The sequence below is a fragment of the Halichoeres trimaculatus genome, unplaced genomic scaffold, assembly GCF_033239565.1.
Source record: "Halichoeres trimaculatus isolate MK-OKI-2021-1 unplaced genomic scaffold, fHalTri1.1 fHalTri1_scaffold_11, whole genome shotgun sequence".
Classification (NCBI taxonomy): domain Eukaryota; kingdom Metazoa; phylum Chordata; class Actinopteri; order Labriformes; family Labridae; genus Halichoeres; species Halichoeres trimaculatus.
The window spans coordinates 20,506,711-20,641,361 of record NW_027437189.1 but is presented as its reverse complement, the minus strand read 5'-3'; the positions used below and the strand labels follow the sequence as shown (position 1 = coordinate 20,641,361).

The window sequence follows — 134,651 nt, the reverse complement described above, 5'->3', positions numbered from 1 at the left end:
GTATTCACTCTAGTATACTTTTCTCAACCTCAGTCAAAATGTTTTGTTTCAAAGTTAACTCCAGTATTCTTTTAAATGGATATTTAATTTTTCATGTGGGGTTGTATGAGTTACATCCCACTAGCATCAATATGTGCTGGTCAACTCAGCCACACAATGAGAACCAGCCAGGAAAACCTTATTCATAGACTACAGGTTACTGCAGATGGGGCCAAGTCTGTCACCTATGAGCCCATTGTCAAAGACTCCAACTCAAGGACTCTTCTCAGTTTATGTGAATGGAAGCTCTGTAAAGAAATTTTTCAGCACTTAAATTTTCCTTCTGATAGCCTGTTTGGTTTTGAACAGTTTGCAGAAACAACATAGACATGCCCCCTGTCTGCAGCTCACTGAACAGCTAATCTGATCAATGATGCACGTGTTGCAGATATACTGTGAATTTTGATATTTTGAGTTAGCTACACCAGTGTATTTTTTATAAAGTAAACATTTTGTGGACGAAGGTTTGTGTCATTATGCAATAAAACAGAATGGAGATTGAACATTTACTTTTCTCACATCTAGTTTGTGTTTTGTTGTTATTGTTGCGAGGCGCCGCCCTGTTGGCTATAGCTGCCTTTTGCAGCAGCTCTCTCTTCTTTGTCCGTTTCTTGTAATTTTTTCGTCTCTTTTCGTAATCTTTGTATTTGGAGTGGATCATTACTTTGTTTGGCTCAATTGTTGGTCATGGACACCAAACTTTTTTTAGCTTCAGTGATATTTTTACCATTTTTGCTCCTGTGTTTGTCTGGAGATCCTACATGTAACCATGGCTGCATTGTTTACATGCGAACTCAGCTGTTTGCAGCCTGTAGCATGTCAATGCTAACTGGTGCAAGGCCTGATGTCTTCCCACAAGGTGAGGAGAAGGAGGTGAGGACGACGTGCTGGTTCTCAGGTGTGAGCTAAGAAGTGATGACATGGACCCGTCCTTTAATCCATCATTATTTGGAACGTAAGATCTATCTCTAACAAGATGGACAAGCTAGCCATGCTAACCCAGCAACAGAGGGAATACCAGAGGGCAGAGTAGCATCATGCTATTCACAGACATGGCTAACGGAGCTAACATCAGACACCAACGCCACATTGGAAGAGCTTCACCTGCTGTGAGCAGACAGGATCCAGGAGACAGAGATGGAGCATGACTGAAGAAGCTCAGTCCTGGACCCTGTGGAGGTGGAGGCTGGCTGAACTGGACAATGATGGACAAGCTGTCATCATCTATTTTCTTATGGACCTTTTTGCACTTTCTATACACTTTCTTACTTTTGTTTTCTCGATTGCTGCTGTGACTTCAATTTCCTTGTACTTGTTACAATGAAAATAAAGTTCTATTCTATTCTATTCTATTTTTGGATTTAGGATTTAACTCTTTTACACTGAACGTCAGTAACAAATTTCAGGTAGTTTGGAAATCAGTGTCCTCTCTAGTTTTCATAAAAGTTTTGCTGCAGTCGCCCTTTTCTCTGTACGTTCTGGCCCATAAAGTTGTCCATGTGTATTCACGGCAAACAGCACATCATCTGTGCTGTCAGAATCGCTCATTACGTGGTTTGATTGTATTAATTGTCACTTTGAAGCCTGCACACTGGAGCAGCAGGCTTGGCCCCTCTGCAGTAAACTGTAGCCTTGCTTGCAGTTTGTTTAGGGGGCTACAATTACATGTGGCATGTGACTCATACATTTAATAGAAACATTTAGATTAAACACAAAGTTCCTGTTACCTGACACATGAATAGTTGACCTATGGCTAAGCCACACCCACTCCACTCACTCGGACAATCAATGACAGATGCTATGGCAGGTGTCATGGTAGAAGAAATCTTACAGAAGGCCAATGGTGATTTTTGGAAACAAAAAGATCACATACTGTTTGGAAGTCACTAAAAGGGTCTAAACTACTCATTATAGGGATATAAATAAACCATTTTATCATTGAGAAAGTTGATAAAAAGCTTCAGTCAAAAGCCAAAATGTACAGGTCCTGGTACAAATGTGATAAACCTCATCTTGTTGCCGTCACCATCTCAGACAAGATAGAGAACCAGCATTGTAGTACATGATGCTGTATAATCACCAAAGTATGAAAAGAACAAAATAGGCCAATGAACCCCCAAAGAACAAAATGACAAAATGAACAATGCAGCCAGGAACTAGCATTACGCTAGTTTTAGCTAACTTAAGCTACCGCTGGAGATGTTAAAGATAACTTTATTTTTCTTTTCGGCAAAGCAACATGGTTTTAATAACAAAAAGTCCATCAGTGCTTAAAAGAATAGAATAGAATAGAACTTTATTTTCATTGTAACAAGTACAAGGAAATTGAAGTCACAGCAGCAATCGAGAAAACAAAAGTAAGAAAGTGTATAGAAAGTGCAAAAAGGTCCATAAGAAAATAGATGATGACAGCTTGTCCATCATTGTCCAGTTCAGCCAGCCTCCACCTCCACAGGGTCCAGGACTGAGCTTCTTCAGTCATGCTCCATCTCTGTCTCCTGGATCCTGTCTGCTCACAGCAGGTGAAGCTCTTCCAATGTGGCGCTGGTGTCTGATGTTAAATCCGTTAGCCATGTCTGTGAATAGCATGATGCTACTCTGCCTTCTGGTATTCCCTCTGTTGCTGGGTTAGCACAGCTAGCTCGTCCATCTTATTGGAGATAGATCTTATGTTCCCAATAACGATGGATGGAAGGACAGGTCCATGTCGCCACTTCTTAGCTCACACCTGAGAACCAGCACGTCATCCTCACCTCCTTCCCCTCACCTTGTGGGAAGACATCAGGCCTTACACCAGTTAGCATTGACATGCTACAGGTTGCAAACAGCTGAGTTCACATGTAAACAATGCAGCCATGGTTACATGTAGGATCTCCAGACAAACACAGGATAAAAAATCGTAAACATATCACTGAAGCCACAAAAAGTTTGGTGTCCATGACCAACAAATGAGCCATACAAAGCAATGATCCACTCCAAACACAAAGATTACGAAAAAGAGACGAAAACATTACAAAATCGGACAAAGAAGAGAGAGCTGCTGCAAAAGGCAGCCATAGCCAACAGGGCGGTGCCTAGCAACCAACAGAAAACAGGTGTGATGTGATATTCCGCGCCTAAGTGTAAAATAAAAAGTTAACATAAGTAAATAATCATGAATACTCCAATAGCAATGAACGTTTCATTAATTAAAGACCAAAGCCACCAAAGGCATTAAAAAAAAAATCTCTTTATGTCCTTTACTTTGATTTTGACCTAATCAGAAAAGATATCATCAAAATTTTTATAAACTTATATTAAACTTAATCTCCTGGCCAGGTCTCTGAACACTTGTGAATTCATGCAGTCCTGTCGTAATTTTCTGGCATAAAAGTTTTATTTTATCTTTAACAGTCAATACAGTACAGTACAGTATCATAAGAAAACTACAGAAGCTCCTAATGTGAAATTTTAAATATTAACTGACTTTCATCAAGTACAGAACTTAAGGCTATGTTTAATCCTAAGGCGTTAAATAGTATTTCCATTACCACCCAAACATCAGACTTTTTCAGACTGTTTAAAAAAAAATCAATACGAAACAGTTGATAGGCTACTATTTAATGTCTTAATATCATGTGATGAAACCAGCTGCTGGCTCATATTGCAGTGAGTGAAGTCTTGATCCATCACTCTGTCTGAATCTTTCCATTGGAAACAAACTACTCTCTTTGGGGCGGTTCAGAGGCTCTTTATACCTGCTTACACCTAAGTTTGTGTTTTACACTCAGTTGATGAGCTCAGGGAGGAGGCAGAGTAGAAGAGTTGGCTGTGGCATGTATATATTGTCCCACAGCGTCTTATCAGATTCATTTGAACCAACACAGGACCATATGTGGACCTGGCTGGGTGTGCCCGACCCTCTGTGCTTCATGCCTCAGGGGAGAGATCGGCCTGGGCGGCTCGCTAATTGAAATGTGTTGGCGACTCATCGACGTCTCGGCTCTAGTTTCAGGGCTATTTCGAACCGCAGTGCTGATTGCTGGTTTCACATCACACAGGGAAAAAAAATCAATAGTGGCTGGGAGAGCTAGGGTTTATTCTTTGCAAGCAGACATTAATGCTTTGCAGAGAAGGGTTTGATATTTTATCATTTGTCATTTTGTCTCAGCAGATCAGCCTGATCTGTTGAATATATCTAAATTGCTCAGAGTGATAGCTGACAGGGCTTGTGAAGAGTTTCCAAAACATACTGTGGGTTGAATGTGCAAGTCTAGAGCAGTTTTGGCAGGGCTGTCTTGGCCAAGTCATCCGGCAACTTTTTCTACCCCCCCTTAAAGTTTTCTTGTGTTTCCTTTGCTTGTTTTCAGCAGTGAGAAACTCTCCTGACCTCCACATAGCACCAAAAGAGCCTCAGTATGGAATAGTGGCTCATGTGATTTACACAGACTTTATGTGTGTTTCTGCACAGCACAAATCAGAGAATTGTATCGCTCTATATTTTAAGTGTTTTAGCTTTCAGACTGGTTGTATTTCAGGGTAAAGTAGTGGGTTGTAAAACACTGTGAACCCTACATTTCTATCTGAAGTAGTAGTTTGTATTTGAAATTGACTACTTTTTTTTATTAGTCCTTTAAAATATTAGGTCAAGTCAAACTGTCTGTTTTGGTCTCCAACCAAATTTTGCAAAACGTTTCAACAATCATTTAACATCTGAAAAACTTCACAACAGTGTCTGCCTTTGTTCTGCTGCTGATGTGCTTTGTTTTGATCTCCTGTTCGATTCCACTGAGCTAATTTGGTGTTAAATTGTGGTCATATATGGCGCTGCCCATATCAATGAGTTCTGTTCTTATTGCATTGTTTGAAATCATTAAGTCGGATCTCTAAAAGGCTAATGTAACCGACTATCTGGGCTTTGGCTGCTGGCGCTGCTACCCTTCAAACACAGAGTGAGCCCTTTGAAAAATGGATTGCGGAAGAGATAAGAAATAATTTATGTTCCTATCACTGCCTCGCACAAATATGGTGGGGAATACTGTGCCAATAACTCCCACAAACTCAGAGAGGCACGCTATCTTTTACTGCACAAATTATTAACGGTGCTGGGGAGGAAGGGAAGACGCCATGCATTTTTTGCTAGATAGACCTGGCTCATTGCTCGTGGAAGCTTTGAGTTCACCACAGTGCTCTATAATCACAGATAAGGACTCCTAAAATGAAAACTGAACCAACACTTGTAGAGTTTTTAATTCCATGATTTCCAGACTCATCATGACACGTAGAAAGTTTGAGACCAACGAAGGGCTGTAAAGTCTTTATTTTCTGTGTGTTATATGTGTGTGTGTGTGTGTGTGTGTGTTGTCTCTAAGCTGTATGCTTTGTGTGTGAACAGGGAATAGAAGGAGGAGGGGAGGGGGTCCAAAGGGGAGTGTTGAGGGAGGATACTCGGGGTCGGGTGTCCGCTCGCCTCTGTCGGCTGGCGTTGACAGCTACAGACGCTGGTCTAAAATGAGAATCCTCCTGGGCCGCCTGCCTGCCCATCCAGCAAGAAAATAAATCCCATGTGGAAGAGCCGCTGTGTGGGATCACAGACAGCCGCCTGACCCCCCAGTTCCACAGGGGGAGGCCAAGGGCGCCGGCACGACAGCATAAACCCCTCTCAGCCCCCTCCTCGCAGGGTCTAATGTTACTCTGCCTGCTTGCCAACTCTGAAATTCGGGAGTTGCAGGATTGTGCTGGATCCACACTAGTTCAGCTCAAAAACTGATTGTGGGGGGAATTTTTGGACAAGTGGATACTTGGCTTCAGGCCTCGGTGATACCACAAAAATAGCACGGTGGTCTCTCTGTGTTTTCCGGGCCAAAGGCTGTTAAAAATGTTTGAAACCTTAAACAAAAGGGAAATTTAACTTAAACCTGGATATGGGCTGGTGCAGCTGCTGTTGTTAGGGGCCTGCAAACAGACGGAAAACGCTGTCTGGTGAGCAATTAGAGACACATACTGGTTTTGAAATATGAAGTCACCCATAGCTCTGAACCACATTTTTCCCTTTTCAACATTTGATGTTCCCCAATGGCGTATAACATAACACGCTCAGTCCAGGGACAGCATCCCCTAAAATATTTACTGATATTAAATTCCTTGAATTCCAATTAAGGGAAGGCCCAACCCCCGTCAGGACCCTCTAAGAGTTTCATGTCCAAATGTAATAAGGATGAGTCAGCTAAAGGAAGCAAAACTTCAAGAAGACTTGAAAAGAATTAACAGCCACAGTAGAGTTTCAACTTAAGCAAGTTGTTTTTTAACTGTTAATTTATCAAATAGAATAAAATAACAGCGACGGAGTGAAGAAAACCAAGATTTGTCAGTGATGCTAATGTGCAGCTTAGCATTGTGTCAGCTTCATTATAGCTAACTCATTGATCTCCATCTGAAATACTCACCCAACCTTCCATCAACCATCGTACTGCCACACCGCAGTCTTTGCAAACATTACCTTTTCATCTATAAACACAATTACCCCCTGACGGTACCATTGTTAGTGTGTGCTGAAGAGTTTTCCAGGATTTTGAGCAAGTGGCACCAATGCTCTTATGCAACGTTGAAAAAAAGTCCTGTTATATCTGATTGTCTGCTTTATTTTGTACAGTATTTCAGATTCTTAAAATTAAAAGTTAAAAAAAAACACTAATGAGTTAACAAAATGCATTGTCTTAAAAACATTGGACAGTATCACTTACAAGCACAAACCTTGTGTCATCAGAATCAGAGATGCTTTATTGATCCCTTATGGGAATTTTCTTTTGGCCATGGCTACTTGCATTAAAAAAAAGTCTTAAAGGATAGGAAAAATACAAAATATAAGCACAAGTGTCATATAAAAAGATTAAACTAGCATAAAGTATATCTAGTATGTACATTCTACTCAGAACTATATTGCATATGAATAATGACATAAGGAATGGGTTAGTGCACACATACCGACATGAATTATGGGTATGGCACACGGGTTTGCTTCAACCAAAAATAAGTCCAGAGTAAACCTTTGCTCTATGTCCATACTCTAGCAAGTAATAGTTATCCAAATCCTCAAAAAAAAAGAACAACTAAAAACTGTGAATTTTTATCGTAGTTATATGAACAGTTATGATTCCCCAATACCTTTATCTATGAAGGCAGAACTGTGTCAACACAAATTTCCCCAAGAGGACAATTAAGTTAATTAAATTGTATTCTATTCTATTCTATTCTATTCTATTCTATTCTATTCTATTCTATTCTATTTTATTCTATTCTATTTTATTCTATTCTATTCTATTCTACCAGTGTACTAGCTAAAGATCATGTACTGGGCTTTGTGCTCTCTTATTGCAGGTTATAAAGGGTTATATTAGGTTGTAAAAGAAAAGCTAATGAAAAAAATCCAAGTTATATTGTGTGGGGAAAAAAGATTTTTACACTTGAAAAATAACTGAATGCATGTTTACATGGACTGCATAAGTCTACAGATGGACAAGTTTTGGATAAATTCTTGACAGTTCCTCTCAATCCACCTTAAGTTGCACTCTGTTTATCGTCCTCTCTTACTATGGAGAGTTGAACCAAATATACTGCACCGGCTGACCAACCAAATGTATACTTTGCTTTAAATAGTTAATTACTCTCGCCGTGTCTCCGGCGGTGTCTGGCTGGGTGGGGGTGTCTTGTCTGTCTTCCTCTCTTTTTTCCAGTAGGGGAAGGCCTATATATTTTGCAGCTCATGTCTGAAAGGCTGGCTCCAAGCGCTAGGGGTGGGCTCTCGCTCTCTGATGGTTTTCCAGTGAGTATTTGTCAGGTCAGACTGTGCACCGCCCGGCGGTCTCCGCTCCTCTCCCCGGGTTATTTATTACCTCTCTCCCCCGCCGGCAGCGCTGCGGCTCCGGGGCCGCTGCCAACAACGGCGCAGAGGCGGGGGCCTCATCAAGGGGGTTCCCGGTGGACGATGAGAGGGGGAAAAAGCATGGATGGGAAACGCATTTGAAGGATGAACTAAATTTCAGGCTTAGAAAATGGCAAAGTAACCGTCCTTGACATTTTCAGAAGACGTTTTGTGGTCAGGGAGGAGCTCATGTAATTTTTTGCAAGTTTATATTAAAATGTGTGTGTAGGCATAACTTAGGCCTGGTTTGATCTGAACTCAAAGCAATGTTGCTTATTTATTATCACTCATTTATGTTGCTCAAAACTCCATTATGACAGCCATGTTTGTCTTTTAGACCAAACACAAGTTAAACATGAGAAATGCATCGTAATTTGAAACATTTATCTGCCATATCTGTGACCCTCCATTATATGATGTCTGATTACTGTTAGTAAGATATGAATAATTTAAGATATTGTTTTATTCACTGCATCTTGTCACATCTAGAATCAAAAATGTTTGCTCTCAGCTAAAGTTCTGCCCAATTACAGCAAGTAACGTATGACCTTATGAATATGGGGTCATTCAGAAGTGAGGGAAGTAACATGGTTTCTCAGTGCTGTTTCTTCAACACAACGCCTGAAACGGTTGTTTACATTTCTGTAGACTCACACTTTGTTTGATTTCATCTTTCAAGGTTATGCTCTATTTATAATTGTTTCTAAGTATTCTGTTATTTTCATAAACTAATCAAAGGAAAAAGTCATGCAGTCACAACTCAACATTAAGCAACATCCTATTGACAAGGTGTTGACAACTGCAGGTGTTGAGTCATGACCTATTGTGTCTGCAGTAAGAGTTTGACTTTGTCATAAATGCAGCACTAGCAAAGAGAGTCAGAGCTGTTCTTAAGTAATTTTAGTTTAGTAATTTTTAATTCTAGCTTAGAACATGCATTTGGATCTTAGCTTATTAACCTCTGTGAGGGGCCGGCTATCTTCATCTACAGCTGAAGAAACAGCTATTTGACAAGTATTCTCAGTGAGTGATACACATGACTGTGAGAGGTGGGCAGGATGAGGCTGCTTGTCAGAAACAACAGACAAAACTAGAAAAGATGTGAAAGGTACCCCTTTTCCCATAGGGTGCGCAAGAATGAACGCAAACAGAAAGTTCCTCACTGGTGTTTTAATGTTTCAGCTGCATTTTAAACATTTCAGGACAGATTTTCAGCCAAATTTTTGGGTTTCTTGAGAAAATTCTTCTCTTCCAGTGATTTTTTTAAAGGTCCCATATTATGCTCCTTTTCTGCAGTTCAATATGGATCATTGATGTCTTCATGGAATGGTAGTAACATGTTTCGGTCCAAGAGCCAGTAAATCAAGCACAGCAGCATTGTTTCCAGGCTCTCATAGCCCCTCTGCTCAGAACGCTCTGATTTAGTGGGCGTGACCTTCATATGTAAATGAGCCACCACTGATACCGCCCCGCTCTTCCACGTCACTGAGAGCGGCGCCACGAGCTCCGAGTGCACAATGTTAAGAAAACAGCAAAGCTTGTTTACTGTAACATTACAGGCTAAAACAACAGGCTAACCGCAGCTAAAGTTAGCATCCTGAAGCTAACACAGAGACAGAGGGGGCACTGAGGAAAAGCTCTTACATCTGCTCCACACACAGCATTTAACATACTCACATTTCCAGGGTCTGAGGTTTGTTGGTGGATGGTTGGTAATGCGCCTGGATTCAGGACCAGTCTATTCACTAGCCCGCTGTTGTACTGTCCAAAGTTGGAAAAGCAGTCAGCCGTGAAGTGACTAGTACACACATGCACCGCTTTACTGAGTGTAGCTGGCACATTTCCTTGATAAATGAACTCTAGCCACTTAGTCTGTCTTCTTCTGAGATGGGAAGCTTGTGCATGGAACGTTGTGGCTGTTTACAGCCAAAAACAGAGCAGTGATGGCTCTTCAACTTTGGCATTCTCCTCCCTGCTCCCTGCTGCTGGGGAGATTTCTCTCCAGGGGTTCGGGGTATCTGCTCCGGTTGGCCAATCAGGTCAGTCTTGCTCCTGATTGGTCACAAAAGGGAATCGCTGACGTCGGCAAATCCCCCAAATCCAAACAGCTCGTTTTAGGTCAGGATTTTACATTCACAAGCACTACCAAGTACAGGTTTTGTCATTAAATGTCACATTTTGTGGGCTGTGAGGAAAGCCAAAAGCCCCCCAAAATTCACTAAAACACATAATATAGTGATTTTTGCACAATATGGGACCTTTAAATTTTCAAAACATCTCCTTTAATACACATTGGGTATAGCATCAGACCTCAGTTTTCTTACTGCATTCACCAAAAGAAAGAGAAACTATATGAAAGTAAACTGTACCCTGTAGTCTCAGTCAGACTTGTGTTAGTGCACGGTGAAGAAATCATATTTCTAAAAGTCCACCGATGGAAAAACCTATCTGCTCACTGTTGTAAACCTATGTACCAATATTTGGATTTACTTTTCATTGTAAATTCACAGGGAGCGAGTGCAGGTGTGGGGGTTTCTCTCTTTGTAGAAGTGCTCTCTCTCTCACTGTATTGGAAAAAAACAAAGTAACAAGAAAGGTTGGTTGTGGTTAGAAAGGTTAAACAAGGTTTCCCCGGTGCATCAAACATTTTTAAACAGAAGAAACATGAAGGCTGATGGAAAAATCTACTCAGTTTACCAATTTATAAAGATGTGAAAGTTGAAGAGTCGTCACCAGACAAGTTTGGGGAACCCCTCCATGTCGAACCGCCAAGAATGAGTCACAGTCATGATTCAGGAGAAGAGTGGGCATGGGTGTCCCCTTTATGACTGGTTTCATCAGGGCTCTCCTGAAGCTGTCGCCAACGCACACTTCGACAAGGTTTCCATCGAGACATTTGGCTGTGGTGAACGCTGGTTTGATCAAGAAAGATTCAAAGAGGTTTTTATCTGAAATGTTGTGTTCCACTTCCTTGAAACGGATTTTGTAAACATAAGCTGTAAATGTCAACAGCACTAGATTTATGTCAGTGCTGCAGCTACGTGTTAACATGTGGGAAGTGTGATATTATTTTGGGGCTGAAAATATTGCCTTTTAATTTCATTTTCAGATGTTTAAGGTAACTTTAAAATTTTGGTGAGAAGGATTTCAAAGGAAATCACTCACCCATACCTGTTATTGTCCTTGGTGAGCGGTGAGCTGGCATGAGTTTTGAGCAGCGGCCGCAGTGTGTTGGTCTGCATGCTCCTGGCTGTAGGCACAATACCAGTTCTGGCCAAGCTGTGGTCTCTGGCCGTCCTGTGAACCGCTTCCGCCTGCGGTGTGCCGTACCTCCTTCCTGTGTGTGTCAGAGGCAGTTTGGCCTGATTTATAGGCCCCCGACACGCAGCGCTCCGGACCCCACCTCTGCTGCTGGAATGGCTATCCCATGTGTTGGTGGTGGATCTACCTGGGTGGTTCTCCACTGATGGGGGTCAGATGTGGCCTCGCTCACAAGGTCCAGGAGCTCAGGGGAACATGCCCTGCAGACAGCAAGGAGAAAAAAGGCTTTCAAGTAATGTTCCTGACTGAGACTGTTTCCTTTTTAGTGTTTGCAGCAACATTTGCACATACACCAGAAGTTGTTCTCTTTAAAATGACACTTGGCTACAAAACAAGTTTATGATGATCAAATCAAGTGAAGGAACACCAGAGTTTGACTGTTTTTGTCAAAAAAAACTTTGTCAAATGATAACTTGAGGTATTGAGGAAGCATGAAAAACTAGCTATTTAGCTAGTAGCTATATATTTTTTTTTTGTACAAAAGCAGGGGATATCTGTGTCTGTTTTGTTATCAAAGTTAGGGGTAATACTTCACTATGTGGTTGGGCAGGTGAGTATATGGTATGTAGGAAGGTAGGCTTTAAGTCTAACTCAGGTCCACTCTGCCTGTGTCTAGGTTTAAAGATGCTGTGAGGAGGATTTGTTTTGATTGCTCCCCCTCGCCACCTTGTGGCCTGGAGTCTTCACTCACTGTTGTACATTACTCTTAGTGAGGCGTGTGTTTGTTTTGGGATGAAATAGAGATTGGATCAAAGCAAAGTTATGTAATGCTACGGTTTGAAACGTGACATCAAGGGGGCTATATGTTAGCGACATACGCAGCCCAGTACTCCAACATATCTGTAAGCTAACATGACAACAAGTAAACACCGTCAGTTCGTAAGTGGTTTAGTAGCTGTTTATATAGCGCAGCTGGCAGCCCAATGCTCTAAGACATGTCCACAAAGTATAACATTAGTAAATCCTGGTTAGCTGTGTCCTTCCCATCATCTACCAAGCAGAGCTAACCTCACTCTTCATTTTATTGATAGACTCTCAAGTTTGAACAGACCACTACAGAATAACTGCTGACTGTTTGGCTCCTGTGTCCACCATCACTATAAAAATAGTCATAGAAATTGATTTTGCAGAGAATAACACAGATCTCTGATAATCTCATTTTAAAGTGTGGATTATGATCAGGCATATATCTAGAAGGGAGACTTTTTAAAGATCACTTTCAAACTCCTCACAGCCCCTTTAATAAAACAGGTCACCTTTTCCAGGATGGTGCCTGCCAACATTAGACCTCAAAACTTCCCTTTAGAAACCAATTGGTGATGTAATAGACAATGTTTATGTTTTATATAGTCTTAAATAAGAAAACTACTTTAATTTGAGTTATTTCTAGGGAACATTTCACAAGGGTATAAAGCAATATGTACAATACAATATGGTGCACTTCCTGTCCTGTTGAGGGCATTTGTCACAGACTTTGCATGCTCAACTTCCTCCACAGTGGTCTAACTCAATCAAAACTTTAAAAAAAAAATTACACAAAAACAAATCAAATATGAAACTAGAAAAAAGAAAATATTTTGCCCATCACTCATCTTCCACAATTTCTCGACAGGGCAGCATTAAAAAAAAAAAAACAATGAAAATATCAGCTAGCACCATATGAGCCCAGGTGGTTCATTCACTGATGAAGTTTGAAATTTATTGTTGCCAAAAATTAGATGGGAAGTGTATTTTCTGAAGACGACTTTGATACACACATCCAAGACATCTGTGGAGATGAGTCATTAAGATCAACCCCCTGATTTTTGAGTTTTATGTAAAACATCTCCATTTTTGTAATGTCTGAGGATCTGTGTTTACTCTGCCTCCATAGTTCTTCCCTTTACTCAAGATGCTTTAAATCCCCCATGAGAGCCTCAGATTTTGTAACATGTTTTCATTTATCTGAGACCTTCTGAGAAAAGGTTCAACAGCTATGACTCTGTGTTCTTCATGGGTTTTAGCTGTGGCTAACTGAAGTAGTAGTAAGAGCAAGGTAGAGTTGCTGGTGGTAGAGTATAATTAGACTGTTGAACTTAGACACACTGAAGACCATAAAATTGTTGATTTAGACAGATGGGCAAACATAAAATACTGTGTGTGTGGACCTGCAGCTGATGCCATGGGTAGATCTGATTAACACGTGACTTCTTTAAAGCTGAATAACATCTATGTTTGAAGATAGTCCGCTTAGCTCTGTGACTTTAAGGTCAGAGCACAGTTTAATTATAATTTCTGTGACAAGCTATGTGTTATAACTACTATTTCCTGTATTTTCTTTTTTTTATTTCACACGGAAATACATATGTCTCGTTGTAATGTCTTCAGAAACCTTCTGTCTGAGGACACAGGTGTTTCTAAAGCGTGCTCGTGCTCACTTCCTCGTGCTCACTGGTGACGGTTCGTCGATTTGATGCATTGAAGCGCCGTCCCTCGGAGTCCCCCCTCCTCTCTGTAGCTCCCGCCGAGCCTCCGCTGTTTAAATGGGCCAAGTTGAGAAGCGGCGAAGAGTGCAAATCTTGTTTGGTCTGGGTCTGTGAACTTCAGCGTGACTTCAGCGACACACACGGGGGTTAAAAACAGCTCTATCCAAACTTTCACAGCATTAATGTTGATCAAATACTGTTCAGAGATGTCATGCCATGATATCTTTGGTTAATGTGTCTGGTTAATGGCATGTCACGTTTGTTTAAGCGACAGAGAACGTTGTATTTTAGAAGTGTGTTTTTTACCTCTAATGGCTCCAAGAATATAATCTAATCACATATTCTCTGTTATTAAAAAGATACGTGACATTCTGACTGAGCAGCCAAATTAGATTGTGATCCTCTCAAAGTGATAAAAAAAACCCCTCATTCAGCTGACTTCCCCAAAGGTAAAGTAAGAAAAGACACGCCGCGTAGCTGCTTGTGCTAATGATCACAGGGGGTGACATTATGTCCGGGGCTCAGGGCTGCCCAGCATGTCAGGCATTAAGAGAGCGCGTGTGATTAAATGTGGGAGGTAGGAGCTGTGAGGCTTGCGGAGAGCGCTGCTGCCGCTGTGAACTGGAAACTACTGAATGGGAATCTATCCGGCAACTTCAGCAGCAGACCGTTGTCTCACGGCGACACGGGGGATCTGCGTAAAACCAAGCGGCGCGTCTCCAAGTCTGGCTCAGCCCCACACACAGACGGAGAGGACGCTCAAGTTGGATCGGGCAGGCAGCTTCTCACTTGTTACCGGCGCGCAGCTCCCACTACCATGCCTGCCATCAAAAAGGAGAGGCTGGATGGAGACGACATGGCATTGACTGCGTTCAACCAGTCCGAATACCTGGCCCCTTTAAATGCCACCGCCATCCCCGTGGTGACCCCGCATCCGCCGCCCTACGACCACATTTTCGCCCATCACCGCGCGTACTTGGGGCTTCACGAATCGGCGCTGCATCACCAGCACCTCCACCATCACACGGACGACTTAATGTTGGAGAGGTTCTCCTCCATCCCCGACTTTCAGCCCTTCTTCGACAACGGGGAGCCGTGCATCGAGGTGGAATGCGGGGAAAACAAGGCTTTGCTTTATATCAATAAACTGTGTCAGGGTAGCAAGGGACCCTCAATTAAATACAGGGGCGAGTGGCTCACCCCCAACGAGTTCCAGTTTGTCAGTGGACGGGAGACTGCCAAAGATTGGAAACGGAGTATTAGACACAAAGGTAAGAACAACTTGCTTTGTCCTCGCGGGGACACCTCGTCATCAGACAAATACTTTTCAGACGCCGCTTATTCTGGGTACAAACTTAGTCTCGCGGTTGGGTGCTGAGTTTTGGAGTGAAAGGGTTACAGCAGTCAGTGCGTAAGGAGACAGATGAGAAAGGGCGCAGATCCTCCACGCACCAACCAAGGCTGTGACACAGAGTTTGGGCTGCGGTCAGAGACCAAACCGGGGCATCTGGAGCAGGCTGCACCGGGACTGAGGTGACAAGTTAGACATGTAGCTGCTTGAATTTGAAGCGTTAATATATTTATCTCCTTATTATGGGATGGATCTGTCAGCTAAGCGCTACACTCTGCACAAGTGTATGGGAGTTGACACTTTAACGCACTGCATGTTAGGTTTAAGGTTTTTAATGATTCGTGTTTCATTTTTCCACTCGGTGACACTTTCAGTACAACGTATCATCACTTCTGCAACCAATTCAGAGATTTTTCAATCACTATTAATAATCAAGTTAGCGTGCGTTTTGTTGCTGTTATGTGACTGTTGGCAACCCTGGCAGCATCACTGATGTTCTATTCTGATATTTTTACGCTGACATTTATAGAACAGTATTTTATGCAATAATTAGGCATTGCGCGCGCACCCCCTCATTCACGCACACACACAGGCACACACACACGCAAGGTTACTCGTGCAGAAATGACACGCGTTAGGATGCGTGGGGGAGGGTGTCGCCCCCAGGTCAAAAATGGAAGCCTAATAGTTTAAAACACCGATTCCTATAGACAGATGACAGGAGGCTGCTGTCTCTCTGGCTCACCACACTCTGCGTGGTCTGGGTAAGATGCTATTTAGAGGTGGTGTATGTAAAGTCTATTAGCAGTGACAGGCTCCTTTAAAACACATACTGCGTCTGTTAAGTTATCTTTGACCAGATTTGACTACAAAAGTCTCCAGTCCTGAGATAATGGAGAAAGGAAATTAGAGAGCCCACTTTGAACCAGGTAGCTGATCTGGATTGATCACATGCTGTCATGAAGGCTGGAACTTAGCCACTGCAGACTGCTGTTGGTATTTTTAACTGAGAGTGTTTCTCTTGTTTCTTTTTAAGGGAAAAGTCTGAAGACTCTGATGTCCAAAGGAATCTTACAGGTGCATCCTCCAATCTGTGACTGTCCTGGCTGTCGAATTTCATCTCCGGTGGTGAGAATATTTCATGTCCTGTCATTCTGGTCTGCTCATTACACTGTCAGCTCTTTAAGAAATCAATCTTTTAGCAGGAGAAGCTGCATCAAAAATATAGTTTTGTTTGTTTGTTTTGAGGATGTCTTCGCTGGAGGTGAAGCCTCATGGAGATTAAAATGCTGTATTGTGTACCATTGTTTTCAGGAGCTCACCTTATTAATATTTACATACCAGCATAAAAATGCTGTATGTATTAAAGCTAAGTAGTGTCTTTAAATTGAAAAACTATAAACATCTGTGTTTTTGGCAGTGACATCACAGATTAAAACTTGTTCCTGCTAGGTACAGCTACACAGTTTTCCTCGTCCAAACTGACTGAACTGTGGGAACTACTTCTTGAAATTTTGTAGACCATATTGACTGTATCTTGTTAAAGCTGAGCATGTGCTGGTTTGCCGAGCAGCTCTACATAATGGATGAGTGTGTGTGAAAGTCTGTTGGAGCATCATCTCTTTGTAACCTTGATGGTTGAAGACCCCACAGGCACACATGACAACTTTGATGGTAATTTCTCTCAGCATGAATATCAAATCCACTTTCAGCCTTTCCCTGACGCGGAGTATCAGACAACCTTTTGTTCGGAGGCACTGAGCGGTCCAGTATGTCTGTTTGACGTTTTGTGCTGTTGTTCTGGCTCCTCTGTCCCATTGAATCAGTTTCCTCACCTGGCTGTTGAACTTTTGTTTGCCTGGTGCTTCCCTCGGGGCTCGACTGGGGGCACGATGCCAAACCTTAAGGCCATGCAGGTGTGTCACGATTACAGCATCACCAACCTGTGTGTGTGTTTATCTGTGCGTGTGTGTGAATGTGTGTCAGCTTTGAGCAAGCACGCTGCCGGCTCACCGTCGCCAAATCTGTTCACACAGGTGCGGCGGGTTGTGAGTGTGTGTGTATGTGCCTTTGAATGTGTGTGTGTGTGTGTGTTTTTATCACCACGGAGCGCATCTGTCGCCGCTCCCCGGCACTAATCTTGAGGGAAGGGTGTAAGAGGCTTAGCGAGCTACTGAGCGTGGCTACTGCTGATTATTGTGTGTGAGGCACGCAAGGCAAAGGCGGTTTAGATAAGCCGGAGGTGTTTGAGTGATACAGGTAAACTGGTGACATTTTTCACAGCCAAGAATGAAGACCTGCACCTTAACGCTCAGGGTTCAGCCAAAACGAATTACCTAAGGGAAGCAGAGAGGAGACAGGAGAAATGGTCATGTGCTGTGTTTCACTGAAGGATTTAAAGAATCTGAGCGTGTTTGGTTTTGTTAAGGCTTATTACAGATATCAGAGTGATTGGCTTTTGGCTTGCCAGGGCTTGTAGAGTTCCACATCAATTACAGCTGTGACGGAGCACAACTTTGTTACTGACGTAAGCAAGGATATGAGAGCCTTAAGGTTGTTGTTGTAGCCTACTCACTGTCTCCTTTTTTTCCTTGTCTGGTGGTGAAGCCTGAAGTCTAACCCAACAACTCAATACCACTGTGATGCTTTGACTTACACACACACACACACTCGCACACACACGCACACTCTGAGTAAGTTGGCAGTTCATTGCAAGGCGGTGAGGGTTAGGCGGAGGAGGGAAGGCAGCGGGACTTGTATGGCCTGTACTGGCGTCTCCCTCTCTCCCCACTGACTCCCCTCAGGGCATGGCAGCCTGCACTCTCTCACTGATGAGCTCCCTCCCTCCCTCTATCTCTATCACATGCACACACACACACACACACAAACTATATGCCTGCCTACTGACACAAATTACCTCATGCAGTCATTTATTTTGAAAGTTTGACGGCTGAACTTTGAGTGATCTTGTTTCGCTATAGGCATGAGGCAAGCGCACATAAAAAAGTGCAGCAGCTGGTGGGAAGACTTTTCACCTGCCTGCTCAGAACTCATGGAAGTTAATTTGCTGTGTCGGCCCGGGCACAAGCTGTTCACAACAACACGACACAAACTGAACTGCTATACACTCGACACTTTCAGATTTAATTGTGCTGATAAAGTTGATTTCCTACACTCGGTAATAAAATAATAGTGTTTGTTAACTAGCTGTCGAGATGTGTCAGCGCTCTGTTATGAAGCTACAATCAGGTGTCAGATGGTTTCATCCTCTCTGCATGTACCAAAAGCTGCATCCCTAAAGTTTTGAGATGCTGCCTTTCTGTGGGTTTGAAACCATACGTAACTGTTTTGCATGTATACATATTGCGTGTACGACACAGTACTGCATGTTGATCTTTATTCTTAGCTCTGTATGTTTGTGTTTCTGTCTGTGCAAGTGTTTGTTTGTAGCTGTGTCTTTATCCCGGTATTTCTGATTATTTGCACACCCGCTTTTGCTGGCTTACTCGCCTGCTTGCTGTGTGCGCATGTGCATGTGTGTGTATGAGTGTGTGTGTGTGTGTGTGTCTCCTCCTGGGAGAGCAGGGCTTCCTCTGCTCTGTTATTTCAGCGGAACTGGCGGAGGCCGGGAGGAAATTACACTCCCCTCCTCCGGCTTGTAAAGACCTCCTCCAATCAAGCGCTCCTCTAGCAAAGTTGAATTAAACATGCACACACGCACATGCACACACACACACACATACGCAGATATGCACATTTTTGCCTGTAACTTAAAGTGTATTCTCATTACATTTTTATAATGCCATTTCCAATCAGGCTAATGGGAAAAAGATAATTAAAATTGAAGCGCACCATATGGAGTCAAATAATACAAGTTGAGGGTTTATGTGAAGTCATTTTCATAGATCTACCACCTACTGTACGTCTATTGTTGTTCAAGGTGTGCGTGTGTTTTGTGTTTTTGTGCATGTTGTGCTTGCAAGTTGCTTAGGCTATGTTGCTATGGGAACCGGAGAATCAGTCACTGGCTAAACTGTGGTCATGTTGAGTTTTTGAGTACTTCTCCTGCAACTTGGTCTTTCTCAGCTCAGAGATTTGCTAAGTTTTTTTTCTCATTAACCAGATCCTTGTGAATTGAACTGTGTGTCACACATGCTGAAATTTAAGGACAGTCCTATGTGAACACATACATTTACAAAATCTTCATTTGGACTTTGGCTTTTGATCCAGATAAAAATAACTTTTTACTAAGAAAATTAGCAAATGCTGAAGATATCTTTACAGCTGACTCTTTGTTTGTGTGTTTGTATGAGGAGCTCTTCCTCTTGGTGAACACGTTTGCACAGTCTGACTTGATAAATGTGGGCTTGGGTGTGGACCCTATTGACAGGCAACAAAAAAAATCAGAGCATCTAAATATGGTTTATCACGACAAGCCCATGATGATGGTCCTGAAACGCCTCCTCCCTGCATCTGTTCGTGTGTGAGTCTGTGATTGTTCACTACATGATTTCCTCTGATAATTTCGACCCACGATCACATCAGGTTTTTACACACAGCACTGTCTTTTCTTAGACTGAGGGTCATACTTCCATCAGCACTAGGGATAGACCGATTATCGGGCCGATATTTGGCATATTGAGACATATCGGCATCAGCTTTTTTAAAAATCTGACGGCCGATAAGAAACAAGTTTAAAACTGCGTTGTTGCTGCCCTGATTCAGCCACTTCGCTGTCTGCAGTCCCCAGCACTGTCCCACCCACAGTATCATCTGATTGGTTACAAGCAGAGCCATGGCTTGGGCAACAGCCAATCAGCAGTGCAGTTATTACAGTTAGTGCAGTTGCATTGAAATTTTGAAAACTTTATTTACTGTAGAAAACTTTAGCTATTTACTTTTTTATGTTTTCATTTAACTTTTTAAAAATTGCTGTTAGGCCTTGAAGCTTTTTTTATAAACATGTGCTTGAAGGCATTTGAATGAAGTTAAGTGTTGGAGTTTGTATTGTTCAAAATTTTGACACCAATATTTTTTCTTTGACTGCAAATTAATATTGGCTTCAAATATCAGTTATTGGCCTCCTTGACAACAAATAATTGGTACCGGCCCTAAAAATCCATATCAGTCTATTTTTAATCAGCACACACACTGAAAGCATCTAATACACACTTACACGAGTACACAAAAACATGATATAACCATACAGTAATATGCTGTAAGTTTGAAGTCTGTACGTTGTTAAAAGCATAAAGAACTTTTTTTTTTAACTTTTTAAATGTAAAAGTGATTTTTCTAAACCAAAAGACAAAGAGTACTAATTTTTGGTTTTAAATGTTGAATTTGATCTATTAAGCCAACATGTGAGGATCTTAAGGCATGGAAAGTGTTGGTCAAACTTTACTTTGACAGTTTGAATAATTTTGCCACATTACTCGATGCTCTTCTAAAATAGATGAAAGACTTTTTTTTAACCTAATCAAGCAGAATTTCAGACGTCTTTGAGATGTTGTTTGACACAGTGGTGTAGTACTGTATTGGTCCCTCAGTGTGACAGGGCATTTAGTGTTTGCATTTTAAGTGTTCTGACCTTTACACAAGATTGTAGTGATTGACAAAATTAAATCTACTGTCACAGACAAGAATACATGAGAAACAACAAGCTGTGGTTTCTCTTTCACTTCCCCCTTGTCTGTCAGTGGAAAAATGGCGTGTTACCTGTGCGTGAAGCTCCCCTGCAACAAGCTCGACGGGCCTATCCAAACGAGGAGGGGGGGCGGAGGAGGAGGAGGAAGTAGACTAGAGGGAAGGGGAGTGCAAGAGGCGCGCTGGCACGCCTGACTGCACCGCCACTGACCTCCCAGCGCCGCCCCAGCAGCCCCCCTCCTCCCATCACCACCACCTCGCCGCCTCTCACCCTCTGCATGCCCCCCCACCCCACCCCTCCCCCAACTGTTCTCTCCACCCACCTCCTCCCTCCCCTCCCTCTGCCCTGTGCTGCTCCACTGGGCTGCAACTGCCCGCTCGGCTCAGCGCGTGGGGGCCGAGGGTGTGTTGTGTGTGTGTGTGTGTCTGTGTGTGTGTGGGGTACTTGGTCGCATGCCTGTCCGCCCTACAGTGCTTTCTCACTTTTTTCTCTTTCTCTCACACGGCCTTGAACAACCAAGTGTTGCCTTGAGTCTGAACATAGAGCACACACACACAAACACAGAAACACACACTAGCACGACCTTATCAAATAGCACATTTACTTTTCCAGTTCTGAGTATCAGAACAGTTTTTTAAAAAGGTTTTGAGCTAATCTCACTGAATTTACAGTCAAATTTTAGATATTATTGATATATAACTTCAATATCAACCTTTAAAGAAACAGCCACTATTATCTCAGTCCCCATACTCCCTTTCACCAAGACTCACAAGAACCTTAAATAGATTTCCTGTAAATGTAAAGCCAGGTCACATCTCACCTGTTGAAAAAATATCCTGAATAATCACAATTATACTTTTCCTACATTCAACCACGAGTGGCAGGATAAGTTTTTTCGATCTGTGCTCCTGTGCAAACTTTAAAATGTTGCAATTTTAACTGAAAAAGAGTTTCAGGACATGTTTAATTAAAAGCAAACACCAATAAGATTACTTTTAGAGATTTATTTTTGTATTTACAATGTGTACCCTTTTCACACCTGGGGGTAAGAAAGGCTCAAATTTAGTGAGCAAAAGTTTTGATTCATACATGTCATTGTTGACATTTCTTAGTGGCATAGCTATTATCAACACCCACGCAAATTATAAGTTTGGACTCTTCAATCGCCTTATTTTTTCACATGTTGAAAGGGTCATCCACTCACTGGACAAATGTCAGGAGTCTACATGTCTACAATAACCTTAAGTCACCATCATTACAGGACAAGGATCAGTCTGCAAGGTAGCAACTCAGGATAATCTTCACACTCATCTATTGGCTTTTTTTTTTTTTCATGTAATGGCTGATCACACATCTCCACCCTCTGTGTCAGAAAGTTTCAGCTTTGTAATTGGTAAATGACAGCAGCTTTTATTTTTTGATTTTATCAAATAAACTTTTGTACTCATAAAACTTCCCTAAATTAGCTGACGATTCATCAAGCTGATAAATATAACCCTTAACCAAAAGTGCAGCTTTGACAACAAGGAGGAAACAGGATTAAATCTTGTCTAAAAACTTGTTCTGAGTCTTTCAACAAATGATTATTTCAAAAACTCTTTTACCAGATTTCCTTCACTGGTCTGAAGCAGAGCATGTACCAGTGAGGTCATAGAGTATAGTTGATGCAAATGGGTGTCTAACAAACAGTGTCATGGCTGGAAGTGAGATAAAAAAAAAAAACACAACTCAATCATCATTATTCAATTTTCTTCCTGTTTGAGATAAGGTGTCCCTCTCTTCTCCTGACCATCAAACTCATCATGTAAACCTTGAAATCTGTTCTGTGAACCTGGTAAACATTTGATCAAACTATTGCTCTAATCAGATTATTCACAGTGATCAGGTTATGTTTGCATCCAGACTTCACTCAATTAAATAAAAGCTGACAAATGTGCAGCTCATCAACTGCCTGATGTGCACCTGTGAAAATGTCAGGACAGTTTTCCGCGCCACTGAGTCGGCGATATGAAGGTGTGTACTAACAAAGTCGGATTTAGTGTTTCGTATTTTCTGATGAAGTGAATCTCAGGCTCACGCAAACATGCGGCAGAAGAGTTGTTTGCTACAAGCTTATTTCAGAGCTCGGTAATGACCGTTTCAGCCTTCTTCCACTCCCCTCATGCTCGTTTTTCCCCCCTCCCTCCTCCTCTGTGGTCCCCTCACTCCCCCTCCCCCTTTTCTCTAGTGCTCGCGCCAAGTCGGCCCGCCATCCCGCCTCCACACATACACACACACTCTCATACACACACGCTGCGAGGTAACGGCAGACAGGCGCGTGACTCATTAGGCATTCGTCCCCCAGGGAGATCGCTGGGGGGGCGCGTGCGAGGGAGAGAGAGCGCCGCAGCTGCAGGAATGTCACGGGCGGCTACTGCTGCGTGTGTCTGTGTGTGTGTATGTGTGTGTGGGTGTGTGCTCACTAATGTTGGTTGGAGCCAGCGGCAGGGCACTGCACCTTTCAGGAAATAACACAAGGAGAAAGAAAAAACACTCTTATTAGTCCTCTTTTCCACCAAGAGCTCATTTAAAAGTCTGAATTAAATTTGTGGAGGAAACATTAGACAACCTTATAATTTCTGCTTGGATTTAAAAGCCTTCACTGACCAGTGAGTAGCTGTGATATAGCCCATTTCCTTTTCACTACACAAGAGTTTTATTGCTTTCGAACCAACCCTTGAAATGTATGAGTTACGGATTACACCCAAATGAGTAACATGATTTATGTGACATGTTACTCATCTTTTGGACCCCTCTTGTTACGAAACTTTCTGTGATCTTGTAGGCAATGACATTGTTACTTGCAAAATGAGAGGTAAATTTAACTGCTTCTTGAAATGACTTGATAGTTGACGGTTGTTAGAAATAAGCTTAGATAGGCAAACAGTTTAAAGAAACTTATTGAGTTTAGGTAGTCTATTAATTATTGTATTGGCATAGGCGAGTAGTGTGTGGAGAGCAAAAGCAGGCAGTCCATCGTAATGATATGGAATTGGTGGTTATGTTACATTTTCTTTACCTCCACAAACAGAATGTGGCAAGGAAGTATGGAGTAGTTCACTATCGTTTCTTGAAATCATGACATACCTGCTCAACACTGTGTCACAAAAGCGGATTGATGGTATGAGTTTCTGATCTCCATTTCTGTTAATTACAAATGAACCACAAGTAAATGTTTTTATACTCCTGAAGTAGGCCTCACTGATGCCTGTTTCACTCTCTACTGTTGAACGGACAAACTGATACAGACGACCCCTCCGGATGTAAAGAAGCAACAAATGATGTCCTGTACATCGCAGACGTAAAAGACATAGTTTTTGCTGGAAGCAAACCACAGGCTCCACACAAATCAAAGGCTGTTGTCAGCCAGTGATTTCCAAAGGGTCCTGAGACTGAGGCTGATGGCAACAATTTACATCTGATTTTTATTATCTTGTTAGAAGAAATTGCGCATTAGTCACAATAGCTTACTTTCCAAAATTTGAATCATTCACTGGCTGAATTAAAAGTTAAGCATTTAATGTGACCCCCAGATATACAAGTTTAATCTAAATTTGAAGGATTAAGAATATCAATATAAAGAGTGTTTCAGGAAGTTTGTGTTGCACACAAGACCAACTTAATTATCTTTCTAGATTGTGTAATAAGTTGGTCAGTGTGTCCCCTTGTGCCTGTGCATCTCTGTGTTTGTGTCTCTCTTCTGTGTCTAAATGTGAAGCCCAGATATATTTTTTGGCTGCCTGACTGTCAGGCAGAAAGCGGGGGAGGCGATATTCATAGAGGTGCTTTTAGCGGGACTTTTATGAGAGACTTTTTTCCATGGCTGAAAGGAGGTTGACCACACACAGTAAGGTTGCCTCAGCTCTGCAGACGCGTGTGTGTTTGTGTGTGCACGTACGAGCCTGAGCGCTGAGGCGCCCTTCCTTTGAGCGCTCCTACGTGGGCTGCCAGGGGTGTGTTTTGCTTCGTGTTTTGTTTCGGAGAGCCCTCCCCCGTGCTGCGGAAGTGTTGCCGGAAGCAGTGGGAGCTCACCCCCAGTTCTGCGTCAGTGCCACTAAAGAAAGGATCGGGGCTTTCCGGGAGGAGAGAGAGGAGGGGAGGGGGGGAGGTTGACGGGGGCTGTCAGCCTGGGTATGTCACGGCCATGTGGGTGGTTGTCTACGCGCTCTACACACATAGTCACGACTGTTTCGACAAACTATTCCTGTATACACTGTATTTCTGGAGTGCTTCAAGTAAAATCCCCTGCTTTTGAGGGGAATTCTAAGGAACAGGTGTTTGTCTGTGTGTGTGTCGTGTGTATGGTGTGTATGGTGTGTGCGTGTGGGTGGCTAGTGGGGTATGCAGGTGCAATAGTGTGTTTTCCCTGTCAGTGGAAGGACAGCTTTGAGTAGCTGAAATGGGGTATTTGTATTTAACAGGTGTGTCTGACAGATGTGTCTGCAGGTTCAGCCATTAGAATCTACTTTCATTGTTTTAAGAGATGTTAAACTCCTGTTTCTATCTGAATGAGTGGTTGGGGCTCCAGCACTAACTTACTACTGCGAGGCCTAGTATGGAGGTAGCAGAAGTATCACAAAGTGATCCACTGTCCTAGAAAGCTGTAGCAGAACTTGGAGAAGGCTCCACCAGGAAGGAAGAAAGGAGGAAAAAACTCCTCTCTGGCATGGCATGATAAAAAGAGAGAGGAGAGAAATGTGCAGAACTCTGTGGCCTGCTCATCCTGGGGGATGTTTTCATCTTTCTCTGTCTCCCCCCCCTCCCAAACTCTTTTTAATGTCTGCCATTTGAGAGACTCCAGAGGGGCTGCACCTGTTTGCCTCTTGGCTAGGAGCCCCCAAATCCCTCCTCCTGCCCCCGCCTGCCACTCATGCTGCCGCGCCTCCTGGGACGGAAGGAGGGAGCGGTGGAGAGAGGGGTTGCGTGTGGTGGAAGGGATAGCTTGAGGGCTCGAAGGCGTCCGGGAGTAACAGTGGGGATGTGGGCAGAGAAAGAGGGAATGTAGTTTCAAATCCAAGTCCACTCCACTCTGGACAGACCTCACTTCTGTGGAGCTTTCTCTCTCTCATGTTCTTACTCACCACATTCTCTTTCATTTCTGTTTTTTCTCTCACCTTTTTCTCCCCTCGCCTGTACAAACCCACACCTGCTCTCTTTCGCTTCCCTCGTTGTAAACTTTTCTCATCATCCTACCCTTCCCATGCTCTTCTCAAGTTTCCTCCCTCAGTACAATGTCTCTTACTGGCTCCTCTCCTAGCTCTACTTTTCTCTCAGTCTTTTCTCCTCCTTCGCCCTTCTCTCTGTGATAGGACCATGCTAATCTGCACTGACCTCTTCAGGTCACATTAAAGGTCGCCCAGCTTCACTTCCTAACACCCCGGGGCCACGCTCTTCTCTTTTTCCCTCTCTTCCTCTCTCTCCTTACTGCAGGCAGCTTTGCAGCTAAATAAACCAAACAACTTTTCTCCATTACGGTTTGGTTAGAGATTAGAAAGTTTGATGAAAAGTAACGGAATCCATAAAAACAGAGTCAATGCAAAGAGTTGGAAGATTGTTTTCTGGTATCACCTCATGATTTATTGACAGAGTGTGCACAGCTTGAGGGTATTTGACTGAAGGTGAATGTCAGTCTTCCAGGTGAGGATGTTTTGGTTTCGGCGAAGCTCACAGCTGCCAGCTACACTGACGTTTCTATCATTGCTGTTGAACCTGTTTTTCTCAACGTACAAAACCTTTCTTACTGTCCCAGAACCCCGTCTGATGGTGTCAAGCACATGTTACAGGGACCGCCATTCATATTGGAACAGTTTTTCTCTAAACTCAGGCATCGCAATTACAATATCATCATACATCTTACAATTCGGATATGATTTCTGATTTATAACTGAGATTATTATGCTCCTCGATGAAGTGACAGATGTTTATGTTTGTACAGCATTTGCACAGAAGGGACTTCAGTGCCAAGGTTCAACAATGTTAGTATAACAAATTTAACTCCTACTTTGAGCTAAAAGTTAAGCTCTTTCTTCTCGACTTCAATCCAATCGTTGGTTTATTTACTTGGAGTTGCCTTGAAATTCTGTGTGTATCGTGTGTATGAACGAGAGGTGGAGGGCAGTCTTAATTTTTGACCACAGGGAATCTAACCAGGGTAGTGTCACTCCTCACTTGACATTTATCAAAATCTTCAGGTCAAATTAAAATCTCAGTATTTTTGGATCAGTAATATGTGTTCTGCAGCAATTCTCCAGTGTGCCTCTTCAGGACTTTGGTTGGTAATATGGCTAATGCTAGAATTCAGAAACGCTGCCAAATACTGGAAATTAATGCTCCCCAATGGAGACTTGATTGGTTGTATATGTTATAGTATAAAAATGGATAATTGATCCATTGCATAAGTTTAATAACCCCTTGTGCTAGATTACAGCTTATATAATTCAAAATTTTGCATAGAGTCCACCTAACTAAAGCTAAATTATCTACAATATTTCCTAAGGTTGTAGACGAATGTGAAAGATGCCACGGTTCCCCATGCAATTTGAGTCACATGTTCTTTTTCTGTCCGAGACTGCATCAATTTTGGAATGACTTTTTCACCACACTGTCAAAAGTTTTGGGGATTCAGGTTAAAATGGACCCCTTCATTGCAATATTTGGGATCTCACTTAAACAAGCTCAACTCCCTCCTCTGAAATCTCAGGTGTTAGCATTTACTTCCCTATTAGCAAGACGTCTAATCCTTCTTCTCTGCAAGTCCTCAAACCCCCCTTCTTTGTCAACATGGCTGAGTGATGTTATGTATTTCCTCAAAATGGAAAAGATAAATCTAACAGTGAAGGGCAATTGTAGCATTTTTTAAAAAAATGGAAATGTTTTCTTGACTATTTTCAATCATTGACAGTCTTTCCAATGTAGAACCCCCCCCCCCCCCCCTTTTTTTTTGGGGGGGGGGGGGGGGGGGGGGGGGTTGTCTTCTCAGCAAATGCTTATTTGGTAACCTCCTTTTAATTTATTTATTATATTATTTAATACATAATTAAAATTATTTTTTATTTTATGTAGGTAAATGTGTATGTATGTGTATGTTGTATACATGTGTGTGTATGTATATGTGTATATAACAATTATGTTTTATTATTATTTATTTATTTATCTTAATCTAGGACGATGTATTTGTGTGTACATGTGTGTATATATACATATAAATAAATAAATAAATATATATATATATATATATATATATATATATATATATATATATATATATATATATATATATATATATGTAAATTTATTTATTTTTTAATTTTTTATTAATGTTTTATAATTTTCTTTGAATGCAGGGACAATGGGTTTTGTTAGGGAAAAAAAAAACAGAAAAAAGAGAACAGTGTACATTTTGAATTTATATCATTGTATTTTATTTGATTGTGTCTCCAGTGAAATATTTATAAAAGCCACAAAACAATAAAAATAAAAAAAATGGATAATTGAATTATCAACTTGTGCCAAAGAAAAATGGAAAAAGTAATGATGCTGAGAAATACATACAACTTCAAAGCCTACATGAATGACTTTGCTAAGCTTCTTTTTTGCCTTTTGTGTCTTACTGTACAGAACCGCGGTCGCTTGGCTGAGAAACGTACCATTCCCCTGCCTCCTAATCGGGTTCCCAAGAAGGAGCTGGCCTCCATCTTCAGCAGTGACGACAGTGAAGGCAGCGAGAGGGCCAGTGGGGATCATGCCCACATCAAACAGGAGGACGAGTTGCATTACAGTATCATGAGAAAGAGGTGAGCACTCTTTTACTTTTTACTGTGGCATGACTTCAGTGTAGATTCAAGGATAACATACTTCTTAAATTTTCTTACCTTCTGTGTGTGTGTTGACAGTAACATACAGTGTTGTTATTTCATAGGCTTTTATTGTTTCTAAAAAGTACATCCTACATGTAGTGAATCATGACGAGGAAAATGTCATGTTAATCTTTGAGACATTTTTATTAAAACTGAAAAATAATTGAATACGATATGAATAAATGATAGAAATGCAAAAAAAGAAGTCCTCAGTTTTGTTTCCCTTCAAAGCCCTGTGTATCTCTCTTTTCAGCATGATTCTTTCTTTTTAATAGCACCTTAGATGCATGTGTAGGATTCTGATCAAAAGCGATTGTAGGATAATTTTGAGGTGTCAGGAGCACATTGTGAGATGAGCGGACAAAGACGACTGTTTCAGATTAGACTCATAGCGTCTTTTTCCAGGATGTCTCATGGAAGAGGGTGTACTGAGCTTTGAAAGTGTTAATTGGTTTGTCGGTTTGTTTGTTGCTCCTGCCAAGTCTGAGTGTATCTGTCTTGACTTGATGTTGAAAGACTGAATCACCTGAGTAACCACTGTCTGCTTCATCTTTGTGCTGTGCTGTGTCTGGAAATGGTTGGGTCACAGGGCAGTTAATATGAAACACATTTCTTTAGGTCTTTATGTCACAGACAGTATTGAAGTACTTTGGCGTTGTATAAAAATAGACTGAAGGCACCTGATTGTAAACCCTAACACAACCTTAACTGTCACTCTACAGGAAAGAAAATGTGGTTAGGTTTGAGAACTAGTGTTAATTTATTGAACTGAATGTCGAAGCAGATATTTTCTATAATAACAGATGTATGCCAACGAGTACCAAGAGTTTTGTGCACATTGGCTTGTGAATATTCATATTCACATCTCAACACACGCAAACACGCATGAGAGGTTATTGTGAGGTCACATCATTAAAATGAACTGAATGGTCTCTTGGGACGGAGAAGCCTTTCTGCTAAAGAACCTTATTTTACTTCCTTTTTCGCAATCAGTAAACCAAAGAACAAACGAGGTGAACTGCAGAAACAGCATCATGTGCACTCTTGTTTGGTTGCTATGAACAGATACAGATTGGCATAATTCAGATATCTGATGAGCCATGAAAGGTTATAATGCAGGAGCTGTTCATTGATTAACCTCCGAAAGTCCCCAGCTGCATTATAAGCAGCTTGTGCAACCTCATTACAGGAGGGGATGTTTTTCATGTCTTGAGACTTGCGTGTGACACGACGGACAGCACAGCAACTGTGAAGCTTTAAATGGATCCACTAACCTTGTTTAAGAGGGCTTCCCCTCCCCCTGACACTTGTGCCGCTGGCGTGTTAAGATGATAATGAATTTAAAGAACACTTATGACTAATATGTCAGGCTTTTACCCTTTGAAAGGCGACGGACTCGCTGGAGCCGCAGCTCCGGTCTGTCCCGGGCATCCGTCTCAGGCCTGCTTTATCCCCTAGTGCAGGTCTGGCCGAACGGGATAATGGGATGTCCAATCACAGAAATGTGATTTCCATTGACCGCAGCTTAGTAAGTGAGTCGTAGAAGGGTCTTAACAAATTGGATTTGGCCAATGGATGTGAAAAAATACCGGGCGTCTGTATACATGTGTGAGTGGTGTATCTGTGCTGGCTCATACACACATCATCAGGGTGGCAGCAGCACCGTGTCACACCCACTTGGTTGCTGCAACATGCCTACTGCAAATATAATTCAGTCTACCTGGGCACTTTACAGCAGCATGTGTCAGTAATTTTGTTCAAAATGTTTTACCCTCATGCAGCGATGCTTCATTCTGCAGACAATCTGCAGGTGATATTGCATTAGTGTCTAGTATCTATCTGCCGGTTAGATAGCTCTTTCTTATCCTGACATCGTCTTAAGTCCATCATAAACTTGCCACATTCTTGTTAAGCAGATGAATGTCCTCAGCTCTACAATCAGTTTACTTAGTGCTGCTGAATAAGCACCAGATATCCAGAGACTGAAACAGTCAAGCCACTACGCCGACCAAATATGATTATCACAAAAAAGTGTATAAGGAAGATTTTAGGGATATCAGAGCAAAGTCTTGTGTGGCCCCAGTAAAACACACTTACTGTGTCATTATGGGACAGTATTTCATTGCTATCAGTGCTGCAGATTGTTTTTAACTGACTCAGATTCGTTAACAGTGATTTATGGATTTCATCTAAGGGTCTAAATATTTGATGGTGGTAACTGAGGATTTCAGTGTCTTACTCAAGGGCAAAACAAACTCTACCTTAGTGCTTGTTTCAGTTGGCTGTAGATAACAAAGCTTTGATTGAAAAGTGCTGACTGAGAGTCTGGGTAATTACCAGGCAACCACCATGGATTTTATAAGTTACACCCGCTGACGTCTGCCTTTCAGCTTATGAAAAAAAAAAAACGTAGACATTATTTACTTTAACCAAAAAGGCAGTTTTTCTGTTAGTTTGGCATAAGGCCATTTAGAGCTTTATCACAAACATATGAAAACACCTCCACCACTAAGAGGCAAAAACTGATTTACTGTATGCATTATTTAAGACCCAGTGGGTTAAGTGGGAAGAGAGAAACAGTCCCACAGTTGGACAAAAAGATAAAGCACCCTCAGCTGTACAATTTCTATATTTAATATAGTCTCCTGTTCCAAAATCAGTAAAGAAATCGGAAAACAAGTCACCCACCAAACAGGATTACTGGCACTAACACTGGTGGTTTTGTGTCTCTGGTAACGAGACACACAGCAAGAGCTTTTGTAGGTGTATTTTTGATGGAGCTTGTCATATCTATGGACAGCTGTCAGCTGGATTGAGTTTTGATCCCAGGTGAAAGGTGGACACAGTGTGAGATTTGGTGCTCATTGAGAACTTCAGTGCAGGTTTATTTTGACAGGAGACTAGTGAGAGCTTATTAGATGCAAACTGAGGATCTTCAGACAAATCTCATTTAATGACTTACTTTGACACTTTTTCTCAACTTCTCTTTGCAAACCAGGCTTTCTGTATCAAAAAAGATCTTTTCTTGGAGCCACATTGTGTTATTATTATTATTTTAATCCGAATGGTCCCCTGAATCTGCGTCATTACCACAAACAAACAAACAGACGGATGTTGAATTAGTTACTGTATGCCTATTTGACATTTTGTCCTCTTCTTTATTGAGCAACTGTGTTTGCCGTATGCCGGTGAGAGGTCACGGGCAGTGTGAAATTACTGGAAATGATTCTCCCTTAAAGCACTAATTATGGAGGTTTGATAGCTTTCTAGACAAGCTTTTTCCACCTCAAAAAATGTTGGCTTTGTTTACATGCGTTTGCCATAGCAACAGAGTCACAGCAACTTAGTTGCTGAGTGGGTGATGGCTGTTAGCAAGACATTTGTTGTTTTCAAGGGGAGAAGTGTTTTGTCTGTCAAAAGTAGTCAAAACACAGGATCAACAAATAGACAGTCAGCTGACTTCAACAGCTAACTCTGAAGTTTGCTTGGACCAGAAGGTTTATTGCCTGATATGAGTGGAAAATAGAAACAGTACTTTGAACTTCAGTCTACTGTTGGATTGAAGGACGGTTTCCTTTTTAGAATGATTTATTGCAAAATTTCTTTCTGAATATGAGAAACAAGGAGTAATTTCACAATAAAATCAATAAATTCAGAAAAAAAGGACAAAGCATATGAGACTGAGTAAATTCTGGCAGTAAAACCAGCACAATGTGCACGACTCAGTCCCTGTGAGTCTTTATCCAACACGGTGTGCTAACTGTACATGCTATTTCCCTTGTTTTTTTTCTGTTTTTTTTTTCCCTTGGCTGGCTTATCGACCCCATGTCAGCCCGTACAGCAGAAGAACAACGAGGAGAAGTGAAGCCAGGCTACTTTTACTTATTTATGTATCTATTTCTGTATTTATTCATTAGCCCCTCTGCTTGCAGGGCTCCCAGTTGCGGCTTGCCTTTCGATCTGACTGTGAGCAGCATGACAATTGTGTATCACTGTTCAGAAGAATCAGACAAAAAACATGAAGCACTTGAAGTGAATTAATACTCCTGCTTTGAGCTTTCTTTGGTCCAGATTATGGCTATTTTAATAACAGTATATTGATACTTTTTCTGCCTACATTGGGCAAACATTACTCATTCTTTACTCATGCTTCACTCACTGTTTGCCTTACTATGCAGTAGTTGTTAAATGATGAATATGGCTGTGTAGTTTTTGGATGTTGCTGTGGGCCACCTGTGCAGGTTTGAGTGGACTGCTTCTTGCCTTGAGAGCAGAGAAAGCATGCACAGCACCAGATGTTACACAGCTCTGGTGACCTGTGTCGGTCGCTCTCTCCTCCATCTCTCCCGCTCCTCCTCCACCTCCACATCCCTGCTGTCTGTCTGTCAGCACTTTCCCAGTGGTGGTGTGAGACATGGCGTCAGGGTGCCTGAGCTGCCAGCTTCTGCCAGCTCACACTGTGACCTCCAGCCCCGCCACCTCAGCTCCGCATGCCAATGCCACAGCAGGCCACTGCTGGGCATTTGTACTGAGTCGCCTCCCTGTGCCAGCAGAGGCTTTTCATGTGGTGTGGACCATTTAAATAGTAAAGCTTATTGTAATGGTAGATGAAGGCACAGCATCTTCTAGATAAAAGAAAGCGCCCCGACAAGTTATCAATTTTATCTTAAAATCTGGTATTTTTCCCAGCTTTTCTTCTTCACAAAGACATGTGATTCAGGAATACATCAAAGTTTGAAAATATGGGAAAAAGAATTTATGATTTGATATGTTAGTAGGTAAGTTGCAATTAGAATAAAACGTTTGGAGAAATGAACTGCAGCACCCATGACTTTTATTCTGATCCTCTCAGATATTTTCTGACTTAAATCAAAAAAACTTTCTGTCTCCAGACAATATATTCACAGACTTGTTGGTGTCACTTGAGTTATATGAAAAAGCAGTTGCATCTACGACTCTGAGTGTTAACTCATATTAGTTATCCTGGTGTCTGGGTCGGCGTGTCTGACCTGTAAGGGTGGGGATGAGGGGGCAGTATTGACAAGTTTGGGGATGAGCTGAGGATGAGATGATTGTCTCCGGCGTGCACCTGTGTGATAAGCAGGCAGCTCATGTCCTTCTTATCTATCGGGGCAGTAGCCACCATATAACCCCCCTCCATCCTCTCTGGCCTCCGTCCTTCCCAGCTAACCCGGGTCTTAAGAGCTCCTTAGGGAGCGCTGACTCAGGTGACTGGGTTTTAAACACTATCCCCACCCACCTCTTCATCTTCCAGGACTTGAGTATGACCTTGCCTCCACCCAAGAGAGGGGAAGAAAGTTGAGGGAGGGTAGAGGTGGGTGGAGATAGGGCTAGGCCCTCATTAGCCCAAGCCAAGGCGGGACAGCTCAGGAAAAGCGTGCTAATTACCCCGCTAACAATGTCCTTGCTGTTCATGGCTTAGAGCGGCCACTTTGCCTTGGGATAATAACCTGATCACCTCTCTGAGAAGTTCAAGATGGCATTATCATGATCATTTTAAATAATGGACAGAGGGTGGTGTTATAACTCAGCTTGCAGACAGGTTGGATAAGTTCTGCTGCAGTTTGTCACTGTGAAACGTGCGACTACAGTTTGTGTTCTGCATGTTTTTTTTGGCGGCATTTCATTATTATATGACTTAAAGCACAATTAGAAACTCCCTCTGCATCTTACATCCTTTTTAGGGAAAACTACTGAGCTCTCTGACACAGATAGATACTCATTTTACTGAGCATCTCCTTAAAAAAGAAGTCTGTCATTAGTCTTAAAGTTTGCAGTCAGAGTCCAATCAAGCGTCTCCTCGCTCAGCAACAGGTCGTGACTGTTTTGTCTGAGATTGTCCACTGAGTCACTGTTTCTCTGCGACTGAAAGGTTACTGGAGAAGCCAGCATGGCCAGCATTAGGGCCCTCTACGCTCTCCTCCATCTTTTCTGTTAGCGTGTGGAAAACAGCTTGGCGACCGACAGCCTGACATTACAGCAGCAGCCTGTAATCATGGGACTGTAAAAACCCAAATCCAGCAGCCGCAAACAGTGTGGCCTCGTCATAGTGGTGGCTGCTAAGAACCATTCACCGCCTCTGTCCCATAAACTGTGCTTGCTGTGTCATACCAGACCCCCTTCATAGATTATTCTGCTTTCAATAAAGTTGCCAGTTAAGCCTTAAAACTAGATTCCAGCTGACATGAGACGCTACTGATACCATCAAACTGACATGTCAAAATAAAATATGCTTTCAAGATGATTCTGTAAATAACAGAAGAAAAGTGTCAGACATTAAAAGAAAGGTTGACAAATTCATCTTTCCTTGTTTCTTTTTTGTATGAAAGGACTCTGACATGTGGCACATTTAGTATTCCTGGTCTTTACCAATCCATGATATCGATACTCTAGGTTAAAAATAGTCCATCAGCACCTTTCTCACCTCACAAGTTGTTTGCTTTTACGTGCCTTAGACTTAAACTGCTCAGCTGCTTTCAAATTCTTAAGCACTGATTTCCCATCATTATGCCATTTAATGTGATCAGGATTGTAATCAGATTGCAAATGAAATGCCTCAATGACACAGCTGTTTGTGTCCAGTGGCAAGGGGCGGTGAGACAGGCGACTGGTGGAGCATTTAGAAGGACAGAATGGCTCCAACCAGATCTTGGCCTAATCTCTAAAACCCTCCCACTGCACCTCCCTCAGGTTCTGCAGGACAGGAAAGACTTGTGGACAGTTTTATTGAACAGGACCAGCTGGTGCAGTGAAGGCACAATAATAAAAAAAGAGCACATTTCCTTTTCCAAAAACCACATCCATTGTCTTTGAGTTTGATATCACTAAAAAATGAATAATCTTTCCTAAGTCTTTTTAAACTTTGCTGTAATTCTTTAAAAAAGTTAGTGACAGCTTGGTTTAAAATGAGTCATCATCAGATTTTAAACTGCTGAACTACTACTACTAACTACTCATGAATTTCCCTTCGGGGATCAATAGAGTATATTTTATCTTTATCTTTATCTTTACTTATGTTTGTTAATACATCTTACCGTAAAAGACAGGTAGTGATGAGGCCTAAAAGTGTTGGATGCAGTAATCTGTCAGAATATATTACACACCTTGTACTGAAGTGCCAGCTGACAGGACAGCCACTTGTAGCTGCTGTGTGGAGGTATGCAATTTAGAGGGGACAGTGCTTTGTGGATAAAGGATTTGTGTGGTAAGTAAAGTGTGAAATAGTATGAATTTATACTCAGCTGCTTTGTCACAAACTCGTTGGATTGCATTGTGGAAGATAGGTTTGTTTGGGAATGCTTCTTTAAAATGTGTTTATCCTCTTTCCCCTGTGTGTGTGTGTGTGTTTGTGTGTGTGTGTGTGTATGTGTGTGTGGGCTACAGTCGTGACAGTGACCTCTCTACAATCATCTCAAACCTGCACCACACCAGACAGCACGGCATGCCGGAGGGCCAGTCAGCCTCTGACCACACCAGTACTGGACACACAGGTAGGACCCCTAAATGAAGGTGTTCACATATGTGTGTGTAGGTGTGAGTGTGTGAGGATGGACAGAGTGTAAACATTTAATTACCAGTTTAATTTGCTCTAATTTGTGTGATTGGAGGAATTTAACATAAGCTTATTACTCATTCCTGGTGGTCGCTCTCAAGTTGATTACTTAATGTTCTTCCCACATTGTCTTCCGCACTCCAGGATTTTTGTTAAACCCCCTGTTTTAAATTACCTCTGAATAAATAGCTTTGTTTGCCATTAATCCTGTTTTATTTGAGCTGAAGAGCCGTGCCGTGTGTGTGTGTGTGTGTGTGTGTGTGTGTGTGTGTGTGTGTGTGTCTGTGTGTGTGTGTGTGTGTGTGTGTGTGTGTGTGTGTGTGTGTGTGTGTGTGTGTGTGTGTGTGTGTGTGTGTTAAGAGCTTTTCTTACAGCTTACAGACAGAACACAGACAGCTTTTAATCGCTGCTATTTGTCAAGAAGATTGTATGAGGTTATTGTGCAGCCATCAGAGACATATGGTTGTACAACAGCCTCTGTGAATATCACCATTTAGCGATCAGCCTCCTTAACTGGATGTTTCTGACCTTTAAAATTGCTTTACTCTACATGCCACATCCACCCATTCACAAACACATTCACACACTCGTGCCACAGGCTGCTTGCCCACTCATAGGAATCCATGCTGCAATCCCCAGAGCTAAGAGCTGTCTCTGTTGTTGACGGCAACAACGCATCACTGTCTAACTAACAAAGATTACACTCACATTTCATATTTTATCTTTGCTAATGCTTATTAAAACCCTTTAGTCAGTAAATACAAAAAATGGTAAAGTTGAATACTCTCCATGTTGCCCAGGGTTTGACCCCATCCCTTCTTATCCCATAAGATGGGGCCACAGCAAGTGCTATAATCAGCCCAGACCTAACACCTCCATACCTTCTCTCCATGTGCTCATCTCTTTGTCTGTCAGATTAATTGTCCATACGGTGCTTCTGATATCAGCCAGAGTGGGTGGAAGGTGGGGGTATTAGACTGCTCAACAGCCAGCCCAGCCAAGGTCTTAAACCCGGTTTGCGACGGATTTCCGACCAAATACCAGCCTAATCAGCTGCTAAACTTAATGGAGAAATCAAAGCTCTAAGAAGTTATCTTAATGGAAAAAGACAAAAGGGGACAGAGATGGGTGGGTGGGGGGTCATGAAGGGGGTGAGCACTGTGTGGCCTGGACCAGAGGGGGTCCAAAACCCTAAATATCTGTCCGTTTGACCATTAAAGAGAGATTTAACAGGCGCTGCCTAAGCGGCTCGCTCCATGTCTGTAAACAAGTCCAATCCGATCAGCTATCGGCTCTAATTCTGTCTGCCAGTGAAATTAGACACACACACACACACACATTCACAAACACACAATTACACACAAATGACACATAGTTATACAAATGCGTACCCACGCAAAACCAACACAGGTTCAAATTCGAGTCCAAATGCATAGGTGGGTGTATGAAGTTTTCGAGCAGTGGATTATTTGACTTTGAGATGGATGAGACGGTAAACACAGCTCACTGTCTATGATATTGTGTTTACTCTGTTCTGTCTGTTAGCTCTCCCATTTGACTTATCCTCCCAAAGTGTTTAAAGTCTATCAGCGAGCTGTGGAGGGGGAGAATCTGAAAGTTAGAGGGTAAAGCAGGAGAGGAATCAAGAGAAGAGGAGGGCAAAACAGGAGACAGAGATGCACTGATGGGAGAAACATTTGGACATTGGGAGACAGAGGGAAGAGAGATGAATGAGTGTGGTGGTGGTATCAGGGGAGGGCAGGCGGCAGCTATGGCGGCGGACGGCTCCGTGTGTGTGTGAGTGTGTGTGTATTTGTGTATGTGTGTGGGTCAGGAGGAAAGAGAAGCAGGCTTGCTGGGTCGTCTCTGTGCCGGAGTGGGCCGTTAATTAAATCTGAGGGACAGACAGGAGGGCTGCCTCCCTCCTCTTCTCCTCTCCATCCCTCACTCCCTCCCTCCTTCGCTCTCTCACTCCCCAGCCGCTGGCTATTCAGAGGCTGTGTGTGAGGAGGGAGGAGGGAAAGAGGGGAGGGAGGGAAGGAGGTAGGGAGGGGGAGAGCAGGGGCGCCGACGCTGAGAGTCTGGCTGCCTGTGGAGACTGTAAACCGTGGCTCTGCGGTCAGACCGGAGACTCAAACAGGCAGATAAGGTGTTTTTGAACCGCCACACTCTCTCTCTTCTGCTCCCTGCTCTCAGACTCCCAGAGGCAGTTAAAGCCTGTCGGTGTGTGTGCGTGTGTATGTGTGTGTGTGTGGTTAGGGTTGTAGCAGTGGTTTGGGAATTGAGCACATTTGTGTGTGTGTGTGTTTCAGCATGTGCACCTTTCCGTGTGTGGTTTTAAATGCCTGGTTTTGGATGTTTGCTTGCGTGTGAATCTGCAGCCCAGCATGTTTCAGCAAGACTGTTTTTTCCACACTGATTGTGAGTGAGATTTGCTTTTAAAGGTATTACTAGCTTGTTACTGCATTATTATACAAGAAGCTCCAATATAGTCAACACTTCATGATTTATGATGATACCAACTTGGTAACAGACATAAACATGAGCACTGAATTGTTGATTTATGTTTAGATCATGAGATGCTTTTTGCATTTGATTTTACATGGCCCAAATGAGGTAGAAAGTAGTAGTCATCATTGCTTAAGCTCTGCAGCTCTGGTTTTAGTTTCTAGCAAAATAAATTTAATCCCTCTTAGTCCCTCTTGAAGAAATGAACGTCTGTTTAAAGTGTGTGCTCTGTCTGACAAAGGTCTAACCCCTCTCTTTAGCACAGTGCTTCATAGTCCAACTCATTTTACCTTTGCGTCTTGTTTTGCAGTGTGGTCTGTTGTGTGGGTCAGAAGCATTGACTGTATATAGAGGGGACAGTGTTGCTCCGCCATTTACCATTATACTATTTTGAAGCCAAAATACCCCTGTCACAGGCGCAGCCATTGGTAGGTGATGTGCAGCCAGAGTCTGCGCAGAAGAGACTGTGAGGGATTCTGGGAGAATCTGAGTGGAGCAAGGTGACAAAAAAAAAAGTATTTTTTTTTCTTTCGAGAGTCTAATCACTTCTTGACTCTACCTCCTGACATATTTTACAGTGTCACCCCAAAAATGCATATGAATGGCAGCTGTCAATCATCGTTAAACATGAGGTAAAACCTAATTTTTAACCTCCTATAACTAATCAAAATGAAATTTTTCTGAAAAAAAAAAAAAGGACTGGAATACAAGACAGCCAAATGATATCTTTAAATCACCACAACAATTGGACGTGAGAAACATTTCTACGAGGTGTATTCATTTTTTAAAGTTTGACCACAGCCCATCTGGAATGACTGGAGAGAAGGATTTTTTTTACCTAAACTGCAGCCAGCCACTAGGGGGAGCAGTTTTTATGGCAACTTCATTTCAAGCCGAGTAAGATGACTTTTTAAAAAAAAAATTTTTTACAGTCCATGGTCAGAAAGGACTGTCAGCAATCTTAAATCAAACGAGGGATTTGAGCAGCTGAAAAAATCTTTGAAAGCAAAGATAAAAGCCCATCACACTCCACATAGGGTTCTGTGTTGGCACTCTGGTCAGCTACATCATAAAGGGTCAATGGGGGCCATTATCCTCTTTGTTTAAATGTACCTCATTCAACCCCACTTAAAAAACCTTCCTGGTTTTTTAAGTATTTAAAGAACAGACACTGGTATACTTTTGTTTGTTTTCAAATATTTAAGTAGTTTTATTCACATTGCATTAGAACATTAAAAATGTTATCACAAAACACTTTACATATTAAGATGTAAAGAACAGGTTGCTTTGCCCTTTGATTTTGGTTCTGCTCAAGACTCCCCCTTGTTAAAGATAATTGATCATCAACACTGTTGTCAGGTGTTGTCATGTGCCTGAGCATAGTGGACTAATACTGGATATAGTATGAAAAAGAGTATAGTCTAGACTTGCTCTTCTTGCGAAGCAAACTCTGTTATATTTATTATAATTTGAAGAAATCTGAATAAAGATTAGTTGGTCAGCTGGTTGGTTGGTTGGTTTGCTGGGTGGGCGCATAGCAATAAGGGACTGTAGTGTTTGTAATGGGGGTTACCATTTTTGAGTCTCCACATCGGAAATATTTGGTTTTAAAGCATCAGAACATAACACTAACAAGTGTTGTTTAATACAGATTTTTTTCTATCTGAGTTGATCACTTATGGTTCGATCTTTTATCAGAGTATTTAATCTTGTTCAATTAAATATTTGACGAACCATGTTCTAAAACATTGCATTGACTGTCATAGTCGAAAAATTACTGTTGCGGTAATAACTTCTATGGGCTCCAGATAAACTCAACAGGACAGACTTACTGAACCTCACTGAGGGTCTTCAGAAAAGTTGTATACAGCAAATGATAAACAGTCTGTAGTTTTTTTTATAGTGTTGTATAACTGCGATGAACTTTAAAGGAACTTTTATTAAATCTAATCTTGCCTTGTAAAGGTAAGTTTTAGTGCTAAGTGGTTAAATTGGGCCTTGCAGAAGTTGTAGTCTGGAGGGAGGGTGTTGAATCTGATCACTAGTCTTTTAGTGTGTCACTCCTCAACATCTCCTCAGTTTCTTACCTTGTCCTGTTCTCTGTCCAATGACTTAAGTTTGAAAGTCCATCACTAATCTTTATAAGAGTAAACAAAGTGTCAGACATTTTAGGTTTGATTACTTCAAATTCATATTTACCTTCTTTTTTTTACTTTTTGGTCCTTTTCCTATTTTATCCCTTTTAATTTTATATCTCCAGTGAAAAGTCATACATGCCGATCAGGGCTGCTGTTTGTGTACATGTGCACGTGCTGGCAGTGCTGCATCCTCCCTTTAGTGAACAGGAGCGCCTCCATCAGTCGCCATCAGCCCTCCCTCCCTCCTCCTCCCCTCCCTTTCCGAGCTGCATCGGCCTGTAAGCCAATCAATGGCAGGGCTTTCAGGGCCGGCGGAGGCCCCGGCGCACGGAGGGGGGATCAATAAGTTATTAGCACCATTCTGTCAGCTGTAATGTGGAGATTGATCGGGGGGCTGCGGCTGGCGGCCCACCCCACGTCCCCGCCTGTCACTCCCCCCCTTTTCCTCTCGCAGCTTCCCCCTCCCCGGCCTGATAAAGATGACAGATTAACGGAGTAAGAGAGGAATTAAGGAGTCTGGCTGTCTGAGCTGTCACCACGCTCCATGGGATGGAGAGAGGAGAGGAAGAGGACTAAAGTTTGAGGGAGGAGAGGAAATCAGTGAGTAGGGAGAAAAAGAGGAACGCTCCCCTGCCTGATGATTCGCCCTGGTGTTGTCACATGAAAGAAAAGTGTTTTAGGTCCTGCTGTTCCCTCTTTCTCTGTCTGTCTTTCTGTTTTCATCCCTCTTTTCTCTCAGTGGGGGGAACACCAGAGAAGGAGAAGGTTAACTAGCAAGAGGAACCGAGGCAGGGGTTCGAATACTGTGTTCAATTTGACAAAGCTGAGTTACACAAAGTTAGCCGGAGACTGTTTGTTGACCAGAAATGCCAAAAAAAGAAACAGCCATAACACAGCTCTATTCACTACATCATTAGACTGTCTGAGCAGGTAACATCACAGCCTCTGAATAAAACTCTCGACTCCATAACCCTTTATTCTTCAGGAACATTAGACTTTAGGTTATAGAGAATCTCCCAGGGTAGCAAACTTGTCTATAATCGGTGTTAGTGGGAGTAAAAGGGTTAGCATCGGCGCTAGCTGAGCTTAGGGCTGGGCATTAAAAGGGAGCGCCGGTGCTCTAAGAAGCCCCATTTAATTGGCTTTAAAAGCTTTCCGCCCTCAAATCTCTGGCCCTTGGGCACCGGCTCAGGAGACGCGGTGTCTTGAGTGAGGTTGGCTCAAGAGACGACTCAAGTGTGTGTGTTTGATCATGAGAGGCTCTGGCTGTGGGTGTTAGCATGTGTATGTGTTTGGAAAGAGAGGGGCTTTGGAAATGGGGGTTCTCTGTCTTTGTTAGCGTTTCACTAATAGGAGAGATGGAGACCCTTCTTTAAAGGACCAATGTAAAATGTAGAAAGTGTAAAAGACATTTGAGACAAGGTATGAGTGTCTTTGTGTCCATTCGAACCACTCCCCCTCCTGTCTCTTTCGGACGGTATTGGGAGTGGATCTCCTCAGGACTTGAGACACAACATCAAACACGGGATCATTAGTGAGCATCCTCCTGCTCCCTTTCTCTCCCTGCATCGTTTGCTTGCTTGACCTCTCATCAACACCAGGCCTCCTGCAGCAGCCCAACAAAATCCTCTGAGTCCTGTCTAAGTCTCCGTTTCCTTCCCCTTGCCGTCTATCTGTGTCTTGTTATGGGAAAGAAAGAACATAAGTTTAGGTGATAGGTTAAAGGTCAGACTCCATTCCTGCTCTACTTCTCTGTTGATGCCTGTCTGCTGGTTGCTAAGGTAACAAAAATATCAGGAGTGAACACATGACAGAAATGTTGCTAGCTTTGGTACTGCACTGAAATTACGCCTTTTTTCTTCCTTTTTTTTTTCTTTTTACCTCAGTTCATCATTTCTCTGTTCTGTTTACACATGCTGTGCAAATGATGAAAAATTGCTTTGTTGAAAAAGAGACAGACACAAAGAGAGAAGGAGATAGAGAGAAACCCTTCTTTTTAAGGGAAGGAAAAAAACATTGCCCCCATCCCTAAAAATACACACAGAGAAGTGAGAGAGAAAGCAAGAAAACAGAGAAAGGAAGCAGTTGCTGTTGCGGCTTGGCTGTCTGAGTGGTGGAAGAAGCCGAGTTAGAGAAAAAGCAGAGGTGCAAGAGATAGAAAAAGAGCGAGAGCGCAATGACAAACGGCTTTTTCCTTCCTGCCGGCGCTGCGTGCGATGTGCTCTGCATCCCCTCCCTCGCTGATTAGGCCTGTATTGATTTGAGGTGTGTTTGGGGGGGGGGGGTGAATGGGCGGGAAGGAACAGAGGGATGAGAGGGGAGGAGAGGAGGAGGAAGAGGCAGTAGGGGGTGCCGTAATTATACACTAGATGCTCCTCTTTGGTGGCAGGGGAGGAGGAAGGGGGAGAACAAGGCTGATGAAGAGGAGGCTGTTAGGGGGGGGGGGGTTCTGATTCAGTGATGTGTTGGAGAGCAGAAAGAAGTAGACGGTGAAAAAGATTTGAAGACCACACGTGTTTGTATGAGGACAGCAAGAAGGGACAGGGCACGTAGATGGTGTTGATGTAAAATAAAGACATGATAAAGACATAATGCAGGATGAGAGGAATTTCTCCTGCAGCTGAGGGGCTCTTATGCACTTTGGTTCACTCAGAGGCTTTTGTTCCAACATCTGGAAAAAGGAGGAAAGAAGAACAGTGATAACACATGAGGACAGACTGTTGGACAGAGACACTGGAGGATGCATTAAGAGAGGACCTTCATTCATACCTCAGTTAGATAAATAATACCTAAATATCAGGCACACAAACACGCTGGGCAGATGTATCATTCACAGCAGCACAGGCCCCTCTCATATCTGATGGACCAAGTATATCTTTAGACGCCAGTGGCTTGCTTCACCTGCTCTGTTTTTTTCTTTTCCTGCCTTCTTTTCATTTTGGCTCTTCTTCCCCCCTCTGTGTTTTCAAGCAGCTGCCATGTTCATAAGCTGATGTTAAGAAGTGCGTCAATTTCAGGCCTTTATTTTGGAGTACTTCCTGACCGTGCTGTCCCTCTTCTTGTGTGTTTACAGATGACCTTCTAGGCAAGAGAAGAAGCTTCTCACCCAACAGCAGCAGCGAGTGTCCCTCAGACAGCAAGAAGTCACGCAGTGTATCTCCCAAAGGTAAACCACACAGTATGTTTGTAGGTTACAGATGTAGAAAGGAAGCATTTAAAGAGAGAATTAAGTGTAATTATTTGGAAAGAAACAAACATGATAGTGTTGCAGAGGAAAAGGAAGAAAAGCTGTAGAGAAACATGGACAAACATTTAGTCACTGGTTTGGCTGCTTCTTGTCAAGTCTGTTAGGGTACGTGTGAAAGCGGATACACAGACATACACACAAGCAGCTACACATTCTCACTTTTTCATCTCAACACACTTCTTTGCCGTGTTGGTAAACTCATTACGCTCTCATAAAAACTGTCGCACAGACCCAGAGGTCAGATGAAGACGGTGGAGGGTAAACAATCCTGACTATGAACAGCCCGTTTGATTCATTTTGCAACAGCACTTTATCCAAAATTCCCCATTACGTCATCATTGTTTTTCATCATTGCAGAAGCAACAGAGGCACGAAAAATGAACAAACTCTAAGACTAAACTTGTCCATCCGCTTGGCTCTGTTACTTTTAAATCTGCTGCTGGGGTAATGATTGTGTCCCACCATTTAACCTCCATCTCTTTAAAACAGTGAAGTAGAAAAGACTCAAATGCGTTTGAAAGTGACCTTCCAATGTTTAAATTAGTGCTGTCAGGCGATTAAAAAAAATAATCTAATTAATTACAGGATTTGTAATTAATTAATCTAATTAATCGCATTTTAATCTCATATCTGCTTAAGGTCCCAAAATAAAGAATTTGAATTCCAAGACACTAAAAAAACATTTAAAAATAAGGTGGGAATGTATACAACACATTTTTAGGTACCCTGATGCATAAGGAACACATGAAAAAAGTTTTATGGTTCTATCTTTACAAAATCTACACATTCCTGCACCTAAGATAAGCTGATTTGATTTTTAGGACGGTTTTGGCTTCTGTCACATTTTTACTCAATGTTGACTCGATTTTCACTGCAATATGAACTTCTATACTTCTATGAGGTCAGGAAAACCAGGGCTAAAGGCTAAAAACTGTGAGGAACTATTTACAAAACACTTAATTCAAGTCTTGGATCAAAGAAAAGTGAAGTATTTTCAGTTTAACATGCTCTGAACACACAAACTGTTGCTCATTGGTGCAGAGCAGCCCCAAGCTGAAACATGACACCAGGAAGATGGAAGCAAATTTTCAAAGAATTCTTTAGATTTAAATACAGGATATATATCGATCATTCAGGGCTTGTTTAATGCAGTAAAGAGTGTAGAATTATCTGTTTTTTACAGAATTGAGCTAGAGCAAAAGGTTGATTTTCTGCAGATTTTCAAAAAGGACGAGTGAATAAACGTGATGTGGACGGCAGTCACAAACAACTCTCGCTTCCCTCCCTCCGGTTTAAAGCATGTTGCTGACGTCACGTGTGATACATTCAGGGACCATCGGAAATTTGAAAATCTGACAAGAACACCTCTTTTTCCAAGTAGGACACACGGTTTGTAAATGCCAGACATTTAAAAATAAGTGCGTCTTTGAACTCCCAGCGGGCTTGGGAACTAGATTAATCTGCGTTAATTTTTATAATGCGTTAATTTGCGGTGTAATTAATTAGTCTAATTAATGCGGTAAAATGACAGCCCTAGTTTATATTTGATATTAGCCCCTACAGGTACAATCACAATCAGGCTTCATGTTCAGCTGATTCTTAATGCAAACGCTCTATTGATAGCTTTTCATCTGCTTTACATAAGACAAGAACATAAATAATGAATCTTGAGAAGGCACACCTTGGCAAGACAATGCGCCTCCACCACGCTTAAATCCGGTCGTCGTCCTCTATTATTCATATGTACTTCATGCGGTGTGAAACTCGGCGCCCGGCATGGAGCCTGAGCAGCTACTAGGCCTGTCCCTCTGGGCTTCTGAGAAAGACTTCCTGACTGATGCATTATACAGAAGGCAAAACCACAAAACCAAGGACAGCTCACCACATCTCTAAAGACATCAGCACAACAAGCACACACATACACAGACACACACACTCCAGGAGCACAAGCTAGCCAACCGACACCCACAGCAAACAAAAAAAACTAAACATAGCTCAGATAAGTTTTGACAATCAAAGCAAAAAACAATTTGTCATATGTTAAATGGGGAGTGGGTAAGTGTGTTAATGCATTCCAGTGTCAGAATGAGCCTTGTGTTGACCTTTCGATGACCCTTGACCCCCGGCTGCCAGGCCTGGAGCCTCTTCCTCTGCAGTCGTCTCTGGCCATTAAAGCCTCACTTAGACACAACCCAGCTTCTGAAAGATGCATGAGTTTTTGTGAGTGTGGGTTTGTGTGTGTGTGTTTGTGTTTATCTGTGTGTGTGTGTGTGTGTTCCTGGATTAGACTTTGCTCCCTTTTAAGGTAAATTGAGCTCAGGTGTTTTTATTTATTTTGACCCTCTGTTCTCATGTTGTGTGGTTTTTGGCTTCAAAAGCGAACAACCCCTGTATACATCTTTCACATATTTGTTTTTCACTGAATATTTCCATAAGAGACAGGTAGTGACATTTGTGGGAGTGTGTATCTTTCATGCTGCTGTTCTGGGAAGCACATTTAAGCCATTACTAAACACTGCTGATTCTGTGTCTTAACCTTGAGCCCTGTCTGCACCCAAACCCTGACTCTGCTCCTTTACCTGTTTCTCTACCTGTGCTGCATCTTGCCTCTGATTTGGCTGGCAGGTGCTAAGTCTTAATGACTAATGCAGGTGGAGAAATAGATTGAGGGAGGAAGACAGAAAGCATAGCGTTTGTATGTAGCGAGAGGGATTGGATGCTGCTGTGTTAACGATGTCTGTTTTTCTTCTGTTGCAAAGTCGGTACCCCCTGCTGTGTTTAGAGAGTGAGAAAACTTTAGACAGACACAGACTTGTTGTGTGCACAGGCATAGACACACACACACGCATAAATACACTTGAGGACCTTGGGTGGATTAGCTGGAGCTTGGCGGTGGAGACAGAGATGCTTGCTTCCTCCCCCACCAGCGCTAGCAGCACCACCTCCGCTCCTCAGCGCCACTCCTGCTCGCCTGCCCGGGGCCAGGCTCAGGTTTCAATGAGAAGGAGGGTGGTAAAAATAACCCCTGCTTTCTTCTGCCTTTCCCTCCTCCTCCTCTTCTTTCTCCCTCCTCTAACTCCCTAACCACCTTCCCATATCCCCCCCACCGGCCTTACCTTAGATCATGTTACTATTGACAGAGGGAGGGAGGGGGGAGGTCAGAGGCAGAGATTAAGTGTGGGGACTGACAGCCGGATAGATATCACACTGCACATCATCCTCAAAACACTTAACACTGCATAAACACACACACATACACACACACAGATGTGAGCTTTAACAGTTAAATGTCCTTTGCTGTGTTAAACACTATGTGCTCAGATTGTACTTGTTTTTTGATCCCTCTTACCTTTGGACTAGATGGTTTGGGTTCTTAAAAACGGTCACTTTAGGAAGCCTTTTCTACAGCCCCATAAAGACAAACCCTTTCTATTTTATTGGACTTGGGACCCTTTCCTCAAATATCTTGGATCCACAAGATCTCAAAGGATGAGAATAGGACTTATTGACATGGCTTGGAGAAAGTGACTGTGATTCTCAGCCTGAGGAGAGGTGTTGTTACAATACTGTCTTGTTGCCCTCTCTCTTTTCCTAACTGGTGATCTAATATCTGATATAGACATCAAAGACTCCCAGATCATTGTTGTTATTATTATCATTATTATTATCTATTTATTTATTTTATATTTAATTTATTTGTTGTCTGTCTGTTATGTATTGATTTGTTTTGTTTTTATTTTTATTAATTTATTTTTTTTACTACTGCAAGATTTAATTTTTTTTTACTTTCGCTTTGCACTATAAAAGTTCAATAAAAATATGTTTGAAAAAAAAAAAAGGTCACTTCAGAAAATTCCTCACACATTATAAGAAGCTGTACCTTTTTTAATATATTATTTTGGTTGTGTGTTAAAAATAAAAATACAATAGAGTAAATCCTATAAAGTCACTCACCCTTATCCATTTTCATGCGTTGCTCTGTGTGTGGATGCAGTGAGGTCATGCGAGGGTCATGTGCAAATAACACCAGCTTTAATATGTAAAACAACAATAACAAAATAAACAATTCATTCCAAAGCAGCAGATAGTAAGAAGGTATCAGGATGACCTACCAGATTAAGTTTTTGGATTGTTCCTTTTTTTGGGAAATTGGTAATGGAGTTTGCAGAGCTAGCTTAGCAGCTGTGCTCTGTGGTAGTGATATCCTTAGATTTAATGTTGGATATTAAGTTAAAGAATTTGAAAAACTGTGGGCTGCCCAAAGTGTGGATTTGATGCAAGAATCTGCTTGAGAAAAGTTCCTGATGATCTGAGTGTCAGCACGGATGAGAATGTACTGTAAATGAGGCTAATGTTGAAAAGAGAGTTCAGTTTGTCTCATTTAGTCACCAGGGAGGAATCAGACTGTTGTTCCATTGTTATTCATCTCTGTTTAGTTGGATGTTGACAGTCACTTCCCTTTCTGTCCTCACTACAGAGAACTCTCAAAGCCCGGCGGTGGAGGCAGGCGGCAGCCACGGCCTCATGAGCCCTGAGGAGCACTACAGGCGCATGATGTCAGCGCTCAGTGAGCACGGCTCCTATGAGGAGCAGCAACAACGGCTTTACCAGCTGGCGAGCAGTATGGGTCTCCCTGGCCACGGTTAGTCCACATCCTCTGAATTTGAAGATATATGTGTGCATTTATGTGTGATCATGATCTAGCTCACTGTCATCAAACTAGCTTTCAAACATGCAGTACTTTGTGCCGTAGGTTTTTTCTCTGTTACATCAATAGCTCGGTGCAGATTTTAAATTCGAAAAAGGAAAAAGGTTTTCCCTTTTCTGACAGTAAGAAAAGGCTGATGAAAGATCAAGAAGATTTTTTACTTTAGCTTCTTTATTTTGAAGTTACTTTAGAGTTAGTTTGAGGAAACTTGAGATTTACTCTGAACTTTTGAGAGTTTCCCTGTGAAGCCCTTCACCTGCTTCTGTAAAAACCCCGTCACCTCTTCCATCACCTGTCACCACGTCGGTGAGATGCAGAGCTACTTTGTAACCCTGGAGTGCAGCACAGTGTTCAGGGTGCCATGTTAAGGTGTGCCACACTGCTGCCATTGTAAAGCCTGGCCATGGAGACAGCTGACATTTCTATTTGCAGTGCTTGCCCACCCGGTGTCAAAGTGTCACTCAGGGTGATTTCTGACCACCATGGCTCTCCGTTGTTAACAACACCCACAAGCCATTGCATGCATCAACGCCACGATTGATCCGTGAGCTCTCATTGGCTGCCTGCCAACCCTCTAAATCTCCAAACACTCTGGAAACCACAAGTGTGTCCCAGTTTTTCTGAGTTTCTACAGGCACACAAAACTCCCTGCATTAAGCCTATGAGAAATGTAGAGTGATAAGGCAAAGAAAAAAAGAGAGAAGTTACCTGGTTTAAATTTTACAAGTTGGCTTTTCATTCATTTCACTCTGCCTGCTGTTAAATGTTCTTTTTTTCCCTCACATTTTCATTGCAAATGTAAAATTCAGTCCTAAAAGTCTTTATGAGCTTTTTGGCAGTGGCATAAATCCAATCGTTGCCTGTAGTTTTGAGCTCCTTTCATTTTATTTGATTAGTAATGATTTTTAATTGCTGGCTGCAAATCTGGGGGCGAAGCCTATAAATGCTTTAATTGCCTTTTCCCGTGTCTTCAAGGAGTTTGAAGTGAAAGGCAGTGCATTGTGGGGGTTTTATGGCAAAGGGTGCAGTCCGATCATTGGCTTCCTTTCCCAGAAGCGCCGCTGTATGAGGCACACGCTGGTGCAATACTGACACTCTCCCTGCCTTCAGTTCCACAACCCCAATCATTTCGTTGCCCCACACTCTCCATGTTGGTTATGTCTTTTTAATTCTGCAAAAACAAGTGAAATAGAGTAGAGAGAAACCAGGAGAGACCCAACGATGGAGCAGCAGTGACAACAGAGCAGTGAATAAATCAATTCTACTGCAAGAAGTGTTATAGGTTTACCCTTGACCCCACGCTTTGCAACGTATTCCCTCTGACCACTGATGGCTAACAGAGGTAAAAACTTCATATAACTCTAAATTCACAACTATCCTTCTGTGTAAGCAGTTTGAGTTTGTTACGAAACCAACACTCTTGGACTCTAACAATCCAGTAGGTGGGACAGGAGGATGGCTGATTTTGGTCTTTGGAGAGCCCGATTGAATCACTTTTGCAAGAGCTCCTTGACATTGACCTGGTCTCAGATGGGGCCCCTGTGAACCCCCTCCTTCCCCCCTGGGCTGCCCCAACTGCTTCTTCCATCTCTAATACATCTCCATCTCAAGCACTGCTTTTATACCCCTCCTCCTCCTCAACACCTCCCTTCCCTTCCCTTACCCCCACCTCCAACTTTCCCTTTAGCCTTGGTCCCCGCAGAGCATCCTTTCATGTGTTTGAAGTGTCGGGCACAGAAAATTAAAGTGTGTGCGTGAAGGAAGCAGGGGTGAGGAGGAACTCTCTGCCGATGTGTGGATGTGTGTATGAATGTGTAGGTGCAAGGTGTTGTTTGAGGGGCTCTCTTTGGACCTGATGGGCAAAAGAAGAGGAGGGAAGCTGAATGTTCAGGGGTTGAGGGTAGAAATGGCCAGGAGGGCTTTCCCTCGCTCCTCGTATGATGAAAGCGGGGAGAGAGGGGGAGAGAAGGGGAGAGAAGGGGAAAAGAGAGGTGGGGGTAGTGATCCAGATGAAAGTGGAGGGAGGGGCTGATGGAAGGGTTGTGCTTTTGTTTTGTCTTCTTTAGTTAAGTCAGAATTGAAATATGAAGCTTAACACAACGTCTCCTCCTCCTCCTCATCGTTATCCCAAAGGGCTCCAAACTTTGTCACATGATTGGTCAAAGCACAGATAGTCAAAGTCGGTTTCTGCAGCAAACCCACCACACATTTACAGCTTGCTAAGCCCGTGATACTGGCTAAATACCGCTTCCTGAAAAGATACTTAATTTTCTGGTGCTTTGGAGGATGGATGTCGTCTTTTGTGTACCTGCCAATCCACCAAATCCATCACGAGGCCGGCCAAGCTGTATCAGAGCAGCACTCCTTTGCATTCTCGTGCTGAGAAAACCCAGCTTAGCGAAGGGGATTTGGGCCCAGCTCCAGGAATGATGGCTGTGAGAAAAATGGGGCGGTACAATAGAGGGATAAGCAGGATGGGTCCAAGCGGTAAACTGGGACCTCCCAAAATAACTTGGGGAAAATGAAGAGATGTGTGTGTGTGTGTGTGTGAGTGTGTGTGTTTATGTATCTTCAATTAAGCATTTAATTTGTAGTTGGAGAGACTCTCCTCTTGTGTTGGAGCAGCTGCAACTCAAATAGTTTTTGGAGGGGGAAATCCTGCATCTGAGTACCTAGTCCGAAAACACACGCACACACACACACACACACACACACACACACACACACACACACACACACACACACACACACACACACACACACACACACACACACACACACACACACACACACACACAAGGAAGGGCAGGGCCCCAGGTGACCCCTCTCTTCTCTTACATGAAAGAGAACTGGCGATATAGTGTGGGGGCTGGGAGAACAGACAGTGTTGGAGTGAATGTTTGCTGAATTTTAGAGATAGACCAATATTTTTTTTTTTTTTTACTGGTTACAAGCGATTCAAACCTCATTTTTGTACTCTGATAACTTGAAACAAGACATTCTTCTGGATTGATAAGTTGAAAGTGGCTCATATCGAGTATAATAAAACGATTTTCACTTAAAAAAAAGACAAAAACACTTGATAAGATTTCAGTTTTTTGCAGTGAAGCCGATATTTATTTGGTGTAAGAAATTTTGAGAAATACTAACTCCAACACTTAACTGTAATCAAATGCCTTCAAGCATATGTTTATTAAACAGCTCCCAGGCTTCCAGCATGTTTAAAAAGTTAAATGAAAACTTAAAAAATAAATAGCTAAAGTTTTTTACAGTCAATAAAGTTTTCAAAATGTCTATGTAACTGAAATAAAACTGGACAGAATTGAGTTTGTACTGCCTTTTACAGGCATGTAATGCAGTTAAATTAATTTTCTGTTTAGTTTTACATGACTGGTTTTAAATGACCATCTAGGGCTTCCATAGGGTAGACAAGCAGAGAGGCATCAGAGCCAAAACAACACAGTTTTGTGGGTTTCAGTATGAGTTTCATCTCGGCCGTCAGATTAGGCTAATGCCTATATGCCCTGAATGCCAAATATTGGCCCCGATAATCGGCCCGGCCGATAATCAGTCCATTCCTACTGAATTTACTGCAAAATGGAAAAAAATCTGAGTGCAAATGTTCATCAAAGTAAATAAATTTCTACTATTTCATAAATCTAGCCCTGGTTTGGTGTGAAGGGGAACTCATGTGGGATAAGGTTTGGGCCCCAGATCCAATCAAAAACTTTCACCTTCTGGGACTGTTATTAGTTTGTTATAAATTAAGGGGGGCACTTTATCCTGTATTATACCACTCTCTTCTTCAGCATGTATGATTTCATGAACATTTTATTCAACGAGGTTTAGGGTTGGGACATGGCTTTTTAATCAAGTATTTTCTGCTTTGGTTGCTTTGGAAATTTTTAAGATTTTTTTTGTTTTGTTTTAGAAAATCTAGAAAAGGAAGTCTTGGAATGGATGCTAAATTGCACTATGGGAAGTGTAGTTTTCTGATGGGAGACATTCATTAAGGTGTTCACCCCAAAGTTTCCCTCTTGGTTTGACGTTTTAACCACTGAAGAGTCATCCCAATCTATGCAGTGGTGGATTTAAGCATACTGGTGAACATTGGCTAAGAGATGCTTAAGCTTTATTAAAACGTAATACTAAATCCTAAAGGTTCCCCTTTACCTCACTTAATGTTTCAAAATAATTAAGGAGGAAGGGTGGTGACCCCGTGAAACTCTCAGAGGTGAACTCTTCCACCTTGTCCCCTCTGCAACATGTATGTGAGTGTTCTGTGTGTTTGTGTGTGTGTGCTCTAGGGCTACAGCTTCCCCTGATCCCTCCCTTATCTCTCACAACCCCCCCCCACCCTCACCCCTCCACCTCCAACCACACATACACACCCTCGTCTGCCGCCAGCCGAGTCCCCTGCGGCCTGGCGCAGCAAACAGATCGATACACCGGAGCTGGGCCGCATTAATATCTGTCGCTTCACCCTCCACCCCCAGCCCGGCGCCTGCTCAACTGCTTTAGCACACACACACACACACGCACGCTCACACACTCACACACTCACACGCTATGCAGAAATACACAGTGAGGAACGCACGTACAAGCACCTAAATCACACAGACACACATAAACACACGTCACACCCGTACCGGCGGCGGAAATGGCCCCTAGCTCCCGCGGGATCCGTCTAATTAAAAAAGAGGGGGAGGGGGGACGGGGGAGAGCGTAGAGAGGGAATAGATAGATTGAGAGAGGGAGAGAGATAGAGAGGGAGAGGCAGAGAGCAGGATGGATTTTTCTCTCATTAGAAGCCGTGTCTCCTGGTGTGGCCTGGCCTGGCTGATAATGATGAGGCCTCTTCTCCTTCGAGGGCGAGCAGGAACCGGGGTTGCTTGGAGAGGGAGGGAGGGAGGGAGGGAGGGGATGAGAGTGGAGGAAGTGGAAAGAGAAGAGCAGGAGAGGGCAGGAGGTGGAGCAAGGGCAAGTAAGAGACAGAGGGAGAAGGTGGTTGTGGAGGTGAGGAGGGGTAAAAATATTCTGCGTCTGTGTTGTGTTTTTGCTCGTGCATATGAAAACAGCGGGCATTGTTTAAGACACTCATACAGCGTGTGATGTTTGAGCATATTTCTCCACTTTTCGTCCCCCAGCTTCCACATCCCTCAGATCTGGTCAGCTTAAATAAACAGTATGAAAGAAGGGTTTTGCACATCTGCCCAGAATATTCGCTTTGTTTACCCTTGTTAGGTGTGTGTCTGTTAATGCTCATATTACATGGGGATTACAAAATGCTTGACAATCATTTTCAGTATTAATGTGAATGGATGTGGAAAGTGGTAGATTTAGTTATGCCTGTGCTTCGCCATCACATTAATCACTGCAGGACAATAGCAAACTTTGTAAATTCATGACTGCAGTTTTAAAAACTTTACACTTTAATGCTCACAGCTAAGATGTAACACACTTAACATAAGCCAGCAACTGTAAGCCAGAGAAATGTGAAGTCAGTGCTACTCTTATATTGAAGAAATACTCTACATAAAGCTGCGTTTCTGTTGACCCTTTTCTGGGACGTTTTAAGCTTGTTATGAAACAGACTGTAAGGTCTACCAGAGCAAACACCTGCAAGAATAATACTTTGTGATGAAGTTTTTAAATTCCTTTTGTTATTTCGTCATCAACTGGTTTGAAGCATAGGCTGTAAAAAAAAATGGACATCATCTTGCCCTGAGGTGTGAGGTCGACACAAAAACTGCTCCCCCTGGTGGCTGGCTGCTGTAAAGGTCAAATTGTCCAGCTCTCCAGTCATTCCAGATGGGCTGTTGTCAAACTTTAAAAAATTATTACACCTCATACAAATGTTTCTCACGTCTGGTTGTTGTGGTGATTTTAAGATATCATTTGGCTGCCTTGTATTCAAGTCCTCCTTTTTCTGAAAAGTTTTGTTTTCAGTAGTTACAAGAGGTTAAAAACAAGGCTTTACATCACATTTAACAATGATTGACAGCTGCCGTTGTTGTGTATTTTTTTCAGGGATTGTAAAATATGTTGGGAGGTAGAGTCAAGAAGTGATGAGACTCTGGAAAGAAAAAAAAAAGTAATATTTTTGTCACCCAGCTCCACTCAGATTCTCCCAGAATCCCCTACAGTCTCTACTGCACAGACTCTGGCTACACAACACCTACCAACGGCTGTAGGGATGGGTACCTTTCATGTTTGAAATGATGCGGTATGGATGCCTGGTACCTGGCAATTGGTACTGGTACTCAGCGGTACCAATTTTCAGTACTTTTTTGTGTTTATGTGGTAAAAAATATCAACTTATTTAATAATAAATTTATTTATTTATTCTTCAAGTACATAACTTTGAAATGCTGTGTTCATGTCCAGCATGGAAAATCACCTGCTCTTCCACTCCCTCACTGTCACAAGGATGCATTTAGGTACCTGAACATGGTACCTTTTGATTTTATGTGAATCGATGCCCAGTGCCTTTAACAGAATCTGGTTGGTACCCATAAAAGTACATAACTAGGTACCCATCCCTAAATTTTGGCTTCAAACCCGTAAAATGGTAAATGGTGGAGCCATGTTGTCCATTCTATATACAGTCTGTGGTTCAAAGACAAAGAAACTTATAGGATGCTCACTTAAAGGGAATTCATTTTTTTTCATGTTTTTTCTGTTTTTGACATCAACCCACTCTTCTCATCTTTCTTGTATTCTGTCTTTCCTCTTCCCTCTTATCCAGACATGCTGCGGGCTCGACAGGAAGCACTGGCTGCAGCAGTGAGGAATCCAGCCGCCTTAGAAGCTCACCTGCCCTCTGCAGGCAGCTCCTCTTCGTCCAGTCAGAGACGCAAGCAGGGTCTGCCGCAGCACCGGGACGCTCATTACCCTGACAGGTAAGAAACAGGATCAGACACAGTCTCCTCCAATCCAGATCTCAATGTCAGCCCAGCCAAAGCACACACCGCACAAGTGAGACCCTGCCCTGTAATAAAACTAATATTATTCATCATTAACGCAGCCCAACACCTACACCCTTAACACACACACACATACATACACATCTATATATATAAATATATACGGCAACATTGAAGTAAAAATTACAGAGGAACAGAACTGTTTTGTGATTTTTTTCCTCAGAAAGCCTTTCAGTGGGTAAAAAAGTAAAAGTTAATCACCTGCCAGCTTGTATCACAACACAACTGCATATTTCCCCCCGTATTTCTACCAATTCTTGGCTTCCTTCACAAGATCTGATCTCATATTTGGCTTCCTTAGAGTGCCGCAGTGCACGTTTGTACTTGTGTATGCATGTGTGTTTCCACATTCATGGCTGAACTGACGATCCAATAACCTCTTGGCTACAACTGTAGAGCTGCACGCCTGCATCCCCAGCTTCTCCTCCCTCCTCTCCCCCCAGCGCTGGCCCCTGCGCCTCCCAAACAAAGCCGGGGGCAGCGGGAGTGGGCGGGTAATTGCTTGTCGATTATTTATGTGGCGCGGAGAGAGGCGGGGGATCGATAATGGGCCGGCGGTGCGGCAGCAGGGGGGAGGATGTGTGTGAGTGTGTGTGTTGTTTGTGTGTGTGTGTGTGTGTGTGTGTGTGTGTGTGTGTGTGTGTGTGTGTGTGTGTGAGACACTGAAGGGGGTGGTGGGGATATAAGCAGGAAGCTGAGCGGCCAGGCGCTGTGTGGTACAGCTCTGGGAGGCTGTGGGGGTGTATTTATTGTGCGTGTGTGCGTGTGTGTGTGTGTGAGTTTGTTGATGGGAGGGGATGAATGTGTGTTTGTTCTATTTTTCAAGCTGGCGGTCTGCGTGTGTGCTCATTTATGCGGATTGAATTTGGGTTTGTTTGTGTGAATATGTCTGCTAATTTGTGTGTGTGTGTGTGTGTGTGTGTGTGTGTGTGTGTGTGTGTGTGTGTGTGTGTGTATGCATGCATGCTTGTGAGAGGCCAGTAGTGCAGCATGAATGTAGTCAGTGAGCCGCGGCTGTTCTCCGACAGCACACAGAGTAATTAGCCACACAGGACCAGGGAGAGTTAACTAGGACTCACCCTCTCTTCCTCCATCAATCCATCTCTTCCTCCATCCTCCTCTTTAACCCTTTGACTCAATCTTTTTTTGAGGGGATAAAAAGGTAAATTAATGAGGAAATATGTTAAACAGCCCTTTTCACCACTGGAGCTAGAGATAAAGTTAGAAAATTCCTGATGAAAAGTGATAAAACAAAGAAACAGCAAACTGTAAAGGCTGTTAAATGTTGACAGGCACAAGACCAGAAGTACAGACATATTCAGTGACAAACTCTTCACCATATCTGTCATAAGATAAATCCTTAAGGTAGGGGTAATGAATCTTTGAACATAAATTAAGTATTTCTAGCTGTGCTGCATCAGCTTTTAGAACAATTCATTTATGCCCCTTAACTTTTCTACCAAAGTCTGTGGAGTCACAGAGATCCCAGTCTGATGCTAAACTAGAAAAGCACTCAGAGAGCACAGACCTCTGCCAAGCATTTTGTGATTGTCATGCAACTCTTTAGTCCTACTTTAATGTTATACTACCTTTCAGCAGACTGTCTGCTACAATTTGGTGTTAGCTGCAGGTTTGTACGATAATTTGTTTCCTGACAGTGTTGAAAGTTATGATGACCCAGTACATATTTCATATCCAGGATCTTAGTATCCAGAATATTCAGAAATTATGGTGACCTTGTCTTGTATTGGTTTGCAAAGCAATCCAACCATTTATTATGGCGTTACATACTTATATTGTGAAAACAGCCCTATCTCACAATGATAAAGAATCCTCTAAAAAAATCTTGGACAGTGATCTGGATCACATCCAAAATTTAATCATCCTCTTTCTTATCCCATTTTGAAGATTCCCTAAAAAATGATCAAGATCTGTTTTTTACTTTTTGAGTTATGTTGTCCACAGACAAACAAACAGACAAACTGTCCCAAAAACATAACCTCCTTGGCGGAGGTAATAACTCGACTTTACTGCAAACCCTATCCAACTTATGGTGTGAATCACAAACATTACACCAGATTTAGTCTTAGGTGGGATTAGGAAGTTATTTTGTGGTAATACGTTTGTATGATGTCCACATACATTTGGGTTTAAAGTTTACATGTATGTCTTGAGTCCAGGCTTTACCAACCAGCCGTTAAGTGAAGAGAACCAGACAAAAATGAGGAAAGGAGAAAATTAAGAGAGCGGTGAGCAGAGTGAGTGTAAAGTGAGGAGAAAATTAAAATTGGTATAATTTGTGAGGAGCAAAAAAAAAAAAAAAACACACAGAGGCTGAGAACGTGCATAAGTGACAAAGCCCCCCCACTCTCCCTCTCTGACTCTCTCTGTGGCTCACCTTTCCATCGACCCTTCATCATTGATTATCTGGGGCCCATTAGGGCCCATTGTTAAAAACAAATCATTAGGGCCGCTCGATGGGCTTAGAGCCTGGCGCTCCATTTGTCTGGCCTTAAATGGCACTAAGCTCACCAAGCATCTGCAAGGCAAATGGGGAGGAGGGAGGGGAGGATGGGGGGGGGGGCAAAGGAGGAAGAGGGAGAGGAAAACATGGGAGCTTTAAATGGGTTTGAGAGAGGGAAGAAAATAGAAGAGAAGAGATGGAGAGAGGACGAAGTGACTGAGAGGGAGAGAGATGAACCAAAATAGGGAGTGTGGAGATCGAGAGAGTGTGAGATAAGGGAGGAAGGGAGGAAGGGAGAGCGCCAGCGAGCGAGAGTAAGCGTGGAGGGAGCCTCATCCATTTTAATGAGCTTCCTGTGTAAATGTGTTCCTGCGGAGAAGGAGCCGAGGGCGGCCGCGCGGCGCTCCTAATCCCCCCACGCTCCCGTCATTAAGGGCAGCCCTGTCACACACACACACACACTCACACACACACACACACACACACATATGCTCACTCGCTTACACACACACACACACACACACAAACACACACACACACACACACAGCCTAGGCTGCAGCGGGACGGGACCACTGTCGCCACTCTGACAGGTCGTCACACACCAGTGAATTCCCCAGGAGCCCCTGGCCTCACTGTAGGCGGAGACACACACACACACACACACACACACACACACACACATACGCACACACGGAGAGACCGACAGCTAGGGAAGGATGGAGAAAAACAGAAACATGGAAAGAGAGGGAGAGAGCAGTGATACAGTTTTGTATGATCATGAGCCCATCTTCCATTTTGAGTCGTGCAAAAACAAGGTGAATGTTTTTGCCCCGTCTTTTTATAGCATGTTCGTGGTTTGCCAATAAAATGCACAGATAGGGCAGAAAGAAAACCACACACACACTCACACAGATACACTCAGAGTCACACAGACACACACATCCCCAAAGCAAAACGACTAATGTCTGCCACTCCTCCCTTAAAATTGCCTCCTATAAAAGGAGGAAGAGAGGGAGAGATTGAGGAAGGGAGTGGAGGGAGCGTCAGACGCACTCTTTCTCTTCCTCCCCTTCTCTCCTTTTTTTTTCTCCCCCTCCCTCTCTCTCCCCCCGTGATTAGGCCTAATTATGGTGGTGCAGACGCCTGGCAGCCCCAGTCATGCAGCTTTAATTGACCGTTATTCATCTGCGGGCTAACGGTAGGCAAGGGTGGGCGGTGCAATGAGAAGGCAGAACCAGAGAGAATATCAGAAAGAGGGGCTGGGGGTGATGAGAGTTTGGCATGCGGGAGCCATGGTGGGGGCGGTTGGGAGTTTTGCGGGCGCCTTTGCGTAGCCTTGTGGAACTGCGTGTCGCAAGGCTAATTGCTAGCCCCGAGGGATTAGGCCAGGTGATTACACACTGGGCGGTGTAATTACATAAGCAGCGGCTAGCAGGGCCTGTGCTTGCGGCTCCGGGGTCACGCGCTACAGCCCTCACCCAAGATTAATTGGAGCTGCCACTGGAGTGCGAGGCACCGCCGGAGAGAGCGGTTATACGATTAGCATTAACATTTCAGCGGCGGAGGCGATCGATGAATGGTTTCACCCCCTCTCCAACCACCACCCTCACAGAGCTGGCTTCCACCCCCCCATCTCATCTCATCGTGTGCTCTTGTATGAGTGCTCTCCCTCTTTGCTGTTCCTCCTGCTTTTCCCTCAACATTCAGTGAGGCAGGAGACTTGCAGGCGCTAGCTAATTTGAACACGTTTGCAAAACAATATTTGCGGTTGCATGCATCCCAGTGTTGGTTTTGATTTTGTTGTTTTTTTTTTCATCCTGTTTCCCATGTATGCTTTAGTGTGGCGGCAGTCACACACAGCTGAGCACTGATTGGTGTGATTGCATGCAGCTCAGGAGAGAGAAGAGAAAAGGTGTGGGTTTGAAGCTGGAGAGTGAGCTCAGGCCCTGAAACAGATGTGGTTGAAACACTGAGAAACATACAGTCCTCCCATCAACACTTTCAAAGCGTCAAAGTGCAGATCCCTCTCACATCTCACCATTTTCTTCTCTCCTCCAAAAGCATGTCACTGTACCCAAGAAAATGAACACAAAAGTAAGAGTAAATAAGGGGAAGGATTAAGGCAAAAGAATTAGGAATGAATATGAGAGAATTTAAAGAGGAAGCAAGGATGGGGTAAAGAGACAGGATGAGACTGAGTGAGAAAGAGGAGGGAATAAAATGGCGAGAAAGAGATGTGTAGAAAAGAAAGGAAAGAACAAGACACTATCAGAGGTCAAAGAAAAGTGGAAGGACAGGACCAGTGAAAAAAAAATGGATAAGACAGAACCTGAGACGAAGAGAGGAGGGGGACGAGAGGCGCCTTTCCCCCTCAAGAAGGACAAAAGACGAAGCCAATAATGGAGAGGCCTTTTCAGAGGCAGAGGTTGCAGGACGCTCCATCTTTTCACTTATTTCAATGCAGCCTGGAGAGGGTGAGAGAGAGGGAGGGAGGGAGACAGGGAGAGGGGCGTAAAAAAAAAAGGAAGAGAAGAGAGGAGGGATGAGTGTTAATTAGAAGGTCCTTCAGCCCATGGCCCTGGTCAAGACACAGGGGCCGCCCCAGCTGTCGGAGTATGACACACTGGCATTGTGCATTCAGTCCTCATTATGTGCGTGGACTTCAAGTTGTGTGTGTGTGTGTTTGTGTGTGAGTGTGTGTGTGTGTGTGTGTGTGTGTGTGTGGCAGCAGGGGAAGGAAAGACTGCAGTCCAGGGTACAGCAATGGCCAGCGGCACTTGCTGCAGCGTGACAAGACTGATGAGGCACTGGGGCGACACTGGGGCCTCTGGAGCTCCGCCGATAAAAATACATGGCATCATTGGTGTGACATTAAACGCATACACCCACATAGGGTGACTTAGGATGTCCTAAGAGCAGAGGGACACACAAAAACATCTCAGCTACCTTTAAAAGAAGAAAATCCTTTATTTAGCATTATGTATCCATATAATGCTCTGGTCAAATAAACAGTTAAGAAGAATTTAGGAAAACTGTTTCTAATGTTGTTTTTAATGTTTGTGCCTACAGAGATCTGTCCCACCCTCCACCTCTACTGTCACCTCCAACTGCTCCTCACATTGCCTTAGGACCCCACCTGCGGCCACCTTTCCTGGGGATGCCCTCAGCTCTCTGCCAGGCCCCTGGTGAGTCCTCCATGATGCTGAGACCAAGCAGAAAATATTAATGAACACTTAAGCATGTTTACCTAGAAATGATCACTGTGATCTGTTTGTTGGAAACTTAACATAAGTTAATAAAGACTGTCTGGAGTAAGCAGAAAAGGCAGGTAGACATATTTAAATTATGTTGAGAGTTCAACGTTTTTTTTCTGATGCCATCATTGTCTGTTGTTTGATTTTTCTTTTTCTTCCTATCACAGGTTATGGTTTCCTCCAACCAGCTCAAGCTGAGATGTTTGCCCGCCAGCAAGAGATGTTGAGAAAGCAGAACCTAGCCAGGTGTGTGTTTACTTTTACACAGTTAAAGAAACAAAGCAAAGGACTATGTCTGTAAAAATTTAACCATTTAATTTCATGTTTGATTTGATCTCTTTTTCAATCTAATTAACATGCATCTCTCTGTCTGGTTCAGTACGTTTAACCACAATAATTGAAAAAGACTGTTAAGTTGACATTTGTCCAGAAGACGGTCACTGGGGAGACTAAGATGCAGACACACACATTGCTGTATCAAAGCATGTTCATTTAAGATTGACTGTAAGAAAAAGTGTTGAGGGAAAGGTGCACTAGCATCAGGGACACCACAGCCTTGAGAGTCTCATCAAAAAAAGCTGACTCAAGAATTTAGGAGAGCTTGACTGAGGCTGGTGTCTACAGTATCTATAGCTGTCGTAATCCCACTGCCAAGCTACTCCTGGATCAGAAGGGCCAGAAGAGAAAAAAAAGTCTGGTGTGAAGTTTCCTCTGTCTGTGGTGGTTTGTGGTGCTAAGTCATGTGTTGGTGTTGGTCCACTGTGTCCGATCTATTCACCAAGAGATTTCAAAGCGCTTCATGCTTCCATTAGTTGATGAGCTTTATGAAGATGCCAGTTTCCTTCTCCAACAGGTCTTAGCACCTGCCCACAGTCCAATACTTCTACCAAATGGTTGCTGACCATGTTCCCATGCTGTTTTATGTCTATTTGACTTTTCTGTCTTGAATCCCATGGAGGAAAATGTGGGGTAACAGTAAAGAGAAAGATGACACCTGACCCAGAAACACAGTTAAGCATGAAGCTTGTTTTAAAGCAGCTTGGGCTTCAGTATCAGCTCAACTGTGCTACAGGCTGATTGCCTCCACGCTATGCCCCAATGATGCAGTAATGTACTTTAAAATTGATTCTTTAATAAATTCTGCTCATAATGAACAAATGCAGCAGTTAATGTTTGATACCATTTAGAAAAAGAAATTGATTTTTAACACTGCATTCATGTTTCCATTTGCCCCAAGTTCTTTTCCCCCACTCTTTCATTTTGTGGATACAATATCATCCAGTATTTAGTGATGTCATATGTCACAGATGTTTCCCAGGTGCTACTCCTTTCTTACCTTTAAGAATTTGCTGACCATGCCTCAGACTGTTTCCAGGTGTGTGTTCTGTGTGAAGGGCAAGTCTGGACAATGGATGTAGATTGTTGGAGGTTTATTTTATAAAACTGTTATATTAGTAATCCACAGCCATGTGAGCAGTTCTGTATAAAACATTTGACTGGTTCAATATTGACCCTGTGTGTCCTCCTGTTCAGACTTGAGATGTCAGCAGAGCTGCTGAGACAGAAAGAGCTGGAAAGTCTCCACCAGCGACAGCAGCAACACCGTCTTTTGAGCTCTGATCATCTAGGAGCTCTACCACCCAGCCTGCCCTCTGACCACCCAGCCCTGCGGAGCCTCCACGACAGCCCAGAAGGTCATCTGCTCCGGGAGGAACTGGCCCGCCGCTCAAATGCAATGTTGGTGCTTCGCCATGGGGCTGCAACACCTCTCTTAACCCTCAACCACCAGCAACAGCAACCAGGAGCGTCCTCTGCATCCAAAGACACCCAGGCACAAAGCTCCACGGTGGGGCAAGATGCTGAGCCCAGGAAGACCCCTCACAGGGGCTCAAAAACACAGCACCGTGCAGGAGGCAATCCAGAAAGGAGAGAGGACAGAGTGGAAAGAGAGGTGCTGGATGAAGAGATGAAGGACTCTGACAGTGACTCAGAGATGTGTGAGGAGAGGCAAGAGAGAGTCAGTGCCACGTCCAGCAGCAGAACCAGAGACAGAGAGGGGGGTAAGGAGGCCGGCAGCAAGGGAGTGTGTGATAGTGCCAAGGAGGGTGGGGAGGGCTCAGGGAGGCTTAGTGCCCCCTGTAGCTCAGCAGGTACAGAGTCACCCAGTCACCATCTCTTCACGGCTGGACTTGGCAAAAGTGACGTGAAATACCACCTGCCGCCCGGGTTTATGCCACCGCTGCCTGCTCTGCACGCCCAGACGCTGCCCTTTGGATTCCCGTACGCCAACCCTTACTTCCACACTGGTGAGACTCTCTCTCTCTTTCACACACACACACACACACACACGCACAGACACACACACACACACACACACACACACACACACACACACACACACACACACACACACACACACACACACACACACACACAGCTGCAAGCAGACATGTGAAACCCATTAGTATCACTCTCTGTGTGCGTGTCTCCAGTGTGGAGACCTCTCCCTGTTAGGGGCCCTGCCTCTGACCCCAGCTTGACTCTCACACTCACCACAAAGCAGCACCGCCACGTGGGTAGAAGGAGGGAGTTGTTTGTTCACACACACTCATACACACACATATACACACAACACAACACACCCATACGTGTAATAACACATTATAGCTGCTTCATGTAAACCCTGAGCATATAGGGAAAAGTGCCTTCATTGAGATCATCAGAACCATAAAATGTTTGATCTGTCCGTAAGTCACAAACACAAGCTTACATCATGAAAAACAGCTGAAAGTTTATGTTTGCTCAGCATACAAAGGATTTGGTATCATTTTCTCTCTAGAATATATTCAGATATTTTCTAAGGTGCAGCCAAATATGTTTTTTAAACATATGTAACACAGGAAAGAACAGCCTGCTCCTGAGTCTAAACAGCAACTTTTTAGCCAGTATTTATATTGACACATCATTTTCACCCTCTGCTGCTCTCTCAGGCTCCATGGGAGGTCTTTTCATGGATGGGGAGGACTCAGCCACAGCAAACCCTGTGGAAGACATCAGCAAGTGGAGTGTGGAGGACGTGTGTGGCTTCATAAGCAGCCTTGCCGGATGTGCTGAATACACACAGGTGAGGGTACGGGGGAGTAAACGGAGAGAGGAGGGGATGAAGGCAGGGGCAGGCTAATCACTGACCATAGAAGAGGAGCAGTGACAGACACACACACAACATGGTGAATTGGCTATAGTGTTTTCATGAGGCCTCTCATGTTTTAGGTAGAAAGAGTTGAACCTGCAAAGCAGTTTAAAGTTTATTGTGAATGTGTGTGGACGCATGTGCATGTTCTCAAGTGCTGCTATATCTGTGGTGTGAATGTGCATGAAGGTGTACACCTGTAGCTCATATGGGTTAAGTATTATGTTTTTTTAAATGAAATATCCCCCCAATTTTTTTAAAGGTCCCATATTGTGCTCCTTTTCTGCAGTTTAATATGGATCATTGATGTCTTCATGAAATGGTAGAAACATGTTTTGGTCCAAAAAGCCAATAAATCAAGCACAGCAGCATTGTTTCCAGGCTCTCATAGCCCCTCTGTTCAGAACAGTCTGATTTAGTGGGCGTGACCTTCATATGTAAATGAGCCACCGCTGATACCGCCCCGCTCTTCAGCATCACTGAGAGCGGCGCCACAAGCTCCGAGTGCACAATGTTTAGAAAACAGTGAAGCTCGTTTACTGTAACGTAACAGGCTAAAACAACAGGCTATCTGCAGCTACAGTTAGCATCCTGAAGCTAACACAGAGACAGGGGGGACACTAAGGAAAAGCTCTTACATCTGCTCCACAGCACACAGCATTTAAAATACTCACATTTCCAGGGTCCGAGATTTGTTGGTGGATAGGTGGTAATGCGCCTGGATTCAGGACCAGTCAATTGGCTAACCCTCTGTTGTACTGTCCAAAGTTGGAAAAGCAGTCGGCCGTGAAGTGACTAGCACACACATGCACAGTTTTACTGAGTGTAGCTGGCACATTCCCCTCATGGAACTCTAGCCACTTAGTCTTGTCTTCTTCCGAGGTGGGAAAGTTGTGCATGGAACTATGTGGCTGTTTACAGCCAAAAACAGAGCAGTGATGGCTCTTCAACTCTGGCATTCTCCTCCCGGGGAGAGGAGTGGGCAGGGTGGGGGTATCTGCTCCAGTGGACCAATTAGGTCAGACTTGCTCCTGTTTGGTCAAAAAAGGGAATCGCTGACGTCAGCAAATCCTCAAAATCGAAACAGCTCGTTTTAAGTCAGGATTTTACATTACGAGTACTACTAAATACAGGTTTTGTCATTAAATATCACATTTTGTGAGCTGGGAGGAAAGCCAAAAACCCACAAGTTTCATTAAAACACTCAATAAAGTGATTTTTGCATAATATGGGACCTTTAAGTATGTTCATAAAAAAGGTAAACAAAACCTAATCATTGCTTAGAGGTAAGGTCTGCAGAAATTTCCGTTACTTGCCACCGGCAGTGCACAGCTACAGCCTCTGACTGAAGCTACGTGAACACACTCACTAACCCAGCAACCACCTGTAGCATCACGTTTCTAGGACTCCAGAGCTGCGCACCTGACTTGGCATGTTGACGCAAAGTACTGACAGGTATTTGATAAATACCTGGTTAGCAGAAAGCTAACTCAAGTCACTCTTCGTCCCAGGCTGCTCTCCAAATGACCAAAAGCAAGGGAAAGTCGAGCCAAGCTTCACCCTCATTTAGTAAAAAGCTTTACCTGTTCCCTGCTTAGTTTCACTTTGGTTGTGTTTTCCTTTCTTGGTACTACGTCCACTATCGTAGCCGCTCAGGACAGCTTGTTCCACTCGCTATTATCAACACGCAGTCACTTGCTCTGAGATTGGCTGATGTAACCACTCATACTCTCTGCTCAAACATCCCAAAACAACCAAAACAGCAACATACAGTCACTGACCACTGACACAGTGGCTTATGAGACGATTGAGCAGGATTATTCCTGTAAAAGTTGACAGTTTCTTTATTTAGGAAAATCCTGCAGACCCTACCTATAGAAAAAAACACACTTTTCACACTTTGAGGATACCATTATTTGGAGCCGTTTGCTCCAGAGCAAAGCGTTCTTTCCAATCTAAGATATCACGAGAGACACAAAATCCAATTCGAGTTCCATGCAAAATGGATTAGTAAAGTTCAGCTGCAGCTAATATGAGGCTTTAACTCTCTGTGAGTATGTGCTTAAATACTCCATTTTCAGCAGCAATTTAACCTCATCTAGCTTCGGATGAACTGTATCATCTTTTATAGGAAGAGTCAGTTTAAACATAAAAGTTTCCCGTCACCAGTAAGACGCACATTTATATACAGTTTACACAGATTACTGCCTTTCTAAATGGGTATGCAGCACCTGGACTAGAGCCATTGTCCTGTAGCTTGTGTGAGTGAATGTGTAGGTGTGCTGAGTGTGTCTCTGTGTATAAGTTGGGGCTGTGGTTGAAGCGGCTGTGTCTCCGCCAGGTGTTTCGGGAACAGGCCATTGATGGAGAGACATTACCGCTGCTCACTGAGGAGCACCTGCTCAACACCATGGGACTAAAGCTGGGGCCTGCGCTCAAGATCCGCTCACAGGTACACACCCCACAGACCTGCTTGTGTGTCTGTGTGTGATCGAATCGATTTGTGTGTTGGAATGTGTGATTCTGTTAATAGGCCCAAGACAAACTGTGAGTGTAGCACAGATGAATCCGTTCAACAAGCCAGCCCCTCAGACTGCAGCCTCTCTCCTTCTCTCTGTTTAAAACTCAACATTAGTCCATTATTCAGTCCTCAGCAGGCTGTACTGACAGTCATGTGATTTCTTCTCGTCTCCTCAGGTGGCACGGCGTGTTGGCAGGCTTTTCTACATGACTGGGTTCCCGCTGGCATTCCCGTTTCCGCCTTCTGCCGCACTACGCCCCCCAGAAAGGGATCGGGACCCCCTGTCCACGCCATCTGACACACCGATGCCCCTCTCTCTGTCCCTGCCCCACAGACCCACCTCCACCAGCAGCAGCTCCTCTCCATACAGCGGACCCACCCCGGGGTGCTCTTCCCCTAAGCAAGAAAACGGTAATGGCCCTGCACTGGTGGGAAGATACGAGGCTAAAACTCCCTCGTAGGAGAGGGCTGAGTGAGGAAGACAGACCTGCCTCACACAAACCAAAGAGTCAGGAATAGTGACTCCCAAGGCCCATTTCCAGACCCCGCGCCTCACTTTGGGACCTTAACACTGAATCAGTGGGACAATACTGGACTGGAAACATGACATCTTTAAGATATGGACTGTATCAGACAAACCAATCAGAGCCTGAGTTCCTCTGCAGAGGCTGTAGCTGTGCAGAATCCAAACAAACTGGGTTGGAACAGAGACACGTGGGGAACAGAGAAAGAGGAAAAAGAGACAGCTGGTCACAGACAGTCTGCCAAAAAAAGGAGCGAAGCCCTGCCACAAATGCGACATTCTTGCAAGTCAGACAGTGAGACGCTAGCGGAAACTCTTCCTTCCTTCCTGGGCTGGAGGAAGCACTGCTCACTCACTTTCTTTCTCTTGTCTCTCCGACTGCTCTCACCACAAGCCCTTCAGAACCCAGGAATTAAAAAGAAACATCCTCCCAACCCCCTTTTCTCCCTCCTTCCCTCCCTGGCTTACAAGGAGCAAACAGAAGTGTGGCGCTTTCTTTTTAGAGGCTGGAGTCGGAGCATATGTTGAGCACCAGATCTGACCAGCTCCATCTTATCACTGCAACTATGCATTCCACTGTCCTGATACCAAAGATGACCGGATGTGTGGAATTGAACCCGGGTTTCAGTATGTGTCTGCTTCTTTTTGCATTAATGGTCTCGGACAAAGACTGGTTCTACAGGGAAATGCTGGGCTAGTGCCTCACATGATGAACTGTGTTTAAGACGACACATGCAGTGTGTCATTTACTGACTTCAAAGTGTTGACGAAATGAAACAGCCTTAAGGGTGGCTACGGCGTGTACGGCTTTCGTCACTGTATGCTTGTTAACTACTGTGGGAGGTAGAAAAACCATGCAAATTGTACAGAATCATGCTTAAGATGAAAATATTCTGAAGGTTACATACGTGGTACTTCTACTCTTTGTTTATTGTAGTTGCACGAATAAGGTTTTCTTTACTGAAAATGTGACTTGCTGAACTTTGGTGGTACTTCTGTTTATACATTTTGGTTTTGCAATTTTTTAAAGTGTAAACCTAACATGCTCCAATCTTGAATGCTACTTCAGCATATAAATATGAGGAAAAATATTTATAGGACTTTTGATGTAGTAGATAAAGCAGATTATGATATGTATTATAACTAGCCCTTAAATGGATTCCAAAGAAACTTTACTTTGTTTTTTTCTCTTGGTTGCAGGGAAAAGAAAGGCACAAAGCTCTTAATGCAATTGTTTTGATTTTTTTTTACAACGCAAGCAATTAATTAAAAATGGTCTCTAGATTTCCCTTCAAAGGTTTTGTCTTCATCCTATTTTTCTATTCACCAAACTGGTGAAATAAATCCTGATGAAATTCTTTCGGCCTCTTTCCAGTTTTATTTGTGTCTGTGTTAGACCACATTCACACTCCTTTCCCTCCTCAAGGGTTTGTGGTTCTCCTGTAAAAATGCGCAGGGAACAGGGAGTGTTTGGTCTCCTGGTGTGTGTGTGTGTGTGTGTAGGGGAGGTGACCCACGGGGGGCAGAGTTCAGGTCAACACCAGCTGTCAGAGTGTGAGGTTCAGCCGCAGGCCAAGGCCTCTCTTGCCGATGGGGATAAACCTGACCCTCCACATCCACCCACACACACACGCACAGAACCAGGAACAGCCCCCACCTTACCTTCCTCCTTCAAAGAGTTTGCAGTGAAGCAGTACATGCACACACTCTACCAGGACTTCCCCTCGCTTTAGGCTGGGCCTCTGCACTAGAGGGTTCAGTGTACACTGAAAACGACTACAGTAAAAATGTGACGGCTTGAAAGTAATTCTCAAACCAACAACCCCACTGTCCCGAACAGGGCACCGGTGGAAGTGAATACATGCAATAGTCCATCACTCAAATCACTCAAAGGCCACAATCACCTGTGGTGTGCTGATGAATGCTGAGGAAGGTGATGGGAACTGAGGAATAAAAGGGGAGAAGTTGCAGTAGGAAGTGTGTGTACACACACACACACACACACACACACACACACAGTCAGAGAAGACGGTGGTCTGTATGGGGGGTGGGTAAAGAGTTGGCACAGAAACAGACCAGCCTGTGTTGCTGCTCCACCACCTGGGCAGAGGGGCTTGGCACAGCATCAGACACCACCCTGCCAGCCTGGCACAGCACTGCTGCCTCAGGGCTCAACACCCGCCTCTCTGTACCCCTCTTCTTGGCCTTCCTCACCGAGCTCGCCGAGGCTCATAGTTCTCTCCAAATAGCCCGCCCTCAGAACGCCTAAGGGTGCCTACAGGTGTGCACATGTACAGAAGATACAAATGACTTGCTTCAGGTGCATGAGCGTGCACATACATGCCTCAATTAATTAGCAGCTAAAAAAAGATCAAGGAAACAATCTGAACTCTTAAATTTATTTTTATACAATTCAACGCTTCAAAAAAACGTAATCATGAATGTTTTTGAACTGTACAGGGATACGACATACAAAATTCAAAAGTTTAGAAAAGAAAACAAAGTCCAGAATGATTTGGTGTTAAAGGCTGAGGAAGGAGAGAATCAGAGTCTCTTCAGGTGAAAACCTGAATGTGTGCATCCATGAAACCTCAGTCATCATCAGACAGCTCCAGGTCCTCCACCACATCCTCGCCTCCCTCTGCCAGTTTCATCAGAGCAGAGGAGGACAGAGGCTGTGGGGCTTTGGATGCCTTTTCATCGCCTTCCTCCTCATCGTCATCATCATCATCATCATCTACAACAAAAATAAAAGAAACTTTAACTTCACACTAGGCCACAAGGGAAACATGAAGTCCTACAGACTGAAACTGGGTAACTCATTGACACTGAGGTGTTTTCTTTTACTATTTTCAGTGTCTATAAAACACTTGTATTACTGAAAAGGTTATAGAATTTAAACTTTTTTTTCTCAATATATGTGATGATATGGCCACATGAGTCGACCTGTCTCAGTTCCATTTCATGTCAAGCTCATAGGGTTTTTTCTAATATTAGCTTAGTGTATTTCACAGGAGAGTAGATTTCAGCTTGTACCAAAATGAGCTTTATAATATATATTATATACACTTGTGTTTTTGGAAGAGTTTGTTTGTTTGTGAACAACACAACTCAAAAACTAACAAACAGATCTTCATTAAATTTTCAGGGAATATTCAAAATCGTATAAGAAAAAAGTGATTCAATTTTGGAGGTGATCTGGATCACTGTCTGGATCCAGGACTTTTTTTTAAAGGATTCTTTATCATTGTGAGATAGGGCTGTTTTCACCATATGTGTATATAACTCCACGATAAATGGTCAGATTGCTTTGCAAAACAGTACAAGACAAGGTCACCATAATTTCTGACAGATGTTAAAGTACGATCCGGATCCTGGCAATATTCTGGGTACTAAGATCTGGAGTATAAAATATGTACTGGGTCATCATAACTTTCAACACTATCAGGTCACAAATTATTGTACAAACCTGCAGCTAACACCAAATTGTAGCAGACAGTCTGCTGAAAGGAAGTATAACATTGAAGTAGGACTAAAGTGTTGCATGACAATCACAGTATGCTCCATGGAGGTCTGCACTCTCTGAGTGCTTTTCTACTTTACTAATGTTGATTATTTAACTTCTTATACCTGCTGCCTCCAAAAGACAGACTGTAGAAGCTCACACTGATATTATGAACATCTACGTATTAAATCTCCAAACACACACACACACACACACACACACACACACACACACACACACACACACACACACACACACACACACACACACACACACACACACACACACACACACACACACACACACACACACAGCAGACTGAACAATCACAGAACCCTCTTAAGACCTTGGTATAGTACCAACCTGAGTTTCCACCCTCCATTTCCTCATCATCGCTCATGTCCAACATATCTTCTAGATCATCATCACCATCCTCATCGTCATCAGACTTGCGGGCGCCCTTTTTACCTGAGGGGAAAAGGAGAGGAACATCGCAGAGTTTAATTTTGTCTGCCAGTGCTTTTTTTCAGACATTCCTAAGTTTGCGTTGGTGCATCGCTGACGTCTGAGGACTTTGGAGACACCTATATGTGGGCCAGGCATCAGAGGCAGCTGGAAGTGTCTATTTCCTCCAGAGATGGAACTGAGAGTCGATTACAGACGCCGCTGCTGCTGCTGCACAAACACCCATGACAGTTTACTACCGGCAATTTCAGACATCTTATGCTCACGGCCTAAATATAGCAAATGGAGATAACAGGCAGGTTCCACAGCTACCACGATGATGGGAAAGTGTGTGTTTGTGCACGCAAGGGAGAGAAGTTTGGAGTTTGTCTCAATTTGTGCTGTGCTACACTTGTGTGTTTGTGTGTTGTTTAGCCAAAGGGACAACTGGGGTCCACAGGCTTTGAAGTTGAGGTATGACGAGAGTCTGGAGGCGTGGAGGAGGGAAGCAAAACACGGCTACTTCCTCTGTCTGCTACGGCTCTAACACACACAAGTGCAGACACCCACGCACATATACAGACTATTAAAAACATAAGGTACCTCACTTCCTCTCTGAATTTAAGAGTACAAAGATAAAAAAAAAAAAAACTCCCTGTAGTAGGACCTTGGAGGTTGCCCCCAAATGACCTAGAAGACTCATGACCCACACACACTGACACACAACACACAAACACACACATCAATCTAAATCATCAGCCCCCTCCTCTTGCACTCCCCCTCTTTCCGGAGTGTGTGAGACCACAAAGAGCTTTGGTGAGCTGCCCAAAAGCTTTTGGCTCTTCAAGACTGGACGAGACGGTGGTGGGTGTGTTCTTGCTTCTGTGCTATCATCAACACATGTGTGTGTCTTTGTGTGTGCACGTGTTGTGAGGACATGTGCAGGCAGCTGGTTGGAGCCCACAGAGCCAAAAAGAGAGAGCAGAAGAGACAGAATGAAAGAGAGGGAGAGGAGAAAAAAGCAGCGAGGAGTGGGAGCGGCCACCTCTGGCTGTTCCAGCAGGCTGGTTTGAATTAGGATCCCCCGCTGGGATCCAAGCCTGTACTTCCTGTCTGGGGGTTTCAGTTCGTGTGTGTGCGCAAGGTGTGGGAGGGGTGGATAGAGTGCGAGTGGCGGAGGGCCGTCGCTCGCCGGCAGCTGCCCATCCGTTTGTAGGGACTCTCCCTGCAATGAAGTCCAGATGCCGTAGAAAAAGTCCCCCTGCCGCCTACTCCCTTTCCTCTGTGACCCAGCAGAGGGTTTCTTTTCTGTTTGGAGCGTGTCCGGGTGTAAAGCTGTAAAAGCGAGGGTGCAGCTGCCTGTGACCTGTGAACGACCCCGTGAGGATGAGACAAACTAGGGTTAAAGAAAGATGGAGCCGATGGTCAGAAAAACTCCCTTAAAGGCAGAAGTTCTCAGGACTTTGATTTTAAATTCAGCTGTTGTTCAGTAACAGCCTCCGAGGAGCTAAAAACACTGTGATACCTACGGAAACTTAGAAAACTGAAGTGTCACTGCTTCATTTTTTTTCCCCTCCTGTAGAGGGGCTCGTAGCCGTTAAGCACAGCCCCACAGCCTGCACACGTAAACCTCCTCAGCAGGGGGAGTTCTTTTATGAGAGCGGAGCATGTTTGTGTGACGTCAGCTTGCCTCTGATTTTGAGTCCTCCATCCTCCTCATCTGATTCACTGTCGGACTGAAACAGATCCTTAAACTCCTTTTTGTCCTCCTTCTTCTTCTCCTGGATCTTCCTACGTTTGATCTCAGGGAGGTCCAGATCTTCCATCTATAGAAACACAAAAACAGCAGCCTGAATACAAAACTCTACTTTCACTGAGTGGTGCACGATGATCAGAAAGTAACTGGAGGTAAAATCTGAAGTGTGACCGTTTTAGGATTTATTAAAAGAAGTGCTTATTGTGGGTAATAGTGGCATCAGTAAAGGAAAGCCAGAAGGGACTCAGGATGCCTGTGTGGGATGAGGCAGATGTGGGAAGGTCTTTAGGTTGAATAATTACCCTTTCTTTTCCTGAGATCTCCAGCTGGATCTCCTTCTCCCTCAGTTTCTTCCACTGGCTGTAGTACCTGCTGAGCGGAGTGCCCTCCTCCTTCATCTGTTTCTCCCAGGCCGCCTGAAAGAAGACATGTGATTGAACTCCTTTTGTTAAAGAGTGTTGCTACGTATGCATCCATTTCAAAATAATATGTGCAACAGGAAGCTGATTCTTGCAAACAAGAATAGTTGAGGTTGTTATTTTGCAGAAACATCTTAAGGAAGATGCTTTTTTCAGCAGGTTCCTCCAGGTGTCACAGATATCTTTCTACAGACGACTTTCTACAGAAACAAATGGACCAGGAGACAGAGATGGACGGGTGAGACAGTGATGAGAGTGAGGGGATGCAGAAAACAGATTGACGCAGCCTGAAAGAGGAGACCAGCGGATCTCCTCGAGCTCCTAAAGGTCTTCATGGAAGATATTGATTAGGCCAAATCACATTACCTGACCAGCAAATTCAATGAAGTTAACAGATTGCGGCCTTCTGCGCCCGTTAGCTTAACACTTTTACAACAATTTGCTGTGCAGCCACTGAGGTGGGTGACATGTATGTGGTTGAAAGAAGAACAATGTGACAATAGTTTTGAGAATACTTCGACAAAAATAATAAAATATTTCTAAACAGAGCCAAGAGGGAAAGACAAAAACAGAGTTTGACCCTGGGCCATTAATTAGGCTAGCTCTCAGTTAGGGAGACATGTCAGTGTGGAGTGGGGGGGCATGGCCTTTTCCACAGCAGCAGCAGACGCAGCAGCAAGGCTGTCCAGTCTCTTTTTCATGCTGTTACATCTCCACTGCTGCCACTGTACTGGATGCTATAGCGACAACCTCTGCTGAGCACAGATCAGCAGCAACAGGAGCTGGTGCACGCACACACAAACACACTTCATGTATCTAACACCTTCTCCCCAGCTAAATTACATAAGAACATCTTCGTTAATTAATGTATTAATCAGTTGATCATGAAGACATTCAGCAGTTGCAAAGTCATATAAAAATGTGTGGTTGTGTGTGTGTGCAGGCAGGAAATGAGAGGAAGCAACTCAGCACAGAGAACACACTAATCGTTGCTCATTATAAGGCTGAGGTGCCTCCAGTTAAAAAGTCCATTAGAGGGCCCAATAACCACAGGGCTGTCAGTGTTCTCTACACACAGCCAACCATCTCAAGGATCCATATCACATGATGTATGATGCACCGCAAAAGCGCACTGAGGGTCCCGTCCAACCCTATGCTGTAAAAAACGCTGTATTTTCTACCATTGTTTCTTTTAAATGTGGCAATATAACTGTCAGTGAGTAACGTTCATCGTTCATGTAAATTAAATTGTTACCTTTATCAAAGCAAGATTTGGTCTTCAGTCTTAAAAAGAAGAGTTTGCATCCAAATCAGGGTCCTTATAACATCGCCAACAGACTACCGTCACATCGAACAAACAGTCTGAGCTTTTGATCTTTGTTTTATTTGTGCTCATTCTGAACAGCACACAGCCTCTTCGGGCAATAGACTTCAGGATGAACTGGACTGATTTACCAGAAGTATCTACTCAAAAAAAAAACTTCTAGAAAATCAGAAACAATAAATGTGAGAATCTTGCAGGAAAAATTTAATCATGAAACAAACTAAATCAACACTGACTCATCCTAACCCTATCTTGAGCTGTGCCTGTGATGTTTGAAGCACTTTTAAGTTTTAGAAATTTAAAAGTTTATCAGTAGTAAAATAGACCAGTTTAAAGAATACGATCAAAAATTTTATATTTCATACTTCTGACTTCTGGTTCTGACCCTGTTGGCTATGGCTGCCTTTTGCAGCAGCTCTCTCTTCTTTGTCCATTTCTTGTAATTTTTAGTCTCTTTTTCGTAATCTTTGTATTTGGAGTGGATCATTACTTTGTTTGGCTCATTTGTTGGTCATGGACACCAAACTTTTTGTGTCTTCAGTGATATTTTTACTGCTTTTTCTCCTGTGTTTGTCTGGAGATCCTACATGTGATCATGGCCGCATTGTTTACATGTGAACTCAGCTGTTAGCAGCCTGTAGCATGTCAATGCTAACTGGTGTAAGGCCAGATGTCCTCCCACAAGGTGAGGAGAAGGAGGTGAGGACGACATGCTGGTTCTCAGGTGTGAGCTAAGAAGTGACGACATGGACCTGTCCTTCCATCCATCGTTATCGGGAACATAAGATCTATCTCCAATAAGATGGACCAGCTAGCTGTGCTAACCCAGCAACAGAGGGGATACCAGAGGGCAGAGTACCATCATGCTATTCACAGACATGGCTAACGGAGCTAACATCAGACACCAACGCCACATTGGAAGAGCTTCACCTGCTGTGAGCAGACAGGATCCAGGAGACAGAGATGGAGCATGACTGAAGAAGCTCAGTCCTGGACCCTGTGGAGGTGGAGGCTGGCTGAACTGGACAATGATGGACAAGCTATCATCATCTATTTTCTTATGGACCTTTTTGCACTTTCTATACACTTTCTTACCTTTGTTTTCTTGATTGCTGCTGTGACGTCAATTTCACTGTACTTGTTACAATGAAAATAAAGATCTAGTCTTTTCTATTCTGACGATATCCTAAACATTTTCCCAAAGTGTAATAATTCTAATACCCAGTAAGTATTCTGTCTCTCAAAACTTAATCCAAGGAATCCTCAAACAAACTTAAAAGACACTCTGCCAATGAAAGAGGGGAAATGAGGACCCTGAAAAGGCGGCCTGTTAAACCAGGTCTTTCAGTGACCTCACTCCTTCAGTCTCACACACACAAACATCCAGACACTCACCACAGCAGTGGTATCGGCCACTCCGAAGGCGGCCTTCTGTCTCCGCCCTGTGATGTAGCTGCTGTTCTCCTGTACCTTCTCCAGCAGCTGTCGCACCGGCTTGCAGTAATTGGCCACTTTGCATTCCTTCAGGAACGCTTTCAGCTGCAGGGACATGAGGGGAGTTTGAGAAGGAAGGAACCAGTAGAAAAGATCATCCTGTACGCTTGTACAGTGTATTCAGGCAGAGCAGAGGAAAGTTTGAGGAAGTTTCTCCAAAAGGAAGCAGATTTACTCTTGTAGATCCTAAATCACAGAATCTGAGTGGGGATTCATGTACAGGGTTTGTGGAATATTATTAGTTTAACTAATCCGTTCATCAAGACTTTGTATTAAGTAAATTACACATGCATATCTTGTGTCTAAAATCTGTAAGGAGTTAAAAGCATTTGGTTTCTTGGGGCCTCCAGGATCAGTTTTGAAGGTTACCTGGATGATGGTGGGCAGAGCAAGCTCTGGGAAGCCAATGGAGTTAGCCTGGGTGTGGAAGTATTCCAGTATCAGGTCATACAGCTGATCAATCAACCCGTCCTGAAAGAGAGCAAAGCCATAGGAAGAATTATCCACAAAGAAGTTTGAAAACTCATGCAAAATGAGTGAAAATAAATAGAGACTGATGATTGCTTTAGTACAATAATTTAAGAATAACAGAGCAGCTGAGAACAGCTCCTCCCGGTCCTCGGGTTTTCATATTTTACAATCTGATTATTCTGTAAATTAGACACTGCCTCATTTGGGGTCCTCAAAAAGTTTTCACCTCTGATTTAAGAAGCAATTAGACCGTAGTAGTCATAACTTGGACTGAAAACATATTCCCAACTAGTGCAGTAAACCACCCAAACACATCAATGAAAAGGGTTGATGAAGGAAGACAAAGTCAATCAGCTGTTCAATTTATCTTTTGACCAAGATGCCAGGGTGGATAAGCCAGTTACTACTGATGAGTCAGGAACTCTCCCACAAACAGGGTTCCAAAAATGCTGGATGAGGTCTGTTAATCATGTAGCTACAAAATGCCTCAGAAAGACTCAGAGTTTTTACTCCTTGTCAGTGATGATGATAAATATCTAAAAACAGCATTATGGACATGGTCACACTGGCCATCCAAACTGTGCTGTGATTAAGCACAATTGCCCTCGCGCCATTCCCCAGCTGTAGAGTATGGCCAGCAGTCATACTACCCCTGACCAGACTTTAGCGGGTATCACACACGCGCACGGCCCGCCTACATCATCGTGAAGCGTCTGTTTACATGAAGTCCGATCTCATCAGAGTCAGCACAATGAGACACAGAGAGCACTGCTACAACTTTAGAGACTTTTGGACTTATATTAAGTCATTTTCGCCCGATACAGCCCTCTAACACCCCTCTAACACCCCTCTAACACCCCTCTAACACCCCTCTAACACCCCTCTAACACCCCCGCTTTGTTTAAAATGATTGTCGAGAGATGCGCTAGTGGTGATTATATGTCATGGATCGCACGTACTGTCTGCATGCTTTTGCTCGTGCATGAAGTAAACTGTGCCGAAGCCCACCTCTCCGAAGCGTGCCAAAGCAGGGAAGTGAAGCGTGCTTGAGCATGGCACAGTTGTGGTCACACTGGCCAAACGTGCTTTAAGGCTGAAGTGTGCTTAGGCACGGCACAGTTGGCCAGTGTGACCGCGTCCTAAATGATTCAGGAATCCTACCTTAAATTGATAAAGCTGTAGACCGAGCAACTGCCTCAAAAGTTTTTTTTTGGGGCCATGGTTCAGGCTCTGAGTCTGAGCTGTCGCCCTCTGTTCTTCAGTTAAAATCACTGCCACTAATCTGTCAGCATCTCTGTGTATGTTTGTTGTCCCAAAAAGCACGACAGCAGCGGAAACGGCAAGCTAGTAATGCTAATCTTAACAAATCTATTGGCATCCATCTAGTTAATTGCTAACCCTTCAATAAAATGCAAAAATGCATTTTTCTGTTAGTAAATATTCTTCATCCCTCAGACCCAGTTTGCACACCAGTATAGTGCACTTTAAGCTTGAAATGGCATTGTTTGCAAAGGCCTTTTTCTAATAAAAGTATTAGACATTTTCCACCTGCTAGGTAGGATGTGTACACTTATAACACAGAACAGAGTCAAGTTTTTAAAACATTTCCCTTGTTTCATGTGGGAAGACTGTGATATAATACCGTTATCGCAATATGAATGAAAAATACTGTGATAAAAATTTTAGGTCATATCGCCCACCCCTACTTTGTTGTAGTGCTTTGTGTCACAGAGTTAAACAAGTGTTTAGGTTTGGATAGATCAGCGCTCGTTGGGCCAGTTCGTAACAGCTGCCCAGGTGATAGACGTTAGCAAGCAAACAGCCCGGCAAGCTGCATGCAAGGGATAATCCCACCGGGCCGTGCTGCAATCCTCTTTGCTGCAGTGCTGAGCGTGGGGACTGAGGACCAGTTTTAGAGTCCTGAGCCCTCAGTGTTGCCCTCAATCCCCTTATGTACACACGCAGGCCGACACCGTGTTAAGAGAGCAGCGTGAAAATAACATTAAGTAAGACTTGAAGCACTCATCTGATCAGCTGCTGCTTTCTCTCAGTGAGGGACACATGAGCGGCAGGAACACAAACAGGAGAACAGGGGCAGCATCACAACAAATCTTCTCCTCTCAACAGCAGGGAAAGTTATCTGCTCTGCTATCTGTCCTTATAACCACTGGATCAAAGCAGCACTCACCTTGTAGGCTTTCTCCATTAGATTGACCTTGCCCAGCTTCAAGATGACCGCAAAGTTGATGGGTTTCTTACTCATCCGCCCTGGTTTCTTGTTGAAATCCACCTGTTGAAAGATCTGAAGGGACAGAATACAATTTCAGTGTTGAACTGGGACCAAACTGCTGAAAAATTTCAGATTTTGTAAACAAGTAAACATTTACGACTACTATTCTTATTAGGGTCAGAAGTATACTAAAACAACAACAAAGGCATAATCTGCGCTTGTCCTTTGTTTTGCCGATTGATTTCTGTTCCAACACAAAACTGATGACCTATGGCAGCCAAAACCAAAGTGCAGCCTTTGTTAGTTGATCTATACACTTAATAAATTTGCATTTTCTGCCTGGTAGACTTCACGTGTTCAGAATTTCATAAAGCACAAATACCGTTTTCAACATAAAGAAGTCTTTTTCCTGAAAGGAACAGTGTCCTTCAAGTAAACCCGATTATCATGATGTTTTTCTGCTGCTGATTTTACATACTGCAGTATTACTGAGATGACACGTTTCTATCTTCGTCTGTGAAGGTACAGTCAAGGCGATGTGTGGGCTATTTGTCTACAAGCTTTAGCTTTCACATCTGCCCACAAGTGTGCAAGTGAATTTCTGCCTCGTATTTGTGTATCAAGTTATTTCTGACTCCCCGTATCTTTGTGCATTTCTATGCGCGTGTAAGTGTGTATGTAAGTGTGTGTGGTCGTTAATGTGCTCGGTGTGCGAAGCAGAGAAACGCTCCTGGCCGGTGCTGTCTGTACAAACATAGGATGTGGTGGCGGTCTGCGGGGGAGCCAGGGGGAAGTGGGAAAGCATGGGCCAACCCTGGTGCATGCACATATACACACACACGCACACACATACACAGCACATACGGCCTCTAAAGCAGGAAGCTCCAAATCGTACACCCCCCTCAGAGATGCGAGAACACACACAGGCACAGGCGCACAGGAGGAAGGGGCTGCTTCTGCTGCTCTAATTAAAACAGTAGCAACATACCTCAGACCGCCTTTAACAGTGCTTTAACAAGGGAACAGTAAAGGAGGAAAAATAACACACAGGAAATATTGTGCGTCACAAATAAACACCGTTTGCTGTTAGGGGGTTAGAGGCGATGGCTCCGAGTGTGTGTGCATGGGGGATAAAAGAGGTGGGGAGCAGGCCAGAGGCAGAAAGGATGTGGTCTGCACAGTGTGTTAGGACCAGAGTGTAAACCACAGCCATGCTTTTATCACTTTGGCCAAACTGCAGCATGCATCCACATACACAACACACCCACATTCAAATATACACACAACAGTTGTGCACCCCCAGTGGACAGAGCTAGTTTGTGCCGCCAATGCACCGTTCTACTTCAATGAACCATAATCCCCCCCCAAAACCACTCTCTCACACACTCACACTGAGCATGCATACACACATGAACACACACAATACGCTGCACAATCACGTGCTTAACACCTGATCCACAGACAGTGTTGTCAGTTGGTGACCTGTGATTGGTCTGATAACAAAGGTGTTTCTCTCTGTCGCACACACAGCCCTACCCCTCAATGTGTTTCCTACAGAGCTCCTAAAGTTGTGGCTGTTGAGACCAGAACGCCTTTCATACGGCACTGATGTTTTCCACCGAAAACCACTGACGGAACATTTCATCACATCTGCCTTTTCAGTGTTTCCATTTTTGACTAAGAAGACGAACTGACTGTTTTCTCCTTGACTTACTCTTTCACTTTAGTCTACCAGCATGTTTGTAGAGTGTCAAAAACTTAGCATCCGAACAAGCTGCATTGCTTTTGTTCACAACCAAGCGATCCATGGTGAAAGTTGATGACAGAAAGTCTTACCTCCAGGAGGAAAGGTACGACAGGGACAAATGTGTTGGTGCTGCTGGACAGCAGGGTCAGGGCTCTACAACAGTGCATCCTCAGAGGGTAGTATTTAGATGTGGGCACTAGTCTGTGTAGACAGAAAAAAACTGTGGTCAGTGTCTCCACCTGCTGTTGAAAATGAGCATTGACATGTTAAAATCAAACCACAGATTTCTTTTTTTTTCTGTGTGTAAAATTAATGTGAATTGCTTTTGTGACAACAATAGTAAGGTAAACACGCTTTTTTTCCCCTACAAATCTCACAATTTCAGTGGCTTCTTTTTGTCAGCATTCTGAAACAGAAATGTACCAGCAGTGGACTTTTCAGTCTTTCCTTTGTAACAAATGTTGTATGCAGTGTGAAACTGCTGGTATTTAAAGCATGTTTAAATAGAAAGGTTGGCCTACATTATAAAAATACTATGATGTGTTAATGGTAGCATGCTGCCTCAGGTAAGGAACACCTCTTTATTGTTAAAAATACAGAAGCCTTTTTATGCTGGGAAAAATGATCAAAAATACATTCTTTAGGACAAAAAGGTAGTACCTATTTTTGTGAGACACAGGCTTATTTTGTTCTTATTTTGTTAAGTAAAAATTAAAAAATCATCAAAGTAATCAGTTGGGACCTCTTTACTTTTTATTATAACTGCTTTGGACTGACAGGTAACTCATCGGTTAGTCAAGAATTATATGACTGATTAAATGCTAGCAATAAATAGATTACATTTGATTTAAAAAAAGATAGAAAATACCTCTGTTTTAAATTACAAAATGTAGAGATTTGCTGTTTTCCCTTTTCAAATTTAGTGTTCCAATTATCCAAGTAGGAATGGGTACCTTTCACATTTGAAATGATACGGTATCAATGCCCGTTACCTGGCAATCAGTACCAGTACTCAACAGTACCAATTTTTGGTACTTTTTTTTGTTTGTGTGGTAAAAAATATCATTTCTTTAATAGTTAATATAAAAATTTAAATCTAAAATTTTCTTAAATATATAACCTTGCAATGCTGTTTTCATGTCCAGAATGGAAAATCACCTACTCTTCACTCTCTCACAGTCACAAGGATGCCTTAAGGTACCTAAACATGGTACCTTTTGATTTTACATGAATTGGTACTCGGTACCTTTGACAGAATTCGGTTGGTACCTAAAAAGTACCTAATTCGGGACCCATCCTTTTATCCAGGCGAGCAATTTAAAGACGCCACCTGGAGTTCTTTGTAATTGGAATATGCTTTCTTCACAATGGTCCAAAACTTATTGGACCATAAATAAGGAAAAACAATAATAATTCATAGTTTTTTTTTAATTTCTCAAACCTCTTTTTTCTTTAGAAAAACATCTTTACAAAGGATTTAAACTGTTCAGGGTTTTGCAAATTCATTTATATTTGTATAAATGATTATGAAAAAACATATAACTCAGAACACTCAACTAGGTACAGCTTCAGCATGTCCAAGGCAGGTTTGACAGAGACTATCAAGGGTAAACTATTAACTTAACAGTAAATCTAAACTAATTATTCTTATCTGAATTAACCCGGGAGATTAAAATTGTGTGTATATAAACTTACTTGATGGTTCCAAGTATGACCTGGCAGAGAGGATAGATGAGAGGTTGGAGAACATCACTAGGGTACAAGGTGCTAAGGACCCGACACCACAGGTACAGACAGTGGATGTACTGCCAGTTATACACTGACTGGTACGTTTCCTACAGAACACACAAAAGATGAAAGTTATTATTGTGCTTGTTATTATTATTACTTCATGTGAACAGTAAATAAAATGTGAACCTCAACTGCATGATGTGTTATGTGCCTGAAATACGCGCATACTAAAAATAGCAGCAGAATAAGAGAAAGTCAGGACTGTAAAAATAAAAATCTAAGTTAATTAAATAATAAATATATCAGTTACATAAATACATTAATTTCATTTCACATTCATAGAGCTGGATCTTTATCACTCTAGACAGCTTTTCAACTTCGTTATACTTTGTCTCAGGAAAGCACAGAAACAAAACATCTCTCTTGACACATGCGCATAGAAACAAAACAACCTTCTTCTTCATGGTCATGGCGTTCCTGAGGTGGATAGCAAGCTGCCGGATGTAGATGAAGGCATGCTGGTATGTTGCTTGTGTGTCCAGGGAGTACATCTCTGTGAGAGTTCGCTGCATAAAGTTGATCATGGGCAGCACATTGGGGGATGTGAACTTACAGTTCTGTACATAAGCAATGTACATTTGCTGAAAACAAAGGGAAAAAAGATATTGGGTAAAAAAAATATTCTTTGATGGATTTATTGTGTAATTATGTTTTAACATTTAGTTAAACTATCTTTCTGATACAGTCTGTCAGGAAACCATTCAAAGTAAAGATGGTCAAACCTACAACAAGTTTGCAGATTCTGTTCATGCATCACTGCACTCAGCTCACCTTGAGAATAGGATTAAGATACATGTCCTGTTTGTGTCTGCAGATTTTGTTTAGGGCCAAGAAAGCTAGGACCCGACTCGTCTCCTCTCCTGTGCTCCATTGTTTCAAGAGTTGCTACGTCAAAAAACATACAAAAGAATAAGCAAAGCACAACCTATAAACTGTTTCACAAGGACCAATTCACCATCTTATTAGACAATTTCAAAATGTTAGTTCAGCCTTACCTTCACCAAGTGACGACACTGTTTGGGTAGACATAGGTAATAAGGCACAAGCTGGTTTGCGTGTCGCAGGACGGCACTGATGACAGTGGACTCTGTCAGACTGGATAACAGCTACAAGTGGAGATAAAAAAATTTAAAGTATGTCAGAGAACGGTGTGACAATTTCAAGGCCTACAAAGTAAAAAGGAGGATAAAAAAATACACAGCTGTGGTATACAGTATATGTTCGTGCTATAAAGTGTCAAAGACACAGCTCTACACATGTAATGCTGTAGTATTTGGCATCCACCAACATAAAAGAGGCAAACATCACCATCAGGAAAGTGTGTGAGGAAAAACACACTATTGCTGCGCTATTAAATTAAACCCGACCACAATTTGAGGAAGTACAGATGTGCAATCACACAAAAGGCTGTGACTTTTGATTTAAATGGGTAAAACTCCTGGACACTATCAGTGGCACTATCTCTGTGTATGTGCAGGGTGATTACGACAGTAACAGTAAATTAATGAAACATCAAAAACTACAATGTCACACAGCATAAAGAGTTTAATAAAAACTGGATGGCATTTCAGTAAACATTCAAACCTCTTTCCTTCAATACTTTGTTTTTTATCTGCATAATGAAGTTTGCTCAAGATCTTTTGCTGAAACATTTATGAAGAGGTGACCTGTTTTGGTTCACCTGCAGAACATTAATGAAGAAATGTACATTAGTTTTTGTCATCCTCATTCTACCAAAGAAAAGCCACTCTTTTTGGTGATATGGATGGCTCATGGTTTGTGAAAATAGTCCAGCGAGGTAGACGGGTTGCTGACCAGAGCGGCACAGCGCATGGATATAAATGCGTAAGAAGTTGTTAAGCTTTTACTCGATGAAAGTTTAGTTCCATCTTTCACTGTAACTCTGTCCATTCCACCAACTGAACTCTCCGTTTAGCATAAATCCATCTGTTTATGAGCAAAGCAACATAACATCTGCAATGAGTGACACGCTGATGGGGTGCAGGGGTGGGTCCAGACTTTTCAGACTGGGGTGCCCCGACCACAGCAGTGACTTTTGCAGGTAGGTATGAGGCAGGTAAGCCCACACCCCAATAAATAACATTTATTTCTTGCTTATTTGTATGTTTTAAAAATGCAGAATTAACAGGCTACAGCTTCAAAAAATAAGTAAAACTGATCAAAAACTAAACTAGACTAGAATTTTTTTTATACATTTAAAAGTAAAATAGAAGCAAACAGTGCTGTAATGCACTGAAAGTCGTACTGTGCAAGCTTTCTTTAGTTTTATTTTGAAATTCAAAATGTAAAAAATCGTTATTTTGTTTTCAATTGGAAATTGCATATTTCACAACTAGCATCAATATCTGTATGATCTTTTGTAACAAAGCATGGATCCTCACATTATTATTAACTTTAATAGCAAAACGCAAACCCAATATTGACCAAAATAATCACAATTTGCACAATTTTGTCAAATCGTGCAGAACTAAAACACTTGAAATAAGGAAAGCAAGTCAAACCTGAACCACTCCACCAAGATACATCTTAATGTCAATCTGATTCTTTTGCCACTTTGGACTTGACGATGGGAGCACCAGCCTGAGAAAAAAAACAAAAAACAGAACAAGTGAGAAAGTGATGAGCCCGAACTCCCCTACACAACTACTAACATGTGAAAACCAAATCATACTTTTTATGGTCCTTTTCTGCCTTCAGTTTGAGCATCTTCTGCAGGGCTGTGTGGATATCTCTGATACAGAACAAGACCAAGGCATTGAACACTGGAAGAAGTCAGAAAAAGAGATGTGTTTACATTTTCAAGAAATACAAAATGAGGTATATCACAAGTTTCAGTAGGAGTTCCCCTTTTCTACTTATTCATTAAAAAATACTGGGTGTTTTGGAAATATTCCACAAGATGGTTATGAGCTCAGGTTGTAGAGCTGTGACAAATGCCTCTTGTTATAGACACCATGTCTGCTGCTTTATATTCACACTACTGGGGATATTTTTTTACCCTCCTTAGTGATGAATGCATCAAATCATATTTAACTGTGGAATCAGCAACACAGTAGTAGTTCATGTACACACACCTTACTATAATACCCATGACAAACTTTAGGAAAGTACAGTTTCTTAAATACGTCAATATAATAAATGACAGCAACATAAACAACATTTGAGTGTATTAAGTGTGAGGAAGTAGGCCGATGTTTTCAATCCTTGATTCTTTTCAATAAGAAAAATTAGTTTCCTGGTTAATGCAGAGCTCTTCAAAAAGCATTCCAGAGAGACGTACAATGTGCATCTTATTTTGTGAAATAATAGTGAGTTATATTTTTCAAGGTAAAACATTGAAAAAGATTTTTTCTGGGGGCTGTAAAAAAAAAAACAGGATGTGTGCACACCATTACAAAAAGCAGCCCTACCACAGTACATTCAAACCTTTGATTAACTTTACCTGAACTGTCTGCCACTTTGTATCGACACTGGCCGCTTCCTTCACCCTTGGTTGTGGCCACAGCAGCTTTAAAAGCCTGAGTGACTTCCCTAAAGAGACGAGGTGTAGGTTCCTTCTTTAAGGCTGCTTTCCAGTCCTCAATCATTTTGTCAGTGACATTAATCGTCTCCACTCCCTTTTTGGATTTCTTGGGAGTTTCTTGATCATCATCCCCGAAGTCATCCTCACCAGAGCTGGCCTCCTACAAACAAATCACTTGGAAATAAAAATCAATGTTCTCACTATATAAGACACAAACTTAGACATTAGCAGCTGGTTTACCTCCAGTGTGGATGGCAATGTGTGGTATTTTTTTTCCTCTTCATCCTCAGAGCTGTCTGTGTCGTCAAAGTTCAGTAGGGTTTGGTCATTCTCTTGCAGGAACTTATAGAACTCAGGATCTTTGTTTTGTAATCTGGACAGCTGTATCTTATGTTCTGAGGCCTTGCCTTTCTTCTTTTCATCACTGTAATAACACAAAGGAAGACAAATTCATCAACTATGGTTTGTCTGTATTTGTGAGATTGTATTTTTTCCTTTTATTTTATACCAATAGATCTATGCAAAGATCTTACACTTTAGATGTAACAGACTTCTTATCTTTGTTCCTCTCACTGATTCCATTCTGTAAAGGAGCCTCCTCTTCAGATTCACCCGCAGAGTCAAAACCTGACAGCAGGAATTCGTCCACGTTGAGGTCTTCTAATTTCCTGCAAAACAGACAACAGTTCTGTTTAAGTAGGTTGTTCAGGCTATGGAGGGAAGCTAAATGCTGTGCATGGTTTAGTCGTCCAAGCATGTTATACCTTCTAGTAATGTAATTGATTGCATTTAGGCTAGCAAACATATTATAAAGTTCACTTATGACATTTACATATAATTTAATAGTAAGTAGAGACTTAATACGTGAACGCCACTAAATGGGCAAAAACTAAGCTAGCGTTAATAGCATAGACGGCTAAAACGAGATCCCACACACAGTGTTAACTTAAGTAGATATAGTCCTGTTTTAGTTCACGAATTTACCAATTGTGAAGTATCACATTACTGCGCCGGGACAGGACATAACTATGACAGAAACTCGCAATGTATAGAAGAAAATTAAGAAAATGTCCAAATACCTCTTCTGTTTGCCTGCCATGCTGGATGAAAACGTGATTCTGTCCAACCTCAATACCCACAATCCCTTGGTGCAAAGCAAAGAATTGGTTTTGTGTTTCATGGGTGCCCTGCGGAAGAAAATTGTGTTTACAAATTTGAATAAGCGAGCATAGGTGTGTTTGTTTCTGTGTACTGGGGATATCTTTGAATTTGCATTAAGTAACACTGCAATGATATGCAAAAAATATTTTAAAAACAAAATTATACTGAACTAAAAAAAAGCAGTCGGCGTGCATGAAAACCTCGAAATTGTGTTGTCAGAGCTGGCCGTAAAAGAACAGACAGTGTTTTGATGCTACACGTGAGATTTAAATTAAATGAGTAGCTGCCTTATCGAGACAAGGGAGGCCAGACACGTCGAGAGGACAGATTTATTATCAGTTTTTTTTGCAGGTGACGTAATTCGACCACAAAGCTGGGCAAGCTATCAAACAGGAAGAAATCTTTGCTGTCCTATCGACACCGACGACGGCTTGTGAGTACTGTTTTTACACATCAATGGCTCTGTGGGCAGAGCTAACGTTAGCTTTTCTAGATACATGCGACACTTTTTGTCTTACAACAACGGTTAAACTCATAACATAACGGCGACAGTTTAGTTGCCACTGTCATAGTACACTCAGAATTAACATATTACTGCGCTCGGGGATTAACAGTTGTTGACAGTTTGATTTGATTATGCGGGTAAACTAAGGGGAAGATGGTTCGTAATCTGACCAATCACAGCACTTCAAATTTAGCCCCGCCCTTCTGTGTAGTTTAGAATAATTCATCGAACACACTTCCGGACTCTGACCAGACAAATCGGTGGAGTTTAAGGTCGCGTGTTTTTGGTCGAATATAAATTTTGTAAACTTGACAATTGTATGTTGTAAATGACCTTATCGGTTCCCGAAATCATTCTCGTACATCCAAGGACATCATATTTGTAAAATAGTAGCAGCAGTACTTGTCCTTCGGCATGCTCCTTATGCTCCACCTTAACAAACCGATGTCAGTTTTTATGCAGCTTTTTTTTGCATTGACGTCAAGTGCATACAGCAGAAAACAGAGGCTTTCTTCATATTTTGTATGGTAGGAACTGAATATGGCCAGGTAGAGGGACACAGCTAGATATCTATAACAAACCTGACTGCGACAGCTCCTGACATTTCTCTCATCACGGCGAGGAGGAGACTGTGCTCGAGAAAAACAGCAACACCGCCACCGGTAATGAAAATTACTCTCTTATTCTGTCTGTTGCAATTCAGAAAGATCGAGTGGGGGTTGGGGTTCCTTCAGCTCACATAATAGGGACTGAAATGTGCTCATAATTGTGTTCTCAAAGATATCCCCGTGAAACGTGGTCTATTGTAGATAATAATTGTGCTTTAGCTCAACCTAAAACGATGTGTCGATGCTAGCGGCAGTTTTTTGGAAACCAGCCTTGGACGTACAGGATAAGTGGTTTACTTCACTGGATTGTGATGGGTTTTTCCACATACAACCGCATTTGCACAAATGTATTTATTTGCTTGGTGTTCTCTTTGGCATACGAGCAGATTTTTTATTCATAGAGGTACGTGGTAGGTTTGTTTATGGTCTTCTGTGTTATGGAAAATGGGATTCAGAGGTAATCGCCAGGCAGCTGTGGTGACATCTGAGAGGACTGCGTGGGACAGTGCAGGGTAGGTAGAGAGTGCTTCCACATGATACCATCATTGTGACACACGGATACTGAGTAAACTGTGTTGGACAGGACATACAGGTGAAACCCAACTCTGTGTACTGATAGTGTGTTGCTGTGTGTCAGCCTTGGAGGTTACATTTCTTTTCTGATTACTTGTTTAGATAAAATTGTTTCATTGTCTCAAAACCTCATTAATAATACACCCACACATGAATAATGAATTCTGAGGTTGATTAAAGGAGTCATGACTCAAATACTTTATCCATGTGTGACATGATGCTCATAGGGAATGAAAAAAACACCTATCTTCATATAGAAAGGTTAAGGGTGTTAAAAACATAAACCTTGAATCTCAGAAGTTAACAATCCCTCGTTTTAAACCTTCTAAACCAGCCATTCATATGCTTATTTTCTACTCCTGCAAGGCAAGTCATCATCAAATTCAGTATATTTGTAAGATTAAATGATTTCTGTGTTGGGCCTCTGTTGATTCTAATTTAGTCTTGGTCTGGTACCTCTTTCAGTTGTTTTTCACAGTGCATCCTAAATATCCAGACAACAACTTCAGAGTTGCCGCGTGATGATGGTTATGCAACATTCTGAAGAGTGTTCATCTTCATCTGAGCGCAGAGAGATGAGAGTACAAAGGCTAACTCATACTGCATCTTTCTCTACTCCCACCCTGCCCACCCGGGGCTGTAGCTGGGGATATGTTAGGGGGGTCGTAGCAATTAAACTCACTAGGCAGAAGTCATTGCAACAAGACAATCTGAGTCAGGCCGACAGTTGAGAGACCAGCATTGGTTTTATCACTGATTTGTAACAATGTGCATCCTCTAAGTTGCCAAATAGCGATTTAAACAACTTGACACTGAATAACCAGGCCAGGTTATTCAACGCCTGTGTGCAGGCAGGCAACCTACTCTTTGTGATCTCTGTCATGTTGGCCCTCTGTCACAGCTGTCAGGATGGATCCCAGAACAGTAACCACTGATAGACTGAATGTGACAGCCCTTGACAGCTGTCATAACACCTGCACCCCTGCAGTTTAATGAAGAAGACATTTTTATACATTAATAACATTGGTATTAACTGACATGAAATCTCTTTCTGCACGTTTCAGTTGCCTAAAGTGCGGCTAAGGCAAGAGCCCACGACCGCCACACCCGGCATCATGATGGAGGGGGGTATGCAGTTGCTCAACCGTGATGGCCACAGCATCTCGCACAACTCAAAGCGCCACTACCATGACTCCTTTGTGTCTATGAACAGGATGCGACAGCGTGGTTTGCTGTGTGACATTGTTCTTCATGTCTCCAACAAAGAAATCAAGGCACACAAAGTGGTGCTGGCATCCTGCAGCCCCTACTTCCACGCTATGTTTACCAGTAAGTTCAGGTCATCATTTTGCTCCTATACTTGCCACCTCTTCTTACAGAGCTTCTGGATTTCATCCCTGTAACCATTCAAGAACAGCATACTTGAGCTCTGATATCAAGCTGTGTAACATTTTGTTCTGATGATCAGGGTCCTTAGACCACACAACAACTTGTGTATGGAGAAAACACAAACACATCCTTTCAGAACCGTTGCTTCCCTTCCTGTCCCTGTCTGGGGCACAGGTGGTAGGCTGAGTCACGCATTTCCCCTGGCTGGACCTTTATAAGGATACAGAGTGTCTTCAGACAGTCACTTGTCTGGCCTTGAGACTCAGCTGCTCAGCTTCCCTTTGTCTGACCCAGTCCCTAATTAGCTTATAATCTTTTATGATCATCCCAACAGCAAAAAGCCCTACTCTCGGCACTGCAAAAGAACTGAAATCTTATCATGTGTTTTTGTCCTATTTTCAGTTAAACCAGTCCAGAAAAATGTCTTATACAAATTATTTAAAGACAAAAATGAGGTCTAAACTGCCTGTAACAAGTAAAAAAAAATCTGCCAGTGGGGTAAGAGAAATGTGCTTGTATAAAGTATTTATTCTAATCTTGACAAGCACATTTCTTTTACTCCACTGTCAGATTTTTTTACTTGTTACAGGGAGTTTAGACGTCAGTTTTGTCTTTAAAGAAGTTGAAATAAGACATTTTTTAATTAGACATTTTTTTCTGGACTGGTCAGACGAAAGGGGTTCATATCAAGTCTAAAAAGCAGGGATGCACTGATCCAACTTTTATGGTGCCAATACCGATACCAATACTTGGGCTTTGGTATCGATGGATACAGATCCAATACCATTGTTAATTGATAACCTGCATGCCCTATTGTGGGATAAGACTGGTGATGTTATGGGTAAAAGGCAAAAATGAGTAAATGGAATAACTGAAGGTAATATTTATTTCAACTATGAAATAATTCAAGGTTTACCATCAAAATAATTCTTCAGAATGTGCACAAGTTCTTCTAAAATGTAAACTTTTATACCCTGTTGACTGGTAATGCAGCTAAAAACAAAGCAAGTACATCAGAGGCAACATTTAAAATCAAGTAAGAAAGAGCAGCGGTGTAAAAAAGAAGGCATAGAGCAGTTTGCCTGGATCAGCACCATGGATTTCTTCCCACCGATACTGATCTAGCTTTTAGGGGCACCAATACACCAATATCGATACCACCTATCGGTATCGTGCATCCCTACTAAAAAGACAATTTTTGAAACTAAAAACAAGAGAAAAACACTTGATAGGGTTTCATTTTTTGGCAGAGTGAACTTAGTGATTGGACTTTCTTCCCATTAACAGGAGATAAAATGTTTGACTGTTGTTGATGTTGAAATGCTTGGCTTTTGACACAGAGCCCTGCAAGAAGTTGTGCAAGAGTGAATAGATTCAGGAATTTTAAACATCTCCACACACAGCACCTGATTAAATAGACACCAGACTGAGGTGGTGCTGTATACATGAAGATATTCCAAGTTCCAAGCTGCTCTTGTGTGCCATCCTGCAGATGAGATGTCAGAGAGTCGTCAGACCCATGTGACCCTCCATGACATTGACCCTCAGGCTTTGGAGCAGCTGGTCCAGTATGCCTACACAGCAGAGATCGTGGTTGGAGAGGGCAATGTGCAGGTAAGGTTGAAGACGTCAGGTCACCATCAGGGTGGTTAATACGTCCCACACACAGCAATTTCATATTTCTCTGCCTAGACATTGCTCCCAGCAGCGAGCCTGCTACAGCTCAATGGGGTGCGGGACGCCTGCTGCAAGTTCCTCCTCAGCCAGCTAGATCCCTCCAACTGCCTGGGCATCCGAGGATTCGCTGACACACATTCCTGCAGCGACCTGCTCAAGTCGGCACACAAGTATGTCCTGCAACACTTTGTGGAAGTGTCCAAGACTGAGGAGTTCATGCTGTTGCCCCTGAAACAGGTAGGGGATGCTTTTCCGTCTCACACTCTTTCTTCTGCGAACTGGAGCTTATAAAGAGGAAATGTAATGGTGGCAGATTAGGAGCCCTGCTATTTGAAGTCATATGAATTATTATTTATTAATATTAGAAACTTTTCTCAAAATATCAGTGGGTACAGCTGCAGGTTAACAAGAAAATTCTTTATATTATTACCACAATAGAAGCTGCAAAAGCATCCATGCTGTTAATTCTAGGGACCTCTCTTCACCCTAAGCTGGCTGCATCAATCACTGTCTCTCATGGTTTCATCATCCCACTGCGCTGCCATGGACTTCTCTATCTGGCACGCTAACCCTCACTTATTGTTCAGCTGGGCACAGCAGTGGTAGCACTTTCTTTCCTGTCTTGGAAGTGGTAATTAGGAAATGCCACTGACATTTTCACAGCTGCTGCACTGTTTATAGAGTGACAGAGACCGTTTTGCTTACTCCTCTGAGGTCATAATAGGGGTTTCTATTATGGTTACATGATTGAACTTTTGGCCCTTTCATCAAAGGGCTGTTGGGGCAGGTTTAAGGCCTGCTAACACAGTACAATACAGTATCAGCTATTCAGCTTGGTTGCCGTGGTCAGAGGTTTGGGTTTGCTTGTATAACCTGTTGAAAAAGCATGTGAGCAAGGCACCTGCCAAGTCCTGCTCTGGTTGGAGCTTCTAGTTGAGTACAGATCAGACTGGTTGTTCTGGCAGCTTTTAGGTGTGAATGCTTGGTGTTTTTTATTTTTTTGATCTTTTAATTTAAAAGAGTGTTTTTATTCTAGTCATTACCTTGGTGAAACAAAAAGTTAAAGAAGTATTGTACGTTCAGAATCCATAAATAACACAAAGGGTACCACTGAAAGTAAACACACTGAATCTGAACCTGCCATCATTCTGAAATCGATTTATAGGTCTGATAAGAGAATTGTGTGTGAAATCCCAAATCTGTCTCCATGTTTAAATTCAGTTTAAGAATTTGTTCAACCAAATAGAAGCCCAGCAGGTGGGGTAGAGTTCGTCTTCATATCATAATTGAGATGAAAATGGCATTATCTCTTCTATGATATGGTTTCTGTTCCAAAGAAAACCCTTTGGAGCTTCACCCAGTGACTGTGAATTAAAGTGTCAGTGAAAAGAAGTAACAAAATGCTGCAGCATCACTTCCCTATTATCTTCTCTCAAAGGAGCAATCCCCACAGCACCAAAGAGATTGTTCTCCATGTAAGTGTAAAATGCCAAGCTTCATCCTCTCTCGGTGTAGTCTTGAAAGCCATGAAACAGAATCTGCAATAGGACTGTGTGGGTACAGTCCATTAAAACTGAGAAAGTTAAGCTGTGGAAAGGCAGATTAAAAACAAACCATTTTCTTTTCTTTGTTACTATTCCTGCGTCTCTGTAGTTCTTTTTGGCTCAGTGCTGCATTCTGTCTCCAGCTGCCCTGTGTCTGTCATAAATCTGCACCACACCAGGATTTATGTAGTAGCTGCTCTAAAGGACTGAGCTCACAGAAGTGTGAAGTATGCCCCATAACCCTCCACATCATCTGCCATAGTATAGGAATAGGATAATCATGGCATGGCATGGCAATGACAAGACTGCTTTTGTGAGATCATAAAAACAACAGCCTCACTACAGCTTAATAATAAAGTCATATGAAGCATCTTGATGTTCAAATGCATCCCTCCATCCCCTGCTGCTGTGTGCTTTGAAACAAATTTCTTTCTCCACCAGCAGACTGACATTTGTTTAAGGTAATGTGATGCAGTATGTAAACACAGAGGCAAAGGAGCAGGGTTGAGCAGCAGCAGCAGCATTTTTCCTCTGTCTGACTGGATTAGTGGGAGCTGTTCCTGGGAGGCTGCTAACTGTTGCCCTGATCTGGCCGAGCAAGACAGCAGCAGCAGCTGGCTGCTCTGGCCCCACCCTGCCCTGCCAGCTTTGGGTTGATCTGGGAAGAGTGCCAGCCATCCTCTCAGACTGCAGCACTCGTGCCACAGACACACACACATGCATACATGCATATATTTGCAAATGAAATACTACACACCAAGACTACACACAATATGACTTAAGGTTTTTTGTAAATAGTACAAGTGACAACGGTGCCTGAAAGGATTCTGTTGTTCACCTTGAACTGATGTGCTCTGTTTAATGACTGATGCCATTTTGAAACAAGCCAGACAAAACTGAGGGCTGCTCATCCAAAAATGAGTCTGGAAAGAGTACAGCAGATCAAGGGTGGGAGAGGAAGAGGAGGAGGGAAGAGACGCTGTAGATTTGTGGAAAAAGTCATGTTCAGCACGCAGGAAATAATAAAAGTAATAATGTCACCCGTCAACACAATATTCTTCATGTGTGTTGTTTCATTTTTCCAGGAAAATTTTCTATCCCCTTTTTTTTTATTAACAGGGTATCGACCTGCAAGTATTTCCTGATGATCTATAAGTGACAGTGAAACAAATATTTATCAGGTTAATCTTTAAATGCTGATATAGAGTGTAACTGCCTGTTAACTTTGTCTTCTGCATCCAGGTTTTAGATTTGATTTCTAGTGACAATCTCAACGTGCCATCCGAGGAGGAGGTGTATCGAGCTGTGTTGAGCTGGGTCAAACATGATATAGATGGACGCAGGCAACATGTACCTTGGGTAAGACTTGCCTCATCAGGATTCTCTTATTCAGTTTTAGCAGTTCCTCTTTGTTTTAATAACTCCTACCCACAATCCTTCTCTCCTTGTTGTTAGCTGATGAAGTGTGTGCGGCTCCCCCTGCTGAGGAGAGACTTTCTAATGAGCAACGTGGACACAGAACTGCTGGTGCGTCACCACTCTGAGTGCAAAGACCTGCTGATCGAGGCTCTGAAGTACCACCTGATGCCTGAGCAAAGAGGAGTGCTCAGCAACAGCCGGACGCGCCCGCGGCGCTGTGAGGGTGCCAGCCCTGTGCTCTTTGCCGTCGGTCAGTGTGCCCCTGAAGGTACCCTCTTGGGTACACTTAGCTCTTTATGGTCATACACTAGTTAACTGTAGCTTCTAATGTGTGTCAGTGGTGATCTTGCTAGGAGATAAATATAACAGATCTGAATCAAGCGGCAACCTCTGGTCTAAGAATGAGAGACAATGCGGAAGTGCTAAAATCTGCTGTTTCTGGAGTGTTGGCTTGAGGCTGGCTCCGGAAGTACAAGAAGTCACATACACACCAAGCCAAAAAAAGCCATTTTCAAAGCAGAAATTAACCTATTTACAGCCTGGTTAAAAAAACATCTCCTGTCTGAGTCGCTAAGTTTACTACCGGTACCCACTGTACGGGGGCTGAATTTTTTATTAACTCGGAGGTTCAGAGGATATTAAGATTGCGAGCTCCCCCAATAAGAGGCACAGCTGAGGGTCACGTGACTGACAGGCGCCCGATGGCTGTAGGTCAGGGATCTCAAACTCGTGCCATGGAGGGCCAAGAGGCTGCAGGTTTTCTTTCCAACCAGAAACTCCACCAGCTGAATTCACTAATTACCTCACCTTCAAGCAGAGAGCAGGGACTAATCAGTGAATTCAGCTGGTGGAGTTTCTGGTTGGAACGAAAACCTGCAGCCTCTTGGCCCTCCATGGCACGAGTTTGAGACCCCTGCTGTAGGTGAAGCCCTTGCCACTACCAATATGGCCGCTATAGCTGATGTGCTTCATTTTCCGTTTCACAAACAGACGGGTTACGTCGGCGAGACTATGTCCATGTTTTATACAGCCTATGATCTGAATACATGAGACCATAGAATATCATGTAGTTTGTTAAATGCAAAATGCACACATAATTATAAACTCAAACATCTGTTTGAACAGCTCTAGCTGTTAAAAATAGCCTGTTAATGAATTGGAAAAATGTCGAATTGCTTTTTTTCTTTTTTATTTATCAAATTCTGTAAAAATTATTTTATTTTATTTAAAGATCATGTTGTCCAGCCTTTGTGTTTCAAAGTGAAACTTTTTTAATGACTTGTAAAAAAGTTTATAATAATCACAGAGCTCCTGATCATTTTTGATGCTCTTGAACCAAAACTAACATTTGCCGTTTATTTTATATCCTGTTTTGTGTATGTGTGCGTCTTTCTGAAGGTGGGGGGAGCCTGTTTGCCATCCATGGAGACTGTGAGGCGTATGACACCAGGACGGATCGCTGGCACATGGTGGCATCCATGTCCACTCGGCGGGCACGGGTGGGCGTGGCGGCTATTGGGAACAGACTTTATGCTGTTGGGGGGTGAGTAACTAAGAAACCTCTGTCATACAGAGACGGATGTAAACCAAACTCAGTTTAAATAGAAGCCTTGGCTGGCAGACAATTTACAAGTCAAATTTTTCTGAGTGGGCTTATGTAAAAGTTGTAAGACCTTGTATCTCGGGAAAGCTGTTTATGAGCTTCCAGTCTAATCCTTAATGCAAACCACCTCTTCTGCTTCTGTTGCTGCTTTGTATCTCCAGACGTTGCTGCCTCTTTCTATCATCTAAGATCAGTTTCTAATCTAACCTCTCAGGTATGATGGCACCTCAGACCTTGCAACTGTGGAGTCCTATGACCCCATTACTAACTCTTGGCAACCTGAGGTTTCCATGGGAACACGGCGGAGCTGTCTGGGTGTTGCAGTCCTGCATGGGCTGCTGTATGCTGCTGGGGGTTATGATGGAGCGTCATGCCTGAATAGGTACATCTACCCCGGCTTGTAGGGTGGTTACATCAGCCAGGTCTTAAGGTGTTAAAATATGGCCACTCTGGGGCATCATTTTGTTTTTTATCTCTTTCAGTGCAGAGCGGTATGATCCACTGACCAGTACTTGGACCTCAATTGCAGCTATGAGCACCCGTAGGAGATATGTTCGAGTAGCAACTCTAGGTAGGAGTTTGCTACAAACATGCTTGTGTGCACATTCCGTTTTCAGCATGTTTGTTTCCACTGTTTACATATTAATGAATAAAACCACACGGGAGTTACCAGCTGGGTATTAGACTGCTAATATTTACATTCTCAGTGTTTACTCCCTTTTCTCCTCCAGATGGCAGCTTGTATGCAGTGGGAGGTTATGACAGCTCTTCACATCTCGCAACCGTAGAGAAATATGACCCTCAGGTAAAATATGTGCTGTTGAATTCATTGTGAAAGTAACTGGTCTGTTGTTAGGTGACACAGAATACGCTGACAAGATCACACACTGTGGATGAATCCATGTCCATGTGACCGATGCTCATTCTCTTGATTTATTATACAGAGCAACACATGGACAGCCATCGCCAACATGCTGAGTAGACGCAGCAGTGCTGGGGTGGCGGTGCTGGATGGCATGCTGTATGTTGCTGGAGGCAATGACGGCACCAGCTGCCTGAACTCTGTGGAGCGGTTTAACCCCAAGACCAACACCTGGGAGGGAGTGGCCCCCATGAACATACGCAGGTTGGTTACTGTCTTTTTAACAAAATGATCAAATTCAGTGCAGAAAGGAAGTCTCTCACAAGTTTAACAAGGTAGGAGGTGAATGTAACCCTGCCAGCTCGATGTAAAAAATGACCTTGCAACATATCATTTTAATAGTGCTGGGCAAGTTAACGCGTTATTTTTGCGTTAACCCGTCAATCTATTAACGCCGTTGAATATTTTATCGCACATTAGTGCATGTTGCTCACATGCTTTTATTTTGTAAATGTCTGTTGCTGACCGCGGTGGAACCGGAAGTGAAATTGGCGGAAAAACACGATGAGTAACCAAAACAAGCATGTAGAAGAGGGGCAACGCCACGGAACTTAAAGGCGCTCGCCGCTTAGTGTATCAGTCCGCGCGCACGGCGTGCCAGATATAAACAAACGCAGGTAGTCTGCCAGGACAAAGAGACACGATGAGAACTAGAGCCTTATTTAGCTGTGTTTTTGTGTGAAAGTAACACGCTGAAAATTCTCTAAATAAAGCGTGAATGCAGACAGACATCAGAGTTTTTCGGTGGGAGTCCATTTATTTGTGTTTTTGGTCAAGTAAAATATGGCCCCGTCTGAGTGCAGAGGAGCAGGGAGGGGGTGTTTGGTGCGAGCGCCCTGGGCTTCTGCTGCACAAAAACACTGCTGTAGGGGTAATTTCTGCCCTAAACCTTGTGATAGGACCCAACTTGTTCCATCCCGGAGTATCACTTTAATGCCCTGACAGTGGCAATAAGGTTTAATTTTTTATTTACATTTTGTAAATTTGATTTGCACTAAATATGTGATTTAACTATTACTGTATAACAAGTACTGATTTAGTGTTTGCATGACAGATGTTATGGCACTTTCACAATGCGATTAAATATGATTAATCAGGGAAATCATGCGATTAATTACAATTGAAAGTTTTAATCATTGCCCAGCCCTACATTTTAAATCTGAGAAAAAAAGACAACGATGTAAGAAGTAATGGGGGCAGGAGGTGAGAAAGAAAGAGAACTGCAATGAGATGAGATGATGTTTGACAAAGAGCCAGGAATGGCTGCAGGGATTATAATTGAATGAGGCACACCTAAGCTATTGTGATGACTGGATTCTACTACTCATCTGCCCAGGTTGAACTTGTAATAACAAAAGGCTACAATACACTGGCCTCAAATTAACAGGGAACCATTTGTAAAGTATATCTGCTTTGACCTTTGTATCCATTCAAATTCCCGCTTGAGGGGGCTCAGATGATGTGTATTTCAGAAATACTGTGGCAACAACTAATTAAAAGATCAAGCTTTCCCTAAGCTTATGGCAAAGATAGAAGTTTAATAACAAAACTGCTTTGTGTATTGGGCTTGTCAAACTTTCATTCCTGATCTGGGAAAATCTGAAGTTTTCAGTGTGAGGGATTTGGTGCATTTGGATGCCTTGAGTGCCTAAACCTTCTTACAGCATAAACATCAAATGACCTATTTTCTAAAACACTCTGCTCTTTCTTAAGTCTTGGAAGATGAAACACTCACAGCATTGTATTGATGCAAGATCAGCATCTTGCAGAAATAAAAAGAGATAAAACAGTGTTTGGTCTGAGGAAAAACCAGCAGGATTACTGGTTCCCGAGGCCCCTGGTGACACACAGATGCTTTTGTTTTGTGTGAGTCAGTAGACAACAGGAGCAGAGAAACCTGACAACAGTCCGCTGTGCTGCCCTATGAATAACCCATGTGCTAATCAGCTGTGTGGCTTTCAGTGCTTTTTATATACAGTTGCTAAGGGAGGTGCGTTTACTCCTGTAACTATATAATGATATAGAATAACTATCTTGATAGTTTAACTGTTGCTTCAAATTCAACCCAAACATTTTTGACCAGATCCTCTGCAACATTATCAGAAAGATCTGTGTCTCTGTAAACAAATATTTACTTTTCAACTGGTCTCTGCTACAGTCAATAATTACCTGAAATACTGTTTTTCTTTCTCAGTGCCCCTCCATCTGGTAACACAGAGGAAGTTTGGGGTTTATTATAAGATTGTTTTTTGTAACTATTTAAAACTAAGTTTATAAAAGATCATATTTAGTGTCAAGGCTAGACATCAAAAGTTTTTTGTAGACCTGTTCTCACAAGCCCTTTAATCTCAATCTTTGGTTTCCAAGTTCTAGTTAGAATCAAATGTGGCATTGCATATGAAGTTTAGATGCATAATCAGTTTTCTGTTTTTTTAGGAGCACACATGACCTTGTGGCTATGGATGGCTGGTTATACGCAGTGGGCGGTAACGATGGCAGCTCCAGCCTTAACTCAATCGAGAAGTACAACCCGCGCAGCAACAAATGGGTCGCAGCATCCTGCATGTTCACACGGCGCAGCAGCGTAGGCGTTGCTGTGTTGGAGCTGCTGAACTTTCCACCTCCTTCCTCACCCACCCTCTCGGTGTCCTCCACCAGCCTTTGACACGGGGTCACCGCTTGGCTGACCTCAGCCCCTGCTGCTACAGCCCAGACTGGCTCTGGGAAGAGACGAAACTGCTCAGTTTAAGATGGGGTGGAGGAGGATACTGGGAGTGGACAGGTATGAATATGGAGGGAGAAGAGTGGGTGGAAGACAAGTAAGGTAGCTGGCTCCTTAGCTCACTTATCAAACAGTACCCTCCAGAATATGTGGCACTCTTGGTAAAGTCTTGCTGGCTTACGTTTATTTTTAGCACTTTAAGAAAGTAAGGAACTTTGAAGACAGTAATCCATGTGCAGTGCCCTTTAATCTCAAAAAGATATGTTACGGACGTAAATATTTTTTTTATGAATTAGCCAGATATATTACAAATGATCTACCATGATCCTCCTCAGATTTTTTTTAACTGTAAAAACAAAAACAGCTGCCCTTTACCAAGTTTGCCCTTTTAATCTTGACTGCACTGTATTTGATCTCAATGCCTATAACTACTTTACAGCTTCACCATACAGATACCAGCTTCCACTCCTGGGCAAAGATGTATTTACACCGACTGATCCTTCCTCCAGCTCCACAGTTTTCTAACCACTGCAGTGTTTGACACACTCATTGTGAAACGTGGTGGACACTCAATCCTGTCACCTGTGTAGTAAATGTCGTTGTCTTCTGCAGGAGCTTTCTTTTGATGTCTTTTTTTGCAATAATGTACAAAAAGATAAATTGAATGACTTTTATTTTGGAATGTAGCTTTTGACTGGTTATACCATGCATGTTTACATCTTGGCATTTACTCCTAACAGGAGAATAAAATGTTATAGTGCTGCTATGCCACACTAGGTGGCAGTAAGAGGCAACGTTAGAACCCTTTCCCCACACTGAAAGAAAGCGTGGACACAGATAGGTAAAAAGTTAGGCCCTCAGAACTGTAAATTTGTTTGGGTGTTTGTTTTTATTTATAGACACGATTGTTATGTTGAACTACACATATTTATGGAAATGTCAGAACCATAATATATTCCTTTTTGTTGAAGTTGCCTTGAGAAGGAAAGCACTCAGAACTTTGTCTATTTAAGTCTTGGAGTATTATAATTTAGAGTTTTGTAATGTCAACAGAAGTGAGGAAGAGAATGTGAGAAATGTGGTCCTTCAGTTCGGGTGTTCTGAGTGTTTTTCCTGGTTAAGAGGACTGAATGTTGCATTTTCATGTGCAACATTTGCTTTTCATTTCATAGTATTTCTTCACTGCCACAAACAAGATCTCACATGAGACTGGATTTAATGTCTTTCATATTTGTGCAAAAGACTTAAGTTTATTGCAGATCTATTGACATGCTTGTGAAACAACTCTTTACTGTCCTTAATACTTCCTCTAAACAATATATGAACAGAAATGAAGGTTTATGTTATCGTTGGATAAATGACAGGAAAGTACTAGTTCACCTGACGTGTTCCAACACTCAACACTAATGAGTAATGCTGTCGACACTTGGTGCTGTCATATTCCATTCCACACTATCAAGTGTGATGTCTTGTTATATTACCTCACTGTTGAAATGTATCTAGCTCAAAGTTAAACTAAAAACAATTTCCAGCTTAGTGTATACCAGCTTTACAACATGTGGCAGGTGATATCTTACATGATTGAGTCTTTTTGACTCTGGTTCACGTGCAGTGCAGAGATACCATTCCAAAACTTCTGAGAAGTTACCTTTTTTTTCCTTATTTCAAAGGATTTTGTTAACCCCATTTTATTTGTTTAAACCCTTGTTTTTTTTATTTCTGTTACCTAGTAGAAATGGGCTGTAATGGTTTAATGGAGCTTTTAAGATGAAGAGAAAGGCGCACAAACCACAGAAAACTAAGGCCTCCATTTTGTTGACTGAACTGTAAATAGAGAAGATGCTATCTTAAATCCATGTGTGCAATTTCAAAGTGACTGTAGCTTCTTTTTTGTCTGTCTTCAATGTGGTGATAATTGTTTACCTATATTTATTTATGAGAAACCTTATATTATTGAATTTTGCACTGTTGCGAAATGGAGCAATACACTGTAAAAAAAAAAAAAAAAAAAAAAAAAAAGAAGACGAAGAAGAAATAAAGTTGTTTTCAAATGCGATTACTGTCTTGACAAGTTTGAACACATGCAAACATATCCTGCAACTTGAAGCAGCAGTTATTTCCCCTGCATCTGCAAACATACAGCATTCACACCATGTCAGTTCAGTTTGCTAGAAAAGCTCAGTTTCTAAGAAGAACACAAGCACACACAGACTCACACACAGGTTGTGTTGCTAGCTGTTTGTTGCTAGGTTTACCATACAGTGTTGCTTGGTACCTTCCTAACATACTCTTCTTTCATAGTGATCCGAGCTGACAGCTGAACACTCTCACTTTACCCTTCTTGACCTCAGTCTCATGGCATTCACACCTGTGGCTGCCTCCGCTCGCACTCAAACCTATGAACTCCCACTCTCCCAAAACACTTGAAAAAACAGGCCAAATATACACAAAGCAAATCACCTACAGATCTCAATGAGGAGCAAGAGTGAACAAATTTCCTAAAGAGGTAACTTGACTGTCTACTTTGGAGAAAAGCCCAAGGAATATCATTGATATTAGAGCGCTCGAGCCAGACTTCTGACTGTAGCTTTAGACAGCATCAACAGAATCCTTTATGGTGGTTGCAGAAAGTCGTAAAATATTGAGGTAAGCAGCTAAAAACTGATTTAATATTATCACAAGATGGACAATAACAGTGATACATGTTAAAGCTCTGCAGAATAATTCACAAGATGCATTTTTCATACGTTTGTACATGCTCTATTGCTATTTTGGGGTTGGATGCAGGAACTGACTCCACTCTATTTTCTGTATGATCAAAAAAAGCTTTAAACAATAGCATATTATCTTAACATTAGAGTTATCTAAACACCGTAAATTATAGCCAGCTAGTACAGAAAATCTACCATCACCTCTTCAGGTCATAGTGTCAAACAAAGCTTAGTTAACAGGTTTTTCATTGTTATCTTTTAAGTAATGGAAAGACGTGGGAGCGGGATTTCTTCTTCTGACTACCACTATAACAGAGTGTTGTAAAAACTAAAAATGAAAAATAACATAAACATTCTGGGTGACACCTTCTTTAAAGAGTTTGTGACTGGATATGATGTATTTCCTTTGTAATAATGATGCCTCCTTTTGACCTGCTAAAGCAAACCAGACCAGGAGAATGGTCTGTTTTCATAGAGAGTGTTTAAATCTCTTTCACTGCTGTCAATATGTTGGATTAGACCTAGTGAGTCACACAATGTATGATAAGCAGTTTTTATCAATTCATTAATTTATTTATTTATTTATTTTTCCACGGTGAAAAAGCATAAATAAGAAGTGGCACTTAAAAAACATGCACAAAAAAAGAAAGAAAAACAAACAAACAAACAAACAAACAAAACTCAAGGCAATTACATACATATAAAGAATTAAAAATAACAACCACCAATACACACACACACACACACACACACACACACACACACACACACACACACACACACACACACACACACACACACACACACACACACACACACACACACACACACACACACACACACACACACGTACACAAAGAGAGATGCACAGACAATTTAAAATCTGACAGTGTTTCTTAAGTTTAACCACAGTATTCCCACAATTGTATACATCATAACTGTAGTTCAAATTAAATCCTTTCCCTTTTTGCTGATTTGAAAACATCTTTAGTCAGACAATAAAAATGAACGATACTGCCCCAACTTCAAGTCATACTCCTCCACCTTGTCTAGAAGCCTGTCTGATAATCATTCTATGGCAGCAAACTGGCCAAGAGAGGTGTACCATGATGATAAAACTGGTGCTGAGGAGACCTTCTGTTCTTAAACTAGATTTTTTCTGCTTAACATGAGGTTGTGTGGGTCCATCTACAAGTGGTGAAGCCAGGTTACTTAAAGCAGAAGGGTCATCCAAAAAAAAAAAGGCCGCGAGCGAAGGGGATATCCTGACCAGTATTTTTTTCTACAGTGGTGTGTATCCCTGGTCAAAACTCCTCAACTCTGGAATGTGATTCATACACTGTAAACTTGTAATTTTGTTTAAAAAGCTGACAGCAAAGTCTAACAGATGGTAAGTTTGCCAGTTCAATGAAGGAAGAGGGAGAATTTTACTTATGTAATGCTTGTAGAAGACAGGATCAGAGGGACAGAACATACCACTTTGTCAATAGGTACAGACAAAACTACGTGAAATGAATGTTTCTCATATCTGCTTTTGTTCCAGTTTTATGAAGACAACAGGTAAAAAGAAATGCACCTAATGTTAATAAAGTGATTTCTCAGAATGTTGTCTTTCGAAGTACATGAAGGTAAAATACATTTAATAGTCTTGCCAGGGACAATAGTTTCCAATAGCCCGGTTATTCCTACAATTTGGTGCCATTTCAGCATTGTGACTTTCCTTAAAAAAAAATGGAAAACTTAACAAGAATTTTTGATATACCCTGAAAGAGGGCTTATCAAACTAAATCAAAATTATATCTGTCACGCTCAGGATATTGAACTGTAATAATTTTGACCAAATTCTTGGCATGCAACATGGTCCAAATGTCCACCCTGTTATGTGACATTTTCATCTTTATTGATAAGTGTTCTCAATGCAAAGTCATTGTGCTTTTTACATTTTCTGAAGACTTCAATTTCCCCTATTTTATAAGTAAAAGTATTTTTTTTAAATATCTATAAATACCCATTATCTTGGGAAAAAACATGTTATATTCAAACACAAAATGTACATTCAACACTATTTTTCCAGTTTGTCAATTTATTCACCATGCTAATAACTACAAAGACAAACAAAACATTTTAAAAAAAGAAAGAAAGAAAGAAAGAAAGAAAGAAAGAAAGAAAGAAAGAAAGAAAGAAAGAAAGAAAGAAAGAAAGAAAGAAAGAAAGAAAGAAAGAAAGAAAGATAGAAAGAAAATGTCAAGTCATTTTCATAGTCACACCCTCAAAATAATGTACACCCCACATCCACACCAGGAACAGTTCCCAGCTTTATATTTGGACTATTATCCCATTTCTTTGACTTCTAACTTACACACTTTTTTGTCTAACTGGACAGATCTTTTGTTAACAGGTCGTGGTGCTCTCATGAGGCACGCAACCTGACCATCCCTGTACCAGCCAATGTCCTCTCTTGGACTTGGCAAGGCTTTTTTTTTTCTTTTTTGTCCCTTCTCCACCTTTCTTTCTCTTTATTTAGGTATTCTGCCCGTTTTTCAGGGTCTGCCTCGGGCCGTTCCCTGTAGCACCACTGCTTTTCTGATGCAGATAGTGGTGCCGTTCCCTAAAAAATACATGCATGTTGTTTTAATCACTCCTTTAAAATGAACCCAACATGTAAAGAAAAAATACCTAATGGAAGAAAAACTAGCAATAAATGCTGGAAATAGTTGATCATATCCCTATGAAGTCTGCCCTGTTATTATGAGTCCCCCCTGTTGCTGTGGAAAATGGTAACAGGGGAGACATTTTTGGCTAAAGTTAGCTATTACAACTCAAGGTATGAGTAGCATGCTAGTACCTGGTGACTACAAAGAACATTTTACAACTTGTTTATTTAAAAGATTTTAAAATTTGAAAAAAATGTTCAAATTCAACAATCAAACAGTAACAGAGTGGTCGAGTTATGCTTCACCACATCAGAGAGCCATTCTTACAGGTTATAAAGAAGAAGAGTGAAAAGTGACAGACAGTGCCTCTTGCAGAACACTTCCCTCCAAAAATCTGCATGTCACTGAGTGTATTTGAGGGGATATTCATCATAGTAACAGGAGGGACAGTCAACACAGGAACACAGATTATTTTCAAGTTTTAAAACATTAAAAGTTTATTAATACAGAAAAACTACATTTGTTCAGAAAGCTGACAACTAACATTAAATAACAATAACATTTTTTTCCCCCTTTATTCCTTCATTTTTATGACTTATATTTATAACTGTAGTCATGCAAACATGTGTTGGGACACATGAGTTTGGCCTGTTTGCAAAAAAAAAAAAAAACATTATAAAAAAAATCAAACTTTTTTCCCATTTTTAATGCTTTATGGTAAAAGGGGACAGACTGTTTAACATGTGATTTTTAAAATTTAAATTGGGATGTTTTTAAACAAAATAAAAGATTTAATGTGATGGGGACTCAAATGGCACCGTATTTTAGGAACCACCCAGCTACTATTTTTACCTTATGATGCAAACAAAAAAAAACACTGCAAAAAAATGCCATCTAGAAACTACAGTGACAGAAATGATGAAGAAAATAGTTAATATTAGGCTTCCAGTAGTTTATAGGGGCCCTACAGAAAAAAGTAACACAGTTCATAGCTGTTTGGATTATACACCAGTCAATGACAACAACATGACTACCTGAAGAAATAAATCCTGCCTATCTCATCAGGTCTGGTAGTTTCGGACTTAGTTGGACTGTCATCTAGCCGTCGATATCAACATGGTTCACATCCTCACACCTGATCATATTTCCTGCTTCCAACACATCAGCTATGATGACAAAATGTTTACTTGCTGCCTGACATATCTCACCCAGGGACAGACATCATTGCTTCAAGACAACCCATGACTTTCATTTCAGTGCCAGGGTTCATAATGTGGCTTTCATGCCTTATAAGGGGTGGTTTCTAAACTGAAACTGACTTGACTCTATTGTGAATGCATGTATGTGTTACAATCTAAAGGTGTGTGTAGACTGCTGTGTCATATTCCAACAGCGGTGAGTCATCAATGCTACTATAAAGATATGTTTACAACCTGTCTAGATGAGGGTTGCTGCAGCTGATCTGGTAAGCAGTCAGTTCCTTCATGGTAGCATTCTTTCCACTACGGCCTCTCCCCATTTCCTAGTGTCAGCCTCTGCACAACTATTATCAAGACATGGAGATGCAGTCACCTCCTCTGGATGAACAGGGTGTCAACAGTACTGCTGCACCTATTGTGAGAAGCTATCCACTTTTTCATCTGCCACTTAAGATAAGACTTGGAATGTAAAATCTTTTAACCCCATCAAAGCTATTTATAGCTTCATTGGTGTGTTCAGGGTTGAAGCATTTGAAAACATTTAGTTCTTAAGCAACAGATCTACAAAGGGTGTATGAAACAATTAAAATACCATTCAAAGAGTCAGTTCTGAAGTGAATTTTAAAGAATCTGACACAACCAGTTTTCAAAATGTTCAAGGTAATGTCAGGCAACTCATAAAAGACAAATGTGCTTGAAAGTGAAATAGGTAAGTGACTGCAAATATACACAGACAGAAGCATTAAAGAAGTGATGGAAGGTGATAAGTTCTGCTCACATACAGTAAAACAATAAAATGTAGTACAGTAGAAGTAGAAGAATGTATGCCAAGTGAAAATGTCAATAAAGCTGCTTCATTGTGTCTTAGAGTCCAACAAGTAGGGAAGAGTACCTTTCACATTTGAAACGGTGTGGTACCAATACCTTGTGCCTGGCAACTAGTACCAGCACTCAGCAGTACCAAATTTAGGTACTTTTGTGTGTGTTAATGTGGTAATAAATATTAATTTTTCTGATAATAAAATCGCAAAGTTTTTCAGTTTAACATTTTCATTCTTCAATATAGAACCTTGCAATGCTGTGTTTATGTTCAGCATGGAAAATCACTCACTCTTCCACTCCTCACAGTCACGATACGCTTAGGTACCTAAACATGGTACTGTTTGATTTAAAGTGAGCTGGTACTTGGTACTGCTGATGGAATTTGGTCTGTATCTATATAGGTAACTGGTTCGGTACCCATCTCTAACACCAAGTCCAGCCTTGGTGCACTGACATGGACAAAGAAATCAGGATTGTCCAATGTATCAGGACATGTTGATGGATCCTGTCATGGGAACTTTTTTTTAGCTTCTCTCATTATTTTTAGTCTATAGTACAGTATAGTGTACTACATCTTAGGTTAGCTTGAATCTATCATTTACTCAATGTAAATGATAGATTTTGTTGAATAGATTAAATTTTACAGTCTATGATTGCAGCAGTTTCTCAAAGTAGTTCATTTTTTTTATATTATTGGTAAAACGTCAGTTGAGATCAAAGGAAATCTTGAAACTTGGTCTTGCCTTCAAAGGAGAGCTGGGGTCCAATTAAGATCTCTTTATGGGCGTCCTGTGTGAGAACTTTGGCACGTCCGATTCTCTGTTGAACACCTGATGTTGAGGGCCTCATATCCAGGCTCCGTTTTAGTGGCCTGAGGTGTGACTTTAGCACCGCTGCTCTCACCCACTGAGTCTGGATAAACACAAGCGGGTGACTTCTTGAGAGGAACCAAAGTTCAACCCACCACACACTGATAAATTGACATGTATTCTTTTTTCTTTTCTTTTTCTGAATAGATGAAGAACCAACAAAATAAACTGGGTGATTTCAACAAGCAGGAAAAGGTTTTTTATTATTATTATTTTAATGGATTTAAGTTTTCATATGGACTAACTTGAGAAAATTATACAGACTATGAAATGGAATCACATCCCCGAAATTAAACCCTTTTTCAGTGCAGAATGCAGGTTGCGGGAAGCAGCTTATCAAAACAGTGTAAGGAAAAATGAATGGGCTGCTTGTTCTTCCTGATTAAACTGTTGCTCTTGGCAAAGCACATGGTATTCCCCTTTTCCAAATGCGCAATGTGACATGAAACTGCAAGGGTGAGTTGCAAAATTACCACTATTGCCAGCTTGTACACAATATAAGCCTTTTCTGTCTATTAAGACAACTGTTTGTTGACATAGTAGAGTCATGTAGAGGAAATTTATAAAGATGAAATTTACAGTTTGATAAATGTGGTGAAAATACATTTTAAGAAAATGTCTGAAGCTGTTTTGACAGGTCTTTAATAGCTGGGCCAAAAAGTCCCATCATAACACTGATAAATCCTGCCATTTAAAGGTTAGCTAAAATGTGTAATACTGACATGTGTAGCTTTGAGATTCTCTGTTGGAGATACTAACAAAGGTGTAAGAGACAGTGGCAATATGCAGCCAATGGGGTAGAATGGGACTCTGTGTATGAGCATGTCTGAGAGTGTGTGTATTTGTGTGTTTGTGACACTCTATTGTTATCTTACATGTTGTGCCTTTTATGCCTCATACAATTGTTCTTGACTTTGTCAAAAGGTTTAACATGTAAGAACACATATGTAGAGTTGGCAAAACTCTGTTCCAGCATGTTGAGAAGATGCTAAGTGTAAAAGTCTAAAGAGAAGGCTGAAACATGAAGAACATTACAACTACCTGAAGCACTCCTAAAACTCTTAAACTACTCAAGGGCACTGATTAAGTTAAAGTAAGGCGTGATTAAACCGAATATAAAGAAGCTTTAAAGAGTAGATCTAATCAACGTTCTCACTCTGAGACACTTGGCTTACGCGTGCATGATGCAGGATGAAGTTGTGCTTGTAGTTCTGTCAGTTTCATAGAGTCAAAACGGTCAAATGTGATGTCCTTAAATATGTTAGTAAAATGTTATTGGTATGCTGTATAGGAAAAGGTGGGTTGGTTTGAGAACTCTTGGGTTGAAACCTTCGTTGCATAGTAGAAAAATCATAGCTGGCAAATATAATAAAGGATTTTTTGTCCAATGGAGTAGTGAAACAAAAAAAACCCCATCAGAATAAGGTATTTGCTGTACTCTATTTAACTTTCAAGTCAAACAGTCACTTAGAGTTCAGATGATATAAATAGGAAAGGAAGAACGATGCTTGGCCCATCTGTTAGAATGTAAATTACAATGTTTTAAAAGTTCATAACATTGTCTCACGTGTCATCTACCCAGTCAGACATTTAACAGTCAAGCAAATAACTAGCACGTTATAATGATTGTGTCATCATGTTAACAAGCAAAGAATAGTTACTGTAACATACCAAGATGTTGCAAGTTAAAATGTAGTCAGGGCTTGTAGTGTATTAGCTTACGATCATAGTAAAGCATATGAGTTCATAAAATGTTTGACTCTCAATGTTATGTGTATGAGTAACAAAAATCAAAACAGGTATAGTATGTTAAATTATACTACAAAGTTTTTCTGACCTGCACAAAGGAACTATGTGGAAAGAGTTGCATTTATCCTGAAACAACAACAATCTCGGTAAAGTCTGGTGATGTGCCTGAAACACCAAAGTGAAACTGAACTGACGTCAGTGAAAAATCCCTGCTCAGTTTCCCACTTGGCTGTCTTCCTTTAGATTTAGGTAATAGTGGGACCAAGGTGAGTCACCATGCTGTCTGCATGTTTCATCAAGTTTTATCTCCCTGCTTTCCCGTGATGTTTGCCCACAGGTAGGAACGGTGCAATTGATTGCTCCTGTTTCTGATGAAACTGACAGAAATTTGGCCTTCTCATTTTCCATGACAGATCAGAATGCTATAATAGGCATAAAGTTTCTCACCTTGCAACAAACAGGTAATAATTTTAAGCACATTGTTGAATGACAAGTAGTTTGAAGTGATTTTTTTAACCCAAGTCTTCCTATATGTGCACATGTGATCAAAGACTTTCTCCTGGGTCATGTGTTTCACCCGCCAGGCACGTATGGAGACGTTTTACATCCAGTTGAACCACATGCTCCTCTACCACTATTCCTCGTTGATTGCATTATTTGTCATGATCCCAGTGGCCCATAAAGCAGGATTTTACAGAACACTAAGGGAGTACCTGAGCAGCTGCAAGGTGACAACAGCCCTACAGTTGGTTTTTAACAAGCTGATGACTGTTGCTGCCTCAGGTGAATCCGTTTGAGTGATCCGGCTGAACAGGTTGCCATTCCCTGACAAAAGCTGTGCACGTTTCATACTATGACTGCAGTAAAGCAGCTCGCCACAGACAATGACCTCATTTCTGAGCAAACACAAGATGATCATGAGTGTTTGACTCCTCAGCCTGGTTGATCAAACCACATGTTACTGTCTGTTAAAGGGAAACCAGCCTGATAAAACATTATGTTCATTATCTACTGAGTTGTTAAGGTTAAAATCCAAAAACAAACCTTGCTAACTAAATTGCTAAAAGGTAAAATAAAGGTGCAATGCCAGATCATGAAGTACATGTTGATATTTGTAGTATTTAGGCTACAGTATCTTTAAGTTCAAATGTACAGCTGTTCATTAGGGAGTGGAATCAAAACAAAGAGCAGCTGATTTATCATTAAATGAGACATATTAAGTGGTATTTTCATTACTTATTTGTAATTTATTCTCCTTACCACACTGCTGAAGAACTTAGTTCACTGAAAAAAAAACTTGTATGCAAACATGTCCTGTTTGCATACACCTCTTGACCTATGAAAATTAGAACCTTTGAATACACAGACCTGTAGAAACTATCCTCCTTCTCGACCTGCTGACAGATGACTGAACTGTAAGTTAACACCCAAGAGAAATCTGAAAAACAGCAGAACAAAAACCTCAAAAACAAAAACCTGAACTTTTCATATCAAACATATGATGATGTTTGATCCATTTTGAAATTCAGTATATTCTTCTTTCATGTTTAAACAAAACTTTAAATGAAGGAAATGGTAGAACAGCAACTCCCTGATACATGTGGGTCAAAATGGCACTGGTTTGTATTAATCATGTGAGCTAATACAGAAATAGTCCACAAAAGGGTCTGCATTTTCATGTCTGGGCATGCCACTGGAAGCCCCCCCATCTCTTCCCTTGATTGACAAACACCATCCAGCGTGTTTAGTGAGCACTCATTACAGTAGTGACCCAACAATGAGCTCCATTTGGCCCCTGGAAGGTGTGAAAAGGCACACTTCTCCTAGACCCCCTGTCTTTGTTGTTGGGATTGATTTAACAGACAGAGGCTGCTCACAGAAGGTGTGAGTCCTACTGGTTATCTGACACACACAAAGTCTATGACACAGTCACAAACTCCACCTCTTTTACGCAGACACATTCTCACCGGTCTCACTATACAGCCCTCACCCTGCCCACTTCTCTCTCAGTACAAGTCTGACTTCAGCAGGGAGCGCACTGCACTCTTGGATTACACTCACTCATTACAGAGGGAGCAACAGTTCATTTTCAGAGGCGCACAGAGCCCCAGAGAGGACGACAACATGGGGAGCAGCATGTCCTGTGTCCCCCAGCACAACTTCAGATTCTCAAGCAAGAGTTTCATCCGCAGAAACAGGTAAGAAAAATTCATTCTGTCTTTACTGTACTTGTGTCCGCATGTTCCTTTTGAGCACATGTCATCCCTTTGACTGACGTTTGTTATTATAGTCTCTGCTTTTCAGCTGGAAGGAATTTGGGTATTTCTCAGGGTTTGAGTACAAGGGTTAAACAGAGGCTGTGAAGTTTGAGGGCTCAGGGTTAGGATCACATGGTCAGACAGGACAGTCATAGTCGTGCCTCAGTGGTGCTGGACTGGCCAACGGTGTCAATGATCCAGTTACCATTTGCCTCCTCTTTGCATCTCTGTGAAGATGATCTGCCAGCTGTTGGTGAATTTGGTTTCCCTCCAAAATCAGGACCTGACCCCATCATTATCACAAATCACATGCAGGCAGTTAAGGTATATTTGGTTTGTGATACTTGATCTGCAAGTAAACAGCTTGATGAAGTCTGACGCCAGAGCATTAATGAGATTTAAGAAACTTTCTTGCACTAAAAGGTTTTCTTTTTTTTAAATCTTGTTTTTGAAAGTCCTCCAGGTTAATATGCCCAGGCATGTCACCTTTTGGTCAGCCCACACTGCTGGACCAGCACATCTGATTTTAATTAGCCTCTGCTTCTGCCTTCTCCCCTGAGCTGAGTACAGATTCAATGACTGGTTTTATCAAATGTGACATGCTTTTCAAATAAAAACAACCCTCAGTTTTCAAAACCCAACGGCTCACACTCAGCATGGACAATAGCTTCACTGTTTGACTGTCTTGTGTTTCCTACCTGTTCTTTGTGTAGGTAAATCAGGCCAGGCTCAGGTATTCCCATAAGAGGAGTAAATGCCACAGCAGTGACTTAGAGAATGTGAAGTGTGCAAAACTACAAACTGTCTATTATCTACATTCCTCCTACATGTTGCAACTTCAAATTGCATCAGCATTCACCCCTTTGCTCACTTTCTCTGTCTATGATATATGGTTTAAAAGAAGGGGGAGCAGGAATAACATCACTCTCTTTACACTCACTGATTGATGCTGGACATGGCCTTTCTGATTAGACAAACCTTGATTCCCACCATGCAGACAAAAGCCTGCATTGTTACAGTTTGGATCCTGGCACACATGTGTACAGATAAGCAGATAAACTGCAAGATGAGCTTGTTAAAACAGCTTCCCTGGCTTATCACCACTGCAAGGGAGTTTCCTCATATAGATGTGACACTGATGTTAACAACTGAGGGTCATGCAAAACAAAGAGGTACATTGAATGCTGATTTTCCTATGCATATCCTCACTATCAGAAACACAGGACTTGATTGTGTCTATCTTTTAAATGGCTTGCATTGATGAAGTGAAGACAAAGGGAACGGTTAATATGTATAGACCACAATGTTTGATCAACTGGCTGAGAAAATGTAAATCTGTCAGTAGTTCAGGACTCTGTGTGAGGTTTACAGTAGTGGCTCCAAATTTGAAATGCAAAACAGGGAAGCAAATGATATTCCAAGTAGACCAACTTTCTGTCCGACAATACTAATTGTGGATTAAAGAAATCTATACACTGAAATCCTCCTTGTTAATCCTGTAGTGGGGAAGTTAACTGAACAGCAAACATAGAATAGATGGTAAACATTGGGGAGTGAGTAGTAACACGTGGTTTTCCTATCTTTGGTAGCAGCCGCCTGTTTCGCAAGAAGAATCCCCAAGAGGGACAGGAGAAGTCAAACAGCATTATCAATATCCTGTGCACCGTCACCCCTCGGAAAGTAAGTAACTACTAAGCATGTAGGAAATAGAGATGATGTCTCACTCAAATGTCCTCTTGTGTGAGATATTTGATTTCTAACTTGATTTCTGACTTGTTGCAGGAAATGTCCCACAAAGATCTTCAGACGATAGAAAACATTAAATGGAACCCCCCATTTCCCTACGACCCGGCTAATGGCTGGAAAAAAAGCAGCATCAATGTGAAGAACTACGGACGCATGATTCACAGCTCCAAAGTCCGTTTCCGCTTCCTCCACTGCCAGGTGAGCGGAACAAAACATTTTTTTTCATGACTCTTTGTGTTGTAACAGCAGGAAAGCAACAATAAAAGAAATCAAAGCTCCCACTTCACAATCCTCAGTGTGGTAAATGAGGTCTTAAACAATGAACAAGCCTAAAATGACACATCATGCCAGTCATCTATGTGAACCATATGTGTCAAAACAAACAAAACTGTGGAGAATAACAGGATGTTACTCTGTGGCCACTGAGAACACTGAAACGCACTGCTGGCACTGACGTGGTGGCTGCCTCTGAATAATCCATCAGTTTTCCACAAAGCGGACCGCAGCCTGTGTTTGGACATGCTCGTTGCTGCTGTGGTTGTGAAACATCTCGGGGAGAAAACCTCAGGGTAGAGAGTGTTTCTCTGATCCCAGGAACTGATAGAGGACACAACGGCTCCTCAATGTAATTTGTCACAGCAGTTACACAACTAATCTGTCAAAAAGTACGAAGACAAGTTGATTTAAGGAACGGCTTCATGACAGGGAAGGAACACTTTGAATTGTACACGGTAATTGCAAAAGCATTAGCGAGGAGGACTGTACACAAACAATTAAAAGGGATGGTTCGCCATGAAAAAGAAGAACCTTTTATAGCTGATGTTTCAATATCAAAAAAATAATCATGACAGTGATTGAAAGCTTTAAGACAGAGGAGGAAAAGGCAGTTAAGACTGTCATGTATGACATTGACCTCATCAGACTAAAACATGACCTTTCAGACATGCAGTTAAACTAGTTTGTGAAATCAGCTTCTATGCTTGTTAAATGTCAAATTAAGACCCTGTATAATGTCAGAAACAATTATTGTAACACAAGACATGTTAATTTCCCGTAAGACATTCATTCTCTGACAGGACTCATTTTATCAACACCTCTAACAGTATCACTCTCTTTTTCTGCAGGATGTACATGATTGCTACCTGGATCTCTTCCAGACACACCTTCATTTCGTCTCAAACAACACAACCGGTCTGACGTACCAGGTAAGATTTATTACAGCTGGAACCAATAGCACAATCCTCGCTTCAAGTTCCTCAGAACTGGCTCCTATCTCAGATTGGTCCTCTTCTAAGACCCCTACAGGGAAGAGTTTCATGTTATGCAATCAATCCCTTTGACATGCGTACCCTGTCAACCAGCAGCCTGTTAGTAAACAAAAAGATAATCATGATTCTTCACCTGTGTCATAAAGCCTGAGCAGCCATTAATCATAATTTTATGGAATCTGTTGAAAGCCAGACTCTCGAGCCAAAAAGAGACAGCTCAGCACCTGTGTGCAATGTTAGTCAGAAATACATGACGAATAGGAGACAGACATGAAAACTAGAGCTGAAACGATTCCTCGAATAATTCAAGGTACGTGATTACAAAAAATACTCGAGTAATTTGCTCAGCCTCGAGGAATCGTTTAATTTTAAAAAATATCAAAGAGTTGTAATTCAATTACAGCTGAGGCCATATTAAGAGAGTTTTCAGACCCCTCAAGCTACCTCTTATACAAAATAGCAACTAGCAACAAATCTAGCTTCTTATCTGGAGTTTGGAGACTAATGGGTCATTCTACGAAACGGGTGCCATTTGGGTCCACAACATTTGATGAGATGTACAAGGCACAAAAAAATGTGTCAAAGTATGTTTACAAATTTTGGAGCAACCAAAGCAAGTGCTCTTATTGACATGCTGTATCAGAAAATTCTATTTCTTAAAGAGAAAATTTTTTATTTGAAAAATAACTGCTCTTTAACTAAACAAAAATGTTTTTTATCCAATTACTCAATTAATCGATGAAATTTTCAGTAGAATACTCGAATACTAAAATATTCAATAGCTGCAGCCCTAATGAAAACATCATAGGCTTAGGAGGCAGATCTCAGTTCCATGATGATAAAGTTCTTTTATTTTTCTTGAATTGTGTGCAGGGAACTCTGCCTTTGAAAGAGATCACCATTTGTAACCTGCAACAGAACTGCAACCACAGCCAACCCCAGGAATTCGCTTTTCAAATAAACGGTGAGTATGAACTCAGTAAAGAGGATACAAGTGGGTGCTGGCAGAGAGCGCTGGAATGTTGTGATAATCTGTTTAAAGTATTATTGACTCTGTTGAATTTAACAAACCAATCACTTTAACTTGCACCATTACATCCAGAAGGTTGTCAAGAAACGTAGAAATGGCCTTCATTCTTCCTTCTTTGTTTCTTATATTTATCGCCATTTAATTTATTCACATCACAGTTTTTGGCTGTTACGACTGGTCTGCTATGGTCGCCCCTCTCATCAGTTTTCCTTTCTTTGAGAGAACCCACATGCTATTTCCAAGCGGCAGCATTTCCTGTGTTGTCAAATTCCAGTGATTCAAAGGTGCCGTGACCCTCTTCACCTCCACTCAACCCCAACACTAACTAGAGCTGGGCCCCCTTCACCCTTGGTCAAGGGGCCAAACCGGGCTTAAAGGCCCCGCTTGTTAGACAACAGGTGCACTTCAGTCAGCCCAGCTGTCGCACAGAAAAGCTCAGCTACCACTCTCAGCCTTGTCACTGGATATAATCTATGGTACATTCCAAAAAGTGCTCAGGTTAATGTTTGGTAGAAATGTCACTCGTAGCTTTTGAACTCTGAAGGAGAAAAACATTAGAAGATCAACTTCTTTTTATGAAAGAGTTGGTCATTGCCTGGGAAACAATAAAAATGGTGCAGTCAGATTAATGCAAATAAACAAATGCGTTAAAGAGTGTAGGGTTACTCAGTGTGTATGTTTTATTCTCATTATCTTGCTCGTATCTTAAACATCTTGGGTGTCAAAATATTGACACTCTTATGCCATGTATGAAATTTCTCCCTTTACTGTTTCCTCAAGACTAAGCTTGTTTTTTTTTCAGAGGATTGTATTGCATTTGTTTTATTGTAAAGCTTGAACCTTTATTTAAGGTTATGGGAAACATCACTGACAGGAAACATGTAGAGGAAGCGTGACGTAATTCTGAGTCGAGTGTGAGATCCGGGAGAAATTTCATCCCTAAGATCTGCGCCATGCCCTCAAGAGGAAAAACATGAATCAACCTTAGCGTAAATGTTGTCTTAAGAGTTTTAAGAGTGACGAGGCAAACACAGCACGAGACAGTGCGTCAAAATTCCGGGAATCCTTCACATGGTTTGAATTAATGTGGCTGCGAGAGTTAGATAATGATGGTTAACTACTCTCTAACAACAGTTAAAAGCCCTGTAAACTCAGTGAACGTTAGAGCAGGAAAGAGCCTTACACTTTGCTTACTTCTGCTTAGGCTTACATGAGCGTTAAAAAAACAAAACCTTTGGGAGAATGCTACGGTCAAGGTCTACACTTAAAAAGCAAGGAATACAAGAAAGACAGCAGATCAGTCCAGATTAGCGATTTATTAAGGAGTAGTAACCTGGGTCAGCTCTCAATAGATTCAGCTCAAAGCCATAGGGCTGGAATGATACAGGCTATCTCTGCTGGTTATCTCTGGTATGTGTGGGACTGATGGAAACAGTGAGATTCCAGCTCTTTCATCCCAGGTCCAGTTCATTCCTCCTGAGTAAGCACTGTGTGGGAGGCTAAATCTGCTATGATTTAAATGCCAAATAAAGGAGGTCAAGGGGGATCTTCCACAGGCGGCTTTACATGTGGTTTACCTCCTTGAACATGTGTTAGCATTTATTGTTTCTATTGTGCAACGGTTTCCTAACAGCCCAACAGTAGACATAGTTAATGATTGAACACCATGGTGGCAAGCTCTCTGATAAGAGGCTCTCAAAAGGAAGACTGTTTGACACTTTCCCTTTCTAATCTTGCGACCTTTGTATCTTCCAGGAGTTAGCCTCAACCCCATCATTGTGTACTGTGCCAACCAAGAAGAGATGGATTTATGGTTTGGCCTGCTCAAAGAAAACATTGAGGCCAATGGAGGGACAGCGATAGCACCTGAAAACTACACCAGAGTTAAAGTAAGTTTAAAAGCTTTGTTTTAAATCACATTCACTCAAAAGTGGTCTTTGCTGATTTATATAAGACTCTCGCAACACAAAAAATACTAAGACCTGTTGTTTTTACATTCAAACAAACACGTGAATGTGGACATCCTTAATCCACCCTGGGGTATTTACCAGAAAAAAAGTTTCAACCACTTCTGATAAACAGGGAGTGGTTGTAGATTTGATGAGTCAAGTAGGTCGCTGCAGGCTCTGAGGTATGGATACTCAGGAGTGGCCATCACTGCATCATCGCCTACATCAAAGCAACCTCACATCTGTGAAGGGTTAATGTGCTGACTCTGCACCCACAGGTGGGGAAATGGCAAGTGAAACCATTGACCTCGATGAGGACACACAGGCAGGGAACAACAACAGAAGAAAACAACTTGAGTAGCGAAGCTTTTAAACAAACAACAGATATTAACAGAAAGACATCTCAAACCAACATGTTTAAATTGGTTTAAGGGAACAACTCTTGTTCATATTTACTTAACTAATTGTCCTTCTCCGTGTTTCCTCTGTAGGTTAACCAGAAGGAAGCTCCCGAGGGCAGAGAGGAGCTGAGGAACTCAATCAACAGAGAGCCCATCTATGAGTGGGAGGGCTCACAGCGGGACAGCCTGGGTGCCATCACCTATGTCACCAAAGTACTACTCCAACATCTTCCCTGTCAGGTATGACATCTCCTCTCATCATGGATTCTTATGAAGACTGACTCATTCTTACCTGTCACATGGACGTAAAAAATGATCTCATCTTATCTATTAATGGGAAAAACAGCATAGAGGACTGTAACTTGTGATACATACATGTTTTCAAAGTCTGGGAATTTTTCCCGTGACAACCAGAGGCAGGTTATCATCATCTCCTAATCCAGGTGACTCACACAGTTTTTACATTGCGCAACACACACATTACCTCAACACAATGTAAGGAGTGTGGAAAGGTGGAGCTGAAGTTTTGGCAAAGTGTAGCTGTCAGTAGGTATAACTCTATTATTTTTATGTCTCTGCTAAGGTGGGACACACTATCCACCAGCTGCAAAAACTGATGATAATCTAAGACTGCTTGCAAACCAACTCAGACCTGAGTGCAAACAAATAATGCTGACACAGCCTCACATGCAGCCAGTAAAAAGCATGGTCATGATGCTACTTGCATGGATACCAGTATTTAATTCACTGTGGGAAATAGCGGCAGTTCTATTGAAGTGTGTGAGATTTAAGGCCTGGGTGTGTTAGAGGCATTTGCCCAGCTCACGCAGTGACTCGACTCACCTCACAGCTGGAATGTCAGCTGTCTGTCCGGACACACCCTCTGAGAGCGAGAAGAAACATAAACGCTCTGTCTGCCGCACCTTTAAACGCCCCGCTAACTAGTTAGATTAAACATCCTACTGGGATTCAAAGTGTAAAACTTTATCAAAGAATGATACATCTGAACACCTTCTTATTATTTATCTACAAACTACAAACTGACATTCAGTCTTTACAAAGAGGCTGATTTCATCTTTAACTATTTCGTTTAGAACAAACCCTGAAGACAGATTAATTTATTGGTTGCAAAATGATTTTGATATTTTCAGGGGAAATTATGTTAGTTACAAAAAATATATATATCCAAAACAAAGAACAAACACACACAATGGATCACAGAGACTACTTGACAAACACAAAATGAACCTAAATGTTGTTTTCACAGGAACAAAGTGACAGACTTCTGGTCATGTACCCATCAACACTGATCATCTTATCAGAGGAGAACGATGGACTCTTCTACAAGGTAACACCGATCCTGGTGAACTTTCACTCTCAAGCTTAATCATATCCTGAGCTTTGTGTGTACAGTGTTTCCATTGGATGCGTCAAATAGTTTTGTTAAACAGGCATTTTTATTACAGGGAAAACTTCCTCTCAACATGATTACTGTGACCACGCCCTGCCAAGATGTCAAGCCCAACACGTTTATGATTGAAGGTAAATACACTGAATCACTGATGGACTGTAGTCTCTTCAGCACACTGGTAGAGGAGAAAAACACAGAAATTTAAATAAGTCTGCATTTATATGGATGTTTTACGCTATGTGGCCTTTTACATGATTTCACTAACGTCACAGCATTTAACCCTCTATGAATGAGCTGATTTTATCCCCAGTGAATGACAATCTGACTATAGCACATTCCAGTGAGCGACTGGACCGAATGACAGGCTTTGTCCTCCCCCTCCTCTCTTCCCAGGGAAGCTGATCAACCCCATAGTGGTGTCGTGTCTGGATAGGGCAGAGTTCTGTGACTGGATCCAGCATTTCAAAGCTGCTGACGTGCCCGTTCTTAGCCCTCCGCCCCCTGTGTATGATATCATCTACACCCCGACGAACAGAGAGGTGAGGCCCGCCCTCTTCCCTTTCATAGACCAAAAACAATTAAACTATTCACAGATGCAGTTGATACAGAACTATCACGTAAGCTGTCCCCACCTGGTCTGTTAACCTGTGTTCAATAAATCAAAATGTGAAGAGAAGAACAGTAAAAAGGGAGAGAAGATAGACCTTTGTTTCTTGCTTGTAAAAACTGTGCAAGTTGGTGGAATGATATTCAATAGAATTAGAAGTCAGTAATCATGCAGCCTCAGAAAATATATAAATCTTACTTTCTGTGATCCTTTGCTTAGAATGTAATATTCAAAATTAGTATTTTTTTCCCTTTTTAAACCACAGGCTCCACAGTTTGATAGGTGGAGTGGAAACAGTCAAGGAAGATCAGGGTCCTTTAAGTTCAGCCAGTCAACCAGCGGATATGGATCCCACAACATTCATCGACCCATTCTTGAAGACAACCCTCTGTCCCCTGGATACACCGAGCCCCTCTGTGTGAGTCAGCTGTGTGCTACATCTGAGCTAATAAACAAAAGCAGACACAAATACACTTTGAGAGTAAATTATATTAAAGATTTCATGCTGCTTTGCTAAATCATTGTTTGTTTTGGTGGAGCTGAGCAGGAAAACCTTTCTTTTACAGTGTTAATTATTAAGTAGGTAAGACCAAACTACTCCTGTTACCATGTCTCAGGTGATGATCCTCAGGTGTTTTAGCACAAGTACCAAAAGAAAGAAAAAAGTTAGTGATTCTAACTTCTTATGGCTGCTACATACTTCAATCAAAAAGCTTTGTATATAAAACAATATAAGAATGTATGATGCATGCTGATTCAGTGTGGCACTTTGCACGATCAGGACTTTTTCCCAAACCCTCTCAGAAGAAAATATACCCAGGCCAACAACCTGTCCGATTTAATGAAACTGAAGAGGGATTGCTGCCTAGACATCATGCTTTTATTCCGCATCTGACCTGACCAAGCTGGTTCAAATGATAACGAGTTTTCACATTTATGTTTTACTGTAAGAGAAACAGCAGAAACATGTTGCAAACTCAGTCTGTTTATCATATAAGCTGTTGTACCAAAAAAACTTTGGTGATCTAATTCTTGATGTATCCATGTTGAAAACCACAACTCAAGGCTTAGCTGACTTTTGTTTATATTTTTGTCTCCTACAGTACAGCTCCAGTCGTCCCTCCTCCACCGAGACCGCACGCCTGGGCAGTCGGACCAACAGTGTGTCTTCCCACACCAGGCCTGAGCGTGACCTCCGACCTTTGTCACTGCGCTACTCCTCCCCACAGCGCAGCTCCTATCTCCAGCCTGCTGATAGCTCAGTGCTGTCTCAGGTCTACAGCACACCCTACTCTGCTCTGCACCATGCCAGCCCGCAGCGGCAGGAGAAAACCCCGCTTGTCAAGGTAATTCAGTCTGGCCTCTAACTTAATAACCTAATGTACCCCTGATGACTGTTGCCTTATCTTACATTTCATGTGTGCAGCCACTAAAATAGATACACCGTGCAGTCAGCTGGGAGGGACAGTCATGTATGGTGTTAACATATGGCCTAATGGCTGCTTTTGAACAGAAGGGAGGTTGATAGATCAATCTTCTTAATGGAGCTGTAAATGAAAGACCAATTTTATCTCTAAACAAAAGCTGAAGCCACCATTCTGCACAATAGGACAGTACAGAGTGCAGTCTTTAATGCTCCAGATTTGTGAGACGCCAGATCATTCTCACACAAACATGGCTGTAGATCATAACTGGCGTTAGTTCAAAACCTCTGCTCGGTAATCTGATCCTTAAGTGAGGCTTATGTGATTGCCAACTGAAAAGCTGCAAAGCATGAAACACAGACAGATAAAGAGACAGGAGGAAACGATCATCCTCATTTTATCCTAGAACCACTTTTTGTTTTAGCCTAAATCCTGGATTTGTTTATGTCTTTTGTCATCAGTCTAACAGCTGGAGCACTCCTCAGACTTCCCTAAACTACTCCCTGAACACACCTCAGCGTCACTCAGACATGTGTCCCCCCCGGCAGCCCTTGTCACCCCTGTATGATGAGCCATGCAGCCCTGAAATCTACTCCATGGATGAAGCTAGGCCGATGGTAAGTGTGTCAGCGTAGTGGATGTCTAAGATCAATTACACCTGTACAGCCTGTCTGGTTGCACATAAAGATAGACACGTTGATGGATATTTTGACAACCAAATTACTTCTATATCTGTTTAACAACTTCTATTTTATATGCTTGTAAAAGCTCTGACTCAAAATTTCTCCAATCTTTAGCAGCAGAGCTGGCAAGAGCCTCTACAGCATCACTACCACCAGGGCCCCCAATTCATGTCCTCCCCATTCCAGCTCAGCACCCCTCCTATGGGCAGGCGCTGCAGAAGAAGTCTGGTCTTGATCAACTCCCAGGGTCCAGCTCTGGGTCTGGAGATGGAGAGTCCTCAAAGACAAGTAGAACAGAGAGCCGAGGCTGTGTCGAGGCTAAAGCTGCTTCCTGTGCCCGGCCAAGTGCAAGAGCAGGTGAGAAACAAAGATACACTCGTCTCTCAGGACACTCTGGTTTCTGGAATGCTGAGCTACAAAGTGCAATAGTGGTTCACAGTGTTCACAGAGTCTGTGTATGTACTTGTTCTGCAGGTGATATTTGAACAAGTGCTACATATGAAACACATATCTTTGGTTACATGAAAGTGTTTGTTGTAAGTGATCACAGGAAGTAACTTTCTTTTGTTTTCACATCTGTTATTAGATTGTCACCCCGTTGAGCGCTGTGAGGAGCAACTCTCAGAAACCCTATGGTTACTCACCAGGTAAGAACTAAAGCCATATGGTCTCAGACCAAAGATATTAATAGTTTGCCTATGTTCAGAGTTCAAGTACTCATGTGTGTTGCTTCAGCATGAATGGGTATAAAAGAATGTCTATAACTGCAATCACTGCTTTATTCTCCTTTATTCTATTCTAGACTAAAAAAAAAAACACTTTTTGTTTTAGATAAATATAACACCAGAGACCCAAGACTTACTTTTTGTAGTACAAACAAAAAATCCCATAGTGACAGAAGACACAGTTCTAATTTGCAGCTGTTACCCTACTGTATTTTACTTCCTCACATGTGTGAAGACAGGCAACAATGTCTGCCAGCTTCATAAATACCACCAAGGACGCACAGCATAGCTCATACTTGAATGTACCTTAAATTAAACACTGCCTCCACTTTGGATTGACCGAACTCTTGGGTCTGTCAGCAGGTAGACAGAAGGCTAAAGGCCACAGAATTGACAGTGCAGAAATGTGCAAATGAGCCCATGAAACAGAGCCCATTGAAGCTTGAAATACCATTTGTGCGGATGCCCAACGTGGGGGAAGCCCAGTGTAAGAGAACACTGTTTCACAGACTGGATTTACTCCTGCACTATGATTGGCAGCACACAACTGGACACGGTCACACACAAATTTACAACCTCTTTAATCTTAAGTGTAGACCAATCAGAACGTCACTGGAAAATGCATTTCACTTTGATTTAAGACAACAAGTGCAATGATAAAATGTTCTCATCTGCATGTTTCTGTACTATGAAGAGAGCATAAAACACAAATGAAGGTGTTTTTGTAGATGTATGTTACTCTACCAGTTTTACTGTAACAGTTTGTTGGCCCATCATATCACAAGTAAGCTGAGTCTGTGCCAAGTTTATTCAGTCAGGGCGAGGTTTGTCTTTCATTGTATGAGACTAAAAGCCTGGGAATCTTCTCTCGTGTCTATAGATCACCACTCCTACCTCGAACCCACAGAACCAGATGACCAGGAAATGGACTATGACAACATTTGGGAGTACGACTGTGATGCTGGAATGATTCAGCCAGTGTCTGGAATTTCGACACACTGGACAGGATTAGACTTTGGGGCCATGGGCCGTGGTGCCATGGCAACCCAGCAGAGATGGTCATAAAGCAAAACAAAAGGCCGGCACTCGTCTGGACGTGTGCAAACAACTGATCCCTATCAGAGGGGTAATAAAAGCCCACTAGCACAGCCTGTGTTGCTCCAACAGTACAGTGCAAGCCAACAAATGAACTGCATTGTTACAGGTTGAGTTGTCAGGCAGAGGAATGAAAAGTGAAGGCAGGAGGAGGGCTGATGGTTACGGATGTACAGGTACTTTATGACATCATGAAAGTGATAATAGACAGACTTTGTCAGTTTGATATGTAGCATTCAAGAAAGAAAACAAGAAGTGTATATACTGTGCTTTAATGTTATTATTTTATTGCATTATGTAATTGCACTAAAGATTTAATATGTAGTGCAAAAAGCATTTTTTATATTTAAAACATTTTTCTCATTTTGTTTCTTAATGTATTTGTTAAGTTTATTTTATTGCTTCTTTTATAAACTATACAAAGCATTCCACCAGGGCTTGTTATAGTAATGGATGTATATTTTTGTAAATGCTGTAAATGTATTATTTTATTACGCTACATTATCAGACAAATAGACATGGTTTAAACTGACTGCCTTAAAAGGTGCTAATATTATAACTACAGTGTACTGATCCCTGTGTGGCTTTTTAGCTTTTTCTTTTTTGTTTGAGGTGTTTATTTATATTTGGAAATAAAATTTATTTTTAAAAAAATATTGCAAAAAGTTCCTGTTTTCTTGTTCAGCATTGGTTATAACCAACGCATTAACATTATTATAGTACGCTTACAAGAGGGCCAGGTGAATAAAAAGCAAGTACAGATTCAAATCAAGGGGGAAAAAAGTTAAGAGTAACAAAGATTCAGAGAAAATCATACAACAGTCAAACGATTGTATTAATAAATTCAAAGATAATTTGACACACCTTCAGAGGCTTTACAAAAAGGATTGTGGTCTTTTCTTTGAAACATTGGTCCGTAGACTCCCATAACTCTAACATTGTGAAACTTTAGACCCAGTCTCTCCATAAAAACTGAATTTGTTGTTTTTTTGTTTTTAGTACAGGAATTCTGCAGCAGCTTGATGAGCTGTGATCTAGAAACGAGAAGACACCTTTCATGTAATAGCACAACATTGCCATCTACTGGAGAGAAATATAATCATCCATAAAAAAAGAGATTCTGTTGATATTTATAAATGACAATAAAATAGATTATGTTGCGATGATATTCAATACATTTCATGCTTTTTAATAACTGCCTGAACTACTTGTGGAAAACAAATTAAGTGGTTTAAATACTGTCAAAGCTGTACCTTACTCAGCTGTGATACCTCAATTTCTTACACAAGCTCATGCTGCCACCTAGTGTTCAAAAGTAGTCTTGCTCAGGCCTGAGATATGAGTTTGGAATAACAAAAGCATGGGTTTTCAGAGGAGTTGTTTATTGTAGATAGACAGAAAAATCAGCTCACAGAGCAACCAAATCACAAATACTCTAAACCCCCTACTGAACCAGTTTCATAAAAACCTAATAAATACAGTAAAAAACAAAAAATACTGGCACAGAGTTAGTCCCCTTCTCAAACAAATCATACTTTCTGTTTGTCTTGTCATTTTGGAAAACATATAGCCTACAATAGCACTTTTCTTCACTTTCAAGTCCCACGAGTTGATCCATATATCACACGACCATAAGATCTCAACTCTGCATATCTCTGGTTCACTTGCCTAATATCCTTCATCAGCACACACCAAGACCGTCTAACAAATGTTTCAAGTTATTGCAAATGTAAATTTTCAGACATCAAGGGGATCAAACTGTCTGCTCAAAGAACTCAAGTAGCAACACAACTGCTTTAAAACAAATTCCATAAACATACACTCAAGGGGAGTTAATGAAGTATTTAAAGTGCAAATATGTGAAACCAGAAGAACTGTGGTCCTGGACTGCCTCATATCAGATGTTTATGGAAAGATGGTTTATTACAAGCATGACATACTGGAGCTCAAAGATGTCATGAGCTTGACGGGGTGGTGTAGTGCAATTTCTTCTCACTGGACGCCGCCTCCATCCTGACATATTTACGCAGGTATCGAATGGCAGACAGGGCGCTTACATTTGCCAGAAGAACTGTGTGAAAATAAATCAAGACCTCATGTCATTCGACCACACCCATAATTAACCCACACACAAAAAGTTAAGATTTTTTTCATTATTTGATTTTATCCCCAAAATACACACAATCTCTTTAAAGTACTCACAATTAGAGGGTTTTAAAGCAGATATAAAGTATTTCAATCTTAAATTTAGCTGTGTGTGACTTGTAAAAAAAATACAGCAAACGCCCCAAAACTTCAGAATTGATAACATATTCAAAATGATCATTTAAAGACTTAAGATCATCAGTCTGACACATCTACATACTTACCAGCTTTCCAAGCATCTCCAACTTGTGGGTTTGTAGTCTTCATCACCCAGGAGGCAAATGCAATACAGAGCAGACACATATCTGAATGTCTGAGAGGCAGAAGAGGAGCATCCAACCCTTAAAAAAGGAAGAAAGTAAATTTAAAAAATATCCTTAATGATTTTTAGTGAAATACAATTGTCCTTTACTGAGGGGTAATCTGAGAGGTCAATGTATTATAATTAGCATCAACAAAGTAACAGCTGATCCCAAGACTGTAATAATGTTGGGACATCCAGTTACATTACACTGTGACCCGGTCAAATCCCTGCTACCGAACAGATAGCTATTATGAAAACCGTCAAGGCTACTTGATGCTACTGATGACCTCAGCTGACTCACAGATTATCATCTTGGACAGCTGCTGAACCTTGTGATAGGTGCTTGTTATTTGTTACTTAAAAAAAGCTTAAGCCTGAGGAGAGACATTTAATTATGCAGAAAGAGTCATGAGGCTCTTGCCCCATACAACCAAACTTAAGCTAGAGCGCTCCCCTGGCAGCTCAGAGGGGACCCTCATTGAGTGTAGTCAAGTTATCACGTACGAGCCTTCCTCTTGGCTTTCAGCACAGCGTGCCTGAAGTTCAGTCAGTGTCGTCTGACAGCTGAGGTAACAGAGTCTGTACCGGTCATGACTGCAGCAGCTGACCCAGCCTGTATTGCCACGATCCACATGTGAGGAATCACAAGCAGCTTCACTAACTGACGTTTACTATATTAACAGTGCACATCAAAAACAAGCACATCAGAATTTTCACAATTTAAAAGAAATTTTAAGCTGTTCCAATTCAAGGCGTTTTCATTTTAGCTGTTTTACTTTATAAGACAGAGATGTTTTTTCCTCTTTGCAATGTAGGTACAAAGTTTTACTATGATACTTGTGGAAGAACTATAATTTTCATTTGAGCTATTTACTACTTTGTGGAGTGAAGTGAACTCAGAGCAGTTCATCTTTGGTCATAGTATAAATTAAGGCAAATCAAAAAATGTTTTTTAGTAATAATGTTTGAGGCATTAAAACATTTGTTTTTCCTCCATTTTGCAAAGTTCACGAAACGTAATTTTGAACGTTCCTGTCTTGTTAAACCTAAGAGCAGTTCATGCAGGGTTTATTAACCGTATTCTCTTTTTATCAAAGGCTACCCAAACCCTGAGTTATCTACAATGTAAGAGAAAGTTAAATCAAATGTTCAGGTGTGCTGTACACGTTACTGATGATTTAGTCTTTAGCTGGCTGTCTCAGGCAGGGACTAAAATGGTCTGGTTAGCCCACTTTTTCCACTTCAAACAGCTACGATTTTTTTTTTCTAGCACTCAACAATTTTCATGTCCAACACCATATCAGATATAATGCAGCCAGAGATAAAGCAACTTTTTTCACTTAATTCAGCAGTATTTAACACATTCTGCTCATCTACACTGATATACATACTTGAGCATTTTTCCCCAAAAAGTTTTGATATAAAAAAACAGATATAAGACTTATTGTTTGAATGTAAGAGATTATGTACATTAAATCAAAGGCAGACTCCCTTATCTTTATACCATGTTACATCTTCAAGTTAAACCTAAAGAAAGGTATGATTTCATACAAACCAAAATAACAAATCATTTTACTGACGAATTAGGCCATGGAATCTGTTTTATCTGTTAAGCGTAATATAAAAAGTCATTTTACGGTATTTCAGTGCTAAATACAAAAACATAAAACTGGATAAATTGTATTAGTTGCAGCCATAGACTGTACATAAAGTGGACAGCTTGGCTCCGCCATTTATCATTGTACAGTTTTGAAGCCAAAATACCCCCCGTCACAGGCGCCACCATTGTAGCAGTTTGCAGCCACAGTCTGCGCAGCAGAGACGATGAGGGATTCTGGGAGAATCTGAGTGGAGCTGGGTGACAGAAATAATAACTTTTTTTTTTTTGGAGTCCAATCACTTCTTGACTCTACCTCCCGACATATTTTACAATCCCCCCCAAAAATACACAAGAACGGCAGCTGTCATTGTTAAATGTGACGTAAAGCCTTGTTTTTGACCTTCTGTAACTACTGAAAAAGAAACTTTTCAGAAAAAAAGAGGACTTGAATACAAGGCAGCCAAATGATATCTTCAAATCACCACAGCAATCGGACGTGAGAAACATTTCTACGAGGAGTATTAATTTTTTAAAGTTTGACCACAGCCCATCAGGAATGGCTGGAAAGCCAGATTTTTTAACCTATACTGCAGCCAGCCACCAGGAGGAGCAGTTTTTGTGGGGACCTTACTTTGCAAGATGACGTCAATTTTTTTTTACAGTCTATGGTTGCAGCCATGCCCTTTGCAAATGGTACTTAGGATAAAGATTTTCACCTAAACTACAACTAAACAAAATTGTTTATTCTTGTAAGCGTTTCCTTACATATTTATCCATAACAACAAATGTTATCAAACGTTAAACTGAACTTACTTGGATTTGCAACAGCCATCTGTAAGTCTTCATAGATGAAAGGCTGCTGCACAAGCTGTCTGGAGATCCTGTCCTCCAAGTGGTAGAGAAGTGGATCAGGAAATATCACATCTTGGTTTCCCAAAGCATTTATAGGAGAAACTGTCCTTTGAGGAGATCTGTCACTTTGTCTCAGACGTGCAGAAGACCCAGGATTTGGCAAAGTCGGCTTTTTGTGTGTAGATCCAGCAAAATTAACATTTCTGAAAGAAAAAGTGTTCTTCCAAAAGAAATCCTGCTTTAGATCTTTATCTGTATAGAAATTGTCGTACATGTCCGTACAAATCTGAGATGCACTCGATGTTCGATTGAACCTGGTGACCACCCTCACAGGACTACAGTTCTCTTCATCATCAGAAGAATCATCAGATGAAGATGCAAAGAACTGCTCGTAAGTTTCAGGATATTGCAGGTGTCTGTTGGATGAGCGAGAGCAGGAGAAGATGGGTACCATCTTGTCTTTGGTCTGATCTGCTGTGATGAGAGGGTGAAACAAGCTTTCTGTATCAAACTCTGAGAAGAAATAATCGTAAGATTCTGAGACAGAATCACCACAAGTGTAGCGGGAGGTTATAGTATCTGTCGTCGATGGGCTGGGAAGTGAGTCCTCTCCACCAAAAAGGGACTTAAATATGTTAGTTAGAGAGATCTTGAAGCTGTCTGCAGAAGATGGCACTACACAGTCTTTTTCTTGCATTGGATTTTGTCCATTGGTGAAAAATTGAACTTTCTCCAACCCTCCCTTATCTAATGTTTGTAAAGTTTGGCCTTTCCATGTGTAGCCGAAAGACTTAGACTCCAGGGCAGGTAGATTGTGGACACTTACATTTTTAGAAATCCTTCTGAGGCAAGTTTGAGCTATTCCAGGGAGGACAGGCTCAGGATTACTGACAGACGTCAAAGTCATATTATTAGGGTAAACATCAGCAACTGGATTCAATGTGACAGGTTCATTTTCCCACGTAACTGCATTTAAAGAGGAAGAATTGACTTCTGTTACAGAGCCTGAACTTAGTCCTGTATTGTTTAGATTGCTATCAGTGTCCTCATTGGTTTGCTCAGGCTTGCATTCATCCAGCTGAGTGAAAAAGCCAGAATCCGTCATTGCCAAGGTGCCAGTCTCCTCAATTTCCTGTAACGGTGAGAGGGAGCTTGATGGAGAAGTTTTACTGATCCTTCTCAAACCTAAAATATCATTTATTGTCAGTTTTTCCATCTCATTCCAAAAAGAGGATATAGCAAACACTGGATGTTTGGTTTCTGATGCATCTTCAGGCTCATGCTCTGCTTTAGACACCAAGGGATCATCTGCTTCATCCAGTGAATCATACTTTAAATCTGTTGTGTCTTCTGAGACAGACTCACTTTTCAGTGAACATGAGCCATCGGTCCCATGTTTTGTCAGTAATGATGTTTTTTCTCTTTGACTCTCTGAGTCATTTTGACTGACAGATGAATGAGAACTGCTGGGTATGTCTGTGATATTTTCATTTGAGACAGACATTTCAGATTCTGTGCTGTGAGTGCAGCAGGATGATGCTGGGGTGACATCTGTTGGACTTGTTAGTAAGTCTTCAGAGCCAGAAAGTGTGGTCTCCCTTGAATCATTTCCTGTTTGATTAATCTCACCAAGTAGAACAGGCTCATTACCATGGACAGACCTTATCTGAGGTGAAACTACCCTATCCCCCTCAGCTGCCATATCTTTGTCCGACGGAGAATCAAATTTGAATCTGGAAAGTTTCAACAGGGGTTCTGTTTGCTGGACGGTCACATTTCTATCCTGACTAGGAGAACTTTTAGACTGACAGCATTTATCAGGCAATGAACTGTTGGTATCCCATGTTAATTTAGCACTGTCCACTGGGCAGGAGATCTTCTCAATAGGTGGAGAGGCTTTAATTTCCATTGGCTTTGGCTGTGTGTTGTGAATGTCCGAACTGCGTGTACCAGTTGCAGACAGAGGAAACGGAGTCTTTCCTGGTGTAGTGCTATATTGGTCAGAGTAGTGACAGTCAATTTCCAGCTGTTGTTGGGCCTCAGCCTCTCTTTGACACGGTGTGTGCTTGTTTCGGACAGAATTTCCAGGCTCAACAGCCAGGACTGACTTAGCGGCGGATAGTTTGTCATTTTGGCAGACATCCACAGCAGGGCCATACGACTCTGGGCTTCGTGAAACACTATTTGTTATTGAATCGACCTCTGCTGTGCACGATCCTTTCTTGTATTCATTCTTACAAGTGACTGAATGATTGATATCATTAGACTGCCAGAGACTTCCTCCAAGTGAAGATGCACCAGTCACCAGACCACTTATTAAAACTGGTAACCCTGGATTCTTATTCACTCCCACAGGCTCTTCTCGTAATCTACAGGGTGGTTTTAGATTAGACCCCACATAATCTCTGTTGTTCTGCATTGACATTACATTCCTATTGCTTTGACTCAGTAAGGTTTCATTCTGTGCATTGTGCTCCAGAGAACATGTATGTCTGACTATGCTCTCCCTTGGGCACTGGTACTGATCAGCACAAAGACCACCGTAGTGAGAAAGATTGTTCACATTAACATCCTTTGAAGATATCTTCATAGGGAGATTGATGGTGGCTGGATATGAAGTTAATGAGGGCATAACAGTTTTCTGCGGTTGATTCAAATAGGAAAAGTGGAAATTCTCAGATGCAAAAAGTCCAGTTCCTCCTTTCCATGCACGCTGCTCTTCCTCTGAGTCACTCTGCTTGACAGAAACCGGCCTCTCATATCCATGCACACTCTCCGCCTCAACGCTGAGTCGTCTCTTCTTCCTTCTCTTTCTTTTCAGAGAGGCTGATGGGGATGATTCTAGGCACACTATTTTGTTTGTGCTTGGTGCCTCTGGCTGTAAAACATTTGAGTTGGGTTCTTCCTTCCATGTACCATTCTTCAAAGTTTCTACATTGTCCCATGAATCAGTGCTGCTCTTTTTACCGACTGTTACCTGATTTGGTAACAAGTGCTCTGTTTTGATGTCATCCTTAGCCGTACACATGCCCACTTTGACCACTTTGTCAGTGTGGGTTAATGTTTCAGAGAGAACAAGCCTGTCCTGTGAGGTAGAAGACTGATTCCAGGTTGTTCCATCATTTTTTCTTGTGATTGTTCCAGTGTCTTCTCTGATGAAGTAATTAGAGTGAGCTGTTTTTTTGGTCTTGTTCACTGAGTCACTGGCTGTAGGTTCAGGGAAAATACTGGAAACAGACGGTTCTTGCTTTATTGTTTTCATTACGCTGCTGATGGTGTCGACAGGCTCCGTGGTCACTTTGCCAAATTCTGCTTCACCGCTGGCAGACAGAGAGTTTAACTTGGGGCTGTTCTTTGGCAAAACACTGCTACTGGCTCCTTGCCCATCACTACACTTTTCCTCCTCCTGGTTCTGGACTCTGTTTTTTCCATCTCTTATTTGGCTACACTCAGTGAGCCCTTCAGCCTCTGAGCCACTCTTTAGCCTTTCAAAGAATATATTGACTGATTGCAGGTGTAGATCCTCCTCACTGCCTGAGAGGATGCTCTCCATACCACCTAGGCCATGTTTGCTGAGATAATGCTCCACAGGAGACCCTTCACAGTCTAGGGAGTCGTCGATCGGGCAGTCGGCCTCTGACAAGCTAGCTGTTTGGTCAACTTTCTGAAACCTCTTAGCAAGAATTGATCTTGGGTCATCAATATCACTCATCCCAGAGTCGTCCAAACCTGCCATTGAAGGGGGAAGCAGGTTACACTCCTCACACTCTGCAAAGAAGCAATCCCAGTCACGATCGCAGATCTCCACACTGTATTCAAAGTCTTCCATTTGAACATGGAGTGCTCGATGATACCTACAAAAACAACCACAAAGACAACCGTTCAACAATCTATGGATTTACTATTTATTATACAGATAACATAAAAAATAATAAAACTAGAAAAACAGTAGTTTCAGAATAACATCAGACACATTGCTATCAGCACCATATCAACTGTCAAAATTTTACTACATCAAGAGATTATCATGAAATAATTAATCAATAAATTACTTGTATTCTGAGTGTAATCATGAACAATTCTTTAGCACAATGTATAATGTGAAAAATAAATAAATAAATAAATAAATAAAACAATTGGTTGCCATTTAGTCACAAAGTATGTCTATAAATACTAATAAATGACGTACCATATAACTGACACACTGCTATATCTTCAGATAAGTCAGCAGAAGGTAGTCTAAACTAAGCGTATTTAAAAAAAAACTGAGGATATCAAAGTATGACAAAAGCATTAATTTCCCAACCTTCTGCATTTGTAATGACACAACTATGTGTTTGCTTGTTTTTTGTTTACCTGTGCTGTGAGCTTTGATTCTGGTCCACATGAGATGAAGAACTTCAGAGTCTGGAGTCCTCCCAGCACCATGATGTGTATCCTTTAGTGGGCGTTCTTCAGTACAAGCACGCAACACGTCGAGCCCCATGATTTGTTAAATATAGAGCGGTACTTCTGATCACGTAATGCACGCAAAGTTCTCACAGCAAGCGTCTCCAACAGAGGCATAAAG

At 42.0% G+C, this 134,651-nt stretch overlaps 4 protein-coding genes across 11 annotated transcripts; 3 read left to right on the top strand and 1 right to left on the bottom strand.

Annotated features, from left to right (window-relative positions):
- The first annotated feature begins 14,025 nt into the window (after positions 1 to 14,025).
- Positions 14,026 to 69,001, top strand: samd11 (sterile alpha motif domain containing 11). 4 transcript variants are annotated; one of them, XM_074682293.1, is made up of 13 exons: positions 14,026 to 14,996; positions 16,113 to 16,204; positions 28,380 to 28,555; positions 36,023 to 36,129; positions 43,911 to 44,003; positions 48,562 to 48,726; positions 55,541 to 55,694; positions 61,313 to 61,428; positions 61,665 to 61,743; positions 63,031 to 63,803; positions 64,488 to 64,621; positions 67,029 to 67,139; positions 67,385 to 69,001. In XM_074682293.1, the coding sequence occupies exons 1-13, from the start codon at positions 14,294 to 14,296 to the stop codon at positions 67,667 to 67,669; spliced, it is 2,988 nt and encodes a 995-aa protein (XP_074538394.1). In that variant the 5' UTR covers positions 14,026 to 14,293; the 3' UTR covers positions 67,670 to 69,001. The 4 variants fall into 4 exon arrangements, with proteins under 4 accessions (XP_074538394.1, XP_074538395.1, XP_074538396.1 ...); XM_074682295.1 differs by lacking the exon at positions 14,026 to 14,996 and adding an exon at positions 15,076 to 15,258; XM_074682296.1 differs by lacking the exon at positions 14,026 to 14,996 and adding an exon at positions 15,825 to 16,005.
- A 1,120-nt stretch (positions 69,002 to 70,121) lies between these two features.
- noc2l (NOC2-like nucleolar associated transcriptional repressor) lies at positions 70,122 to 87,626 on the bottom strand. Of its 2 annotated transcripts, none has more exons than XM_074680754.1 (18): positions 87,536 to 87,626; positions 86,990 to 87,124; positions 86,697 to 86,880; positions 86,376 to 86,616; positions 85,605 to 85,695; positions 85,435 to 85,513; positions 83,908 to 84,018; positions 83,684 to 83,797; positions 83,305 to 83,493; positions 82,817 to 82,956; positions 81,211 to 81,322; positions 79,333 to 79,446; positions 77,043 to 77,144; positions 76,575 to 76,718; positions 73,739 to 73,852; positions 73,371 to 73,506; positions 71,600 to 71,704; positions 70,122 to 70,468 (listed from the first exon to the last, which is right to left on the bottom strand). In XM_074680754.1, the coding sequence occupies exons 1-18, from the start codon at positions 87,553 to 87,555 to the stop codon at positions 70,323 to 70,325; spliced, it is 2,277 nt and encodes a 758-aa protein (XP_074536855.1). In that variant the 5' UTR covers positions 87,556 to 87,626; the 3' UTR covers positions 70,122 to 70,322. The 2 variants fall into 2 exon arrangements, with proteins under 2 accessions (XP_074536855.1, XP_074536856.1); XM_074680755.1 differs by having other exon boundaries at positions 70,122 to 70,463; positions 71,601 to 71,704.
- A 172-nt stretch (positions 87,627 to 87,798) lies between these two features.
- klhl17 (kelch-like family member 17) lies at positions 87,799 to 102,595 on the top strand. 2 transcript variants are annotated; one of them, XM_074680756.1, is made up of 12 exons: positions 87,799 to 88,050; positions 90,368 to 90,632; positions 92,185 to 92,306; positions 92,385 to 92,606; positions 95,156 to 95,272; positions 95,369 to 95,582; positions 96,731 to 96,875; positions 97,150 to 97,317; positions 97,418 to 97,506; positions 97,667 to 97,740; positions 97,880 to 98,061; positions 100,294 to 102,595. In XM_074680756.1, the coding sequence occupies exons 2-12, from the start codon at positions 90,419 to 90,421 to the stop codon at positions 100,520 to 100,522; spliced, it is 1,776 nt and encodes a 591-aa protein (XP_074536857.1). In that variant the 5' UTR covers positions 87,799 to 88,050; positions 90,368 to 90,418; the 3' UTR covers positions 100,523 to 102,595. The 2 variants fall into 2 exon arrangements, with proteins under 2 accessions (XP_074536857.1, XP_074536858.1); XM_074680757.1 differs by lacking the exon at positions 87,799 to 88,050 and adding an exon at positions 88,109 to 88,784.
- A 10,015-nt stretch (positions 102,596 to 112,610) lies between these two features.
- Positions 112,611 to 125,422, top strand: plekhn1 (pleckstrin homology domain containing, family N member 1). 3 transcript variants are annotated; one of them, XM_074681934.1, is made up of 16 exons: positions 112,611 to 112,781; positions 114,434 to 114,521; positions 114,624 to 114,785; positions 115,712 to 115,792; positions 116,729 to 116,819; positions 118,641 to 118,774; positions 119,326 to 119,475; positions 120,503 to 120,583; positions 120,702 to 120,777; positions 121,040 to 121,185; positions 121,519 to 121,671; positions 122,357 to 122,599; positions 123,139 to 123,294; positions 123,475 to 123,717; positions 123,947 to 124,007; positions 124,966 to 125,422. In XM_074681934.1, the coding sequence occupies exons 1-16, from the start codon at positions 112,708 to 112,710 to the stop codon at positions 125,148 to 125,150; spliced, it is 2,124 nt and encodes a 707-aa protein (XP_074538035.1). In that variant the 5' UTR covers positions 112,611 to 112,707; the 3' UTR covers positions 125,151 to 125,422. The 3 variants fall into 3 exon arrangements, with proteins under 3 accessions (XP_074538035.1, XP_074538034.1, XP_074538033.1); XM_074681933.1 differs by having other exon boundaries at positions 114,431 to 114,521; positions 123,478 to 123,717; XM_074681932.1 differs by having other exon boundaries at positions 114,431 to 114,521.
- The last annotated feature ends 9,229 nt before the right edge of the window (positions 125,423 to 134,651 follow it).

Bases quoted from the DNA above. Each gene is read 5' to 3' on its own strand.
- samd11 (XM_074682293.1), top strand. From the start codon at position 14,294: ATGTGGGAGGTAGGAGCTGTGAGGCTTGCGGAGAGCGCTGCTGCCGCT. The intron at 64,622-67,028 runs GTGAGGGTACGG...TGTCTCCGCCAG, and splicing joins GATGTGCTGAATACACACAG to GTGTTTCGGGAACAGGCCAT. The intron at 67,140-67,384 runs GTACACACCCCA...TCGTCTCCTCAG, and splicing joins CGCTCAAGATCCGCTCACAG to GTGGCACGGCGTGTTGGCAG.
- noc2l (XM_074680754.1), bottom strand. From the start codon at position 87,555: ATGGCAGGCAAACAGAAGAG. The intron at 86,617-86,696 runs GTAAACCAGCTG...ATTTGTTTGTAG, and splicing joins CATTGCCATCCACACTGGAG to GAGGCCAGCTCTGGTGAGGA. The intron at 76,719-77,042 runs GTAACCTTCAAA...ATGTCCCTGCAG, and splicing joins CTCTGCCCACCATCATCCAG to CTGAAAGCGTTCCTGAAGGA.
- klhl17 (XM_074680756.1), top strand. From the start codon at position 90,419: ATGATGGAGGGGGGTATGCAGTTGCTCAACCGTGATGGCCACAGCATC. The intron at 96,876-97,149 runs GTGAGTAACTAA...CTAACCTCTCAG, and splicing joins AGACTTTATGCTGTTGGGGG to GTATGATGGCACCTCAGACC. The intron at 97,318-97,417 runs GTACATCTACCC...TATCTCTTTCAG, and splicing joins GGAGCGTCATGCCTGAATAG to TGCAGAGCGGTATGATCCAC.
- plekhn1 (XM_074681932.1), top strand. From the start codon at position 112,708: ATGGGGAGCAGCATGTCCTGTGTCCCCCAGCACAACTTCAGATTCTCA. The intron at 122,600-123,138 runs GTAATTCAGTCT...TTTTGTCATCAG, and splicing joins AGAAAACCCCGCTTGTCAAG to TCTAACAGCTGGAGCACTCC. The intron at 123,718-123,946 runs GTGAGAAACAAA...ATCTGTTATTAG, and splicing joins CCGGCCAAGTGCAAGAGCAG to ATTGTCACCCCGTTGAGCGC.